The 104895-nt window shown below is 37.5% G+C and overlaps 4 protein-coding genes across 7 annotated transcripts; 3 read left to right on the forward strand and 1 right to left on the reverse strand.

The window, feature by feature from the left end:
* Nucleotides 1-4812: 4812 nt before the first annotated feature.
* On the forward strand, nt 4813-10087 carry LOC307158209 (uncharacterized protein). Of its 2 annotated transcripts, none has more exons than XM_079870602.1 (4): nt 4813-4969; nt 5280-5377; nt 6376-6502; nt 8776-10087. In XM_079870602.1, the coding sequence occupies exons 2-4, from the start codon at nt 5281-5283 to the stop codon at nt 9044-9046; spliced, it is 495 nt and encodes a 164-aa protein (XP_079726728.1). In that variant the 5' UTR covers nt 4813-4969; nt 5280; the 3' UTR covers nt 9047-10087. The 2 variants fall into 2 exon arrangements, with proteins under 2 accessions (XP_079726728.1, XP_079726727.1); XM_079870601.1 differs by having other exon boundaries at nt 4841-4969; nt 5277-5377.
* Nucleotides 10088-10524: 437 nt separating this feature from the next.
* antkmt (adenine nucleotide translocase lysine methyltransferase) lies at nt 10525-14972 on the forward strand. Its single transcript, XM_079870572.1, has 7 exons — nt 10525-10583; nt 11572-11628; nt 11713-11876; nt 11963-12067; nt 12569-12709; nt 13818-13868; nt 13973-14972. The coding sequence occupies exons 3-7, from the start codon at nt 11715-11717 to the stop codon at nt 14159-14161; spliced, it is 648 nt and encodes a 215-aa protein (XP_079726698.1). The 5' UTR covers nt 10525-10583; nt 11572-11628; nt 11713-11714; the 3' UTR covers nt 14162-14972.
* Nucleotides 14973-16164: 1192 nt separating this feature from the next.
* Nucleotides 16165-49388, forward strand: xpo6 (exportin 6). Its single transcript, XM_079869929.1, has 25 exons — nt 16165-16641; nt 18074-18164; nt 22713-22825; nt 26382-26579; nt 26664-26823; nt 26915-26992; nt 29126-29606; nt 29696-29822; nt 32392-32501; nt 32592-32700; nt 32797-32889; nt 33716-33785; nt 35595-35754; nt 36794-36886; nt 36986-37133; nt 38486-38632; nt 38714-38885; nt 39499-39654; nt 39814-39928; nt 40010-40088; nt 40893-40985; nt 43175-43336; nt 44027-44125; nt 48465-48695; nt 49047-49388. The coding sequence occupies exons 1-25, from the start codon at nt 16639-16641 to the stop codon at nt 49146-49148; spliced, it is 3390 nt and encodes a 1129-aa protein (XP_079726055.1). The 5' UTR covers nt 16165-16638; the 3' UTR covers nt 49149-49388.
* Nucleotides 49389-50954: 1566 nt separating this feature from the next.
* On the reverse strand, nt 50955-67951 carry LOC307158134 (butyrophilin subfamily 1 member A1-like). Of its 3 annotated transcripts, none has more exons than XM_079870448.1 (11): nt 67834-67951; nt 67274-67347; nt 66798-67148; nt 60370-60504; nt 59855-59953; nt 53471-53491; nt 53117-53161; nt 52856-52882; nt 52635-52679; nt 52423-52449; nt 50955-51785 (listed from the first exon to the last, which is right to left on the reverse strand). In XM_079870448.1, exons 2-11 carry the CDS (start codon nt 67329-67331, stop codon nt 51277-51279), a joined length of 1317 nt encoding a protein of 438 aa, XP_079726574.1. In that variant the 5' UTR covers nt 67332-67347; nt 67834-67951; the 3' UTR covers nt 50955-51276. The 3 variants fall into 3 exon arrangements, with proteins under 3 accessions (XP_079726574.1, XP_079726573.1, XP_079726575.1); XM_079870447.1 differs by having other exon boundaries at nt 59855-59956; XM_079870449.1 differs by lacking the exons at nt 52423-52449; nt 52635-52679; nt 52856-52882 and having other exon boundaries at nt 50955-51725; nt 59855-59956.
* Between the last annotated feature and the right edge of the window lie 36944 nt (nt 67952-104895).

Genomic DNA, 104895 nt, shown 5'->3' on the forward strand with positions numbered 1-104895 from the left:
GAAAAACCAGAGTTTGCTCAAACTAATCTTGAACTTACCTGGGTAGAAACTGAAACTGGCTTTGTGCAACACAGATCAAGAACTATCTCAAAACGTGACAATAACAGTGCCCTGGCATCATGGCAGAAATTGTCCTTAGGTTGGCAACACTAGCACACATTCTTCAGCTAAGTTTTATATTAATGGAAATAACATAGGCCTACTTAAAATGTCCATGTTTCTGAGTCCTATGGCCTTCAAAATCACTCAAAGCTGTTTGGATCTTTGATGTTTGTCACACCTCACAGTTCTCACAAACACTGGAGAGGCATGTGATTGATTCTGGGAACATGCAGTAGTTTTTTTAATTTTTTTTAATTTTTATAGCACTCAGTCTGGCATTGTCATGTTGATGAATGAGTTAATACTGATACGGAAAGAGGCGAAGCCAAGCTGTTATTTGTTGCAAATGCTGAATTACGTAATGCTCTCATGACTCTTGGGAATTGCCTTGGCCAGATCATTTCTGCACACTTTCAGAACATGCAGTTTATGTAATGAAAGCTCAAAAGTTCAATGAGGAACATTCACATTCTCACAAGGGTCCACGAAATATGATCCAGAGCATCTATTTTCGCTTCTCGTTTGAAAACGGTTAAGTAATGTCACATGATTTCTGTGCACAATGAAGTCAAGTTATCACGGCTTTTGGGAAAAAGAGCACTCCCATCAAAAACACCCACAAAGCACATATGGAACTGTTTTGGAAATCCTTGGATCTAATGGGAATTGCTTTACTATGATCGGTTTTCATTTTTCCAAAAGTATTTTCTGAACAACAGGTGCAGACCAGTTACGCTCTTAAAGGGATAGTTTATAATGAAAGTCAATGGTGTCCAAAACAACATTTAATCCCCATTCAGTTTCATTGTATGCAAAAAATAAATAAAAAATAAAAAACACTGGCATTTTTCATTTTTTCTCAGAAGAAAGAAAGTCATACAGGTTTAGAATGATATGAAGGTGAGATAATAATGACAGAACCTTAATTTTGGGTGGACGATCCCTTTAACCATAACTATAATTATAGGCTAATGATATATTATCGTCCACATCAACTGACTATAACGTTGTGTTTATTATAAGCGCGCACGCAGTTATGTTGTCTACTAATGCGCACACTTTTTAAACCGGGGCAGGTTCAGCTGATTCCAATGGTATTGTATCTGTAATGTGACTCGCGCATTTGAGACTGTTCTCACGCTACACATCCATTTTCTCACTGAGTGAAAAAACATTGTGGAGCAAAGGCGACACATACACTCTCAGAAAATAAAGTACATTGGGGGTACAATGGCTTGTCACTGGGGCTGTACCTTCAAGGGTGCAATATTGTACCTTAACCTTTAAAAGAAACGGTAGGCTACATATATGTACCTTTTAATGCTTTTGACCCTCTAAAAGGTATATATGTACCTTGAGGTCCAATTATAAGCCCTATGGGGTACGTTAGTGTAGATTGTACCTTGGGGGACAGAAATGGACTCCTACTGTACCCCTATTTCTGACAGTGTACAAGTACAATGCACCGACAGATAAGAAAGAGAAGGTTACTTTTTATATGAAACAAAGACCCTGTGTACACCTTGTATTAAAGTGCATTTTTGTTGATCGGATCACAAGTGGACGATGCTAAATACAGGTGTAAACGGGGACTGTCAATTTTATTATAAAATTCAAATAATAGGCTACATAACGCTTTGGCGCTCTTAATGTGCCGTGACTTCTTTATTACTATAGCACCAAATAAAAACAAATGAACATCAGAAGGTATACTGAAAGATACAGTACAGCTTACTGAAATGTATCATGTAACCCTCCCTCCCCATCCATAATTCTCTCTCCAAGCTAAACTCAAAAGTTTACAGCCCTGATACTATTATTAAAACTTAAGTCAGAAATGTGCGAATTTAATAAATAAAAACTAGCCTACTTGAAAGCTAACTGAACACACTCAAGATGGATAACTGATATCAAAGAAACAAAGCCGCCGTAATCCTTACAAAGGGATCATCTGCTGTTGAAGCATGTTTTTCCTTTTCCTCCCCTGCATACTTTTTCGCCAGGCCAGATTATGATGAAATATTTCATTCTTCCCGATTACAGCCTGCTAAAGATGTTATTTTACTACAGAATGTCAGCAAATGCAGGTTCTGCTTGTGTGTTGGTGTCGCTTCCATGATCCGTCAGGTCCAGATGTTGAGCAGACCTTTACAGGGAGGGGCAGGAATGCTGTGATATCAAACACTTCTCCGCTGGCGTTGATCCCAGATCTGGAAGTGATGCGGCAAGAGTTATGCTGATAACTATCGTCCCCTCAGTCACAGTGACTGGAAAAGGTCTGGACGAGGGAGATCCTCGATTCTGTTTGGCTAGTGTCTGGGAGAGAGTAAATATGAGCTCCTTAGCCATAAAGAGAAGCAATTTGTGGTTGAAAGAAATCATTTGCAAAGAGGACATCTGTTTAAACAGAGCTTTAAATAGTGGTGTTTGCTAAATCAAGTGATCAGTCTTAAACGGACAGTTCACCCAAAAATTCTGTCATTTTCTCATCCTTATGTCGTTCAAACCCCTTTTCTTCTGTGGAAGACATCAGAAGATATGTTGAAATGTCTTTGTGTTTTTTGCACATGCAATATTGTATGTTCAAGATCCCTTAAACTTTTTTTTTTTTTTTTTTTTTTTTGAAGTCTTATGTTCACCAAGGCTGCATTTATTTGGTCAAAAATGCAGCTAAAGAGTAATATTGTAAAATAGTATTACAGTTTAAAATAACTCTTTTTTTTTAAAAATCTATTTGAATGTATTGTAAAATGTAATTTATTCCTGTGATCAAAGCTGAATTTTCAGCATCATTACTCCAGTCTTCAGTGTCACATGATCCTTCAGAAGTCATTCTGATATGATGATTTGATGATCAAGAAACATTTCTCATAATTATCATGAGATTTTTTGTGTCAAAAATTATTGGAAATCATGACAATTTTTTTCAGGATTTTTTTATTTTTTTTATTTTTAAGGATAGAAAGTTCAAAAGAACAGCATTTACTTGAATTTTAAAAACATTTTGTAACATGAATGTCTTTACTGTCATTTTTGATTAATGACAATACAGGTAATTGATTATTATCATGTATATCAAAGTATCATCTACAAAAACTAAAACTTTTTTTTAGTCTTTAAGAGACAGTAGAGAATTTCATTAATCTAATGTGATCAAAACCTAAGAACAGAAGTGAACTTTGAAGTTTCTTCTATAATTCTGACTACATAAATACACACAAATTAGTCAATAGTTGTCATACAGTGAGATTATAGACCCTTTTACAGTTGGTAAACATGGTGACGTATTTGTGTGGGCGGGGCTTAGCTGGAGGCAGAAAGATCCCTCTGGCCGCTTCACTAACGTTAGTTTGCCAGTTTGATAGCTTGTTTTTTTAACAATGACTGGAGAAAATCCAATTTTATCTTAATGTGCAAGGTCACTCACTGTCCAGGACTGCGATTGTTATTTGCAAAAGTTAATTTTAACGGACGGAAACAGATGACCGTACACGCGCTCAGTCAATGGACGATCTGACAGGATTAACGTTAACGCTACCTCCGGTTGAGTGGCCTGACTTCTACACCTACCCGATAGAGAAACTGAGGGTAACGAGAAACTGAGGACATATAAATCTTTAGATGCCTATAACTATGTGCTGAATGGTCATGTAAAGATTTGTGTGTACGATTCACAGTTCTGCCTAGCAAGCGCCAAAAAGACGACAATGTAAAGAGTGACATAGGCTGTGCAATTTTAAAGATGTGGATATTTTCTATAAATAAAAATTCCAGATACAGCATACTCATTTTTCATCGATTCTTGCACCCAACAACACAACAAGATGACATTTAATAATAAAAATAATAATTTAAGCTCCTTATTATGTAGCCGAATCTGTGTTGGTTTGTATAGGCCGCCTCCAGTTTTCCGTTTGTTTTGCCTCCAGCTAGCGTCGTGATGTAACTGTGACGTCGGCGCAAAAGGGGTCTATAGAGTGGTTAAATTAATGCGGGCAGCAGCCCAGATCATTTAGTCTTGCAAGAATTTAAAGAGAAATGCTTGAGTTCATGTTGAGATATCTGATGTTTGATTGTAGTTGGTGGAGACAAATGTGAGCCAGGGTTATTATAACTTATAAAAAAAAATAAAAAATAAAAAATATATATATATAAAATGAACTGAAATTAAATATATTCATATAAATATTATATTAATAAACGGGGGTGTGTGACCATTTGCAGGAGATCATCTTCTTTTGTATGTCAGTTATCTTTAAACTCTTAAAAACCTTATTACCTTGTGTTTTACTTATTTGGAAATGAGACATTTGTACCAGTCGCACTGAGACATTTTAAATGATACCAAACATGAAAAATTACTCTGTGATAATCATTCACATTGACCTATACATTTTCTTGAGCATGAGAGAGAGGGGGTGAGAGAAGGGGGAAAGAGATATAGATTAGGATGACTCGGAGGTGAGACTTTCGTCTCTCAGGATCTGGTCGCTTTTCAACCAGACTGTCCGGCATCTCCTAATTTCTCAATTCTTACAATAGTATCTCAATGATACTAAAATAACACTGATGTGAGTTTACTCTCTAGGTTTTTTTTAGGAGAAACATCTAGCCATCTGGAAACAATAAGGATATTAAAGAAATCTCCGATTTGTTGCAATGAAGCTCATGATGAGAGCGGTGATGTCATGTATGTTTGTCTCTGTTGAGGGGGAGGGAACAGGTTGAGGGAAGGATTTTGGAGCGTGGTGTTGCTATAAACCAGCAGACGCAGTTATGTTCCTTCACTTGAATCTCAGTAACAGGGATTATTTCATGCAAGCAACTCCGCTGACCACTAGAACAAACTCCCAGCACACGAACTGAGGTATTTACCCTGGACTACAACTCGGATATTATTCCAACTCACAATATGACCTTTAACTACTCCAGTGAGATCTCGTTTGGAGCATTTTTAGACTTTACAGATGCTCTGCGTTTTCTGCATCTGCTCAGTATTTACAACAATCTGTTTACCAGACAGTCAATGAAGCCTTTCATCAGATTTTATTTTAATGTGTGAGGCATATGCTGAAAATCATGAACTCGTATAAAAGCCTGAGATCATGTCAGATTCTCAGCACTAGATCCTAGCTTTGCACTCTCCTGAATGACGTGATTGTTGTTTCTCTGAGGAGGATGAGGATGAAGAGCGCTCTGAACCTGCTGTCGCTGCTGTGTCTGTGTACGGCCCAGAAGAAACTGACCCAGGACACGTCTGAGTGGGACCACCGAGGTAAAATCTCTTCAACTTGTTCTTTTTATCAGTAGGAACAGGTGATGTGAGGAAAAATCCTGACTGATCTCAATAATTTCACTCTTAAAGAGCAGTTGTGCTGATATAATGCAAATGTTTGTAGAATGTCTCCAAAATAGTTCTAAACTTTCAGAAAAGATTGTTTATCTGCCTTATACAAAAATGCCACTGGGGCAGAACTCTTAAATGGAGATTTTTTTTCTGACAGATGTTGTTGAAATAAAAGATTATATGTGCTGTTTTACATTTATTTCACATGAGGGTCGTAACCCTCCATACTTTGGACATGACAGTTTAAAACACTGATTTGTGTATGTTTTGTTGTTGTTTTCATGCACACACACAAAAAATAAATACATTTAATGAAATCCTAAGTTACTGATAAAAAAAATAAAAAAAACATTAAGAAAAATCAGAATGGATCGTGGTTATTATAGTTAACCAAAACTAAAAACATAAAAAAACCTTTTTGTTACTTGAAATTAAATAAACTTTAACAATAATAAATATATTGTTAAAGTATGATGATGATAATAATAATAATAATAATAATATATAAAAATATAAATATATAAAAAATAAAATGTAATAGTTAATAATAATAAAACAATAAACGTGAAGTTTTATTTGAAATATAAGGCAAGAATTAATTTAGTTAAATCAAGATTTTATTAGTTTCACTTGCTGTACTAATAAACCTAAAACTAATACTGAAATAAAACCATATAAAATAACAGAAACACACAACAAAATTAATAAAACTTGTACTAAAATTAGTATAAGCATCTCAGTGATATTAACATGTAGATGTAGAATAAATTTAACATTCAAAGTAAGAACAATCTCAAAAAGGTTTAGCCTTCTCTGAAACAAACGTCCTTCAGCACAAATGATGGATCACTGTGACATGTAAGCATCTTTGAATGAGTTTTCATATAACCAGAAGCTCAATATGAAGTTGTGTTCACTTGTCACAGACAAACCGAATGGCAAGAGCTGTTCAAACCTGACGCAGGTCCTGGACAACTGGAAATACGCCATCATGTACCAGGTCAAAGACATGCTGGTCAACGATCATGCGTCCATCTTACCCGAATATACCAGGTAGGATGTGAAATCTGTTGGTTTTGTAACTTTTGTAGGTGTTTGGTTTCATGAAATGAGGTATTTTCTGTGATACCTAATGGAAACCAAAGCTAGTCTGTCCATGGCACACATAGTCCACTCCAGTCTGAGGCCATCTGGCCATTTTCTCTGTGACATTTTCCTTTCTGTTTCTTTTTTTCAGTGCAACTGGAGAAAATTAGGATCACATGCCATAAAAGGAAATGATTATTAATCCAAAAATGCTTTGACTGAAACGAAACATTTAATCTGCTCAATATGCTGTCTTCTCAAGGTGCAGGACCTTTGATCCTAAGCCTAAAATCTGTGCAGCAGCTTCATGCACCATTAGTCATGAAAGACTTCATGTGCATAATTACTGCATCATTTCTAACTATTTCTGCTACACATCATCATTTACTTTTATAGCCTGACCTCTGAGCGAATAAAATATGGATGGATGGATGGATGGATGGATGGATGGATGGATGGAAGGAAGGATGGCTGGATGGAAGGATGGAAGAAGGATGGATGAAAGGAATGAAGGATGGATGGATGGATGGAAGGAAGGATGGATGGATGAAGGAAGGAAAGAAGGAAGGAAGGAAGGAAGGATGAAAGGAATGAAGGATGGATGGATGGATGGATGGATGGATGGATGGATGGAAGGATGGATGAAAGTAATGAAGGATGGATGGAAGGAAGGAAGGAAGGAAGGAAGGAAGGAAGGAAGGAAGGAAGGAAGGATGGATGGATGGATGGATGGAAGGATGGATGGATGGATGGATGGATGGATGGATGGATGGATGGAAGGAAGGAAGGAAGGATGGCTGGATGGATGGATGGCTGGATGGAAGGAAGGAAGGAAGGAAGGAAGGAAGGAAGGAAGGAAGGATGGATGGATGGCTGGATGGATGGATGGATGGCTGGATGGAAGGAAGGAAGGAAGGAAGGAAGGAAGGAAGGATGGATGGAAGGATGGATGGAAGGAAGGATGGATGGATGGATGGATGGATGGATGGAAGGAAGGAAGGAAGGAAGGAAGGAAGGAAGGATGGATGGATGGAAGGATGGATGGAAGGAAGGATGGCTGGATGGATGAAGGATGGATGGATGGAAGGATGGAAGGAAGGAAGGAAGGAAGGAAGGAAGGAAGGAAAGATGGATGGATGGATGGATGGATGGATGGAAGGATGGATGGAAGGAAAGATGGATGGATGGATGGATGGATGGATGGAAGGATGGATGGAAGGAAGGATGGATGGAAGGAAGGATGGCTGGATGGATGGATGGATGGAAGGATGGCTGGATGGATGGATGGATGGAAGAAGGATGGAAGAAGGATGGCTGGAAGGAAGAAGGATGGAAGATGGATGGAAGGATGGATGAAAGGAATGATGGATGGATGGATGGAAGGATGGATGGATGGAAGGAAGGAAGGAAGGAAGGAAGGAAGGAAGGATGGATGGATGGATGGATGGATGGATGGATGGATGGATGGAAGGAAGGATGGCTGGATGGATGGATGGATGGAAGGATGGCTGGATGGAAGAAGGATGGAAGAAGGATGGAAGAAGGATGGATGGAAGGATGGATGAAAGGAATGATGGATGGATGGATGGATGGATGGAAGGAAGGAAGGAAGGAAGGAAGGATGGATGGATGGATGGATGGATGGATGGATGGAAGGATGGCTGGATGGATGGATGGATGGAAGAAGGATGGAAGAAGGATGGCTGGAAGGAAGAAGGATGGATGAAAGGATGGATGAAAGGAATGATGGATGGATGGAAGGATGGATGGAAGGAATGATGGAAGGAAGGAAGGATGGAAGGATGGATGGAAGGAAGGAAGGAAGGAAGGAAGGAAGGAAGGAAGGAAGGAAGGAAGGATGGAAGGATGGAAAGATGGAAGGATGGAAGGATGTATGTCCATGCATGTATAGTATAAATAAAAGATTTCATTTGTACAATTTCTGAAGATAAATTCAACGGTGCTTGCCTGTGCAAAACTCACCATCACTGTGTTATTGTGTTGTAGGTCGTTGCCATGGGGTTGCTAAGATGTTCTAAAAAAAAATTAGTGTGTTGCTAGAATGGGTGGTTTGCCAGGTCATTACTTACTTTCCCAAATCAAAAGAATTTCATGCAAACCACATGATTTAAGGAATTATTTTTGCAGGACTAGTTATGTGTTTAAATTTAATATTTATGTTTGGGTTTCTTTTGCGTGTTTTTTATGTATATATTTGATGTTCTTTTTGTTGTGCACAGGATCCAGCCCCTGTCGGATGCGGTGGGAGATCTCTATAAGCAGTTCGACACTCTGAAGGACAACCTGGCCAAGCTAACCAACAAGTTTGACAAAGTGGAAAGCTTTGTGGACGAGATCCAAGCAGGAAAATTTCCCAAGCCAAAACTCTGGACGTCCCCGAGACTCTCTGTCAGGAGAATCCCACAACAGATCCCAGCGAAAAGTCCTGTCAAAGTCCCGGGTAAAGCCCTGTGGGCTCAGAGGAGAGCCAGAAGAGGTCCTGGCACTTAGCAGGAGACGGCAGCAGATCTGGACACATAATCATGATGCTTTTCCAGAGATGAGCCTGTCAGAATTCAATACAGAGCAAAATTCTGGGATTTACAGTGTTTTATATTACAAAATATACAGACTTAGTCAAGTCATAAACTGGCTGTATGGAACATGCCGCATATGAAAGGTTATTTGTATAGTGTGATGGAGTTTTACTTTTATGTATGCGTTTAGAAATATAAAATGTATATTAGTTCATATCACAAATACATTAATCTTTTAATATTAGAGCTATACTAGTGGAACATATGAGGTTAAAAAAAAAAAACAAGGTATGATGCATTAAATATTGAAATGTTTACTTTCCCCCCTCTTTTACCGATTCACTAGAGCTTATAATGTAAATACTGTATTCCAAACACTCACAAATATATGCATATGTTTTAGCATGTTTATCAGGGCACATTACTCAGATAATAAGCTTATCAGTCTGTTGTTTAGCATCTCATTGTTGCATGCTATAATAATAAGCTACAGGTAACTAATTTAAAAAGGAAACAACGGCTCATATTATAATGGGAAAATATTCACCACTGAAGAACTGAAAATAGTAAAATTATGAAATGTTTCTGATGGACAGTGTCTGTCCTCTACTGGACGATCATTGTAAGAGATCTGAACATCTGAAGTGATGATTTTGTTGAATCTCTGCCTAAATCTGAACATTAATTTGGCTTTCATCATCATGAAAGCAGATGTTGAATGGGGAAAAAACAGTCAATCATTCTCTGTTTCTTATATATGATGCATTTTACCAAACTAGCAAAACAGTATTCTTGTATTTTGACCTAAACATGATTTTGGTGCTGCATAAGATTAACAGTATTTCATATGTTGACATTATAGGAATATGTTGACATTAAAACTTGTCTGAATCAGGATCATGTTTATATAATAATGGGTTTTTTTTCTTAGCAAATTCATGCAATAAATGTCTTGATGTCTGATGCATTCTTTGTAATGATGGTTTGTTGAAATGAAAATAAATGGTCAGTGTCAGTTTGGTCAGCTGTGACTTCCTCTCCCTTAATAAGAGCGCCATCATCTGAACACTGTAAAAACCGATGCCGTAATCAATGCAGTCAGGAGGCTATTATTCATAGAACAGTTTTATTATTTGATATAATTTATATGATTTCGTTTTCATCGGGAAATTTATCATGATGTAACTCGATTTTTATGCCAGAGATTATGTAAAATAAACACCATTTTATGACTTCTTATTAAAGAGACAGTTCCAAATTAGCTTGAAGGAACGTTTTAATGAGGGACAACTAATAAATGTTTATTTTATTTATGTATTTATTTTGATGCTTTTTAAAAAAATTATAATTCATGAATATAACCCGTGAGTAGATTTTTTTTTTGTTAACCCATTATGATACTTCAACTTTGAATTATGCGTTCAGTCGCCGGACCTTTATTTTGAATCCTCCAAAACCGGAAGTTGTTGTACTGCTGTAGTGTAAATATGTTCAGACAGCGTACAGTGAAGGTTAGTTGGATGTTTTTGAATGTTTGTTCAAAGGTTGTATATTGTTTTCGTATTCCACTTTATAAAATAATGCGTTTAACACGTTCAGTGCATGACTTTGATGTGTCTGTGTTGTAAATATTTAGTAAAACAAAACTGACTGACCTCCAGAGATGTGAATGTTTCTCTTTTTTACTTTTTTACAAATATCTTCATATTTAGGAATCGTGTGCTTTTATGCACAGAGCCGTTTCTGGTCATAATTAGCCTTTTAGACATAATATGTGTGGAAAATGTACCTAAATTATTACAACACACACAGTGGGTTTACTGTACAACTCAGACGACGTGTCAATAAAATAACTTACATGTCAATAAAATGGCTTTATTGGACATTGGGGGTATTTTGTTGTGGTAAAAGAGGTTTAAATTATTAAAAGTGAATTATGCCCACATTGTCTATATCCCATGCCAATATATCATATACAATCTATAAGTGTTTATTATAAGTAAGTATATAATGATTTTTGTGATCTTGTCAAGTCAAGTCATCTCTATTTGTATCACACTTTTTACAATACAGATTGTTTCACAGCAGCTTTACAGAGATAACATGAAAATAATACAACAAAGTTTGTTTCAGCTGTACAGCAGATCTAGAAGAAAATAGCGTCATGGTCAAGCTTAAGAAAGTTCAGTGATGGTTCATTTCTGTTGTAAAAAAGTATAAATTTAGCTTATTAATCTATACAACCACTCTGTAGAAAACCGTGATGCCATCGTCCAGCTCAGTTCAGTTATCAACCATCTGTTAAGACTCGTCTTCATGAACTAACAATGTTACAACACTGACACTTGGTAACAACACACATTCCTAGAAGAACCGAGCAGCCGAATTTTTCAGTTCCTCTAATATAAGGGATAGATGGTGCAATTAAAATCTGCAATTTAACCTCATCACTCAAAAATAAACTAAATTAAAGTGAATTTCTTCACCCTGCAACTTCAGGTCCAAGCCTGGACCTCAAACCACTAAGCAACTTTTAGGCATCAACCCATTGCTCAGGTATGTGTGCAATCTGAAAATGTAAAACGATATAAAATATGATGTGTAAGATCTGATATAGTCATACAGTGTTCATCTCTATAGCCATGGAAGACGACATACAGGAGGAGATGCTGTCCGAGTTCAGAGAGAGGCGTCTGGGCGGCTGGCAGATCCTGCAGCTGACGGCCGGCACGGGTCTGGCGCTCTATGCCGTCTGGGCAGGAGTTCTGATGCCGGGGTTTCGCCGAGTGCCACTCAAATTACAGGTGAGGCTTGAGGAGCGTGTCGGTATTAATGCTGCACATGATGAGGGATTTATCAGCCCAATAACTGCTGCTGTGTTTGTGTTCAGGTGCCCTACATGCCAGCGAGCAGAGCTCAAGTGTGTAACGTCATGACTCTTCTGAAGGGCAGATCTGGAGGCATCGCTGACCTGGGATCAGGGGATGGCAGGATTGTAAGTGATCATCATACTTTTTCATTTAGTTTGTGGTTGGTAAGATTTTTAAATGTTTTTGAAAGGAGTCTCTTATGCTCACCAAGACTGCATTCATTTGATCAGACATACAGTGAACGAAGTAATATAGTGAAATATTATTACTATTCAAAATAGTTGTTTTCTGTTGTAATATATTGTAAAATGTAATTGATTCCTGTGATCAAAGCTGAATTTTCAGCATCATTACTCCAGTCTTCAGTGTCACGTGATCCTTCTGAAATCATTCTAATATGATGATTTGATGATCAAGAAACATTTCTGATTATTGCAAATGTTAAAAACAGTTGTGCTGCTTAATATTTTGTGTGGAAACTAGGATTCTTTGATGAAGTTCAAAAGTTCAGCATTTATTTGAAATTGAAATCTTTTGTAACATTATAATTGTCTTTACTGACACTTTTGATTACATTTTTTGAATGTTAGTATATGTGCTTATGTGTTTGTTGTAAATGTGTGCAGGTGTTAGAAGCGTGTCGTCAGGGTTTCTCTCCAGCGGTTGGTTTTGAGCTCAATCCTTGGCTTGTTCGTCTTGCATGCTTTCATGCGTGGAGAGCTGGACACCACAGAAGTGTTTCATATCAGCGAGAGGACCTGTGGAAGGTATTGTGAACATCGAACAATCAAAATACTTTATTATATCCAAACAGACTATTGTAACAATGTCTTTACTAACTTTTCTGGGCCGGCAAGTTTTAATAACATAGAAGCCTATGGAGGAGTGATCCAGCTCTCAGATTTAATCAAAAATATCTTCATTTGTGTTCTGAAGATGAACGAAAGTCTTACGGGGTTTGAACAACATGAGGGCGAGTAATTACTGACAGAATTAAAAATTTTGGGTGAACTAACCCTTTAAAACCATCTTCACATAAACTATAAACTGAAAATAGATTAATCCTTATTAAAGCTACAAAAGTTATTCAGTCAAGAGCAGCTAGTGATTTTGTCTTTTGTTCTTTGATTAACATTAATCACAGACTGCAGCAGGTTTATTGGGCTGCTGTCACTTTAAGAAGACCTGATGCACATGGCACGGATCTGAAATGCATCCAATTTTCTCACAGCACATTACGCTCATTTAAGACTTTTTAAAACCATTTAAGACTGTACTCACGAGGATACTCGACAAAAAATGGCGTTTTGACAGTTGTGCTCTTCGGGTCAGTCGGGTTTTTGTTCACAGAGAGCCGCTTCACACAAAGCACGCCAGTACAGTTCTCTGTTGTGTCTTTTTATGCTTGAATAGTTTAAAAGCACTTGAGTGAATGAGAGTGTGATCATATAATATAACGCAGCCATATTTTTAAAGCATTAAACTGAAAAAAGCATTCATTTTGACAGCACTGATATTGAAAGGAAAAAAATATATATACACAAATAATTTACCCAGACATTATACAGCCATATTATAAATATTTTGTTACGCATACTATATATTTGATTAACATATAAATAAATATACAAATATTTTACCCAGTTATTAAACACTCATATTATATTTATACCCCAAACAAAATACCCGTGGAAGGTATTTTGAACATCTAAACACCTAAAATACTATATTATACTCAAACAGATTCTCCCATATAAATACACTGTCCTAAATTCTCATCCACGTACACATTTCTCATACAGAAGACAGATATGATTTCTAAACAATATTGTGTGTAATATATGTACATTTGTGTTTTTGCGTGTGTATTTCCAGGTTGATCTCTCAGCGTATAAAAATGTCACAGTATTTCTAGCCCCTAGTGTGGTAAGTCCAACTTTATTCAATAGACTTTATTCAATCAGTTCATACATTTGCATAATGTTATTGAGCCTAAAGGCCTGATATACCATGTATATGTATTGTGTCAGTTAAGTCTTTTACAAAAGAAGCTACTGGCTGAGCTCCCTGAAGACGCTTTGATTGTGGCGGGACGTTTCCCGTTTCCTGATTGGACGGCGTGCAGACTAGAGGGTGAAGGTGCGGACAGAGCGTGGGCCTATCGCATACAAGAACTGAGACGACGCTACCAGTCACAAGATACAAATGTCTCCAGATGACAAACTTTTTTTTAAATCTGCTTTCTTATTTAAGCTTGGCTTTTGTTTTATCATGTTTTACAGAATTGTTTTATGCACAGAAAGTTTTAAAAATCTTTTAAATATGAATTATATATCATTTTTACTGTCCTCTCACTCTTAAGCGAAACAACACATAAGATGTCGAAAAACAAAGTCGGTGTCTGTGGGAGTTCCTTAAAGGGTTCAAACCCATGGATGACTTCCTGTTTCTTAATGTGACCTAGATAATGTCATGTGTACAGTCTCTTTAAGTGTTTCTCTTTTTCAGAAAAAAGGAAATAAACCACATTTATTGTGAGTCATCTTAAATTAATATATTGTGTGAGAAGTGTATGTTTCTGAATGTTTACTACGCAGTCTGCAGTCTTACTCAACATGCACTTGAGTTGATGGGTTGCATAATGTGAAGTCGTTGAGCAAACCACATGAAACGATGAGCAAGAGAACGGCAAGCTCTTCCCTTTCAAGTTCAGAAATGACAGGCTGACACAGACTGATTCTCACAGTTCAAAAGTCTAACTGCAGAAACAAAAGGTACCAAAGCTTTATGGTATTGGCCATTTTGTCTATGCTGATATTCACAAAAGCCAGTGAATGATACAATGCACACACATATATACAATGCATTTTAATGATTAGAAGTACTCAAACTACATTTATTCAAAATCACAAATATTAAAACAACAAAACTGCTATCCACTGAGAAAGCCATTTGTGTTAGAGCTGATGTCAAACGAAATAACTTCGTATTGACCATTGGAAATAACAATAGCGGTATAGGGAATACCAGACGATTAAGAAAATGAAACAAATAAACGATACAAAAAAAAAAAAAATTGAAATAAACATCTAACAGTACAGTTATATAATTAAAAAAATTATGTAACTGGACAGAAAATAAATGTATCGTATAAATGGGGTCTTTATACAAGAAACTACATAGGACTCATCTAGATTGAGAAGCTCTGCTAATAGAGGATGCATTTGTGCAATAATGAGGCAATACCTGCACACATAGTGCATACTGTACTCAACATGTGTCTTGTTGCGGCAGGTTTCATCCGGCCCGAGATTAAGATTTCACTTCCGGTAGTTTAATGGTTTGAGTGAAAGCACCTAATAACTAGTTCCTAATTACAGTTTTCTGTCGAGCACATTAGTGTCTTCCTCCAGGGGCGCTTGACGGCTCACGACTCCGAGTCCCCTATCGAGACACTTCAAATCTCAGAACGTTTCATGTCTTATTGGAGGTATTTTCATCACTTTAAAGTATAATAATTTAATTAAAATGATTATAAATATACATGATTGACATGCGAATGGAAATTTTCATCTGAATCAACTATGAAAGTATTTAAATTACAAGCCGGGGTTAGCAATCACAAACGACTGTGATTGGTGCATTCTGACCAGCGCTGAGAAAAGTAACACGCACCACGTGACGTCTAAAGCGAAAGAAAACGGTGTTGAAAAATGAAACTCCTTTTTAAATGTTTTCATATACTTTTAAAAAAGTCATCTAATGTCCTGCAATACATTTTACAACGTTTAAGTAGATTTTGGTATGATCAGGTTGTGTAGGTTGATATTTTTGTTCTAAAATAAATAAATAAACAGAAAAACAAAATAAATAAATAAATGCAAATCGTACACATAAATACAACTGTTACATTTTTCCGGACCTTTTTTGTTTGTTGTTTGTCCAAAAAACCTTTATGTATAATTTTAAGTGTTTTACCATTTATAAAATCGAAGAAATGTTGGTTTGCAAAGAGTCCACATCTTCTCATATATATATATATATATATGATATTTTCCCAATAAAATAAATAATTGCAGAATGTACTGTTCGAAAAAATAAAAACCTAACTAAAGACCCATCGCTCCTGACCAATTAGAGACAACCTTGACTCTTTAAGCCCCGCCCATCTAATTATTCACTCTTCCACACTATTTTCCGTTCTACCGTTTCATTTCTAATTCTGTGAGGAAGATGTCACTTCCGGTAGGTTAATGGGCAGAGGAGAGGAAGCTACGAGAGGCCTGCACGGAAAGAGAGATCCCACTAACCCAAGGAGTGGCACTGTCAGACTTTCTGAGGGCTCAAATTAAAGCTCCTAGTCCCACACAGCGCTAACACCACCCGAGGCGTGAAGAATAGAGTCCCGGCACATTTTCAAGACCGCTGTTCGGTTGATCGTCTCTCTGTTTCGCAGTAGTTTCATGCGCGTTGTCTCCGTGTATCCGGGCAGCGTCAGTTCCAGTCTCGCGCTAGATCAACAATAATAACAAGTGTCCCGGAGCCCGAACCCGGGGTCCGCCGGGCGTGTGCGGGACAGTGATGCGGGGTTTCGGTGCTTCCAGAAGGTGAAACACAAAGGCCCCATAGGAAGCATGAGCGAGCAGATCCAGATTCATCTCATATCATAGCCGCATAAAAGCTCAAGAGCCCGGGCATGGTGAGTCAATATTAAAGCAAAAATATTTATATGTATAAGACGCTAACTTTTATATTTGATCCAAAATTTCTCTTATGTAATCGTGAACTTTCTATATGTGCACCAATGCCTGGAGGTTGCATTGCTTTTGAAGCGTTTGTGCTTCTTTGTTCATCTGTAAATTGTCATACGACATTGTGTTAGAAGCACTGATTTGATTTAAGCACCTGTCAGAAACACTTATTTTTATGTGCGTATTTCCGTAATATGATTCTTCTTATATAATTTGAGACCTATAGCAGACATAGATCTGTCAGATAAGAAGGTAAATCAAATGCATGAGATATTCTGTCTTTAATGGATGAAACCAGATGCTAGTCTCATAAATGAAACCGAGCACTAGGCTATTTCTTCTGCGTGTGAATGTAACGGTGTGTGTCCTCTCGAGTTATTGACAGTCTGATGAGTATGAGGAAATCAGAGGCATTCTTCTGCTGTCCCGTGACGTCACACACTGGAGCAGTGCAACGTGTTGTGACTCATACGAAGAATTCAAAACCCCGAGCATCATCATCGTCATCTTCATCATCATCAGCCCACTTCCTGCATTCGTCTTTCCTTTTACTTTTCAGAGCATTCTCACTTTTTTTTGTTCACTTTTTTTTTTTTGTAAGTATTTTGAGGCTGAGAGTGCACTGAAAAGGGGACTGTTAAGAAAACATAACATGATGCATCTCACTTAGTCTTTAAGGGTTGATGCAGAACTAGAAATAGAACAAATAACCCAATAAAATAAATTAAACCCCCCCAAATAAGTATTTCCATAATTTTCTCATCCTCATGATGGTCCAAACCGGTATGTCTTTCTTTAAAAGATGTTTTGGACAACAAAACAACACAGAAACATTTTTCCAAAAAAAAATCTTCTTTTGTGTCCCACAGAAGTCAGTCATACATGACATGAGGGTTAATAATGCCAAACTTCTTATTTTTGAGTGAACAATCCCTTTATGAGCTGTTAACAATTGCACAAAACATAAATAATAGTTACGTCGACAACAACAGCGTAAGTACAACCAGCAAAGCAGAAGTCTAAAAATTTGAGAGCTTGACAAACAGTAATTCACAGTGTCCTTGATAGAAAAAAAAAAGTCATTGTGTTGCGGATTCACAGTTCGATTATATGTGATTAGAGTGTTCGATGCATTGCATGGTTGCATTAAAAGTTCAGACTGAAATGCCTTATCTTGTCATATCACATCTTTCTCTTCTGCCCTTCCCCCCATTCTCTCTCTCTCTCTCTCTCTCTCTCTCTCTTTCTCTCTCTCTCTCTCTCTCTCTCTCTCTCTCTCTCTCTCTCTCTCTCTCTCTCTCTCTCTCTCTCTCTCTCTCTCTCTTTCTCTCTTTCTCTCTTCTCTCTCTTTCTCTCTCTCTCTCTCTCTCTCGTCTGCAGGCGTCAGAGGAGTCCTCCTTACGGGCCCTGGAGAGTCTCATGACAGAGTTTTTTCACAGCTGCACCACTAATGACCGCAAGAGAGAGATCGGTGAGCATACGCCTGACACCGGCCTTCACACCCTCATCATTTCCTGATTTGCAGAGTCATCCTTTGTGCTGTTATTAGCTGAATAGGCTTGTTATGTCTGTCTCGTATCAATAGACGTCCTATTTTCTCTTCTGAAACACAAACATACTGAAATGTTAACATGTGATCGCCACATTCGTTTTAATGATGCCTATTCAGTGTTTGAAAAATTGTCTAGTGTGGTGCGCTAGGAGGAGGACAGTTGCTGTTAAATCTAAGCGGCAAGACAAGTAATGACAAGTGTTAAATGTGGTGAAGTCTGTGAAACTTGCCACTGTTTCTGTCTGTGTGTAGCACCTACCGCTCTGCAGGTCCATCTGAAGAACCAGTGTTAGAAACCAGCAGCTGAAGTTTATTTTGAACTGGATACTTGATCATTTCAGTCTGATCTGAACAGTTTGAGCGGCTCATTTCAGCGCCATTTATTTTATATTACTCATTTCATATGAAATGATGTTCTTTACATGAAAGTTTTTAAAAGGACCTATTATGCTTTTTTTACATGCTCAACTCTCTTTAATGTGAAATGTTGCTGTTTAAGCATGAAAAAGGTCTGCAAAGTTAGGGCCGGTTCACACAGACTCAGTTTTTAGAAAGCCGTGTTATGCTTGAGATGCTGCGAAAGTTGCTAGACACAAGCGCAACGGTTAAAGACATCAGTCTAGCGCAAGTTTACATCGAAAAACAATGAAAAAGTAGTGCAGTGGAATAGAAAAACTCATTCTGTGGGAATGGTCCCTTAGAAAGCACACATTTCCTCCAGAGGGAGTTATTCTCTATATCAGTAACACTGTTTCTGAACTCCCTGAAACGCCTCCATGAGACTCTTCCAGGAACGAACACGTCACAATACTCCTCATTTAAATAATTCCTGCCCAAGGCATACGCAAAGCGAGGCCTGCTTGAGTTAGTTTGTAGTGTGTTGAAACTCAGGGTTATGGTAAGCGGGACATTCCTGAAACGCACCGAAGCAGTTGACCAATCACAACACACTGATCCAACCAACCAATCAGAGCACACCGAGCTTTTAGAAGGAGGGGCTTCATAGAGAGAGAAACTAAATGAGCGTTACTGACAGAATGAGAAGAGAGGTGCTGCAACAATGTCCCCTTTCACACAGCAATCTTGGTAAATTACCTTAAAATGATCATAATGACTTTTCCGGCAAATACACAAATATGCTGTTCACACTATAAACGATGGTCTATCTTTTTACTGGTAAGATGCTATTCAAACAACAGGTATCCAAAATACTGGTAAATATAACCTATATATTTTTTTTCTTCTGAATGACGAGCATTAGAGGATGATCACACAGAACATGATTTTGCTCTTAAAAACATGAGATGCATAATCGTTACCATAGTATTGCAGTTACTATAGTACGCAATAGTACCTGCAGAGTTGCAGTGCTGGTGAAAGGAAAAGAAGGCAGGGTCTCAAGCGTAAGATGTGGCACAATGGTCAGACGTCCGTCTAGCACATGTTTACATAGAAAAACAATTAAAAGCAGCAGAGCTTTATGACTGGCCCAAAGCAGGCTTCTTACGTCAGCGCGTTCAGACCTCGTACATGCTCATACCGGTAAACTTCATTATTTCATTTGTATACACAAAGCATCATACCGGTAATTTACTGGTAACGTTACAACTATTTTTTTGTTAAAATTCAAGCTTGGATACCTTTTCTATTCCAGACCCCAAAAACAAAATCCAGACTTTGAAAGAGGGCATAATAAGTCCACTTTGAAGGCACAGCTGCACAAAAACGGAAAGACTGTAAAATATGACTATTGTTGGTTCTGTGACAAATTGCGTGTGTTCCTTTATTGTAAATGTGTTTATACTTGTAGTTCGGTTCAAACATTCAGTCCTGGTCCGATTAGTGTTCAGATTGCCATTTTTATCGCCAAACAAAAGATACCGAACTTAAAGGCATAGTGATATGATATGTTCACAACCTGATCGTTCGTCTTTTATGACGTATTGCCTATTTTGAAAGAGAACATCCCGAACATCCAAAACGATGCTGTGCTGGGCTTAATGCACTCGCTGTATGTGCGTAGCTACATATGAGGGTATTTTGACCAGCTCGTGAAGAGCTTAAAAATGTGTAAAGGAGTCAAAACAGCGGCAGGAATGACGAGAAAAACAGTATGCGTGAGCATTCTGTCCTTTTTAGCGTCTAGTCTTCCTGTTTTTGGTTCATGTTGTTCATATTTCAGTCGAACCGCACCAGAGTTTGTTTGGAAGCGGACCGAGACTTTTCAGCAGTCTCAGTCCGCTTGTTTGTTGGCACCAGGGTTCAGATAGCAGCGTTCACACTTACAGTAGGCCTCATTTACACTGGAGGTCTTGATGCCCAGTTCTGATTTGTTACCATTAGCCGATTTTTTTTGACCGTCCGTTTACACGTTCTTTGTGACCCATGTCCGATTCATGTGTTTACCATACTATCTGAAACATTGCGCATGCTTAAAGGGTTAAATTCTCTTGCACAGATGGACAGACGCAAAATAAGCTTGATGCTAGCTCTGCGATATGCAAAGTTCGCCAAGCATCACCATGATTTTGAGGCGAAAGAGGACGAAAAGTTGCACATATTCTTCAGTTATTGTGTGCGAGAGAGATCTCAGGACTGGTGGGAGCATATTGTGTTTAAATATTGGCTTTAACGAGGAGCAGTGGGTCCGAAATTTTGTGTACAACAATATGTTGCGTCAACATTTGTTCACATTCCTCTCCTGCGACGACACAACGTTTCGTCGGGCCATCTGTCCCTTTGCAGATGCACGTCGGGGTTTCTCTCGTCATCAAACCACGGAGACGTTGCCTAATGCCTCAGAAAATCCGATCTGCCTGTTTACATGACAGTCGCATTGGCACATATCTGATTTATGTCTGATATATGTCCACATATGAATGAGGCCTGAAACCGATCTCGAAATATCTGAATGCTTGCGTTTTTTTTCCTGTTTACACTGTCATAGAACATATCGGATCTGTGTCACATATGAGCTAGAAAATCAGAATTGGGTCACAAATAAACGGAGGCCTTATTCAAATGAACCGCACTAACAGAGCAATCGCACTAGGGTTCGTTTCAATCCAAACATGCCAACAAGTCGCTTTGGATAAATGCGTCTGCTAAATGAAGTGGAAAATGCTCATGAAAAACAAAATATTGAGTGTTTTGATGCAACAAAGCCTGTAAAACTCATAAGTGAAACTCAAATAAAAATAAAGGATCATGCGACCCCTTTAAGGTGATATTTTGTGGGTTGGAGATGACATTCATGACATTTAGTTTTGTAAAATGCTTGATATTTGGGTTTGTTTGGGTGCATTTGGCCAAAGATTTAGTCCAAATCCTGTGGCCAAACATGGTGCTTTGAAACTCAGGACATGTATTTCGATGTATGGTCATTGTACATTCTCAGCTGTGACATTTTTGTAGAAAATAACCCTTTGTGAAACTGGTCAAAGTAAATAGACTGCCTGCGAATCAGACCCAGAATAAGTCACGCATTGCACCGGAAATGTTCAGTTTCAAAGTCCAGGGTTGATGGTATCTAAGATCCCAACACATGATGCCTCGTGTTATATTGTTTTACTTTTTTTTGTAAATGTATTATTGATTTTCTCAACCCAAATATGATGACAAATGTATCCCTTTGAAATGGCTTGATTTATGTTAATCTCTACGTTAGACTACATCATCCAGTCCATAACGCAATAGAAAAATAAAGAAAAATGTAGGCTAGATTTAGGAAGTTTAATTTATGAAGTGTGAATGAGATATTTACTGAAGCGTTTTGTCACATTAGCGCATGTGGAAGTCGAGTGTACTTGTTGTCTTTGTAGAGCCTACATCTATATGATCTTTCACCCTGTTTCACACCATGTTTTCAGACAAAACCAGATGTTAAACTATCAGATGTGGCCCAGTTTCTCAGTTCCTAATTGTCACGAGGGGTGTTTTTCAAAATATTGTCATTACAAAAATCTTTGTTAGTTAGTGCTGGTAATGTGCAGTGTTAAGTGTTCACTTCCAAGGGAACACAACAAGTGTATTGATTCAAGCCTTTAGATAAAACATCTATCAAAGTAATGCATGTAACTAATGAAGTTATTGTGATGTAGATCTAACTAACAAACACACTGTAATTTAAACTCGACTGGTTTTTGAAATGCGCATATGTGTAGGTGTGCAACAAAGCAATGTTTTCTTTTTCATACAAATATGCAAAACTCTGTGTACAAGAAGCATTTGTTAACTTTGAACTAGAATTGAGTTCAAGTTGTGGGAACGGTAGCTTGTATGAGCCCTCTTCATTGCATTTGAGATCAACACTTGTGTTCGTCATTGAAGGAAGTTTCTGCTGAGTGTTTGTTTGGTGTTAATTGCAACAAACCTAACTAAATATTAATTTCTTTCACCGCGTGCTTTGCTTCAATTAGAATAATAATGTGTTTTGTGATGAGTGTTTTGTGGTGTTGTTTATTGCAGAAGAGCTGCTGAACAGTTTCGCGGGGCAGCCCGGCTCGTGGAGGCACTGCCTCTACTTCCTCTCCAACAGCAGAAATGAATATGTCATGATGTACAGCCTTACTGTGTTCGAGGTAAAATTAATTTCAGTTCATTATCTTAGGTAGATTAACTTCACGAAAATTGACAAGTCCATGTTCGAGTCATACACTAATGTTCAAACAGTTTGGAGTCAATTTTGGATGTTTATTTCCTCTCTTCTGCTGACCAAGGCTCCATTATTTGATCAAAAATACAGAAAGAAACAGTAATATTGTGTAATAATAATATGATTAAATTTTTTTAATAACTCTTCTATTTGAATAGATTTTAAAGCTACACTGTGTGATATTTTCCCCCATCTAGCGGTGAAATTGTATATGACTACCCTGTGAATATTAGTTTCTGTTCCTTTCAATTCCGAGGGCGTTTTAACTCCTACGGTGGCCGTATTATTCCAAGATTAACATGGCTTCCAGTTATCACTTCGTCCATGACAATAATAAACAATACGTCTAAAATGAATAAAACTACAGGACAGATGTCAGGAGGTAAACGTCACCCTTGGAATCGGCTATCCCAGCATAATCAGATTAGGCTAACGTTACAATGTGTACAAAGTAAAAGCAATTAAAAATAACTAAAATTTACAGTGTCCTTTTTTTATATAGCTTAAAAAAATTGCGCCTTTAAAACTATTCATCACCTGTGATCCGTCGCAGCACAGATTTATGTTACAAGGTAAACAATACTTTTTCACCATTGACGCGAGGATGAAGTTATACTAGAGGTCGTTCTGCCGTTATGCACAACCATGCTATGGTTAGACAAGCAACTATAAAACTTTGAATTTACACAAATGAATTACAACAGGCTGAATTACCTGTCGAGAAGAAAGCAGGCAACCTCGGCGTCCGTTTTAAAATCTTTTCTCCTCATGAGCTCTTTCCATCTGGGAAAAGTTACTCCAATATTGACTTTGGTCTTGCTGATTTGCCTGTTGCGTTGACGTTTTAATTCTCTCTTTCGCTTCCTTGGCGACTCTGCTACATGTCCTCGAAAATAGGCATGATCCTCCATCAGCAATCTTTCAAATCTGCCGGCAGTCAAGTCAAGTCAAGTCAAGTTTATTTATATAGCGCTTTTCACAACATAGGTTGTATCAAAGCAGCTTCACAGTAATAAATTAAAACAATACATCAATGTTTGTTTCTAATGGAACGTCCATGTTTGGTAATGCTGATCAATAGTATCGTTGATTGATTAGTTAAATTAAATATCCAAATATCCCCAACTGAGCAAGCCAAAGGCAACAGTGGCAAGGAACCGAAAAACTCATCAGAAAAAAAAACCTTGGGAGAACCCAGGCTCAGTCAGGGGCCAGTTCTCCTCTGGCGTTTATGAACTAGAGACCGGATTTAACTAAGATTAAAAGTATTATATGAATGCCTGGCTGAAGAGATGCGTCTTTAATCTAGTTTTAAACTGGGAGAGCGAGTCTGAGCAACGAACAGTATCCGGAAGACTATTCCAGAGTTTTGGAGCTAAATGTGAAAATGCTCTCCCTCCTTTGGTGGATCTGGATATCCTAGGTATGACCAAAAGCCTCGAATTTAGTGACCTTAAAGAGCGCGATGGATTATAGGGCGATAGAAGATCCGTTAAATAGACTGGAGCTAAGCCGTTTAGGGCTTTATAAGTCAGTAGCAATACCTTGTAATTAATACGGGACTTTATAGGTAACCAATGTAGTGATGATAAAATTGGTGTTATATGATCATATTTTCTTGATCTAGTTAGAACTCTAGCGGCGGCATTTTGGACTAACTGTAGCTTGTTTATTGAGGATGCAGGACAACCAGCTAATAAAGCATTACAGTAATCTAGTCTCGAGGTCATGAATGCATGAACTAACTTTTCTGCATCAGAAACTGATAGCATATTACGTAGCTTAGCAATGTTTCTAAGGTGGAAAAAGGCTGTTTTTGTAACATATGAAATATGATTTTCAAAAGACAGGTTGCAGTCAAGTATAACACCCAGGTCTTTTACTGTAGAGGATGAAGTAACAGGACATCCTACTATGTTAAAGTTGTATTGCGAGAGGTTTTGTGGGTGGTTTTTTGAACCGATAAGTATTACCTCTGTCTTGTCTGGATTTAATAAAAGAAAATTGCGCGTCATCCAATCTTTTATATCTTTAACACACTCTGTCAATTTGGATAATTTAGCGTTTTCATCTGGCCGTGATGAAATATAGATTTGAGTGTCATCAGCATAACAATGGAAACTAATTCCATGTTTCCTTATAATATTTCCAAGTGGCAGCATATATATTGAGAATAATAGAGGGCCTAACACAGATCCCTGCGGCACTCCATAGTTTACTGGAGTTATGATCGATTTTTCTCCATTTAAATAAACAAAATGGTAGCGGTCAGATAAATACGATCTAAACCAGCTTAATGCTTGTCCTTGAACACCAGTCGCGAGTAATCTCCCCCTCGCATTCGTCTCTGTGTCACTGAGTGTAAAGCTCAAAAGGCGAAGCTTGAATTTACAGGTATGTCCCTCTTTGGCTAATGTAGTTTCAAGATGGAGGGACAACATGGCGACCGGCATTCGAACCCCTCACCCGTATGTACTTTCAATGACAGATTATAAACTTACGAGAATACTTTATTACTTGAAAGAAGTAAATATACATTTATGAGCACATACATTTTTGAAAGAACTAAGTGTTTTTTGCTAAGAATCAACTAAAAAAATTACACAGTGTAGCTTTAAAATGTAATTTATCCTTGTGTTGAAAAAGTAGAATTTTCAGCATCTTTACTGAAAAGTATTTATTATTATTCTAATAAATCATTATAATATGTTGTTTTGCTGCTCAAGAAACAATTTTTTTTTTTTTATAAATGTTGAAAATAGTTGTGTGTGTAATATATTTGTATATTTATTTGATATTTATAGAGGGTTCAAAAGCATTTATTTGAAATAGAAATCTTTATGAATTGAACATTATGAACATTGTCATTCCTGTCACTTTTTATTTAATGTGTCCTTATTAAATTAAAAAGTATTCATTTTAAATGTATTTTATTTATTTTCATCTTCCTGACCACAACATTTTAAACGGTAGTGTATTTCGCCACAAAATCGAAAGGGAAAAAAATAAATTTATTTAGCCTTTAGGATTTTTAGCTTTTTGTAAAATACTTGTATTCACCCCCTAATTATCATTGCTGTATTTTATTTTATTTTTTAAAAGAAGAAATTATCATTTATAATGATATATTTAAATCGTACATTAAAGTGTGCCATGTGAACTGCATAGTAGTATTTATTTGTACTGCATTTATTTTTTATTTTAATTAAAAAAAAATAGTTTCCTTTGGAGGTTTTTTCATTAGTACAATAATGCCAGCCTTTTAGTTTTTAATTTTATGGGGAATTGGCATGATGATAATATCACAATGCAAATAAACACACCTTACTGGGAAAAAAAAACTAATAGGCTTAATATTCTTGAAATATGACCTGGATATATTTGTGTAATTATCCTAAAATACAATATGCAAGCACCGGTATCCTCTGCTGTGTTTAGATATGAGATATGATGACAGTAAATTTGTCGGTCATCCTCTGCAGAATCTTGTGAACAAGATGTGGGTCGGTGTAGCCAGTGAGGACAAAGCTGAACTTCGGAGCTGCTTGCCCAAACTTCTGCTATCCCAGCATGCACTGCTGCCTTTCTTCATCCGAAACAAACTCTGCAAAGTCATCGTTGACATTGGACGCCAGGACTGGCCTATGTTCTACCATGACTTCTTCAGCAACACCTTACAGGTACCTGTTATTCTTTACTGCTCTTACTATTGAATGATATTAAAACGAACTGAACTGGCTTCATCTTTGTGGTGTGTGTTGCAGTTAGTGCAGTCGCCGTCTCTCGCGCCGCTGGGTTTGGTTCTGCTCAAGATGACCTCAGAAGAGCTGGTCTGTCCCAGAGAAGACTTGAGCGTCGCTCGTAAAGAGGAGCTGAAGAAACTCCTGCTGGATCAGATCCCCACCGTACTGAACCTTCTGACTGGTGAGACACTCATAACGGTTTCATTGAAAGCATATGTGGGTGTAACTAGTCATTAAGCACTGGATTTTCAACAACTCTCTTTTGCTCGCAGGTATTCTGGAGACGGTGTGGGACAAACACAGTGTTACAGTCACCACTCCCCCTCCATCCCCCACATCAAGAGAGTCAGGTGAGCTTCTGATGTTCTCTTTTGCCATTGGGCCACTTTGAAAAGTGAGGTCTACATCAGTGCATCACACCAATTAGTGCTCAAAATCTCTAATTTTCATACGAATTCATGCAAAATTGCCACCTAGTCAAATAGTTGTTTTCATGTGAGATTTGGTTGGGAAAAAGCATTTGAAAATGTAATTGTCTGCAGCTTTTGCTTGTTTTTTGCCACTATATGACATATATTTTTGCATGTTCTATAATCCTGTAGCCTGAGCAATTGAATTGTAAAATTTCATTTTTTAGTCTTTTTTTTTTCCATCAAGTAATAAATTAATAAAGCAATAAAAATCTAATTTATATTTAAACTAAATTTAATTAAACTTATTTAATTAGTAAACCTTAGCTAAAACAGTTCTGATGCCAAATTTGTTGTCATTTAATTAACTGAAAATTTTATTAGTGAACTTTGAGTCCAATTCATACATTTATTTATTTATAAACATTTATGCTGCCTTCACTTGAAATGTCCTATTTCCCACTTCTGAATTTGTGATTATGAGCTTGTCGCATTCAAGTGCTTTGTTGTCAGAAAGAATAGGAATCATGGAGGACGCCTGTTTCATGAGGGAATCTTATTAAAAAAATTTAGTAAAGCCCAAATGTATTGAAGATAATTAATTTTGAATAAAATGTAGACTCCCTTTAGTTAACAACCGTATATTCACTGTGCTTTCTATTTTTCGAATTTCGGTCAAATACATGCTATTTTCGCTGTGTATAAAACATACAATATGCTTCAAATGTTTATTCATATTATGTAAATTGTAAATATGCACTACTTGAAAGACAAGGCAATGTAGCTGTTGTGGAAATAAACTATGAATACCAGTCACAGCAGCAATTGTTCTCCCCTCAGCCATTATGGCATGGATAAATTGGAAACTCAAAATGCATTTCTCAGTTTCCCAGTAGTAAATAGTTATATTTATATAGTACAATAGTAAATAGTAGTAAACACTTTAGTTCCTCCCTAAAAGCCCAAACTTAAAGTCTGCGTGAACCGGAAGTTGCAACCGACTTTTCTCCAGTGTTGTGACATATTTCCCAGTGAAAAGGAATATTGTACAGAGGGCAGGGTTTTACTCTAGCGCTCCTCCTCTCCATCTCTGCTCATATCAGACTAACGGTTTGAGGGGAGTGGTTAAGCGTTTCCCAACCCAAGCCGTCAAACCTACGTCATCAGAAAAAGACGCCATTCCAGACCGGAAGTAACTTTTCAGATTTTGATTAAAGATTACCACGTCAAACAATTTTTTTTCTGTGCATTAACTTGAACGGATTAATTTTTCACCACAAGACTAGTAATATGCGCTAACAAAGTAAATAGGGTCAATTTTGATTTCAGTTGGACTTTAATATCCATATCAGCCAAATAAGTAAGTGTTGTAAAATGCAGTCTGCTGTTGCTAAACTGCGGGACGTGTTTGATATTAAAGAGTGTTATTGAAAGCGCATTAAACCGCAAAAGAGACGCTGTTCCTCAGGCGACTTTCAGTGTGTACGCTCCGAGTCGGACGCGGATAAGAAAATGGGTTTCGGATATGCGCCTAAACGCGTACACACAGAAATAATAAAATGGTAAATGGTAAAATAGTGTTACTGTACACAAAGTTACTTCATTTATTCGGTAAAGATCATTGAGTGATATTCTTTTGTCATTTGTTGTTTGATTAACATTAATGAGACAGACAGCAGCAGGTTTATTAGGCTGCTGTCACTTTAAGAGTGTATTGCTGACTGTTTACTTTTCTTTTTCATAATTGTTTTCAGGACCTTTTTCTTACATTAGTTAACCTAGTATTAGTTTTTGCTGAAGTATTGAAAATTGTGAAATTTCACTGATATTTAAAATTACTTGTATCGTGAAATAAGGCGATCATATCGCCCTTCAAAATATATTCAAATATACATACATATCGTGATTTCAACATTGACCAAAAATAATCATGATTATGATTTTTGTCATAATAGAGCAGCCCTAGTCTTCAACCAATACTGATATGATAACCACAAAATGGTCTGTCACTAGTTAAAAATGTGCTAATAAATGATTGTTGTGTTAATTGTTGTCGTTTGTCATGTTCTGTAGGTGTTTTGGGGGGCAACAGCACACAGATGATCCTGGAAGCTGAAAGTGCCGCTCTGTGTCTGCTAGCGCTGGAATGTTTGGCTCATCTCTTTAGCTGGATTCCTCTCTCCACTTCTATCACTCCATCCCTCCTCGCTTCTATTTTTCATTTTGCTCGCTTTGGATGCCAGCAGCCAATCAAAACAAAACCTCTGCCCACTTCGAACGGAGACTCCGCCCCTGGAAATCTCCCAGCCAATGGTGGCAGTGGACAGGGCAGGACTGGTCAGATGGTGGGCCAATCCGATCGCGCCAGGCTGGGCGTCATGGCCATGAACTGTATCAACGAGTTAATGTGCAAAAACTGCGTCCCCGTGGACTTTGAGGAGTTTCTGCTACGCATGTTTCAACAGACGTTCTACTTACTTCAAAGACTCACAAATACACACTCACACAGCAACACACACACTATCAAAAGCAGATTGCAAGAATTAGATGAAAGGTAAGAGATAGATGCACTTGATTCAAACATTTAACTCATTGATGCTGCTGCTTTTTAACCCCTTCCATCTGTCTGTCTGTCTCTATCAGCTATGTGGAAAAGTTCACCGATTTCCTCAGGCTTTTTGTTAGTGTTCATCTGCGGAGGATCGAATCTAACGCCCAGTTTCCTCTAGTGGAATTTCTAGCTTTGCTCTTCAAATACACCTTTAACCAGGTAAAACTCTTTCATTTAATGTTCCTGGAAGCACCAACTCTAACACACCATATTCATGTCTAATTTCCTTTTCCTGTACTTTGATTACCCAAACTTTCCTTGTTCCTCTTAATTTTTGACACCATCACTATCCTTTTTTTATTGTTTTAACATATTTTAATGCACATACCTTGGTTTGGGGGTATTTTCATTAATGGTTTCCTGGTAATTATTGAATTTCTGTTGAAAAAGCCTAGACTGGAAGATGCTTTTTTACTCTTCCCAATGGCTTCATTTTGTCATGTTCAGTTTTAAACCACAAGATGTGCGTTATCATGACTAACATTAAAGGGGTCATGTCTTTTGACATGCAAGAGGTTATTGTACTATTAAAACATCCTGTAAGTTTCACAACTCAACTTCCTCATTAGTCCAAAAACAGCTTTCATTGAATCCAAGCTCAGAAAACAACTTGTTTCGGATTGTCAAAGTATGACGTAATAGTTTGACGAAATGCCGCCTCTGTAGAATCAGATCATTGCGTCTTTGGCCCTGCCCACTGTCGGGTTATTGAGATGAAGTGAATAGTTAGTGAATAGATGGAGAGAAGAGAGATGCAGGATTACTGGAAAGATATCGTTAGTTTCTAAAGGATCTTAATGCTAGGAAAGTGGTTATTTATTATCAACTATGTGAATGTCTTAGTAGAGATTATTATTTTGTTCGGTACATTACATTGTGGATTCTTTGGTAAATCAGTCGCAATTTCAGCGCAGGCTTTGGAAACAGACTGTTACAGAAAGATACGGACCCAACCGTAATGCGACAACATGTTAATTACAGTGTTTATTTTAATGCCTGATCTGTGATTGTTGATATGTGAGGGTTCATTCTCAGATGTTCTTTCACAAAATCCTTTATTGCTGTTTATACATCAATAGATCAAGCCAGTGACTAAACAGTCAACTTCACACTGTACCTTTTAGTACCATGAAAATAATTTCTTATTTAAATTGTGATTTAAAATATATACAGAAAGCAAATAACGCTAATCACTGGAGCTGCCAATCACTTCAGTTCAACATGAGTAACTGAGCTCTGCATTCTTGCCAAAACTTTCATTATAATCAAAGACTCTGTCTACACTGCTCAATGAGTCTCTTATTTCCATCATGTTTTCACTGTGTTGGTTATTATGAAAGCATCTGTGATCGTGCAGAAACAGACATGACTGTGATTGGCTACAATGCTCAGCGCTTCAACCTTTTATGCAGTGGGAGTAGAAGTAATTATAATGCTGGAATTAACACTTTATGATTAGTTAATCTCAGCAGATGTGATTAGTAAAAATGCGATGAAGGTTTTCAATAGAGTTTCATATGCAGAGATATTAACAAATCATAGCAGTGGCTGTTTACATTCGAGTCTTCAAAGGCACATGCCTCTTTAAACCGTGTTTCATTGAAGTCTTTTCTTCCCTATTGTGACTCATCTGAGTGAAATGACTTCTCAAACAAATGTAGAGGAGGACTTGATTTTGTTCATGTGGAATTGATTGGGTGGTTGTGGTTTGCTATTGGTGGATCTCATGTGAGTGACAGGTTGCCCCGCCCTCATGCCAGTAAACACATCATCAGAGAAGAGAAGAGATGTTAGAGGGAGGGGAAGTTATTTAGATTAAAGATTGCACATGACATCAAACGGTTTTGGGGTCACGGTTCGATGGCAGTTCGGGACAACGGAATTGTTGATTTGATTTGTTGCTCTAATTGATGAATTGACCAATGCTGTGCGGTAAAATGCAACAGCTACTTGATAAAATAAAAAATACAAACAAGGTGCCGCTTTCTGCCATCCCAGTTTCCATCCGTGAAGTTTGTGAAACATGTCACAAAAATGTATTGAAACAGCGTATAGGTTACTAGCAAACTCTTGCGTGTCATCTGAACTCTGTTTTGGGGTAGTGCGTAGATCAGAGGTCTTCAATCCTGCTCCTGGAGGGCCACTGTCCTGCAGAGTTTAGTTCCAACCTGCTTCAGCACACCTGCCTTTGAATACTCAAGCGATTCTGAAGAGCTTGATGAGCTGACTCAGGTGTGTTTGATTAGGGTTGGAACTAAACTTTGCAGGACAGTGGCCCTCCAGGAGCAGGATTGAAGACCTCTGGCGTAGATCGTCTCTTCTTCTGCTCTTTTTCCTGTTGTGATGGTTAGCAAACAGTGTTGCATTACCGCATGCGCCCCCTTCTGGATTAAAGTGTGGATCGCCTGTGACTGGCTGTATTCGTCGTCTGACTGTATGCACTGAACCGTGACGGTTCAAGGCGAATACATGTACCGTTACACCTCTAATGTGCACTGATAAATCATTTATAGTAAATACTGCAATATTCCATAAAAAACAATAATTTTCAATTTTTATTAAAGTTATTGCAGGTTTTGATGTATAAATAAATCCTACTAACATTATAAATGCACTTAAGGAAACAAAATTAAAAATGAAATTCATGACCACTGAATCAGCGCTGAAGTTCTTAAACTTGATATTTTTGTGCATCTCTTCATTTAATGGTCTGTTTATTTTGTTGTAGCCGAGTCACGAGGGTTACCTGGCCTGTCTTGACATCTGGAGTATATTCCTGGACTACCTGACCACCAAGATCAGAAGCCGATTGGCTGACAGAGACAGTGTCATTAACAGGTACATGTCTGTGGACTGTGAATGAAGTTTGTGTTATATAGGTTGCTCAAGCATTGAATGCTGTCATAATCTGTGTGTGTGTGTGACCAGGTATAAAGATGCTCTAGTTCTGCTGCTGCGTGAAGTTCTCAACCGGATCCAGTTCAGGTTAAACCAGAGTCAACTAGAAGAACTCGATGATGAGACCCTTGACGACGATGTAAGGATCAGTCAGACACACGGTTATAGTTGCTGAAACATCTTTATTTTTTTTGGGCTGAATTTTTGGAACTCTTTCCCCTCTTGGTTTCTATAGCAACAGACGGAATGGCAACGGTACCTGCGTCAGAGTTTGGAAGTGGTTGCCAGGGTGATGGAGCTGCTGCCGTCCCAAACCTTCTCTGTTCTGGTGGGTGTAGATGAGTGGGTGAACATGTTCTCTCTCTCTCTCTCTCTCTCTCTCTCTCTCTCTCTCTCTCTCTCTCTCTCTCTCTCTCTCTCTCTCTCTCTCTCTCTCTCTCTCTCTCTCTCTCAGGTGTAGATGAGTGGGTGAACATGTTCGTTTGTTCGTTCTCTCTCTCTCTCTCTCTCTCTCTCTCTCTCTCTCTCTCTCTCTCTCTCAGCCAGGTGTAGATGAGTGGGTGAACATGTTCGCTCTTTCTCTTTGAACTGAAAATAATGGACTCTCCATTGGCAATTCTAATAACTGTTTAATATGGAAGCAAAACTGATTTAAAGGGATAGTTCACTTTGAAATTATGCTTTTTGAGACAGTGACCATAGACCTGCATTATTTGACTGACAGACAAGAACGGTTTGACCTAAAAATATCAAAATTGAAACTACTGCGAAAAAAAAGACACCTACATCTTGGATGCCCTTGAGGTAAGCTAAAACATACCAAAATTTAATTTCAAAGTGAACTATCCCTTTAAGTGAGTCTCAGTGAAGTCCAAACCATTCATGGAGGATTCTGCTGTAATCCACATGAGGAAGAGTATTAGAGCTGTCAATCAATATAAATGTTTCATCAAATGCCCATTTTATATCCATCTATCTATCTATCCATCTATCTAATTGTATTTTTATCTATCTATTTATATTTCTTATCTGTCGATCTGTCAATCTGTCACGTTTTTCCTGTTATTATTAATTCCATTAAATTTGCATGTTATATGGCATTGATGATAAGCATCTGATGAGCAGAGCATGATTATGTGTGTGTGTGTGTTTAGTTTCTGGTGCTCCAGGAGGATCTGGACGTTTATCTTGGGCTGCAGCAGTATATCGTGAGATCAGGATCAAGTGAGTTTCTCTTCATGGTCACAGTCTGAATATTCAGCAGTTTTATAGATGGTATCTTTGTTTTCAAACCCGTTCAGCTGCACACCCAGATTACACTTCTAAATGCAATGCAGTTTTTGACAGAATTATTAGATGGGATTGTTTTGGGTGAACTATTTGTCATGGAGAATGCATTGCAACAATGCTAATGTGTCGTTTTCACTCAGTATCCAAATGTCACTGTTTGTATGTTAATCCACTGAAGCATTAAGGGGAATTTGTTGGAAATATTATATCTTTGACACATTTCCTTGTTCTTCAGGCTGCACTGTTTTTTTCTTTTTTTCTTTTGCTATCTGACTTCCTTCTGTCAGATATCTTGTATAAATATGTTGCTGCCATTTTTTGACCTTAGTGTATAATAATCAGCCCAAGTAAGCAGGCTGTACAACTACAGACAAGATGAAATATAGAGGAAGTTCTACATGAACTGTGTTTGGGGCAGTAAGATTTCTTTTTAAATGTTTTTGAAAGAAGCTTATGCTCACCAAGGCTAAATAAAAACAGTAATATTGATAAATATTAGCCTGGTTAAAACCAGACCATTCTCAGTAGTAACTGAGTTATGGTCTGGCAAAGCTTCATTAATAACTCATTTCCAAAGGGGCGTCACCAACGGACGTCGCTCAAATGCCTCTGGGCGCAATTGGTTAGACCTAAAACTCCTAAAACCAATCGGAGCGATCGTCATCGTGTAAAGCCATATGCTGCGTCCCAATTCGCCTAAGTTACACTACGCCATAAAAGTATGTACTCTTTTTGTGAAGAAAATGTATTTACTTTTGAATGTGTAGCAAAAAAGTAGGCAAGCTTTGGGACATACTACTTCGTCATCTTTATCGGACGGATCTGTCACGTAAACTGCCGTCAATCATCTTGTCACAGTTAAAATCCTCTATCAAATCTAATTTAATTTCCTACCGTTTCGGAGAGAAATGTAGTAGCACGTTCATCTGCCAGTGGGTCTTTCATGGAGACTGTCCTCATGTGTTTGCAATTTGAATATAATAATGCGTTAAAAAGTTGGTGCGCTTCACCAACGGACGTCGCTCAAATGCCTCTGGGCGCAATTGGATAGACCTAAAACCAATCAGAGCGATCATCATCGTATAAAGCCCGCCTCAACGTTTCTGATTGGTGCCTCGATTTGGATGGATTAGAAATCGGCTTGAATGGGCTCTTTGCCAGACTACTTGCAGAGAAAATCTAAATTTGTCGGAAGTTTGTTTGGGTTTTCCCAGGCTAGATAAATATTACAATTAAAAATAACACATTTAAGTAATGTATTTAAATGTGTATTCAATTGTAATTTATTCCTGTGATCAAAGCTGTATTTTCAGCATCATTACTCCAGTCTTCAGTGTCACATGATCCTTCAGTGTCATTCTAATATGATGACTTGCTGCTCAAGAAACATTCATTATTATTATTATCAATGTTGAAAACAGTTGTGCTGCTTCATATTTTTGTGGAAACTGTGATACATACATGTCTTTACTGACACTTTTGGTCAGTTTAATGCATTCTTGCTGGAAAAAGTAATAATTTCTTCTTTTTTAAACTTACTGACCCCAAAACTTAGAAATTTTGATTGCTTGAGCACTTTCTCAGTCAACCTAGTATTTTAGTAGTTTCTGGTCTTGTTATGTTCAGTCTGATGGTGCTTTGTGGCGGGTCTGTTCTCATGTGGCTTGTGAGTTGTTGTCAGCTGTTGTTGAGTGGTTTTACACCTCTCTCTCTCTCTCTCTGTGTGTGTGTGTGTGAGAACAGGTCGCAGGCTGAACATCACAGCGGAGGCCGACTGCAGAAGACTTCACTGCGCTCTCAGAGACCTGAGCTCTCTCTTGCAGGCCGTGGGACGCCTGGCCGAGTTCTTCACAGGGGACGTTTTCAACGCCCGCTTTAATGACGCTCTCGCCATCGTGCAGAGGTCAGTTCCTGATTCCCAGTTCCTCATTTGACAACAACACTACCTCCTTATGTGTGCACTTTAATGTCCTCTGTATTTGCTTATGCTTTATGCCATGTTTTTATGCATATTATTAGTGGTCTTATTACTGGTTTTGCTGTGTTGTGTAGTGTGCTTCACATGGCTATTTGATGGCTTCTTTTTGCATTACACCAAATTTAGTTTTTTTTTGTTTATACACTTGTCATAAATAACTTTGTTATTAGCCTATGCCCTTTTACAAAGTCTTGATTTTGTTTTTGGGATCTACTAGAATAGGTTTTCATGCTTGAATGTTCAGAAACACATTTTTCTCATTCTCCATTGTTGCAGCACCTCTCTTCTCAGTCTGTCAGTAACGCTCTGTTTAGTTCCTGTCTCTCTATGAAGCCCCTCCCTCTGAAAGCTCAGTGTGCTCTGATTGGTGGGCTGGAACAGTGTGTTGTGATTGGTCAACCGCTTTGCCGTTTTTTGGAAATGTCCCGCCTTTACCATAACTGTGATATTCAACACACTACTAACTAACTCTACCAGGTCTCGTCCTTTATTTTGCGTATGTCTTGGGCGTGAATTGTTTAAATAAGGAATATTGCGACGTGTTTGTTCCCGGGACAGACATTTTTCATGCTCAAACAGCAACATTACACACTGAAGAAAGATGAACATGTAATAAAAGGACCCCTTTGATATACTGTTTAAACCCTGGCTCAAAAAACACAATGATTACTAATTTAACTCTGTGAACTTGTGCAGACTGCCCAAATATAAACTAAACCAAGCCTTTTTTTCAAAAAGCAAAGGTTATGGTTTTGGTTTTACTTTCACAAGTGCAATGTATTTTCCTGTTAACACCAACACTGTGTCAAAGTAATATGCAAATAAATGCAAACAAATATCATATTATTCGTTTAGGAAAGAATAGCTTGAATTATTAATACAGATTGATAGATGGTCAGATGTAAATAACTGACTGAAATATGTGATGTTTAATTCTTGGCCATTTTGTTTCTCCTCCTCTCAGATTGGTGGAAGTGTCGTGTTACGGCTCTCAGATCAGCCTGTACGATGTAGAGATGGCTGTTCCTACAGTGCTCAAACCAGATCTTATAGATGTGTAAGTAGTCATAAACACTGGTCAATGTGCTAGTTGATGCAGGTTAACCTAAATGAGAATAGTTTAAAATAAAACCTAATAAACGTCTCTGTTTTGCAGCCACGCGCAGTCATTGGCCGCTCTGCAGGCGTATTCTCATTGGCTGGCTCAGTTCTGCGGCGAGGTGCAGCGCCAACAAGATCAAACGCAATTTGTGGATCTCATCAGGTCCAGCATGGACGCCACGACCCCTCTCATCAATGCCAAGGTCACTTGATTTTTATAAATGAGAATACTTTAATGCTCATTTAAACCAGAACACAGTCATTTCAAGTTTAAAGAACTGAAGACATGTTTTTATTAAATGTATGTGTATTTATATGGGTACTACTGATATTATACTACGTATAATTTCATACAATTAAGAGGTCGATCAATATTATCATCAATATTAGATTTAGCTGATATCATCAAAGAAACTATGGAAGCTTGTTTCTGCAATGGAATAAAAAAAAGTTAAAAAGGCAATTGTGACTCCCAATTATAAGGGGAAAAATGCAGACTTTTTTTTTTTTTCTCTCAGAATTGTGAGATATAAACTCGTAAATCTGAGGGAAAATGTAAGAATTTTGAGATTTAAAAGTTACAATTACCTTTTTTACAAGCTTCCATTACAAACAGATTATTGTGCGGATGCTAAGAAAAAATCTATCTATTGAATACATTAATGTTCTTAGCCTTTCCTTCCTGTGACAGGGCGGCAAAGAGACAAGTTACAATAGTTTGTTAAATTAAATAGCAGATACAGTTTATTGTGTAACCAACATAACAATATCCAGAAAAAAAGATTTTATGCAAATGCTGGACTTGTAACTCTTTCCCCATCAGCATTTTTTATATTAGTATTTTTTTAGGTGCCAGCATTTTTGATTATTTTTTACAAAAGTTTCATGGACCCAGAATATTTAGTTGAATGTATATACCGCTTTATTCTGGCTTCATGCATTTTTTTTTTTTTTAACAACATTTAAATGTGTGTTCGTTTCTTCAAAAAAATATTTTAACAAAAAGCTGACAACAGACTATAACGGGCATAAGCAATGCGTTTATTACTTTTTTCTACTAATGTTTTGCCTTTGTTTTGATCAGGAGTTTCTGTACTCATTCAGAAGTTTTTTAATAGCGCCCTCTACTGAATAACTGTGGAAATAATCACTGGATAATTCCATCAGTGCCGGGAAAGAGATAATTATAATAATGCCTGAAATACACAGGGACTCTTATTTTGAAATGTATATGCTTTACTATTTCCAGCTGCTCATTCAAACAGATGAGAGAGATAAAATATGCACTCTTACAACCATCTACAAAATATTGCAATATAAACACCATAAAGTAAACATTGTCATAATTTATTCAGCCATGCCTTCATAATAAGGTTTGTTGTAGAAATGTACAAAGCTATATATTTATTTGTGGGGTTGTCTTGAAACTGAAGCGTGTCTCTTGCCTGTGAGGTCTACAGTAGAGTTTTAGATTAGACCGTCTTCTGTTCAACCAGTTATTCTTCATTCTTTCTCTTTGATGAACTCTAATCCGCCCGATCTCCGTGTGTCACAGGTTCCAGAGAAGTTGCTGTTATCTGCGTGCCATCTCCTGGTCTCCATGTCCACCACCGTGCGACCGGTGTTCCTGGTGTCGCTGCCGGCGGTGCAGAATATCTTCAACCTGATCACAGAGAATCATAACCACAGATTACCTCAGGAGGTGTGTGTGTGTGCATGGGCTTATGTACTTGGATCCCACTGTTGTTGTTTGTGATGTAATATTTGTTGTTGTTTCCTCAAGGCTCACGTCCTGGTGTGTCGAGCTCTGTCCAACATGTTGCTGTTGCCGTGGCCCAGTCTACCAGAAGCAGAGCAGCAGTGGCCGAGCCGTTCGTCCAATCACGCGCGGCTTCTCAGCAGTCTGACGCAGCAGTACCGCCTCCTGCCCCGCCCACCCAACCATCACCCCAACAGTGAGAGCAACAGATGAACACTGATAGCAATGTCAAATATTATAATATATTCCATATAAAAATATATATAGCAGTGATGCTTTAAATTGACTAAAAGTGACTGTAAAGACATTCATAATGTTACAGTTTCTAAATCGATTGAAATAGATTTGTTTTATATCAATGCGGATCTTTTGAACTTTCTATTCAAAGAATCAAAAAAATATCACATTTGCACAAAAATATTATGCAGCACAACTGTTTTCAACATTAATAATACATGTTTCTTGAAATCATCATATCAGAATAATATTTTAAATATTTAAAAAAAGAAAATGTTTAAATTAAAATTTTAATATTTCACAATATTACTGTTTTTACGGTGTTCTCGATGATAAATGCACCTTGATGAGCACTGCAGGTCTTGATGCCCAATTCTGATTTGTTACTGACCTCAAACTTTTTGGATGGTATTTTTTATTTATATAAAGGTTATTTATATATGGGTTTATTTATAAATGGATTGTCATTTAAATTTTATTTATTTATTATTTTTTGATACAGCCGTTTTTACCAGTTATTTTTATAAAAGTATTTTCAGAAATGGCAGTAATGTAAGTAATGTGTCCCTCAGGTAAAGCGGTGATCCAGCAGACTCTGTGTGTGTTGAAGGATCTGGTGGACAGTATATCAGGAGAGGCCACTAAATCACGTCAGATCTGTTACCACAGCCTGCAGGAGTCAGTCCAGGTCACGCTCGCGCTGTTCCCTCACTTCATCCAGCAGCCAGGTGAACAAATCATCATCAACATCAGCGTTCATGACCACGACTCCTGCCTTCTGTTGCTGGAATGATCTTTACTGAGGATTCATTCTCTCTCTCTCTCTCTCTCTCTCTCTCTCTCTCTCTCTCTCTCTCTCTCTCTCTCTCTCTCTCTCTCTCTCTCAGATGTGACAGACGAGATGCTGAGTTTCTTTCTCACGCTGTTTCAAGCTCTGCGTGTTCAGATGGGTGTAGCTTTCACAGAGCAGATCATTCAGACATTCCTCAGCATGTTCACCAGGTGACCTCGGCTTCCTCACGTTCACTAATCGATCATGTGTCACTGTGTATACTGATGCTCACTGATCCTCATGTTCCTCAGGGATCAGCTGGCCGTCAGCATCTTACAGGAGGGCAGCTCGGGATCCAGAGTGGTTCAGAAGTTTCTCAAGATTCTGCAGGTAAAACCACTTTGTGTTTGAGCTTCAGTGGTTATTAACCCTGTAAAGCCCACTGTGTCATATTTGATACACGTCTAAGCCCGCTAAATTATCAACATGATAAAACTGTTGTACACAATCTAGGACATGCCCTCTGTATGATAGTTTGTAGTTTTCTAGTAAGTAAAAGGCCTTTCAGTATATTTCTAAAAATGTCTCTTCAGGTATTGTTGCTGTGAAATCTTTACTGAAGTAAAAGTAGCTTTTATATTGTAAATAATATTTAACTTGTTCTAGACTGAAGCAACTTAGGTTAACTTGATTATTCATAAATCTTTTTTTCTTTTTTTTTTTTTTATAAATATGTGAAAATGTGAGTATCAAATATGATACATCAGGCTTTTGAGGAACATTTATGTTCATCTCTGTCATCTTTGTATTGCATTGCATGATGTGTTTTAGAGCTACAGAGCTTTGATCATAAAACTAAGCTTTTAAATATCAGACATTATTAGAAGAGATAAAGTGGCAACTGATATTTATATGCATTTTATGTAAGTAGTCTGTTATACTAATATAAAGATTTACATTAAAAGCTTCATATTATAGAATATGAGCTTCATATTCTCACTTCATCAGGTAATATGAGCCATAAAAGCCTGATGTATCAAATATGATACTCAAAAAGCACACGTGCAAACTTTTATTCTCTCTCTAAAGGTTCAATAAACTCTTCCATTCAAAATATAGTTTTTTTCAGACTTATTTCATATGTCAAGCATTACAGGATTGAACATGCTGTTTATCTTTGCTTTATTGTCTCAGGTTGTGGTTCAAGAGCCTGGCCAGACCTTCAAGCCTCTGTTACCCAGCATCCTCAGCCTTTGTTTGGACCAGGTTTACCCAATAGTGGCAGAGGTAAGAGACACGAGTTAAAGACACCCCACCTCAGAGTGCTTAAGGTTAAAATGCATTTCCCAGCATAATTTGATTTACGTAAAAAAAGAAAAAGGTAACTGTGTTTGCCACGATTTTACTGTACGGAATATACATTCGTTTTACTACTCGTTACAGTTTATTTGATCCAATTTTTAATTTTGAACTTAGTTAACCAGTAAACTAATTAGTTGTTATAGTAGTATTCTTTTTCTGTAAAAATTACATTGACAATGACATGACAAACATTTTTATAGTGTAGAAACCACAATGCAGAACATTTAACACATTAGCATTTACAAGATAAACACTAATCATTGTTTAACAGAATAAAGAGTTTAGCTTTTTAAAGGAACACACCGACTTTTTCATCTCCGTGCGTGCTGTAAGTCTGTTTGACGCACCCACCGTTAGCCTAGCTTAGCACAAAGACTGGATGTAAATGGCTTCAGCTAGCATACTAATCCCAATAAGTGACAAAATAACACCAACATTTTCCTATTTACATGTTGTGATTTGTATAGTCACAGCGTGCACAAATAACAAGGTCATATGAGACACAGCCATCTTCTAACCGTATACATACTGGGAACTATATTCTCAGAAGGCGAAGCACAGCTACTTTGGTGATTAGCGCAGCACCCGAGAAGCCCCATTGGTACTTCCGTCAACAAAACCAACGTGACTAACTAGTAATGAACGTGATTGGTGATCATGGCTGAATTTGAGGAATTGTCAGAGGATTTTTACTTGGTATCAAACCAAGATCCAGAACCATATCGTTTTGAGCCAGAATACACAGACGAGGAGTTACAAACTTTTTGAGCTGATACTAGACAAGATGCCGAACAGAGGTCGAGGGGAGAATCAGAACGAACACGGACTGGTGGTGTAAATGTGGAACATGCCAACCTATGCCGACAGAAACCGAGTGCCTTTGTTGTTGTAAATGGGACTGGGTATTGCCATCGATGGAAAGGCTTGATGACAATGAAAATCTTTGCGTCACTACCACGGAGGATTTCTCTGCCCTAATACACCCAGCAGTTGTCGTATTTTTATTTATTTTTTTCCCTGTTGTGATAAGAAACACACCATGCCGAGTGAACTTAATGGACAGCTGTCCACCAAGTAAGTGATTTTGTAATAATCATCATCATGCATAGTTCAATGCAATTGTAGTATAGCCATGCCATACTAACAAACTGTCTATACACAAAATATGCACACATGCCAACTGACATAGCACCCTTGAAATAGCCTTTCATGATCACCTGTTTACTTGTAGCCTAGCTAACTTATTCATACAAATTGTGACAAAATGATTTTTTTATTTATTTATTTAAAGTTTATTTAACAGGGACCATACAAGCAAACATGGTTACAATACAAAGCCTGTAACTGATGCGCAGCATATAGAGATGATTGTAAACTATGCATTTGCTATCTAGTAATTGCTGACTCTATTACTCCAACTCTGAGCGAACTCTCTGCTCCTCACCACGGGGCTTCTCGGGTGCTGCCCTAATCACTCCGCCCAAGTAGCTGTGCTTCGCCTTCTGAGAATGTAGTTCCCAGTATGTATATGGTTAGAAGATGGCTGTGTCTCTTATGACCTTGTTATTTGTACACACTGTGACTATACAAATCACAACAAGTAAATAGGAAAATGTTGGTGTTATTTTGTCACTAATTGGGAGCAGTATGCTAGCTGGAGCCGTTTACCTCCAGTCTTTGTGCTGTGCTAGGCTAGCGGTGGGTGCGTCAGAGTTACGGCGCACACGGAGATGAAAAGGTATGTATGGACTTATCTAACTCTGGGGGATACGGTGAATAAGCTAAAGTCCTAAAAAGTCGGCGTGTTCCTTTAAAGGTACATTAAAGTCACCGTGAAATCAAAATTGACTTTCTTTTTATGGAACATTGTAGTATTTATTATAAATGATTTAATCGTGCACATCATTTTTTTAGTTGATCTTATCAATTACTAATGGATAGAATTAAGTCCCACCCTTTTTTTTTTTTTTTTTGAGAAGCCATTTCACTATAAATCACAATAGAGAAGAAAAGATTATTGCAACTTCTGTTTCATGGCGACTTTAAAAGTCCTCTAATATTCTTCTTTCTGGAAGCTCTTTTAATTCGCTGATCTTCACCTCTGTGTTCTGCAGCGTTCCTGTCCGGATGTGAAAGCTGAGATGTTTGAGCTGCTCTTCCAGATTCTTCATCAGAACTGGAGGTTCTTCTTCAAGAGCTCAGTGTTGAGCAGCGTACAGAGAACCGGAGCAGAAGAACTCATGGAGAACCAAGCGCAGTTCACGGCTGCCATGCAGGTATCGACCGCACGTGTGTAACACACACATAACTCTCCTCAAAGCCTGAGTTACAGCATGTCTTAACCAAGCGTCAAGAAATAACCTCTCGTCCATGTGGATCAAAGTGTATAACCTAACAAGACAATTTGTTAGTCGCTATGTTCCTATTTTTGTTTTGTTTTTCATGTTTGGCAGTATTATTTTAGTTTTATTATAGTTTAAATATTTATTGAAATAGCTTTTATTATTATTATATTATAATTTTAGTTTTCATGTTAATTTTAGTTAAATCTTTTGTAATTTTATAATTATTTTTTAAATATTGCTATTTAAATAATTTTTATTTCAGTGTTAGTTTATATTTATTCCCAGTTAAATTTTGTTTAGTATGTTTTTCAGCTAATATTTATATTTTATTTTATTTCATTTATTACAATTAACAGAAGAGTTTTAATAGTTTTAATTTCAGTTTTATTTGACAATAATAACCCTGATGTTTGGTACTGAAATCTCAATGGTCCAAAAGTCCCGTTCCACAATACGAATATGCTACGAATATAGTATATTAATGTTTTGGGACTTTTGAATGTCTGTATATTATTTGGCAGTTCTTACAATCTCGTTACATATAATTGAGATTAAATAGCGGAGATGGAAACGCTGTTATGCGTGATTCTTGTGTCTGAGCATCGTGTCTTTGATTTGCAGGCATTTGGTCAGTCTTTCCTACAGCCGGATATTCACATCTTCAAACAAAACTTGAGTTACCTGGAGGTCCTGAACACCAAACACAAGTTGTACCACAGGGTAAGACACGCTGACATATGCTTACATTTGCTCAAATCTGATGATTGAATGTAGTGAAGATCCTGCAGCTTTTTAATATGGACTATTTCCATAGAAAGATCCGTCACACATATATATACACTGAACAAAATGATAAACGCAACACTTGTTTTTGCCCCCATTTTTCTTGAACTGAACTCAAAGATCTAAGACTTTTTCTATGTACACAAAAGGCCTATTTCTCTCAAATATTGTTCACAAATCTGTCTAAATCTGTGTTAGTGAGCACTTCTCCTTTGCCGAGATTATCCATCCACCTCACAGGTGTGGCATATCAAGATGCTGATTAGACAGCATGATTATTGCACAGGTGTGCCTAAAGCCTTGTTTATACTCGACGCGTCCGCACGAGCGCTAGGGTGCGCGCGGCAAAAATGACGTCATTGCGGAGGGGGCGGTCGTGCGCGTTGGGTTCGCAAGACCCAATTTCGCCTGGCGGTGTGCGCGACATTTTTTGTAACAACGCGCGCGGCGCCGCATCCGAAGGTGAATGTCTTCGAGCCGAATCTGGCCGAGCTCGAACTTCTCAACACACCGGCACCCAGTTTGCACGTCTAAATTAGTTGCTTACATTTAAAAAAATGAGCATACAATAGCATAAAAAGTATTTTTAATGAACGTAAAGGTCCATGTTTAATAAAAATGTTCACTAAACTTAATGAAATGTTTAGTGAAATAGGCCTATTAGAAAATATGTAAGAGATTGTTAATTTAGTTATATTGTATACACATTCTCATATCCATATATTTTGTTTTATTGTCACTAGTAATAATTTCAGGGTTTACTGGGTTTTACACGATTCTTTTTGTGTGGTGTGGTGTACTAAATATTGTCACGTGTGTGTGTAGCTTTCTTCTTCTCACTGCTGATTCCTGATTGTTTAGAGGACAATTACTTGAGTCGCCCCCTATCGTTTCAAAGAATAGTACAACGGCGAGCGCGTCAAGTATAAACGCCTCGTCCGTTTGGGGAGGTGCGCGCGCAGTCTGCGGAGACTCGCGCTGCGGAGCCAGGCGAAAGTATAAACAAGGCTTTAGGCTGGCCACAATAAAAGGCCACTCTAAAATGTGCAGTTTTATCACACAGCACAATTCCACAGATGTCGCAAGTTTTGAGGGAGTGTGCAATTGGCATGCTGACTGCAGGAATGTCCACCAGAGCTGTTGCCCGTGAATTGAATGTTCATTTCTCTACCATAAGCCGTCTGCAATTTTTTAGCTACAATTGTGTAGCCGTCTACACAAATTCAGTGTATATGTACTTAAATGGAGTATTAGGCCATATTTTTTCCACTCCTACTACATTTTATGGCACTTCAGAGAGTACATCCAACTGGCCTCATAACCGCAGACCACATGTAACCACACCAGCCCAGGACCTCCACATCCAGCATCTTCACCTAAGATCGTCTGAGACCAGCCACCCGGACAGCTGCTGCAACAATCTGTTTGCATAACCAAAGAATTTCTGCACAAACTGTCAGAAACCGTCTCAGAGAAGCTTATCTGCATGCTCGTCGTCCTCATCGGGGTCTCGACCTGACTGCAGTTTGTCGTAACCGATTTGAGTGGGCAAATGCTCACATTCGATGGCGTCTGGCACTTCGGAGAGGTGTTCTCTTCACGAATGAATCCCGGTTTTCACTGTACAGGGAAGATGGCAGAGAGCATGTATGGCGTCGTGTGGGCGAGCGGTTTGCTGATGTCAACGTTGTGGATCGAGTTGTGATACTCCATGGTAGCGGTGGGGTTATGGTATGGGCAGGCGTATGTTATGGACAATGAACACAGGTGCATTTTATTGATGGCATTTTGAATGCTCAGTGATACCGTGACGAGATCCTGAGGCCCTTTGTTGTGCCATTCATCCACGACCATCACCTCATGTTGCAGCATGATAATGCACGGCCCCATGTTGGAAGGATCTGTACACAATTCCTAGAAGCTTAAAATATCCCAGCTCTTGCATGGCCAGTATAATCACCGGACATGTCACCCATTGAGCATGTTTGTGATGCTCTGGATCGGCGTATACAACAGTGTGTTCCAGGTCCTGCCAATATCGAGCAACTTCGCACAGCCATTGAAGAGGAGTGGACCAACATTCCACAGGCCACAATCAACATCAACTCTATGCGAAGGAGATGCGTTGCACTGAGGAAAATGGTGGTCACAGTAGATACTGACTGTTTTTCGGACCCCCCAATACAGTAAAACGGCACATTTTAGAGTGGCCTTTTATTGTGGCCAGCCTAAGGCACACCTGTGCAATAATCATACTGTCTAATCAGCACCTTGATATGCCACACCTGTGAGGTGGATGGATTATCTCGGCAAAGGAGAAGTGCTCACTAACACAGATTTAGACAGATTTGTGAACACTATTTGAGAGAAATAGGCCTTTTGTGTACATAGAAAAAGTCTTAGATTTTTTAGTTCAGCTCAAGAAAAATGGGGGCAAAAACAAATGTGTTGCGTTTATCATTTTGTTCAGTGTATATGTACTTAAAAACGTAGTAGGAGTGGAAAAGGAGTGGAAAAAATATGGCCTAATACATTTAATGTCAAAGAACTACAAAATGTTTTTTTTTCTTTACAAAAACTAAACAAAATTAGTAATTTTCTGTCAGTGTTTGGATGCAGTAAAACACCCACAGATATAGCAGAAAACATCTGAGTCATGTTTATATTTTCCTCTGTCCTTGGCCATAATTCTAACCTTGAAACCAGGATCGGGCATGAAATAATGTCATGCATGGGAAAATCATCTGAGAATTGAACAGAGCAAGATAGGAATCATGTCTTTATGGCAGTTTTTCTGCTGATTGAATGGATAATACAATACTACTTCACCTTACAAATAGTTGTCGAAAGCAAAAATGCTACGAAATGCATCATATTTTGTGCACTAGAGCAATTTTTTGGAATCAGCACCCCAAAATTAGTAAGAAACAAGTATAATATTTCCTTCAGCAAATATGATGCAGGGTGGTGTGATCAAATGGCAGATCGTGTGCTATGGTTTGGTCAATGATGTGGATGCACAATGATATCGGCACAACATCGGTATCGGCCGATAAAAGCTTTAAATGACCATCATCGGCATCAGCCGATATGATCATTTCTGCCGATGAGCTTTGCCGATAGGGTGGCGTGTTTCCTATGTGCACGTGACGACCGTGCATGAGGGCCAGCAACTTAACATGTGGAGGCATTTCGAGCATGGGCGTCAGTTTGGTTTGAAATGTGCTGGGGACAGAGACGCATTCGCAAGTGCATTTTCAGAAGTGCTGGGTACAATGATGCAGTCTTTTTTTTTTTTTTTCTCTTTCGTGCAGGTCATGTTTTGAAAGACGATGTCCTGTAGCTTACTAATGTAAACTCTCCAAGCTATATGCTCTCCACAGAGCATAAAATATTTATTTTATTTTATTTTTCGTGTTCGCATTTATGAGGAAAAACAGTGACAGTTCTCGGTTGCGGACGTGAGCGCTCTGAAAGCCGCACTAAAAGAGACTGCTTTAAAACTTCCACAGAAAGCTCAAAGCCTTTCTAAGTAAATTTCGTTTTGTATTAATTTTATCTTAATTTTAATCAATGTTTCATCAACCAATTACCTGGATTTAATAAATAATAAGTAAAGCAGATAATAGATATCACGACACGGAGGCGCCCGCGATTGAACTGGAGCTAGTCTCAAATGAAACGAAACTCAGCATAGCCTACTTGCCTCACAGACCTGAGAAATATATCTATTATCTACAGAACGCTTGAAGTCATATTTTTAAACAGAACAATTCAAAACGAAAGAAAACTATGTAATCCGAAATGTGCATTTCTCTCTGGCGCGTTCACTACTACGAAGATCGCGAGTCATCGTCAACTTCATCTTTGCAGCCGACACAGAAAGTCTGAACTTAAAAATAAAATGTTGCACTGGCATATCATTTATCCAAGTGAAATAATTTGCCTATTTTTCAGGGGTGAATGTCTGTCTACATTTGTAAAATTATACATTTATGGTAGAATCAAATGTTGTTTTGTTTGTCTTGTGTATTGCCTTATCTACAACACATGAGTGTAATACGGTAAAGGTAGTACAGGAGAGAGACTTGGATTTCTCTTCAGTAAAATTAAAGTGTAAATATATCAGGGGGAAAATGTGTATATATATCGGTATCGGTATCGGACAAAATTAGTTTGAAAATATCGGCATATCGAATATCGGCCAAAATGCAATATCGTGCATCCCTAGTGGTCATGTGTGTGGTTTGGTCAGTGATGTGTGTGTGTATTTCAGAAGCTGTTCAGGAACTCCATGCTGTTCCACTTCATAAATGTTCTTCTGCAAGTCCTGCTGCACAAGAGTCACGACCTCCTCCAGGACGACATCACGCTGGCGCTCTACAACATGGCGGCTGTGGATTTCCAAGCGTTTTACTCTTCGTTCTTGCCAGAGTTTCTCAACGGCTGCCAAGGCCTCGACCCTCACCAGCGCACAACGCTTGCCCGAAACTTCACGCCAGAGAGAGTGAGTGAACGTGACCGATGTGATTCATTCCTGAAGCTCTAATTACTGGAGTGTTTTACTAATGTGAAGGACTGGAACATTTTCACTCTTAGCCAAGCTTTGCCTGGCAAACTAAATAATGTAATTGTTCACATGACCATCATTATTTTATTTATTTATTTTTTTTTTTTTTGAAGAAGTCTCTTGCTCACCAAGACTGCATTTATTTCAATATTATTAAATTTATTAAAAATATTATATTATGAATCTGTTTTTGGATGATGTCATAGGTGTACAGTCATGCAGTGTGAACCGTCTTCATGTTTTGACACGCAAGTCACGTCTCTTTTCTGTCTTTTCCGCTCCTCACAGGACCTGCCGTCGTTTTCTCAGGGAGTGTATCGTATCGTGAACGATCTGCGCTTCTACAGACTGTGCAATGGAAGTCTTCCACCGGGAACATTGAAACTATAGCAGCGCATCACCCCTGTCACAGCCAAACCACGGCCCGACTTCTTCTTGAGGACGCGCATCACTGCTTCAGTGGTCATGTGTCGCCTTTCACACGGGCCAGCCTGTGATCTCAGTGCCGGCGTGTTCTGAGAGCTGCAGGGCTTCTAGCGTCAGCTTGTTTTATGTTTATTTCAGATAGATTTTACACGTTGCCAATGATCAAGAGGCCAAAGTGGATGTTCAACAGATGCTGTCGAGAAACTCGTCCAGAATCAGCCGATGTGGTTCGGGTTTCACTGTTGCGTTATTTAAATATGAGCAGTGCTTTCCCAATGACCTGTCGTTTTAAAGGACTCGTGTCACTGAAAGCACACTTATTTTGTTGAAATGAACAGACGGCGTTTGAAATGCAGTGGTGTAGAGTTAAACGAATACGTCTCAGACAGCTTCATGTGGATGTTCATACGGGCTGTTGTTGAGTTCTGAATGGTTTTAAAGTGAACGGGTGCAACGCAGAGCACTGGATTTCTCTTTCTCTTAAATGTCTGGTTTTATCAGCCTCTGGCTCACATCTTTTTCATATCATTCCATCCTGATCCAGGAGAAACAAACCTTCAATAAAGTTTTATAATAAAATGCATTCTTTGTCTTTCTCGTTCTGTTATTGTATGTGCTGTCTTGTTTTACACACAGCAGCAATGCATGCTGGGAGCAATGGGTTTTAAAATATGCTGGCTCCCAGCATGCATTCATATTCACATTATTGATGTCTGTGTGAGTCCAAATGAATCAGTGTTTAAGAGAAATCTTCAAACAAACAAAGTTAATGTACAGTAGCCATGTTACATTTGACACTGAAGCTTCAAAGCACGTATCGAGGACGCAGCGTGATTGATCATGAAGTTCTCAGAGAAACACGTGATCTCCGGGGGCAAAACAAAGTTTCCCAATTGCAGTATCAAATAAATCAAAGGAAGAAAGAGGCAATACTGGTTTGGTTCTGAATAACGCCAAGACTCCTGTGGGAATCACATCCCACAATAGAAAACTCCCTTTATGGAAATCTAGAAACTCAGAATAAAACATATCTTCTTGATTTAGTAATTGATCTACTCGTATTATACCTGCTGAAAACCATCTTTCAAAAAATAAGGATTTAAAAAATAAAAATAATTGTTCCAAATGAAATGTCTATGGGGTGAAAAATTATGCTTGTATAACAGGGACAAAGTGACCAACAGCCGGTTAGAAACGTGTCCGAGTGCGGTCCGCCTTGCTCTGATGTCATGCTGACGTATGTCAACAAACTCAGGCGACGGCGAGGCGGACGTGTCGGATTCTGCAGTCGGAAACAGTTGCTCTCCACCGACTGCGCTGAACTAAAGCATGATGGGGAACGACTTGCTGACAACAAAGCCTAAAGGGCGCATTATACTTCTGCGTCGAACTCACGCCATAGCTACGTCGTAGGGAGTGTGTAGCGCGCGTACCCTGACGTGCACCTCTCCAAAAATGTAACAATGCGTCAACTCTACATGGACGCAAGCGCTGTGATTGGTCTGCTAGGACCGCTCCCTCATGTGTAATTGCGCATCAACGCGGTCAGCGACGCAGAAGTATAAATGAAAACCATTGCGTTGCCTGCAGCGTAGAGGCTCCGGCGTAGGTCCGACGCAGAAGTATAATGCGGCCTTAATGCTCATTGGTTTAAACAGCCATGATGAGTTGTTCTCTTTTAAAATTTTGATTTTAAAACTCTGATATCATGTTTTATGTGTATAAATTATAACAGTACTATAACGGTGTTTTGTTCATTATATTTATTTTAATATAAAAGCAACAGAACTTAAATTGCATCATCAACACCTTACAAGCTTTACTCAATCTGGACATTCATCAACAAACACCAAACACTATTGAGGGAGGAACAGTGAACTGTGCGATCAGCACTTCATGATGACTTTCATTCACTATCTAGTGGAGATGAGGAGGTGCTGATGGAGAACAGTGATCAGCGATCAGATGAACCCCTCACACACACTTCTGTGTCCACATTTATGAATAATAGTTCATACTTGTGGCTGTTACACTTATTGTATTGTATTTCCTTTTATTTCACTTGATCATGTAAATTCATTCACTGATCTCATTAGTAATCATCACAGATAATCAGTGGTGTGGAGTTATAATTCCTCTGAAACCCCAAACAAACACATAGATAGAGTTTCTCATTAAAAGACTGATCAGTGTAAGTGTAGATATGAGACATGGACTTCACATCATAAAAGGAGACGAGACCCTCCTCATAATTGACAAACACACCGATCCTCTGAGGCTTCACTTTCAGAGAAAGAGGGACAGATGTAGAGTCACTAGCCCAATACTTCTCATCTCTTAATCCCACCGTCCAGTATCCTTCATCAGGCCTCAGAGTGTTCACGTCCTTCCTGTTCCTGGATTTTCTGGCCACTCCTAAATACCACTTAGTTTGATCCTTCACCTGCACCTCAAAGTAAAAACACCCTGAGGAGAATCCATCCTTCCCGAGAACACCAAAATACTTGTCTTCTTCTCCATCCTCTCTGTTTTCATATTTCACTTGTTTCCCATCATCAGACACAATGAGACGTGAATGAGCACACAGAGTCACATTCACTGCTGAAAATATTGAAAAGTCTGCTTTACAGATGAGTAATGATAAAATAAAGACAATTATTTATTTTTATAAGAATCATGGTAACTTTAAAACAAGATAATAAAAAATAAAATATACTGCATTAATTGTAAACTAGATTAAAAAGTTTGTAAGCAAACATTGAAGTTGGCTTGAGAAAGCCTGAACAGAAAGTCTGAAGTAGTTTAAAAGGTTTGAAGTTGCTATAGGGTGTTCTGGGTTTTTGCTATGAGGTTGCTAGGGTACTCGAGCTGGTTGCTGTGCGGTTGCTAGGGTATTATGGGTAGTTGCTAGAGTGTTCTGGGTGGTTGCTATGTGGTAGCTAGGTTATTCTCATTGGTTTTGCTAGGTGGTTACTGGTGTTCTCGGTGGTTATTAGGGTGTTAGGCAGATGCTAGTTATCACATATGGTTACTATGGAGTTTTTATAGTTTTTTAGCATGTTTTTAAAATATTTTAACATTTAGTATTTGGATCACTTGATTGCATTTATGCAGTGCATTATACCAAACCCCCCCCCAAAAAAAAAAATAAATAAATAAATAGATTAATACAATTTTGGATGAATTTGGGAAATTAAAATAAATAATTATGTCATTAAAATTAATGGTTTTTACTCACCCATGTGTTTTCTTAAATTTTGTACAGCTAAAAACAGAAAGTATGATGTTATAAAGGATTCACGACAGAATTCATCTTTAGATCAATAATGAGATCAATAATTTTAATCATTATAATAAATAATTAATTATATACATATATGAATGCATATTCATTAATTGTTTGCAAAATAATTCAAAAGTAATTCAAGTTTTAATAAAAGCAAAAAATACCTTGTGTTATAATAATCTTCTGACTTTGTAAAAGTTGCTCATGTTCTGAAGAAAATTCAGAAAAAGATGAGAAAATAACATTGAAATTACATCATTTTTATAACTCTGACAAACAAGTTATGATCATTTAGTTGTTTGTAGGCTGTGTTAACATCACATGAATACACACAGTCTGTTAAGTAGAGATTTTATGTCAAAGAACATGCATAGATTTTACTCACCCACGTTTTCTCTTAAATGTGGGACAGCTAAAAACAAATTATTAAATTATATGCTCATAATAGAATTCATCTCTAGATCAATAATGAGATCAATAATTTTAATCACCACTTCAAGAGTGACAAAATCCAAGACTTTATATATTATAATAAAAAAAATATAATGAATTGTATAGATATATATGAATGCACAGTATTCATTAATTGTTTTGCAAAATAATTCAAAAGTAATTAATATTTTAATAAAACTATAAACAGATTCACCTTGTGTTATAATAATCTTCTGACTTTGTAAAAGTTGATCACGTTCTAAAGAAAATTTAAAAAAAATAAGTGAAAAAATCATTGAAATTACATAATTTGTATAACTCTGACTAACAAGTTATGATCATTTAGTTGTGTTTATATAGGCTGTTAACATCACACAAGTACATCTGTGACTGAATAAATATACATTATATAAACAGATTACCATTTATAGGACCCAACATATACACAAACTAAATGAATACACACAGTCTGTTAAGTATATACTTTATGGCTGAAAACAAACTTTAAATAAACAATTAATTAATAACTAAAATAAGACAAATTCATCATGTTGTATTCTGTTCTTACCATTCTGTAGTTGATTGTACGCTGAAGAAAATTTAAAATAAAAGACAAGAGAAAACAGCATTAAATATAAAGCTTACACACATAAATTTCCTTCCATAATGTTTGGGACAAAGACATTTTCCTCAGTTCTTCACATCATCAATGAAGATGAAGCGTGAGCCAATATCTGTCTTACATGCCTATACTACACTGTCAACACTTTACTTAACTTTTTGAGTAATCTTTTTTTCATGGACTCAGTTAAGTTGTATTTACTTAGTATTTTAAACTTGACAAATTTAGTTATTTTAACTTATAAATTTAGTTGAAATAATTTTATGAAGTGAACTTACTTTTAAAAAATTTCAATACCAAAGTTCATGTTCATTTCACTTTATTTGACTTATTTTCTTAGTTCGACCAAATAAATAATTATTTTATTTCAATTGTTATTTTATTTAAATTGTAAATGATTATTTTATTTCAAATGTTTCAGTCATGTTTCAGTTGACAACTTTTTTCATTCCCATTTAAATTAATTTCTCAACAAATAATAAGCGATCTGATGTCAGCCATTGAAACATATAAACCACAAATCGAATCAATTAAATCTGTGAAGATCTCAGCAGAGGAGGATTAAACAACTCCATAAACAGCATTACCAGCTTCACTTAATACTAACCAGATTGACTTTATTTCTTTCCACAACTATAAAGCTCTACGTTGACTTTTCTTTTAATTGAAAATAATATTTTTCTAATTTATTATGATGATTTAAGACACAGGCATCAAGAATCGGTGTATGAATCTCAACAATGGTGACAATCAACAAAATGCTTCATGCTGCAGTGCATTCTGGGTGCACCAATCAAAACTCATCCATGGATCCCAGCATGCATTGTGACATGAATTTCAGCAGCTTGTTTTGTGATGTTTGGAGTTGATCTGTTTATCTGAATATCTTGTTGATTGTCATCATTGTTTGTATGAAGAGCGTCTAAGTGTGTCTAAATACCCAGTTTAAATGTATTGGACAAAATATGTTTCAGATATTCTCGGTTATCGCTCTATCACAGCTGAACTTTAGCTAAAATAAAATAAAAAGTTTAGTAGTGTCTCAACCTCACTACTGCATTTGCTTTTAAACAGTGATTAAAACAAGTAATTTAAATAATATACAAGAAGCATTTGAATGTCATAAAAGCAGACAACTTTAGCTGATCTACTGTCCTTTGTCAATGTGTTCTCAATTCAACACTATTGCAATTGGTGAAAAAGAATCAAGAATAAAAGTGAAGGGTCAAGTGCTCAACTACAGCAAACAATAATCACTATAATGGTGACCTCAAATGAAACATTATCAGCATTACTGTAAAACCTTTCACTGTAAATTTGCAGTAATTAACTGGCAGCAGCTTCTCCTGCAAAGTAACACAGTTTTTAACTGTAAGAAATTGACCCGTAAAATATTGTCAGCACTGTTGCACTAAATTAAAACAATTTAATTCATTCCATTTGCAGAAACTGACAGCTTTAATTGGCCAATTGCCATTTATGTCATGTATTGTCATGTCTTGTCATGTTATGTCTTGTTCTTGATCTTTCTCTCTACTCTGTCTCCCTCTGCTGGGGTTTTGACGTTACTGTTTCTTTTCCCTTCTCCCTTCCTCCAGCTGTTCCTCATCTTCTCTAACTACCTCGTTTACTCTCTTCCCACCAGTGGCGATTCTAGGGGGTGGCCTGGGGTGGCCGGGGCCACCCCTGAAAGCTCATTGGCCACCCCTGTGGCCACCCCAGATCTGATAGGTAGTTGGTCAAGTTCGTCAACACAAGAAATGAGAAATGTTGTCAATCAATGATGACAGCTGATCAACTGATTTAGGGCCAGTTTAAATTTTTTAACTAACACAGTAACGGTCAAACTGAGACTTTGAGAGCTGATTTCTGCTCAGCGGACGTTTGGCCATGCAGGTCAGGTGACTTTATGAGATGAAAGTACGTGCGCTGCACGGTGCACCTGCTGCTGCTAGTCCGTGAAACAAGAGGACGGTGACGGTCACACAGTTGCAACAATACAACAACAATAAAAACGCTGGAATCAGTCGATTGAGAGGTATGGTCGGGACCCAACGCAGCAGAGTGCGGCTCGGGAATATAGATCTGATGGCCGAGTGCGGGCACGGGCGGTAATGCACTCGTGTGTGTGCTGGTTGCGGGAGAGTAAAACGATTCGCGGGACTCCCGCAAAATAGAATTATCTATAAATTGAACATCTAAAAACAAATAAATTGTCATTCATCTGTTGCACAAAAGCAACAAGAACAACTAAAACAAAATAGAAACGATTTACAGGCCAGAGTCTCTATGTATAACATGTTTGCATTTGCAACAATGTAGCCAATCACAGACATATGTGTTGATTTCTTGAACGCAGTGGCCAATCAGAGACATTTAAGATAGAATCCCCTCACCGCTCAAAATGGACTTTTTGTTCAGTGCTGATTTCTGCATAGGCTACTGGCAAATCATCTGATTATAGCAAACAAAGTGTATATATTATGAAAGATTCATTATGCAGCCAGTTTCATTGATAATAACAGAGATTTGTGAGATCACGATGAACTGAGATGTCAGCTTTTTAGGAATTATTAAGGGAGAAATCCGTCCTGCGCAGGTCTCTAATGTAGACTTTAAAAAGTAAGTAAGAATCTTTATTGTCAATGTATATCAAGTATACAATGAAATTGCAATGCTCTACGGCCAGTGCATAATAAATATAAAAATTGTTAAAACAATAAATAAATATATAAAAAATATAAGACAGAATTTAAGAATATATAAGACAGAGACTACAGCTCACTCCATATTGTCCACATGTGTTATGAATTGAAAAACAAACGACTAACATTATATTTACATTAAAAGTAGCCTAGGCTGCAATCTAGTGTATGTGAACCTTTTTGCAGATAAACACAAGTGCATTTTCAGACAAGTTAATGGACAAGTTAATTGAGTAGCCTAAATCATATTCCCACTACGGTAATTAATAACAGACTATAGTAAACACATTTCCTAAATAGGCCTGTGACTGTATCTTACATTTTATGAAATAGTACCATTATTTAAAAATAAAGTTTGCACTTTGTTACTATTATTAAAATCCTCTATTGTTCATAAGAGTTTGAAGGTTTACATAACATTACTTTATAGTAGGCTATATATGGCCACCCCACTCTAGTTTTGTGTCCCATCTTGGCCACCCCAGTAAAAATGTCCTGGATACACCACTGCTTCCCACCTGTTTCCTCTCCCCTCTGATTAGATCCCTATTTCTCTGTCTGTTTCTGCTTCTTTCCTTGTCGGATTCTCACTTGATTTTCTCATGCAAGAAACGAACACAGTCCTGTCTGTCTTGTCCGAGTCCTGTCCTGTTGGCATCTGCCTGGTGAGCGCTATCTGTACCATAATAATCATCTTGATCTTTGTATTCTGTCCAGTTCATCTGATGCTGAAAGAGATCTGCTAACTACTGTAGTGATCTGAGCCTTGTCAACACTGAGAGACCCGCAGCCTTTCGCCGTTATCAGTCATCTCTGTCTGCCGTCAAAAGAGACTCTTATCTTCTCTGATTTTTCTTTCTCAAAAGTATTTTTGTTTTGTTTTTTATCGCCCTCTCTGCGGGTTGCCTGTTTTACCATTATCTCTCAAGAAGAGGATTTGTGTTCTACATTATTGCCACCCAGTGTTGCTACCCTGTGTTCTCATTAAAGACTCTTTTTGTTAATTCGCTATTGGGTCCTCTCTTACCTGCATAACAATTTAAGTATTTTAGCTAATATTTATAGTGTGCTAGTTATGTGAGCATGTTAACTTATCTTTTTTAAAGTAAAGTGAACCAAATTAAACAAAAACAAGAAACATTAATTTAACTCTAATCTCTTTCAGATAACTGCTAACAACAGCAGCACACATGCATGAACTAATATAATTAGCAAACAGTTTATCACTGCGTCAGCAACTACACAGTTACTGGTTTAAATAAAGCAACAGGCAGAATAACATCAGTGTTTCATGATCTTCTGCTGGACTGAAGCACAGACTCTACTCTTAAACACAATGGGCCCTATTTTAACGATCTGAAACGCAAGTAACTTTGTGGGCGGGTCTTGGCGCTGTTGCTATTTTCCCGGCGGGGTAAATGACTCTTGCGCCAGGCGCAAATCTAAAATGGGTTGGTCTGAAGTAGCTTCATTATTCATAGGTGTGGTTTGGGTGTAACGTGAAATAAACCAATCAGAGCATCATCTCACATTCCCTTTAAGAGCAGACGCGCTTTTTCCAAAGCGGATTGCTATTGTAACGGCTGATTTGCCAGGCGCGCGCCAGGAGCGGTTCACAGCCGAGGAGAGCAACACTCTCGTCACGGCCGTAAAAGAGAGAAGTTACATTGAAATGGAGAAACCCACCCAAATTAACTTCGGTTAAACAGGCGTATGATAATTTGGGTAAATGTGTAAGCTAGATGTATGCTTTTATAATAAATTGTCTATCATCTATCTATCTATCTATCTATCTATCTATCTATCTATCTATCTATCTATCTATCGTATGATTTGCAAAAATGAAAACTGCTGCTTCTGTGTGAGAGAATCAAAGTGTATGCGCGTTGTGCACACGCTACATTGATTATGGCCAAGCATGCACCCTTAAAATAGCATATGAATAACATGCGCAACTCGCCAGTTCAGTGGCGCAATTGTTTTCTAAACCTGCAAAATAGCATGAAGGAACGTTTGCGCCGGAACACGCCTCCTTTTTTGCGCTGAACCGCCCAGGGAGCGCAAATTCATTCCCTAATTTAGCGACGTGCTTCTGTGGAGGGAAAAGCGCGCTTTGCGCGGGTGCAAAATAGGAATGATACATGCGTCGGTGTACAAAGTCAATTGCGCTGGGTGCAAGATAGGGCCCAATGACTCACAAAACTCAGACAACAGAAACCCTTTCAATCCCAACAGAACATTAATGAGTAAATGAGATAATGAAGTGCTGTTAACAAGCAGAATCACTGAAGGAAAGAGAAACAACAAGAACAGAAAAAGAGAAGAGATGAGCAGAAACACAAGAGTTACACCTGACTTCCAGCCATTACACATCATTACATTTATTCCCAACCAGTTTGACTTTATTTCTGTTTTAGGTCAGAAGCTCCTATTGAGGATTCACTTAGGTTTAAATATTAATGTTTAATTGAAATGTTTGGTTTGAATTAAAATTATGGTAATCACTGTTTGCTTTATTTGAGCTCTTGACGCTTTACTTTTTAACATCATGTTTTTCTCTGGCTGCTTTAACTGTGTGTTTACAAGGGCATTTATGGCAGAAAATAGAGAAAATGATCGGTGAATGCTGATTGCTGTTTATTGATGATGACATATTCATCTTGTGGTCTTGATCATCTTGTGAATCACACATCCAGTGTTCAATTCAATTCATTATTAACACACTTAAACTTTACATTACCACCAGTGTTAAACTACAGCAAGAGTTCCAACAGCAATCAGTTAATGAAGAATTTTAAAAACACATCATGAACAAAAACAGTTACAGGAACATTTAGATTCACACAGACATCAAAAATCAGCCCATGAATCTCAACAATGGTGACAATCAAATAAATAAATAAAAATACTCTGAACATCACAAAACAGGCTACACAAAAAGTCAACAAAAACATTAGCAAAAAAACCAAGCAAACAGAAAATTGTTAGACCATTCAGCTGTATAATTTATTCATGCTCCAATGCATGCTGGGAGTTTTGTACTATGCTGGCACCCAGCATGCATTGCGACAAAATTTTTGATTGTCACAATTGTTGAGATTCATGTGCTGATTGTTGATGTCTGTGTGTTTAAGTGATGCAGATTTTCATAATTAGACATGAGTAAATTATCCCCAGTCTGTCTTGTTTATTACATAAACCTTCATCCTGAATATGTGCTTCTTCCTTCAGGAAGAAAGTATAGAGTGCCTAAATGTCGACTGAACCGGTTTAAAAACTATTTAGTGCCTGTCTCCATTGGACTTTTGAATGGCAAGGACAAAGACCTATGATTGTCTCTGGTTAGCACTAATTACTTAACATTATTTATTGCTTTATATTATAATTCTTATTTACTGTTGGTTATTGTTATTTTATTGCTGTTCTTAAGGTTTATGCGACCGTTATTTGTGATTTAGAATTTATTTATAAATTCTTATATATTTATTTATTCTTTATTCTGGAAATGCAGCATAAACTGAGCCCAAAAATATTTCCCTAAGGGGACAATAAAGTATGTTGTATTGTATTGTAAACATATAAAATAAGAACTTACGAAAAATACAAAAGAAAACAAGAACTTTACCTCTGTTTTTATGAGCAAACGCAGCTATAAGTATTCCAGCAATCACAACAAAAACTGAAATCAGGATGATTGATGTCCTCCAAGAAATAAACCTATTATCTGCTAAACAAATCAGTAAATAAGCACATTGTGTAAATCAAACATATTTTTTACAAGTGTTTACATATGAACATTATGTAAACACCTGAATGGCACATACACAGTAAAATGTTATACTCGTAAAACTCATAAAACTCGTAAAATGTAAAACTGTATTATCAACCTAATGCTGCTATTGCTTTTAGCTTTACATAATAATCTGATAATCATTCATTATTTTTACTAAACATATCATGAGAACATGACAGACAAGTGCATTAACAGATGTATCAGTACTTAATTGTGGTGTTAATCAGTGTCTCCAGCATGTGATGTCTCAGTTTGACTCTGCAGTGAATCTTGCCACTGTGATAAACAATGATGGTGTGTTTGACACTGAATCTGTCTGTGTTTCTGTGTCTTTGTAGTTTCTTAACTCAATCTGACTCCATCACTGTCCAGCCATTCAAGATCAGGGTCAGGATTCCAACCTTCAGATTCACACTCTAGATGAAGCCCTCCTGAACGATTAAACCCATCTACAGTGATCACTGGAGGACGTCCTACAGCAACTACAGATCAACAAGAACATTCTTATGTTATTCTGAAAAGTTAGTTTGTTCAGTGAAAAGAGCTAGTTCCCTTTCGTGGTCACTCCGAGTTACGTCGGATGACGACGAATGGGGGGTTTCGCTTAGAAAGCCTCTCACCTTCGAGTATAAAACAAACCAATGGCAATGAAATGCCATGGGTCTGCGGATTTTGCATAGCGTAACTCCGCCCCATCCTGGGGGTATATAAGGAAGTACGCTGGCAACATGCAGATATGTTTTCGCTTCGGAGCCAAGAGTTTTCTTCACTCCTACAAGCTATTCTGAATCATCTTCACTCTACGAGACGAGCGGCTCTTCAGTGTGTTGGTGTGACAGCGTGTTCCAGCGAGATCGCATTGCCTGCTGCTGATCTGTGCAGTGATCTGCCGACAGTGTGTGTGTTTCTCCCTGGGCGCTTCAGCACTCTGCTGAGCTTTTTCCTCTCTCTAAAAGAGCTGCGCGCGGCACGTCTTTTTCAAGAATGGATGTGGGCGCGTGATTCATCTGCCTAACGGTCACGAGTGCTGTTTCGCGCGTTGGGCTTAATCACGCTCGGCAGCACTCGTGGATGAGTCATGTTTTCATTGCGGGAACATGACCATCGCGATGTTTATAGACCGAGACTCAATGATCTCTGTGTGAGAGTCGGAGTCTCTGCCACACCCCAATCTATCTCTTCCTCGAGAGGGGATACTTTGGCTGGTGGCCAGGGTGATCTGAGGGTTATGGTGTGGCATAATTCCGACGAGCTTTCCTCGGGCCACGCCCCCCTCCAAATCGCAAACTGTGGGGCTTCCGTGTGTGCCTGGTTCCTCTCGGGGACCCAGCGTTTTCATTCGGGGCTCCAGCAGATGGTGTCATGTCACTCACCGCATCACAAGGCGGGCTTGATTCCTCTGGAAATGAGGATTTGACTGCGTTGCCTCCCTCGGGAGTGTCAGCGTTAGTCGAGTCAGATCCAGAGCTGATGGCCATGCTTTCCCGGGCAGCTGAAAGCATCGGTTGGAGTGGGGCCCTCCCCCCGAGCGCTGTAGGCTTACGATTGGTTCCTGGGCGCGTGTTGCTCTACAGCACTCGCTCCCAGTGCCTTTCTCCCGGACGTGCATCAGGACACCTCCGGCTCGCGAGGGTCCCCGTGACTTATCGTGGCCCGCGGGCGTCCTCCGCCTTCGCTGCACTCGATCGCGTGGCAATCATGGGCTGTATGTTCTCTGTCACTATCGTGGCACAGGCATGCAGTGCTGTGTGTCGCCTTCGCCTTCGAGGCAGTGCTGACTCGGGAGTTCTGTCAGACCAGGCCGCCGTGGAACGCTGATCCTTCCCTGGCCAACACTGACAGAACGCGGAAACTAGACCACGCCCCCACGCAGGGACGCTATGCCTCCCATGTCCGGGCCTGGTTGATCCGCCACGCACACTACTGACCTCGCTCTACGGGCGACATCGGTACCTGCGTGATCCTGGGCCAGGTGATGTCCACAGGTGTGGTCCAGGAATGGGCTCAGCCAGGTTGATGTGAGGGGGTCTGAGAATTCATTTTCTCAGCTCCCCCATGTCCCAGGCTGGGCTCCTTGGCGGTGTGGTTGAGGACTGTACCCTACAGTCTTCGACCCCCCCCAGAGGCAGACTGAGGTCTTCTGCACCAACGGTCATCCGTCCGTGCGGTCTCCTTAGTCTGCTTCCCGCCGAGGCCACCTCCCTGCGGCCCCTCCCCTCAAGCCTTCACTGGCCCCGAGCAGAAGAGGGTTGCAGGAGGGTGGCACCGCCCGTCTCCGCCCCTTAGCCGGCTAAATGCCTGGCTAAGCAGCACTCTTGAGATGGGCGGCTTGCTCGGCGGTGTGGTTGAGGACTGCGCCCAACAGTCTTCGACCCTCCCCTGAAGTGGACTGAGGCCTTCAGCACCAACGGTCATCTGTCCGTACGGTCTCCTTTGTCTGCTTCCCGCCGAGGCCACCTCCCTGCGGCTCCTCCCCTCGGGCCTTCACCAGCCCGAGCAGGAGGAGGATGCAGGAGGGCGGCACTGCCTGTCTCTGCCACTTAGCTGGCCAAACTTAGCTGGATCTCTTTTCTCGGTATGGAGATCGACTCGGTTGCCATGTGCGCGCAACTTACGAGGGCAAAAGTGCGGTTCCACTGAAACTATTTCAGAGGCTCCTGGGGCATATGGCATCCGCAGCCACAGTAACGTCGCTCGGATTGCTTCATATGAGACCACTTCAGCTTTGGCTTCGCGATCGAGTCCCGAGGTGGGCATGGCAACACGACATGCTCCGAGCCCCAGTCCCGTTGCTCAGGGGTCAGCACGTACTAGTCCAATCAGACAATACTGTGACAGTAGCGTACATCAACCATCAAGGTGGTCTACGTTCCCTCCGTATGTCGCAACTCGCTCGCCACCTCCTCATTTGGAGTCAGAAGCATCTGAGGTCGCTTCGAGCCATTTATATCCCGGGAGACCTGAACCTTGCGGCCGACGAGCTGTCTCTGCTTTGGCCTCTCGCTGGAGAATGGAGACTCCATCCCCAGTCGGTTCAGCTGATTTGGGATCAGTTCGGGGATGCACAGGTAGATCTGTTTGCCTCCCACAACTTGTCCCAACAACTGTCAACTGGTGTTCTTCTAAACATCAAGAACCCACGAAATGCCCGGTCAGTGTCGTGCTTTCCTTCCTGCAAGAAGGGTTGGAGCGAAGGCTGTCTCCCTCCACCCTTAAAAAGTGTATGTTGCCGCTATTGCCGCACATCACACAGTTGATGGTAAGTCTCTGGGAATGCACGACCTGATCATCAGGTTCCTGAGGGGAGCGAGGAGACTGAATCCTCCTTGTCCTCCCCTCGTACCCTCTTGGGACCTCTCAGTGGTTTTAACTGCCCTGCAGAGTGCTCCCTTTGAGCCTCTGCAATCAGTGGAGCTTAAGTTTCTGTCAATGAAGACAGCACTCCTGGTTGCATTGGCCTCCATCAAGAGGGTAGGGGACCTGCAGGCATTTTCGGTTGACGAAGCATGCCTGGAATTCAGGCCGGCTAACTCTCACGTGATCCTGAGACCCCGGCCTGGATATGTGCCCAAGGTTCCCACTACTCCCTTTGGAGACCAGGTGGTGAACCTGCAAGCGCTGCCCTTGGAGGAGGCAGACCCAGCCTTGGCACTGCTCTGTCAGTACGCGCCCTCCGTGCTTACGTAGACAAAACGCAGTGTTTCAGTACCTCAGACCAGCTCTTTGTCTGTTATGGTGGGAAGCTGAAGGGAAAGGCTCTCTCCAAGCAAAGGTTGTCTCACTGGATAGTCGACGCCATTGCTTTGGCATACCAGCAGCAAGGTCGACCATGCCCCCTTGGTGTGACGGCCCACTCCACGCGGAGTGTGGCATCCTCTTGGGCTCTAGCGCATGGCGCCTTGCTAACAGACATTTGTAGAGCTGCAGGCTGGGCGACACCTAACACATTCGCGAGATTCTATAATCTCAGAGTGGAGCCAGTTTCTTCTCATGTACTCGCTTCAACTAGCCGGTAATAGATTTTGCTCAGGTGTCTTCGCTTGCTCGCCATTCCTCTCCACAGATGGGATACGTGCGATATTCTCCTCAGGTGAGCCTCCCCGCAGGCCCTGAGTTCCTCCAGCACTGTCGACGTCAACGCCAGAGTTATGCCACCGGCAGCTTTTGCGCTTGGCTAGGTGCCTCCATGTGCATGGTTCCCCCTCTGGGCGACCCCCACATGTGTATTTCCACTGTAAGCCTCTCTGAGCATGTGTCTTTCCCTCGGCAAGCCACCTTGCCACCCCTGGGGTTGAAATATTCCACCTGCGGCTGGACACCCCAGTGATACTCCATATGCAGCCCCCCGGGGTCATATGTGTATTCCAAGTCCCCCCCCTTCGGGCTGGGCATTGTAGCCACAACGACATCTGCTTCTCGCGTTAAGTGATCATATGGGAAGACACATCGTCTTGTGTCCGTACTGGTTAATAATTGCCCCACGAGGAGCAATTTGCCAGCGCCAGTTCGGCTGGCCTCGTGACATTCCAGAAGACACACACACACACACACACACACACACACACACTCGTGGACTTTCAACCAGAAACCCACCACGAGATGCAACTGAAGCACATTTCCATATATGGACTTCCACATAGTAAAATTTCATTTTACCATTCATTACAAATTTATAATAGAGGTGTGGTTTGCTAGAGTAAAATCTTTAATTCCGAAGATTCATTGAAAGGAAATCACTCCATAGTGTCTTGTAACTCGAACCTGGTCATAAACTTTTATGGCTCCAAAGCTGCAGCTCATCCAGCTCCTTTGCAAGCCAACATTCCAACACCTTAACACACATGGAACATTTCAGAGAAAACTCTTCAAATGTTTGATATGTATTCCTGTGTTTCTCAAGTGTCTTCACATGCCATAACGGAAATACTGACCATTTTATTGTGTGTTTAAGCAAGCTTTATTTGTGTGTAATGATGCATATGAACATAATGTTATGTGTGTCCAATATCTACCTGTAATTCTTGGTATCTGTCTGACCGTCCTGTTTTAATTCAACCAGTCCCGCACATAGTATTACAGTAAGATGTATTGTTCCAGGTGTACAATCTTAAGAAGAAATATGAATTCTTTCTCTCATAAGACATATGGTGAAAGTAGGCGTTTTCTTCTTCACACAAAGAGAATTTTCCCGCCTCAGAAAAGACAATCTGATTCGCTGTCGTTCCAAGAGAAGGCGTAAACAGATGTTTGTTAAAAGGAAGAGACCCCCACTCTTCTCTCTCTTCTCTCTTCGATCCCGCTGACCTCCTCCTCTCCTCCCCGGCAGCGCTTCTCCAAGGATCATCTGAAGAAGGCCTTAGTCTTCTCCTCGGACCAACACATGTTCGAGTAGCTGCCTTGCCTTTGCAACTAAGCTCATCCGTGCCTTTCCCCTCAAAAAGGGAAATGATCTAATTTTCTCGGTAACTTAAATTCAAGTAAGCCTTTACATCGTCTTGCGAAACGACCCAGAAGACGAAGCCAGACGCAAACCAGCCGGACACGCGCACGCGCGCGTCCCCTTTTCCAGCATCGCACTGAAAGAGTACAACAGCTCGCAAGTACTATCTATCAACCTAAAAGTTGATTTCCTGGTCTCTCTCTCTCTTAGGTCTGCGAATTAAGTTACCCTTCTTCCTCTTCTCTTCTCTTTTCCCCCTTTTTCTTTCTTTCAGTTCATTCTGATCACTTATGTTATTGTTTGGTTATATGTTGTTTGTTTATTGTTTGCATTTTTACGTACGTTTCTATTTGTAGCTCATATAATCATAGTTTTGCATTTATTAAAATTCATAAATACTTTTCACTGCCTCTGTGTTTGAAAATCCACCATTCTAAAGTCAATGAAACAAAAGATCTTAAGCTACAAGCTCGAAATATAGACTACTTGAGTAGTTTTAATTAATAAACTCAGGAAGTTGATGTCCGTGGCCAGGACATGAAACTCTTGAAGTTTGTGAATATCTCTTCTTGACTGTAATGATTTTACATTTATTTCGCTGGACGAATTAAATGTCGGTCAGACCAGTCACAGAACAAGATAATCTCGATAATTGATAAAATAAATGTACATGCGACTTATGAATTATGACCATGAGTCATAGTTATTAATATTTCCAAAATTCCCTAGGTTCTTGAGCTAATTCAAATTTACCCAGAGTCGTATTCGTTACAGCATAATTGCATATTTCCGCTGAGATATGCTTCCCAGTGTACCTTGGTATTCCTGTGTTAAGTAGGACTCCTTCGTCCGTGCTAGTCTCACGACAGGGAGCTCAGACTTACGCAGGGCACTGGAAGACAGCTGAGGTGGCGTGATTAGACTGGGGACCCCATTCGTCGTCATCCGACGTAACTCGGAGTGACCACGAAAGGGAACGTCTCGGTTACGTATGTAACCCTCGTACCCTGAGTAGGGAACGGAGACGTTACATCTCCCTGCCACTTTCGCTGTACCACTGGAACACCGGAGTTCAGTCTCGGCTCCTCAGTGAAGAAACATATCTGCATGTTGCCAGCATACTTCCTTATATACCCCCAGGATGGGGCGGAGCTACGCTATGCAAAATCCGCAGACCCATGGCATTTCATTGCCATTGGCTCGTTTTGTATACTCGAAGGTGAGAGGCCTTCTAAGCGAAACCCCCATTCGTCGTCATCTGATGTAACGTCTCCATTCCCTACTCAGGGAACGAGGGTTACATACGTAACCGAGACGTTTTACTGGTTTCCTCACCTTCAACTCTGACATCAATAATGGCCTCATCATACCAGGATTTGGACTGAATAAAACACTTATAACCTCCTTCATCAGAGACTCGGACTGTTGAGAGTTTGAGTGATGCGTTTCCTCTCTGTAGTTCTTGATGGATCAGTTTTGTTCTTCCTCTGTAAGACTGAATCTGATCTGTGTTTCTGTCTTCATGATACTCATAGAGATGCACTAATGAGTCTTTCAGATCAAGTCTAAACCACTCCACTCTCATGTCCACAACACTGATGCTGGGTTTGACTGAACAGGGCAGAATCACATCTTCACCAGATACAGCAAATACAGGATCTGCAGGTCCCACTACTTCATTACGCTCTGTTACAAGAGAAAGAGAGCAGATCTGAGTTACACATCCTAAAGGTTTTTACCCTGATGTTGTTCCAGACAAACAGTAATGTGCAATAAATATAAAGTATTATTCACAATGATGAATAAATTACCTGATCTTGAATCTGTAATTCCACTAACAAGCAGGAGAGTCAAACAAATGAACTTCATCTCTGAGACACAGATGCTAAAAAGAAAATATGAAAAAAAAGAGAAAACATTACAGGAAACTGTCAGCATTTTTGCCTGAGAATAATCTTTACACTTAACCCTCTGTCCAAAAGTAATAGAAACATTTACAATCACTTTCTGTTCAAAGAAATCCGATTAAACAAGCGTGGTTAATCAGAAACACCTGGGGAGACAATAGACTAAAAACTACAAAGGACTATATAACATGGCACAGAACAGGAAATAACAAAAGTCCACACAAGATAAGGAGAACACAAAACAGGAATCATGACACATATAAACACATGTTGAAGGTTGTTGAATCAGGATTTCTTTTTCAAAAATGCACATATATCTATAATTGTGATTCAAAAATCTTTAATTTATTTACAAGATTAAGTATTATATGCATTAAACCTGTTGAACGCTAACATGGTCCACTCTCATGCCACACTCATGCCAGACTTCAGGTAAATGTGTTTCTGATTCTTCCATGACTTACCTTCAACTCAACATTCACTGTGTTTTCAAGAGTGTATTAATAAATTGTGTCCATATGAAAGTTAAGTACGATCGTAAGGAGATCCTTCCTGGACTGGTTTAGTTTCACTTTCTCTTGTAACCGAACACCGGAAAAGACACAGTCCATCCATCATTCAGGCTGATAACCCTGATGTAGTTTCTTCTGTCACACAGACTGACACTCCTCACTTTATTCTGATTTAAAATATATGGCAGACATGTTGATTAAAAGAAAATGCAAACACAAATGTGGATGATGACACACTGCATCCACAAATATAGAGAGAACTGACCCCACTACTGACAATACCAAATAAATGTCAAAACAGTTTATCACATATAATATTTATTATTCAAAATAATATAAAAACATCAAAACCATCATTATATAATATAAAGCTCATATAACTATATTTAATGTAAATTAAAAATAAAATTAGTAAGTTTAGATAGATACAAAGTATCACAAAGTTTTAGACATTCATCCAAATCAATCGAGCTAAAGTCATTCATTTACAAATCGTCACAAAAGTTTAGTGTATTTATTTTACTAGTTTGCTGGGGCCAGTCTTTCTTTCTCATTACATAAAAAAAAAAAAAAAAAAAAAATTAAAGGTGAACTTAAGTCATTTATTCCTCATTGAAAAGTTTTGTTTAACATCATGTAGGCCTACTCTCACATTGACTCATATCAGTGTATTGTTACTAATTACTAACTATTAGTACTAATTGACTAATTGTTTATATTTGCAAACAAATCATGACTGAGTAGAACACAGCATTTCTACAATGGCTTTGGCCCTATTTGGACGGGATTAGTTTTACAAGGGTGGACGGAGTAATGTAATTTTACCACAAGACGTCTGTAATAAATGGCCAATTCGCACAGGATAAGAGATCCTGTTAGAGAGATAAGAGAAGTGGGAGGGGTAACTCGATTTGCCCATTGCCTTCACCCTCCTTTCAGCATGTGTGTATTAAGTTGCTTCCTGATATCACGTGCGCAAACAACCTATATTTATATATATATATATATAAAACAGTTATGTCCGGTTGAACAATAAATTAATTTACTTTTTTACTGGATTGTGTTGGCAATAGGCCTAACGCTAAAACCAACTTAAAGAGCACTGACCTGTACCAGCTGACTGGTGTAGATTCATTTCAGTGTTGATTGTTGATATTAGAAACGCATACATTTGAGTCAGGAACCGCTCAGAGTATAACGTCACAGGTTTCCATCTCTTACAAATGACAGTATTTATGGCGTGAACGCAGCATAAGCTTGTTGTTTTAGTTCAGGAGGAACTGTAAAAGGCGGCTGTTGTTTCGGTTGTGTCGCCCTGTGACTGACGTCTGTCTAACTCTTCATGAAACGCTTCTTCTTGCTAAAAGGGAGCCACATCTGAAACTTCTAGACGGAGTTATATAAAAAAGGTTGATTTGAGGAAATTTTTTTTTTACTTTTTTTAAAATTACTTTTTTTTCTGATGTACTTTTTTGGATGCTGTTATAGGATCAAATGTCTATGAATTCAAACAAGTATTATTAGAATCACTGTTTTGTAAGCTACAAATAGAAATGGCTAACAAGTGTCAAACTAGCAGTCAAGCTAGCTCACATGAGATGAAAACATGGTTGTTTTTACCACTGACGGGCTCGGATGTTATGGAAACGATCCTTACAGATAACAGACATTTTAGTTATCATAAGATCCTTCAAACGTAACATGTCAAATGCAGTAATTTTATCTCACAGACCATCGTATAACACATTTAACGTTAATTAACCACCTCGATTTGTCCTTCCACCGTTCCAACAATCACCAAGTCTGTTTTGGTAGAAATAAACCGTGAAGTAATGTTTATTCAATGTTCAAATCTCGAGTTAGATTTGAAAATGTCGTACAAGCAACGGGGTGAAAGAGCAGATCTAACTAACGGTGTTTTTGCAACCGTCGCTGGCTAAACTTCCACTGTCATTTGTACACTATAGTGTAAAATCCTAAAACCTCATTATAAAATTCAAAAATAACTTACCAAATTTCCAGATATCCGCAGAGTGAGATCCATCCATCCAGCGAGTGATCTGCGTCTGCCTGCAGTAGTGCTCTGACGTCAGTCAGCGCGCTCTCTGTTTACAGCAACCCTGTATTTTTGCCAGGCATTTTACAGCCAGGTTACAGCAACACTAAAATTTACTGTAAAATGTTCCCGCTCAAACAAAATTACCCACAATACAATGCAAATTATGGTACTTTACTGTAATATAGAAATGCAGTATTGTACTGTAGGTTATTACAGTACTGTGCTGCTAAATCTACAGCGACATTTAACAGTGCATTCAGGCTGGCTATGTGGTGACACAAGAGACAATCAGGCAATTGTTGAAAATACTGGATCCCCATGGAGTGCAACTGAGGCGCCGGAATCGTCTTCGGCGACGTTTGTATCATAATCCAGGCCCGAACTTTTTATGGCATGTTGATTCATATGATAAACTCAAACCATATGGGATCTGCATCAATGGTGCAATCGACGGGTTTTCACGAATGATGATATGGCTATATGCATACTCTACAAGTAGTCCCAAGGTCATTGCTGGATACTTTATTGATGCGGTGTTATCAAGGAATGGGACAGCCACCCGAATTCGCTCAGATTTAGGGACAGAGAACTGTTACATGGAACAGATGATGTTCATGAGACATGATCATACGGACGACTTTTCGAGAAATTGCTATTTGTATGGCTCAAGCAATCATAACCAACGGATAGAGCATTGGTGGGGATTTTTGAGGAAGCAGCATGCACAGTTCTGGATCAACCTATTTCAAGATCTAAAAGATTCTGACGACTTCTCCGGTGACTTCCTAGACAAAAGTCTAATACAGTTCACATGTCTTGAAATAATAGAGGTAAGAAATGTGCTTTAGACATGTAAATTGTGATATGTTATTCAGCTATAGATTTTGTCAATACGCCAAAATGTTGTGACATGCAGCATAATTCTCTCATTTCATAGGTCTAACAACTGTTCCATAACAGAAGCAAATGGGCGATAACCATTAGTTATTTAATTAGATTATTAAATTAATTTGTAGATCACAATTTTTCCTACATATAGTTGACTTTTTAAAAGATAAGTGGATCTCAGTATAAGGAGTTAGAATTAGCAGCAGCCTACATCTACAACAATAAAATGCAACACAAACATTAATGCAACTGTAATATTAATCCTGCATGGATGTTGCACAAACTGCTATCTAATATTAACCCAAAAACATCATAATAGTAAAACACTGACAAGGAAAATTTACCGCACTATGAATAGCCTACTTTTATTCATTTCATTCTGGTACTTTTATGTACATTTTGGTGAAAGAAAATTGTTTCTCTGCATTAGTCGGACACAGTATGAGAGAGGGATGACTTATCTGACCCTGATCATATAACACAAATCTTAACATACAGAGATTTATTGTTTTCAAATATAGAATTTAACATGCATGAAACTGTTTGAGAAATGGCTCTACTGTATCATACTGGATCATAAGCATTTATTTTGCCTGCAGGTGGTATTGCAACGGTGTGGACTAATTTTCTTACTGTCCCACTCGTTTTATTTATATTTAGAGAGAACTGCAGGATGTTGTTCACCTCTGGAACACTCACAGAATTCGCCCATCCAGAAATGCTGTGTCTCCAAGTGGACGCCCAGTGATGATGTACACCCTACCCCAACTTTTTGGTGCTAGGGAGTACCTTAAAGAGGTATCCCAACAGAAGATACAGGCTTGTAGGGAGGAATGTCGTGAGAGAGGACCATATCCCTGTGATAATACAGTGTTTGACATTTGTTGCCTTGCCATGGCAGAAAACAGTCTTCATCCACCAACCTATCCAGAGGAAGCCATTGATCTTTACATGTTCTTACGTGCTTACATACGTACCCAAATTTAATAATCACAAGTTGTTCTACTGGATCAAATGACTGAATGTGAGCACCCACTCATAGACAAAAAAACAACAGAATTGCATTTTGGATGGAAAAGGTTATATACCATGACATTCACTGTAAATGTTTGACAGAAGTACTGTGTTTAAGCAATCAATAATAGACAACTCTTTCATAATTGACATCTCCCAACTGAGCTCCATATCATCTCTTTTTATTCATCATTATGTAAAAAGTACATCTCAGCCACAGAACTGGGAACAATCCTGTACCTGCAAATGAAAGGTATCACATGTTGCCATTGTCAAAATTTGTCCTTATGGTGGAACTATTTCGTATCACCAGATGTGGTCTGACACACTTTGGGCTCATTGTAAACAGGGCAACCTACATGATGTTTGGATGGCCTTTAAATCAAACATTTTATTGTATCTTGTTATCATGTGTCTCTGGGCTGCACATAAAGCACTTTTTTTTTACATAATTATTTGCCATCATATAAATACATGCTAAACCAGTGCAGTGCAACATTTTTTCTCCCCAGTGTGATTTACTGTGTATGTAGGAAATTATGAGGTTCCGATTGTGCCAAAATTATGTCGACATGCTATCTGTCTATGCCGTGTGTCGTCTTCCATGTCTATCTGTCTGTTCACTGTTTATGTCCATGTCTGTCTGTCTATGCTGTGTGTCGTCTTCCATGTCTATGTGTCTATTAACTGTTTATGTGATTGCCCACATGACTCAACTTTTGTCTTTGTCAACTCAACTTTCTCCTGTCATCTGTCCTTGTCGTTTGACTGTGTCGTCTTGCTGTGTCAATGCTGCATGTGTCATGACTATGTGTTGTTTCACTCTGTCGTTGCTATGCGTCGTTTCCCTCTGTCATTTCGATGGTCGTTATATGTGTCGTCTTCTCTCTCTTGCTTCATATTGTTGCTTTGTGTTGTTGCTATGTGTCGTTGCTATGCGCCGTGTCACTCTGTCGTTACTTTATGTTGTTTAGAGTGAAACAACATAAAGTAACGACAGAGTGACGGCGCATAGCAACGACACATGGCAACAACACAATTTTTTTTAATTTTTTTTTTATTGCATAACATACATACAGAGGAAACACAGTGTATTATTATCTATTACATTCATAATAGCATCAAAGAAACAATAAAATAAATAAAAATAAAAATAAAAAAAGAACACAAGGGAAAAAATAAAAAATTACAAAGAAAAGGATTCAAAAATGTTATACATCCGTTTCGCTTTTTTATTTCTTGCATCTTTTAGGGCTTCAATATAATGTTTAAGCTCAATTTTAAATAATATAATGTTAGGTTTATTATTTGTCCATTTCTGCTTATGTATATGGTATTTTCCATACATAATTATTAAGTTAACAACAAAATTTTGCTCCACACTCTTATTTTTGTATAACAAAAATATATCTTTACCAGATAGTTGAATCTTTAATTTTGTGAATTTAAATATCAGATATTCAACATCAATCCAAAACAGTTGGGTAAATACACATTCAAAGAATAAATGTTTTATTGATTCTTCTTCTGTATTACAAAAGTTGCATGTAGTTTCCATGTCTCTAAAAAATCTTGAGACTACTTGTCTCACTGGATAAATCAAGTGAATAATCTTATATGTAATTTATATGTAATTTCTACATAATTCTCTAATATAAAAGTTATTAAATTTTTTATCAATAATTTTCACACCATCAATACTTAACTGATTAGTAGTATATATGGGGATAGCTTCAGAAGATACATTGCCTGATAAAAGTTGAATAAGGCCACTAGGAATGGCATCAAATACTACTGCAAACTCTTTAGTCGTTACAGGGATCTTATAATAGTTAAGAGGAGAACTGGCCCCCGACTGAGCCTGGGTTCTCCCAAGGTTTTTTTTTCTCCATTAGGTCACCTGATGGAGTTTTTCGGTACCTTGCCACTGTTGACTTTGGCTTGCTCAGTTGGGGATATTTGGGGATATTTAATTTAATTAATCAATCAACGATACTATTGATCAGCATTACCAAACGTGGACGTTCCACTAGAAACAAACATTGATGTATTGTTTTAATTTATTACTGTGAAGCTGCTTTGATGCAACCTGTGTTGTGAAAAGCGCTATATAAATAAACTTGACTTGACTTGACTTAAGGAATTCGCAGTAATTAAAAATATGTCCATTATTCTTAAATAACTGTCTAACCAAAATTATACCATTGTTGTACCAGTTTCTGTAAAATAAAGATTTATTTTTAAATGTAATATATTTGTTGTTTGGCAACAACACAAAGCAACAATAGATCCCTTTTGCGCCGACGTCACAGTTACGTCACGGCGCTAGCTGGAGGCAAAACAAACGGAAAACTGGAGGCGGCCAATACAAACCTGAGGGTTGTTCCATAAAACAAGATTAGAGTACAAGCCAGGCTTATTTTGGTTAGTCAGACTTATTGTCGGTGGATTCTGTTTCATAAAGCAAACTTAAAATAGTTCAAACTCAGTTACCCTGGCAACTTATGCTGGGAAACTAGCCTGGTCCAGGGCAGGCTAACTGTCAGGCTAAAGCCTCAGCTGTTACACAGATCCTCTAACACTGACCGACAAGAACACAATGATATTACCACTGACACTCTCTCATATCATTATTGGACTTTATTAACCACTATTAGTCCAAAAATAAATACACAGTATAAAGAAAATCAACTTAAATAAGGCTGCAATGATAAATTAGACAATATAGACATATTTATATATATGTGTACTGTATTTATAGATATAGATAGATAAATACAATATATATACTACAGGTTTTCTTTTATTACTGGCTGAATGTTTTGTGCCCAAGATTTAATTAGATTGTTTTAAAGATTTATGAATACATTTCTCTCTGGTTTTGTTTGGCAGCTGTAGTACATGTTTATGATTATTAGAAGAAGCAGAAGTTAAAATCACAAAATTAAAAATAACTAATTACAAAAGCACAGTATAAATTTTAACTGGTAAGATGAATCTGAGCTTAGTAATTGACAGTATATTAGCCTACATTTGATTTACCCCATTACAATAGTCCCTTTACAGTTATTGCTATCATAAAAATACACAAGGTTTAAAATTCTAAATAAGGCACATCTAATGTCAAAATAACAAATATTTTAGCATATATGTATATATATATATATATATATATATATATATATATAATGTACTTTATTATGTCTTTCAATTCAAACACATTTACCACAATTATACAAATGGACAGTTCCTTTAAAGACATCATATTTTCCCCCAATAAATATTCCTTATTTTTCCTTTATTTAAGAGGAAAAAGACAAAAAACAATAAATAAATATTAATAAAAATGTAACATTCACATTTATATCAAACTCTTATAATGACACATAATTCCTATAGTTATTCAAGTAATATTATTTAAATATCAAATATTCAATATTAAATAAGTAAATAAATAAAATAACAAATAACTAGAAATAAAAGGGAGGGTTATATAAAAATGTAGTTAATGTAGGCTAATATATATTCCTTTATTTTATGGAATATTCTTTGATTTTAGAGGTGCACATATCTTTTCAAAATGTATACATTTGCTCTTAATTTCATGTTATCCTCTCCATAATGTACTTTAGAAACTAAATCTACTCATTTAAAACTGGGGATTCTTGCTTTCTCCAAAAAAAGTATTGCATTAAAAGCTGTAATTCTCAGCATTCTAAATAAGTATACGTCATCTTTATTAAGTAGCATAGGTCCTATACCCAAAACTATATTTTGTATCTTTATATATTTAGTTTCTTAAAAAAAATCTTCCCTGAATTAGGCTACTTCTGTTCAATTCTTTTTTATTAGAAGTATAAAATATATGAGTGTAATGAGCTAGAAGTTCACCGCAACTTATCCAACATCCTAAAGATAAATTATTATAATTAGAAGATATTTCTAGTGTTATAAAATATCGCATATTAATTTGCCAAGCAAAATGTATATTTTAGTCATTATTATTGCGCTCCTATTTGGCGCGCATGCGCGCAGCAGCGCTCGTTCAATATGAAGATTAGCAGTAAAATGGATACATTTGCATGACTTTCTAACATCTACAGATGGAGAATATAACTGTAAAATGTAAGTTTTCCACTGAGGAAAAAAAACACGTCACAAACGCATAAAACAGCACAAAATATACGATGTTTGATGGTGGATCGATTTGATCTATGATCGACCACTAGGGCTGCTTCAGAAACGCGTGCACACGCAATTATCTAGACTAGATAAACCTGGATCAAATTAGTGAGATGGGAGAAAAATCATGTTCAGAAAATGGTAGACAAATGTAAGAAAGCAATCAATCTTTTAAAGTGTCTTTCAGGGTATAACTGGGGGGCGTCAGGCTCTTCTTTGAAAAGAATATATATTGCATTAATCCGATCAGTGTTTGACTATGGATGTACAGTATACAAAACAGCAGCAAAAACTACATTAGCTGAACTGGACAGGGTGCAGGCCAAAGCTCTCCGGCTGTGTAGTGGAGCCTTCCGAACATCACCTATCCCAGCGCTGCAAGTAGAAGTAGGGGAGATGCCTTTAAATATTAGGAGGTTAAAACTTTCTCTAGCATATTGGGTAAATTTACAAGGGCATGAAATTACACATCCTACAAAACTGGTGTTAGAAGAATGCTGGGAATATGGTCGCATTGTGAACAGTAGTTTTGGATGGAACAGCAATAAAGAGGCAGATGACATGGGAATCAGTCTATACATTGCAGCAAAAATGTCAACTTGAGCACAACTCCACCTTTTTTCTGCTATCCTGTAGTTAATCTAGAAGCTAAAAATATATTCAAGACAGGATTGTATCAAAGTGTACAGCAGTATCTAGAAGTAATGTATGATGACACAGTACAAATATTTACAGATGCATCCAAAGAATCAACAGGTAAAACGGGGGTGGCTGTATACATTCCTAAATATAAAGTTAGAATAAAAAAAAGAACCTCAAACCACCTCTCAATCTTCTCTGCAGAGATGATAGCCATCATAATGGCACTACAGTGGGTAGAAGAAGTGAAGCCATATAAATCTGTTATTTGTTCAGACTCTATGTCCTCCCTAACTAGCATCCAGAATGGGAAATCTGCATGCAGACAGGATCTTTTAGATGAAGTTCATCAGATGATCTTCAGGATAACTCAACAGAAGTTAATATTACAGTTCACTTGGACTCCAGCGCACACAGGTATTGAGGGCAATGAGAAGGCAGACGAGTTGGCAAAAGAAGCACTTAAAGCAGAACAAGTAGAAGTACAGGTTCCACTCAGCAAATCAGAATTGAAAACAATAATTAAAGATGGTATTCATAAACTCTGGCAAGATAAATGGGATAAGGGGAAAAAAGGTAGGCATTTATATAGTATTCAACAGAATGTAACAGTTAAAATGATCAGCTCACTTTCACGACAGGAGGAAACCTGGTTCACCAGGCTAAGGTTAGGACATACAGGACTGAACAGCGGCTTACACACAATAGGGAAACATGAGACAGGAATGTGCCCATATTGTACGGAAACAGAAACCGTGAAGCATGTACTTCTGACATAGGCAGTACTCTGAAGAGAGAGAAATATTTAAGAGGGTAACAAATAACTCTGTTACTTTGAGCAACTTGTTGAGTCTACCTGGAACACAGTCTACAACCAAAGCAGTGATAGAGTTTCTAAAAGAAACACAACTAGCAAGAAGACTTTAGTTTATTTATTTATTTATTTATTTATTATTATTAATTTTTTATTTTTTATTTTTTTATGGAGGTTTGAGCTGAGGTTGAAGCTGGAGGAGCTGAACACGCAGCGCTAGCTGAAGCTTGGGCTCTGATCTCCTTTTTTAATTTTATATATATATATATATATATATATATATATATATATACACATTTATTTATGACTTCCCAATGTGATCACACCTCAATCCTGTAGATGGCGGTAATGCACAAAGATTGCAAGCTGCCAATAAAATTCACTGAAGAAGAAGAAGAAGAAGTGAGATGGGAGGTCCAAGCATAGATATCATATAAAGGCTAGATGTCTCGTCCGCGCTGCTGGTCAATGGAGCACGACATCCGCACACGGCGGCCATCTTACGACAGGGTGCTCGCTCACTCATAACATGGTGCATGTACTTTTAAATAACCATAACTTGCTCAATTATCTACCGATTTTCAAACGGTTTGGTTTGTTATAAACGTCAGAGATGTAGCTATTATACTGCATACATATGAATAATTATGTTCAAAATGTTTAAGCATTCAGAATTATAGCCACGTTAATAACGTTTGTAAGAAACCAAACCGTTTGTAAATCTGTCCAGATTTCAGCGAGATAAGAGGATTTGTGTGCGTGCTGCTCACTCACCTTAATTCACAAAGCCCTGTCCTAAGATGGCCGCCGGTGATGCCGGAAGTGACTCCGCCTTAAGACATCTAGCCTTTATATGATATCTATGGGTCCAAGATGGCGCTCTGATCAGTTACATTTTGAGGAGCTCCGCAAACTCAATTGTTTATTTTGACTTGTAATGCAGTAGGAAAAGTTTTTGTACCAGATCACATCTAACAGGTTGTTGCGTTGGCTGTCAAAATGGGAAAATCCGAGAAAAGAAAAAGTAAGAATGGACCTCAAGCTGCTGCTAATGCTAACAAAACTGTTAATGAGGCATGTCAAGTCCGCCAGCAACTTCAGATGGACAACATGCATGACTACTTGAACCACGACATTGACTCCGCAGAACTCATGCTGTATGAGGAAGAATTCCCGTCTTCCAGAAACCCCATGTAAGCCCCCTGCCATCAAACAACGCAAGACCGAGAGTGCTGACACAACTGCCATCCTCTCACAACTCGGAGAGCTTTCGAGGCTGATTAATAATCGCTCGGATGCTTTGGAAAAGATGGTAGGGGAAAACTCACGTGTGATCGCTAGTATGAAAGAAGCGATTAACGAAAATACCAGGCAGATTTCGGAAGTGAAAGATGTCATTGACTTTATGAGTGCCGAAGTAAAAGATTTGAAAGTCAAAATCGGCGCGACTGAGTCACTAGCCAAAAGAGTCGAGTTTAACTCGCATGAACAGGAGAAACGGCTTCTGCACCTTGAGGCTTACTCACGTCGGGAGGGGGGGGAGCAAGATGGCGGAGTGAGCAGTCGTAAAAGTTGCAGGGTCCGACAGAAAAAGTGATTTTGACATCCAAAACAGTTAATTTTGAACAACAGTCACCCCTCAAGCCATTGTGAGGTAAACAACACTCTTAAAAGACTATTGTGAGACACTTTTTTGAAAAGACGCACAAAATAATACACTCGAAAAAAATGGCTAACACTCAGGATCAAGCTAGCCTCAATGAACATGACTGCAGCGTGGATGGGATACGTGAGGCATGTTTTGACGAATTTGTTGAAGAAGAGATGCAGATGGCAAAACCTCTGTGCGACCACACTCTGTTACAGAGTCCAAATCCAAAAAAACTGAAGAGGAGAGATAAATCAAAAGAAGTAAGCATGGAAAGCATATATGATGCTATTCACACTCTGTCACAAAGATTTGAGGAAAGACTGGACGCGTTTGAAAGAAAGTTTGAAAACTTTGAACAGCGCATCCAAAATAACGAAAAAGAGGTGACAGAAAATAAAAATGAATCTCAAATTGATCGGGCTACCGGAGAAGGAAAACGAGGATACAAGAGAGATGGTGATCGGTATTCTCACAAGAGTAATTCCGATTTCAGTGGAGAAACTACGAGACAAGGTTGATACTGTCCATCGTCTGGGAAAGAAAGATGATCCCGCCTTCAACATGAGACCAGTGCCGTGCAGAGACCTCTGGAGGGGCAGGTGCTCAAAGTATAAAAAGGGGCACATGGAACAAGGCTTTAAATAGGGCTGTGATCAAAATACAGTAACAGGGTTTTTACAGCCTCAAAATGAGGCGGAGGTGGTAAAATCCTAATAATGTATTTTAATAATAAGATAATTAAATTAGTATTTTTTTTGTAGATCATCATATAGCCTATTGTGTTTCCCACATTATTTTTGTTGGTGGAGCTTGGTATCTCTAGGGGGGTCCGGGGGCATCCCCCCCGGAAGAAAATTTTGTACATTTTAAAGATGAATTCATTAATCTGGTGCACTTTGAGTCACCCGAATCCACTGTTAAAAATAAATAATCCACCCGCAAAACCGCCCATATTCTCTGATTTAGATATCTGCATCTGATCATCACATTACAATTATTCAAATTCTCAGTGTTAAGCATGATAATATGGTAACATATCACACTGAAGTAGGCTGATTTAAAACGAACATTTATTTAAAATAAAAGTTCTTCTTTTGGCAAAATTACATTTCCTTAATAGCCTAAACAGAGGCTTTTCTCCCTTCAAACTTAAATTGTCAATGTTTCATTACATCACTTTGAAAACACTAATTTTTTGTACCTTTTAAAAAGGGCATTTTTCCACTAATTTTATTAAATGTATGCTCCATCTTTCATTTCAAATTCTCAAATATATTCAATTAAAATAATAAGACACTAGGCTGTTACCAATCAAATTAAATAATTAACATTGAAAAATTATAACTGTATTAGTTTGGATTATTTTAAATATTTTTGAATATACAAATAAGGAATGTTGAAAAGAATGATACTTTATGAAACTAAACCGCCAGTAGGAGGCGGCAGGCGACCGTCTTAATGAGCGAGTCATTGAGTCATTCATTCAAACGATTCATTCAAACGGCTGATTTATTCAGAATGAGGCAGTTTATGAATGGGTAATTGAATCTTTGACTCAACCGATTCGTTCAAAATGCTGAATCATTCAGTAATGCAACAAGTGTTGCTGTGAGATTCGCGATGGTTCTGCAGTGATCTTTGTTTGGAACTATTTTCGCTGCTGAAACAGAACAAAAATAGTCATTGCGTCTAAAATGTAAGTGACTTAATTTTAACTATTTGTTTATTGACCTGCTATGAAATCAGTCTCGGTTTCAATCTTGATGGCATTCAGGAAAACAGTTACTTCTATAGCCTAACGTTACACACAGCAATATAAACAACATCTCTGCATGCTCTCTTCACGTCGTCATTGTAAAATAATAATAAGTAAACGAACATCAAAATCACTTCGCTGAGAATGAAACGCCACTTACCAGCAGCCGCAGATTTGAAGACATCCTCTGGTAGTGCGCATAGCCGCGCGAAAAAAAAAAAAAAAAGTGCGTGCAGCGTGAGGAATGAGGTGAAAGGTCATCATGTGGGTCATTTTATTTACGGCTAAATTATTATTAATTAATTCAATAAATATATTTGTTTGACAGGGAAGCTGTGCGCAAACAGGAATACCGGTATATATTATTTTTCAAAAATCGAAAAAAGGCACCCCAGAAAAAAGGGCACTTTCTCTCCAGGAATAAAAAGGGCAGGTGCTCAAGCCCCCTTTGATGTCTATGTGTGCACGTGCCTGCATGAGACCACGACCGATCATCATGCAGTTTGGTATGCGGACGACGAGGGACGAGATCTGGAGGAGGTCGAGGGAGGCCAGAGTCTGCAAGGAGCTGCATGTCCAATTCAGACAGGACTGGTCAAAAGAAGATCATGAAGCCCGGGCAAAGCTGTATCCGACGGTACAGGAGGCCAGACGCAACGGGAAAAAAGCTTACTTGAAGGAAGGGTATGCTATTATAGACGGAAAAAGAGTGGAGGCACCTTTCACAGGTTAAGTATAGTGTCATCACCTTGATTCAGAAAGTTTGATTAAGGGGACTGTTACTGTTAATGTCAAAGTTGAAATCTATGACAGATTGTTCATTCCTGCCTTAAACCCTTTATTAAGCGCATTTAAGAGCGTGTATTTTGTTTTATTCGTAGGCTATGTCTATTGTTTTTAGTTCTTTAAATGTTCAAGGGTTAAAAAATAACACTAAGCGTAAGGCCATTTTTTTATTTTGTAAGGAAGTCAAAGCCAACCTTATTTTGATACAAGAGTCACATTCTAACAAGGACGATGAAAAATTCTGGAAGCAACAATGGGGAGACAATATTTTGTATTCACATGGAACTTCTCATTCTGCAGGAGTGATGATTTTATTTTTTAGGTTTATAGGGAAAGTTATTGATTATAAAAGTGATGAAGCAGGTCACTGGCTAATGGTTGTGGTGGAAGTATTTGATTTTAAAATGATTTTGATTAATGTATATGGGTACAACAACAGGTCTCTCAATAGAAATATGATGTTAAAGTTAACTCAATCTATCAGGGAATGGAGTGCAACTTATGGTACGGATAGCATAATAATTGGAGGTGATTTTAATATAACACCTAATTCCTGGCTTGACAGAAAACCTCCCAAGGGGTTACAACCAGAATATAATGACATGTTAAATAATTTTTGTTTATCCAATAACTTGGTAGATTATTGGAGAGTGACACACCCTAACACAATGCAATTTACATGGATTAGCCCAGCAGATGCTAACCTATGCTCAAGGTTATTGGCTTGTGTCTCCAAATATTACTAATCTTACACCAAAATGTGATATTCAATCATCTCCTCTTACGGACCATTGTCTTATTGGTTTGTCACTCTCAATAGTCAAACAAAAACAAAAATCAAACAATATTTGGAAATTTAACAATACCTTGTTGTTGAACGAAGAATTCTGTAGCCAGATTAGAATAATATGTCTTGAAACTAATGACATGGATTTGTCAGATATAAGTAAATGGGAGTGGTTTAAATTTAGAGTAAAGCAACAAGCTATTGAAACTGGAAAGAAAATAGCCGACAATCGTAAACGTAAACAAAAGGAAATAGTTGAAAAGATAAGTTTATTATGTGGAAAACCTAACATAACTGTAGAAGAGACACAAGAGTTACACATGCTTCAGAACCAACTAGATGTTATATACTTGGAGAAGGCAAAAGGCGCCTTTGTAAGATCAAAAGCCAAATGGATTGAGCAGGGGGAAAAAAACTCATCATATTTTTATAGCCTTGAAAAACGGAGACAGACTAAAAAATGTATAACAAAATTAAACCAAAATGGAAATATTATTCAAGACACAAATAAAATAACAGAGGAAGTAGCCTATGTCAATTCTATAGTAACTTATACGAAAAAATGTCAGAGTGACGATTGTGATGCCTTTCTGAAAAGTGTAAACGAAAATGTAACAAAACTAACAGATGAAGACAAATTTTTATTAGAAAAAGATGTAACCTTAACAGAAATTGAAACAGCTTTAAAACAAATGAAAAACGATAAATCACCGGGCATTGATGGTTTATCTACAGAATTTTTTAAGACTTTTTGGACAGATTAAATTTTTAAAAAAATTTATTATTTAACGCGTATCTCGATTGCATAAAAAATGGTCAGTTATCCCCTACAATGAAAACTGGTCTGATAACCTTGTTGCCCAAACCCAATAAAGACTTATTACTATTAGATAATTGGAGACCTATAACTCTACTTTGCAATGATTATAAATTACTAGCTTTGGTGTATGCTAACCGAGTAAAAAATGTCTTGAACAATTTAATAGATGAATTTCAGTCAGCTTTTATTAAAGGTATATTCATAACAATGTGAGACTAATTATGGACATGTTAGATTACCAGAGCCTTATTAACACAGAAAGCCTAATATTGTTTATTGATTTTTTCAAGGCATTTGATTCTATCTAGACTTTTTACTGAAATCGCTCCAACTTTTTGGGTTTGGCAACAACTTTTGTAGGGTAATCAGAATGTTTTATGACCAAATATATAGTTATATTTCACTTCAATCAGACATCACTCCAAGAATCAATGTCTCTTGTGGAATAAGACAAGGGTGCCCAATTTCACCAAAATTATTCATTCTCTGTACGCAGCTTTTGGCCTATTTTGTAGTAAATAATAAAGACCTTGAAGGGATCAAAGTTTGTGACACCGAATTGAAAATAAGCCAATTCGCTGATGATACAGTGATATTTCTAAAGGACAAATCAATTCTTCAGAAGGCTTTAAATGCGATTTCTGTTTTTTTCAAGGGCATCAGGCCTTTGCCTTAATCTAAAAAAATGTGAAATATTACCCTTGTATAATTGCACTGAGACAGACTTGGAGATGATTCCAGTTAAGAATGATGTTAAATACTTGGGCATTCATCTATCTAAAAACTTGGCAATAAGAGAATCCAAAAATATCACAGAGAAATTTGAAGAAATAAAAAGAAACCTAAATCATTGGTTAACAAGAAACTTAACTATTTTAGGACGTAACATATTGTCAAAATCAGAAGGAATTTCTAAATTAATTTACCCAAGCTATTCTCTCTATATTAGTTCACAAAACATAAGAAAAGCAAATACTATAATTTACCAATTCATCTGGCGTAATAAAACGCACTACATCAAAAAATCACAACTTGTAAAGGACTATAATAAAGGGGGGTTAAAAACAATTGATTTTGAATCTATGGTTGGAGTTTTTAGAGTTAACTGGGTAAAAGCCTTTTTAGATAAACCTGATTCTCTATGGTATCATATTCCCAAAAATATTTTTGATAAAGTGGGAGGCTTAGAGTTTATTTTAAAATGCGATTTCGAGGTATCCAAATTGCCAGTAAAACTGTCTGAATATCATAAACAAGTTCTTCATTACTGGAAGATGGTATTTACTCATAATTTTACACCACATGGCTCCACCTTGTGGAACAACAGAGTGATAACAATAAGTAGAAAGACACTTTTTTTCAGAAATTGGTTTGAAAAGGGAATCATTTTCATCACAGATATATTAGATGAACAAGGTAATTTTCTTAGGTTTACGGATTTTAAAACAAAATTTAATATACAAAGTTTAATAAGGGATTATAATAAGGTATGTAAAGCAATACCAATAGCCCTATTAAAGATGATACAAAACTATTTACATTATTCCAAAAGTCAAATAAATTTGCCTAAACTGCAACTAAACCAAATTCCCCTAAATAGCAAAAAATGTAACAATAATTGTATTAGCAAAATATTCAAATGTAAACTATTTCATGATTTTGACCAAAATATAAAAATAAGGCATTATGATGACAAAATAACAAATAAATACATCAAATTCATGAAATGGCCTATACCTCCTAAAATCAAAGAAATGCAATTCAAAATTATAAATGGATATTATCCAGCAGCAGCAATGCTTAAAAAGAGATTTGGTTTTGAAGTGGAGCCATGTGTGTTCTGTTCCCAGGAAGATGAAACTATTGAACATTTGTTTTTCTCTTGTTCAGTGATAAAAATATTCTGGCAAGATGTCATGAATTGGCTGGAAACAAAAATGGAGAGAATTACACAATTAAAGTTAGAGCAAATTATTTTTGGTAATGAAAACCTTCCGAAGGAACTTTTTAGAATGTACAATATCATAACAATTATGGGTAAATACCATATTCATGGTAATGTAAATGTAAATGGCAAAACAAAAATCCATCCCTAATGGTGTTTAAAATTTAACTGAGGGAATACTTTGCTTCTTTGAAACTTCTGAAAGACTCCAGTGATAACATTTACTCTCTATGTGAAGATGTCTCAAAATATTTGTCATTATAACTTGTAAAGCTTCCATGTAACTTTATTTTAAGAATATATGAAGGACAATATATGTATGTGAACAACTTTGACATGCCTTCCCAGCGGGCACCTTGATGTCAAAATGACGTCAAAAAATAGGTCAAAAATGAAAGTCATATTGACGTCAATGTATCGATGTCAATTTGATGTCAAGATTTTGACCTCTGCTGATGTCATTTTGCCAAACAAAAATGTGAAATGCATGGCCGTACATTTATTACCAGCCTCACTTAAAACTAACCAGATTTACTTTATTTAACTTCTGGTTTAATGAAATCATAATCATAAATATTTTTGTATTTTAAAGTCACCATGATGGTGGTTAGCGTTTGCTTTAGTTGTGCTCTTGACCCATGACTTGGTAATAGAAAATTTTCTCTGGCTGCTATAATTGTGTGTTTATAAAGCACAATTGTTATAGCTAAAAAAAGCCATGAGATCAGGTGCTATTGGCTTTTTTTAATGCTTTAATTATATAGGACTTGTGTTTTTATAGGTTTATAATAGAAGCCATTTAATTTAACAGTATGAGAGCAATGTTGTTTATCAAATAATATTAATGATTTTGAAGAAATTTAGTGCATTCAATTTTTTCTCTACATTATTACTTAGCCATCAAGAATCAGTGTATGACTCTCAACAATGGTGACAATCAATGAAATGCTTCATGCTGCAGTGCATGCTGGGTTCCACCAATCAAAACTCACCCATATCTCCCAGCATGCATTGCGGCTTTAATAAATTATGCAGCTGGAGTTGATCTGATTATCTGGTTATTTTGTTTGATTGTCACCATTGTTGAGATTCATATGCTGTTTCTTGATGTATGTGTGTGTCTAAGTACTGCCATAGACTAAAGGGTTTTGTGCACTAAATAGTAAAAAAAAAAAAAAAAGTATATTGTTTGATAAAACTGTAGACATGCTGAAGAATTAAATGACTTCTATTATGAATTACACAATATTAAATACAATATTAAGTCCTATATAATCAAAACATTAAACACTGAATAAGATCAGAGATTCGGGCATTTACATGATGATATCTTCTGCATAAATAAACCACCATCATCACCTGATCTCATTTTCTCATGGCTGTTTTAGCTATGACACATGTGCTTTATAAACACACAGTTAGAGCAGCCAGAGAAAATTTTATAATTAAAAGTCAAGGATCAAGAGCACAACTAAAGCAAACGCTAACCACCATCATGGTGACTTTAAAATACAAAATATGATTTCATTAAACCGGAAATTAAATAAAGTAAATCTGGTTGGTTTTAAGTGAAGCTGGTAATAAGTGTACGGCCATGCATTTCACCTTTTTGTTTGGCAAAATGACATCAGCAGAGGTCAAAATCTTGACATCAAATTGACATCGACACTTTGACGTCAATATGACTTTCATTTTTGACCTATTTCGTGACGTCATTTTGACATCAATGTTGATGTCATATTGATGTTAAATTGACGTCAAGGTGCCCGCTGGGATATGGACTGAAGTGCCTTTGCTTAATTTATTTTATTTTACATTTATTTGTATTTATTTTCTTTATCGAAATGTTGTTCCATTTAATTGTGTTTAACTATGTTCTGCACTTATGTCTCCCAACGAGAGATTTTGTAAATTGTGTTTTGTAAATAAGTGTGTATAATAATAATAATAATAATAATAATAAAAAAAATAAAAATAAAAAAAGCTTACTCACGTCGGTGGAGTCTTAGAGTTCATGGGGTGCCGGAAAGTGAACGAGAAGATGCCCGAAATAAGATCATCGACGTTTGCCAGCACCTTCTGCCAGACGCGAAAGACAAACTCCCGGATGCCGTGGACACCGTTCATCGCCTGGGTCGCAAACGACTGAACGACAGCAAGCCCAGAGGAATCATTGTCCAGTTTACCTCCCGTTTTCAACGCGACGCGGTCTGGCGCGCTGCTAAAGATTCAAATTTTCTTAAAAACAATAACCTGAATTTCCGAGGATCTGTCTCCTGCAGATAGAGAACGAAGAAACAAGCTATGGCCCGTCGTGGAAAAGGCGAGAAAAGAGAACAAGCGAGCCCACTTTGTGGGTGGAAGAGCTTTTGTTGAGGAATCTGAAGTATTCCCTCTTGACTAATGGGTTTCTCGTTTATTCTGATCGTCTTTTGATGTTAATATTGCTTCCATCCTCTTGGCTGGTTGGCGCTCTTTGGTTGGCGCTCTTTGGTATTCTGGCCTATCAGTCTACAGTTCTTCCCAGGACACTGAAGACACTCACCTGGCGGTACTACACTCTTGGTTATGTAAGACATTTAAAATGCTGCCTTTTCGCGTGGTTTAAATAGTTCTATTTTTGAAAGTGTTACAGTTTTTATTTTATTTTTTTATATTGAGACGCTCTAGTATGTTTCAGACATTTGTGTTGTCTTGTATAATATAATTCAGTCTCATGCTGCAACGTGATCTCATGAGAATACGTGTGTATTTTTACGTAAAGTGTAATTCTACCATACGTACATTTACTTACGTTTTATACACACAGAAACGTATAATACTGACGTATTTACAGCTCTAAAACGTAAAATATTTACGTATTAACAGCAAAAAAACGTAAATTATTTACGTATGAACAACTCTACCGACGTACATATTTGTACGTATTCTTATTTATGCAGATTAAAATCGTGGCATTAATGTTTTGACTCTTTTGCATTCAAATGTCTTATCAATTACGTTTTCAGTCGCATTTATTATTATTAAATGCAGTTTACTCAAGAAATAGGCTAATAACCATCCCAGTCAACACTATGATCTCACAGTGATGTCACCATGTGGTCACAACGTCTGCAATCTGAGTTCACAGTGTTCTAAAAGTGTAACCTCACAGCGCTCTCACTGTGTGCTCAAACTATGACCACAATATGAGCTCATCCCAGCTAGAAATGTTATTGTTCTATGAATGTTTTGAGAGCATTATGTTATGTTCTTGTAATATTTTCTGTAGTTAATTTTATTTTTGTAACCAGAATGTTCTCCTAAAAGGTAGGATAACACTCTCTATAAACATTTCAAACATGTTTAGTGATGACATTGATAGAACATTATCCCCCCTAACATTCTTAGACAGTTATAGCGGGAAGTTTCGATGTTTAGAAATTATGTTTAAGAGGTTTACATGTTGAAGTTTGTTTGAAGAGTTTGGTCACCATTGTAGAGGTCAGTGTTTGCTGTAGTTGGGCTCTTTGGTCTTAGGGCTGGGCGCTTTAAATCGCGATATTGTCATGCGCATCTCGTCAGTAAAGCCGGTTCCTTGATTAGTAGTAAATCACCATCACCTGCTTTCAGATGGAGCGGCATATACTACAAAGAGCCGTAGTTAACTGACAAGCTGAGCCATATCGCATTAATATCGCGGACGTATCGCCAGCGATAATTAATGCGATATGGCTCAGCTTGTCAGTTAACTACGGCTCTTTGTACACAGCAAAAACTCCAGTGTTAAATTAACACTCCTGGGAGTGTATGAGTCCACACTCAAGAGTGTTGAAGTTAATGAGATAATTAAGTGATTAATTTTGTGATGATTGAACATTATTGAAGTCACCTGATGTTAACAAGCAGAATCACTGAAGGAGAAAATCTCAAATTGTAAGTTACCGTTATGACGATCAATGGTTGCTTTAGTTGGGCTCTAGGCCCATATATTATTAACTTTAAATTTTGTTTGGCTGTTGTTTCTGAATTATAATCACCAGTTGAACAAAGAAAAAAGTGATCTGATGGTGTTGGTTATATTATGACAATCATCATTTGAACTTGATCACTGAACTCATTAAAATCCTTCTTTCTGACTTCGATTTATGTTGTTGGTTAGTGAATCTGCATAAATGCCCAGAATTTTTGATATAATATAAAGGATTTCTTAAAAGTTGTAAAAAAAAAAAAAAAAAAAATCATTCTTTTAGGCACACACAGATGTCAAGATTCAGTCTATGCATCTCAACAATGGTGAGGAGCAGAATATTCAATTAGGAAAAGTAAATTGACAATTCAGATCATAATTTATTCATACCGCAATGCATGATGGGAGCCATTAATGAGTTGTGATTGGTGGCAGCCACTGCAACATGCTTTATTATTGTCACCATTGTTGAGATTCACAGGCTGATTATTGATGTCTGTGTTTTAAATGAATTTATCTGAATGTCTTTTGATCAGAACAATGTTTATTAAATATTTTGAATTATAAGTAAAGTACTGATAATCATAGGCTGAAGAATCACTAAACTGCAGCTAACAAGTTAAACCAAACTATCTCAATAAGTTTCCTTTTTCAGATCACAGCATGATTGTCAAAACATAACCAACACTATAAAATAATATTTTACTTTGTTCATTTAACTGTTATAAATCAATAACAGCAGACAAACAACAGTAAATATTAAAGTAAACATATAATGGTCTAGAGCCCAACTAAAGCAAACACCCATCACCTTAATGGTAACTTACAATTTGTGATTTTCTTCTTCAGTGATTCTGCTTGTTAACATCAGGTGTCTTCAATAATGCTCAATCATCACTAAATTAATCACTTAATTATCTCCTCAGCCCTAAATGCCGCTTCATCTGAAAGCAGGTGATGGTGATTTACTACTAATCAAGGAACCGGCTTTACTGACGAGATGCGCATAACAATATCGCGATTTAAATCGCCCAGCCCTAGTGTCCATAATATGAGCACACAGTGAGTGCACAGTGCGGTTACACTTTTAGCTCACTGTGAACTCACATTGTGGTCATATGGAGAGATCACTGTGAGATAAACATGTTGGGTGGGATTCGCTCTGTTCGTGCCTTCTGCTGCAAACTCGTTTCGGAGGATTAGCCTACATGCAGTTACACAAGAATAAACTTTAAAACATTAAAAATACCTTATTTAATCGTTTAACCATTTTGTAATATTTAGTTTATTTACAGTGAGACACAAAATGCGTTTTCTCCAATAGAACAATAATACACCAAAACCCAACATAAATTCACAAAAGACATACATTTTATTTGCTTGATAATCCAAATCTTTAGAATCCATACGTTTGCCAGAAAGAGATCCAAAAATTCAGCCCTTTATCCAGTGAGTGATCTTCATCTCCATTTCACAGGCTATCAGCAGCGCAGTCCGTAACCGTCAAATTCCGCGCTCGTGATGAATTCAAATTCAAAAATTGCGCCCTCAAGAAGCGTTACGACATGTTTTACGGCAGTGATATCAAACGCTCATTGGCTCTCGCCACAGATTACGACACGCCGTATTTCAGTCGGTAAACTACATTTGAAATGGAGAAACGCGCGCGCCTTCAGAGCGAAGCCGGATTAACATTTTCTTGGATTAATAACTTAAATTCTGCTCTGTACCTCATTCAAAACTATTATACTGAAAGTGAGGACTGTGACTGCAACACATCGTCATGTGAACGACTTTTACCGGTTTTGACATGTTCGCAATAAATAAATTATTGTGATTACACGTATGTTGTAATTTTTCTTCATAATTGTAGCCTATGTAGTTTTTAAGAAATTGTTATGGGTAGGTTTAGGGGTAGGAGTAGGATTAGCTGCTAAACAATCTTTTAATGCTAAAATTGCCATTTCCCACACATCTACGTTGTGTCCTTTTTATATTCTGTATAAAATGGGTAACGTTATGTTTAGGTTTGGGAGTGGGGTTAAGGGATCTTCCATTTATCTATAAAACGTACGTTTTCTATCTGAAAATTACGTATTAATACTACGTATTAACAATCCCAGATAGCAAATAGTAATTGAAACGATGTTAAATCAACATCCCGCTGTCAACGATAAAGTCATGGAATCAACGTCGAACTCTGATGTTGATTCTTCATCATGTTGCACCCTCTATTATCATTGAAACAACGTTTAAATCATACCTAGAGATCAACAGAATTTCAATGGTATTTCGATTACAATGGATATTGAAACAATGTTGAAATCCCAGCATATCAACAAAACTTCAATGGTGTTTTAGTATACCACAGCTGTAATTTTAATATAATATTAAAAACATTATTATTAGGCTATAATCCTGCTTTATCGACAGCCAGGATGGGCTAGCAAAATATAGAAAATAGAAACTATACCTTAGGCTATAACCTCCTAGACTAGCACAAATGACACCCCACGCATTCTTTAAAAATTAAACAATAATTTTTATTGTATTATTTCGTTTTTTCTTTTTCTTTTAACGTGCTAAGTCCTGCTGCGTCTGTCTTCCGTCTTCCAGCTCCTCCCGCTCGGCCTGGGGCGTAGCGCAGCCACTTCTGTACAGCTTGAGCGAAGTCATGTTTGCCGTTGTAAGACGTTGAGTCAAGGCATCTAGAATACAAGTAAAAAATCATGTTTATTATTTTATTAAATCAGAACTAATTAACTCAACAAATTAAATATAAATAACTGGATACTTATAACTAATTAAATAGCAAATGTATTGATTAGAGTTACCATAGACAAAAGATTTTTCTGGTTGACTAAATTGCACATTAATTTCTGCTTAAATACTGGGTGCATGGAGGAATATGCATAAATCTCACCGCAAAAACAGGCTAATAATAAGGCTATGTCTTTAAAATTAACGAGGCATTTTAATTGTTTCTAAATGAAGTATGTGGGGCTAAGCCCCCCCTTGACGCCAGGCCTGGTTGTCAGGCGCTGTATAATAACAGTGCGCGCGTGGTGCGCGCGCTTCCCCGCGCTCAGAAAAGGTGCAGAAGATCATCAAAAATCATGATATCGCATAAGCACTAGTATAAAACGACTGTTATCATCTCTGAAAACAAACACAATGGAGTTACAAAACTGTATCGCACGCATATCGCAGCCCTGCTCGAGGATTAGGCCTATTCATATTTTGGATTTGTATTACGACGAAATGGTCTAATCGGCATTTCCAGTTAACGTTACAACTCGAGACAGTTCTGCATTGAATAAAGTAAAGGTAAACCATGTCTTTTGTGTAATTCTGGCCCGCCGCGGTCACTGCTGTGGGTATAGCGCTAGATAGAGCACTATGCTATAGCGTTGGTTCCGCCGGTGTTCTCCGGTGGTCAGAACAGAAGAAATAGCGGTGCTGTGTTAATAGATTTCACGACACTAGCAATGGGTAGCCTACATACATGAATTTTGAGCTAGCTGTCACAAAAAAAGACTGGACCAATGAGGTTTTGCTACACAGCAAAATCCCCAGTGTTAAATTAACACTCCTCAGTGTTTATATGTGTCCACACTACAGGGTGTTAAAAATTAACACTGAACAGTGTTGAAGTGAATGAGTTAATTAAGTTAACACTGAAGCAGTGGTGAAGTTAATGAGATAATTAAGTGATTAATTAAGTGATGATTGGCCATTAGTGGTGACACCTGATGATAACAAGCAGACTCACTGAAGGAAAGAGAAACAAGAACAGAAAAAAGAGAAACACAAGAATACTGACTTCGAGCCATTATTGCACTTATTATTTTACCAGTTTGACTTTATTTCTGTCATACATCTACACACGTTCTTATTTAGATTTAACAGAAGTTTAGATGGTAATGTTTTATGGAATGCTTCGTTTCATGTCACCATTATGGTGGTCAGTGTTTGCTTTAGTTGGGCTCTTGACACTTTATTATTAAACATTAGTAGTTCTCTGGCTGCTCCAACTCTGTGTTTGTAAAGCATATGTGTTGTGGCAAGAGAAACTATGATTTGGGCTGTGTTTCCTGAAAACATCACAACCCTAATTTGATCGTATAGACCATTTGTTGCAGTTGGTCTTCAATCAAGTTAAGTTTAAGATGCTTTTGGAAATTCAGCCCTGGTTATGATTTGATGATGAAATTACTAGTGGCCTGATTCAATGATGTCACCCATCATTATAAACTGATTTATCCAATTGTTTTATTAATTTTTCACTACAGTAGTTACTTCCAGCAATATTTTAAAGATCTGAATGATTTAAAATCACACACAGACATCAAGAATCTACATATGAATCTCAACAATGGTGACAATCAAACAAATGCTTAATGTTGCAATGCATGATGGGAGCCACCAATCAGAACGCATCAATGGCTGACATCATGCATTGCAGCATGAATAAATTATGCAGCTGAATTGTCCTGTAATTTTCATTGTTTTTTTCTGTTTGCTTTTATTTTGCTATTGTTTTGTTCTGACTTTAGTAGCTTGTTTTGTGATGTTCAGAGTTGATCTGTTCGTCACTAGTTTGTTTATTGTCACCATTGTTGAGACTCATATGCTGATTCTTGATGTCTGTGTGTTTAAACACAGTAACTTCTTTGCTCAAAGTATTTTCAAAATTTTTGATATTGCTGTTGGATCTCAAACTGTAGAATCTCAGAGCTACAATCACCAATACTAAAACAAGACATCAAGCATATAGTCAAAGATTTAGACTCTGAATGACATCAGTGAATCAGGACACTACATGACAATGTTTTTATCATCAAAACATATTGTGAGCAAGTCATGTTTTCTCTTGCAGTAACAAATGTGCTTTATAAACACAGAGTTGTAGCAACCAGAGAAAAACTAATATTGAAATATGAAAAGTGTCAAGAGCCCAACTAAAGCAAACACTGACCACCAAAATGGTGACTTGAAAAGAAAAATTCCATAAAACAATACCGTCTAAACTTCTGTTAAATCTCAAGAACTTTTGTCGATGTAGAAAAGAAAATAAAGTAATAAAAGTCAGTTTGACAGAAATAAAGTAAAACTGGTAATAATAAGTGCAACAATGTGTAATGACTCGAAGTCAGTAGTTCTTGTGTTTCTCTTTTTTCTGTTATTGTTTCTCTTCAATGATTCTACTTATTAACATCAGGTGTCACCACTAATAGCCAATCATCACTTAATTAATCACTTAATTATCTCATTAACTTCAACACTGCTTCAGTGTTAACTTAATTATCTCATTAACTTCAACACTGCTTCAGTGTTAACTTAATTATCTCATTAACTTCAACACTGCTTCAGTGTTAATTTTTAACACCCTGTAGTGTGGACACATATAAACACTGAGGAGTGTTAATTTAACACTGGGGATTTTGCTGTGTAACTTTATAACCTAGAAGAGAACCACAAAGTACTTTTGGCAGATTTTGACACATTGGTATAACAAAAATCTATTTCAGTGACTGCAGCACTGCGTCGGTTACATTAACCATCATGTTAACGATCAACCTAACAGTATTTGATTTGGTACAATTCATTCATATCGAATTAACATTAAGCAAGCTTACCTGTATGCTTGTGCCAAGGTCCAGAAATGAGCTGTGTTCGGTGCAGTAGCTACGTTGGTGTTGATCTCCCGGTCAAACAAAAATCGATGGATTTTCAATCATATTTCCCGGTCAACTATATATCGATGCATATTCAATCATATTTCCCGGTCAACTATATGCCGATGACTCTTCAACAACAGCGTCGTTTCCCGGTCAACTATAAATCAATGACTTTTCAACACATTCAGCGATCGCCTGGTAAACCAAATATCAATGCTTAATCAATCATAAAGATAACTATAGATCAATGTTGTTCCAATATTGTTGCCATCAACATTAATAACATCAGGTTTTCATCGATATGGTAATGGTGATTCAACATTTATTTTGCATTGAAATTTCAACATCAACCATAATGATGATTCAGATGGAAAAACAATGTTTATTCAATGTTGGCTTGCTGTCTGGGAATGAGACCAAGGCTGTCATGCATTTATGGATATACGTTGAATCTATACGTATTTTAAGTTGTAATACGTAAATATAGATACGTATCGAACCTGAAATAACGTCCATATGATACGTAAAAGTCACTATTATACGTAAATATATATACGAATTGGATCGTTTTTATTTACGTCTAAATATGTACGTTTCGTGTGTGAGATCAGGCTGCATAATGACCTAATCGATCTGGTATACTTATGTTCTCAAATTTCATTGAAAGTATTGTTTAATTGGAATTTCATACTGTATTTCATTATCTTATTCATAATTTTTGAGTTGCGGTTCTCGTCATGCTCATTTCTTGACCGGTTAAGGTTCTTTACAAGAAGTTACTTGCTACTTGTTTTCCTTATCTAGGTCTATTCAATTTTGTTTGTTTTTTCTTTCTTTTCAATTTCCTTTCTTTTACTTCATGTCTTTATCTGTTGTTTCTTTAAATGCTAGAGGGCTAAGGAATCATAAGCGAAAGGCTGTTTTCTTATATCTCAAGCAATTCAAATCAGATTTTTGTTTTCTCCAAGAATGCCACTCAACTGTAGAGGATCTTAATTTCTGGAGGTCACAATGGGGACTGGACATATGGATGTCTCATGGTACGCCACATTCAGCTGGTGTATGCATCTTAAAAAATCAGTTTAAAGGGAAGGTGTTACATAATGTAAGTGATTCAGATGGACGTTATATCTGTCTCGTTACTGAAATCTCAAATTTGACGTGTATTCTTGTTTGTGTTTATGGCTATAACCAGCAGAAAGAAAATGAAGCCTTTATTAGTCGTTTAGAGAAACGTGTTAAAATTATTAACTAAATTTCCAAATTCCATCCTTATTTTTGGTGGAGATTTTAATGTGGCTTTAGATGGCTGCATAGACAGATGGCCTCCAAAACTCCCTGACAATACCAGTTTATACTTGAAAATGTTTATGCAAAGATTCTCATTGATCGATAGTTGGAGAGTGTCACATCCCTCTCAAAAGATGTTCACATGGAGTAATAACTCTCTCTCCTCACAATCCCGAATTGACGTGGATTATCTCTAAAGAATTATGCAATGCCTCTACTGACATTTTGCCATCACCATTTTCTGACCACAAGAGTATCTTTATTCGTATCCATTTTTCTGCCTCTGACAATGTGCACGGATTCTCTTCTTACTGGAAACTTAACAACTCCATTCTCTCTTACAGGGAAGTAGAAGATGAAATTAACAAGATAATTCACAAAAATTGGAATAAAGCAAGAGAGGAGAATAGTTACAGCAGCAACTGGGAATTTACTAAATTTGAAATTGGCAAATATCTTAGGAAATTTAGTACTGATTTGGCAAAAAAGAAAAAAACTGATAAATTCTGTTGTATGCAAAATCACCAATCTTTTATCTAAAAATGTGGTTGATTTACTTGATTGTGAAAAAGCAGAATTGGTTGACTTACAGTGCAAATTGGACGACATATATAAACATAAAGCTGAAGGGGCATTTATTAGATCGCATAGAAAATGGATTGAAGAGGGTGAACAAAACTCTGCGTATTTTTTCAGATTGGAAAGACAGCAAGCTAAAAACAACCAAATTCAAAAACTAATGATTAATGGTAATATATGTGATGACCCTAAAAGTATAGCAAAGTTCTGTGCCAAATTTTATAGTGATTTGTATACTTCTAGATTTTCCCAACAACATATAAATGATTTCTTTAATACTATACCTAATATAAATCAGTTGAGTGATTTAGATAAACACTTTTGTGACGCCTCTATCACATTGAAAGAGATAGAGGAAGCTATTAACTGTTTAAAAACCAACAAATCTCCCGGAACAGACGGACTCAGCTCAGAGTTTTACAAGCTATTTAATCACAGTATAGCACCATTCTTGTTAAAGGTATATGAGGAAAGTATAGAAAAAGTATTACTTCCAGCCACATTAAGTCAAGGATTAATAACTCTTATATCAAAATTAAATAAAGATCCCCTTTTAATTGACAATTGGCGTCCAATTACACTATTAAATGATGATTATAAAATAATAGCTGCAGTCCTAGCAAAAAGATTAAAATATGTTTTGAACTCTATAATTGACGAAACACAGTCAGGATTTATGCAGAAAAGACACATTTCTAATAATATACGGCTAGTGTTAGATATGTTAGACTATTCAGAATTAATTGACAATGATGGCTTAATTTTCTTTTTAGATTATTACAAAGCCTTCGACACTTTGGAACACGAATTTTTATTTCAGGCTCTTCGAAAAATCGGCTTTGGCGACTTTTTTTGCAGAATGGTCCAAATGCTATACATAAACGGAAACAGCTCAATTAAGCTAAGTAATGGTACTTCACCTAGATTCTTTTTAAAACGAGGAGTTAGACAAGGATGTCCAGTTTCCCCTTACCTATTCCTAATTGCAACACAATTCCTTAGCGTACATATTAATGACAGTTCTTTAAAGGGTATTACAATTGGCAACACTAAAATAAAAATGAGTCAATTAGCGGACGATACAGCTTTATTCTTGAATGATTCTTCACAAATCCCAGTGGCTTTGGGTATTCTTCATTCCTTTTCTAAAGCCTCTGGATTAAATCTAAATTTTAATAAATGTGAATTGCTACCTATTAAAAATTGCTCTCTTACCTCAATTGAGGGTATTACTGTTAAAAATAGGGTAACATATTTAGGTATACAAATTACTAAAGATGAATGTAGGTGTTCAGCAAACTTCAAACCTATTATTACCAAAACTAAAAAAAATGCAATTGCTGGTTACAAAGGGATTTGTCCTTAAAAGGCAGAACACTGCTCACTAAGGCAGAGGGTCTGTCTCGACAGGCCTATGCAGCCCAGTCTCTTTTTGTGGACAAGACCACTTCTAAATTAATTAATGAGGTTTTAATAAAATTCTTATGGAAAAATAAATCTCATTATATGAGAAAATCAGTCATATTAAACTCTTATAATAGTGGTGGTTTGAATTTGATTGATTTTGATTCCCTCAACAATACATTTAAAATTAATTGGCTGAATCAGTACCTCGCCAAACCATCTTCTATCTGGAATGTTTTTCCTCAACTTGTTTTTTCACAACTTGGTGGAATTCAACTTTCATCGTCAGGTTCTCTTGGCATGGGCACTTATTTATAAACATAACTTTTCACCACAGAGATGTTTTATTTGGAACATTAAGAACATTTTATTCAAGAATAAGTCTCTATTTTATGATAATTGGTTCAGTATTGGTTTATTTTTGGTGGAGCAGCTGTTTAATAAGCAAGGTCTTTTGTTCAGTTATTCAGAATTTCTATCCGAATACCAAACACCAATAACCCCAAAAGAATTTGCTACAGTAATGGGTGCTATTCCCTCTGGCTTATGTATGCTTTTTAAAAACTGTAATTACTCCACCCCAGTATCTACTACATCCTTTCCTAAACCTTGTGATACTCCTGTTGGTCAAATTTGTTTTTCTCAGTTGAAGGCTAAAAACTATAAAATAAGATCTTTATTTCTTAAGAATGTGATTTCTGTTCCACCTGTTATTTCCTTTTGGAATAATCTGTTTGTTAACCTTAATTGGAAAAAAATCTGGTCTTTACAGCAGACATTCTTTCTCACAAATAAAGTGAAAGAAATCTCATTTAAGCTCATACACAGGTTTTATCCTGTTAAGAAATTTATACAAAAATTTAAGTCTGACATTGAGCTAACATGCTCTTTTTGTTTGAATTCTGATGAAACAGTGGTACACTTATTTTGGTCATGTCACTACACTGAAGTTCTGGAATGATATTGATGTATTTGTCAAGTGTAAGATTTGGCCAGGCTTCTCAATACATATGAGAAACATTATATTTGGGGATTTTGACTCAGACCCCACAAACGAAAATATCTGTTTTGTTATTAATTTAATTATCTTCCTAAGCAAATTTTACATTCACAAATGCAAATTTTCAAACTGTAAACCGGTCTTCTCAGTCTTCTTAAAAGAAATAGAAAATTACCTAAATGTGATTTCAGCATCTACTAATAAGAAAGCTATAAGGACTGTTAGAATGTGCACTGCCTTTGATCTCTTCATGTGAACATCTTTATGTGATGTAATCTGGCCCAAGGTTTTTTTTTTTTTTTTTTTTTTTTTTTTTGTCCTATTTGTTGTTGTCTTCTTTATTATTGTTTTGGTTGATATTATGTGATGTATACTTTCTCTTTTGTATGTTCCCGTTATCAGCATTAATAAAAAAAATATATAGGCTATATATATATATATATATATATATAGGCTATATATATATATATATATATATATATATATATATATATATATATATATATATATATAAAATCTAATTAGTGAGATCGCGTGAGCTTCAATTACCTTTTACGGAACCACTTTAGCCCCAACTTATTTGTTAGGCTCATTCAAGTCCGGTTTTGGAGTTTAATCCCCGCTTTTCTAAGCGTCTTTTGTGGAACAACCCTCTGCACAGATTCGGCTACATAATAAGGAGCTTAAATTATTATTTTTATTATTAAATGTCATCTTGATGTGTTGTTGGGTGCAAGAATCGATGAAAAATGAGTATGCTGTATCTGGAATTTTTATTTCTAGAAAATATTCATATCATTAAAATTGCACCGTAATGTCACTCTTTACAATGTCAGGACGACGCGCTGGCGCTGGCTTGGCAGAACTGCATCGTACCACACAAGTCTTTACATGACCATTCAGCACATAGGAGGAATCACGATAGCAGTGCAGCGGTGGTAGCGAAATCACTTTTTTGAGCTCATGAAGTTACTAACCCCCTAAAATAAATTCCGTTTTTGAAATCTGGTGTATATCTGGTTTAGGCTCATGCTAGGGATATTATCAATATTCTATAATATAGTGCTTGGTATCGTTGGAAAGGGGACCTTTTAGGCTTTCATTTAAGCCCAGTACTGAATCTGTCTGACAAACACAGAGGTCACAAGACTTCTTTAAACCAGAAATAACACACATTTTTTCACAATTTCCGCCTAAACTGTATGCTTTCTTTTATCCCTGTGGCATGAAAGAACACCATGGACACAAAACTCAACAACTTCAATACTCAAGGCACTCTGATGACTCAGAAAATGTATAATATACCCATACTATTTATTTGTGAGAGCCTTAAATTAGACTTGTGCAGCCAGCACAAGTCTTCAAAATAGAATAGAGCCAATAGAATGGACAAATAGAATACCCTATTAGTCCAGGGCCAAATGGCCTATTTATTCATGTACAGTTGTAATAAAAAGTAATTGTTTCAATAGTGTAGTCAATGGTGTTGTAAACATAACACTTGTACGTGGTTTAACAAAATGTTTCTATCATGTATTTTGATATTCAGATATGATGTCAGAAAGTAGCTCATTTTGACAGTTTGACGAGGTTTTGTCAGTTTTGTGAAAAGATTGTTGGTTCAGTTGACTGGTTATAACAACAGTACTTACTATGTCATCTTCAAACAACTTCCATTGAGTTCCAGGGGTATTAAATGTAAGTACAAACAAAATACTTTTTCTCTTGTGCTTGTGAATTGGTGGGGAATAGTAGCAGTAGCTAATGTAAGCTTGGTGTTTTTAGCAGGCTAGCTATCTAGCAGGCTAGCTGGCTTGCAGGTTAAACAGTGTAACAGTAACTGCTACAGTGCAGTCAGGGCTCTCAAGTGTCACGTGACAGTCACTCATTTCGGTCTTTTGTCACGCCCTCTCGCCACACATTGTATTTCTAACGCGGAAAAACTATTTATAATATATTTAATATGCCGCAGTGCCCAAAATGTCTCTGGCCGCGCCAGTCTCATTATGGAACCGGCAGGAATCAATCGCTGTAAAAATCTATTATTGTCTATCCATTATAAAAGTGCATCTATCCATTATCCATTATAAAAGTGCATCTATCCACTATAAAAGTGCATCTATCCATTATAAAAGTGCATCTATCCATTATAAAAGAGCATCTATCCATCATAAAAGAGCATCTATCCATTATAAAAGAGCATCTATCCATTATAAAAGTGCATCTGTCCATCATAAAAGTGCATCTATCCATCATAAAAGAGCATCTATCCATAAAAAAGGGCATCTATCCATCATAAAAGTGCATCTATCCATTATAAAAGTGCATCTGTCCATTATAAAAGTCCATCTATCCATTATAAAAGAGCATCTATCCATCAAAAAAGTAAATCTATCCATCATAAAAGGGCATCTGTCCATCATAAAAGTACATCTATCCATCATAAAAGTACATCTATCCATCATAAAAGTGCATCTATCCATTATAAAAGTGCATCTGTCCATTATAAAAGTGCATCTCTCCATTATAAAAGTCCATCTCTCCATTATAAAAGTGCATCTATCCATCATAAAAGTGCATATATCCATCATAAAAGTGCATCTATCCTTTATAAAAGTGCATCTATCCATCATAAAAGTGCATCTATCCATTATAAAAGAGCATCTGTCCATCATAAAAGTGCATCTATCCATTATAAAAGAGCATCTATCCATCAAAAAAGGGCATCTATCCATCATAAAAATGCATCTATCCATTATAAAAGTCCATCTGTCCATTATAAAAGTGCATCTATCCATTATAAAAGAGCATCTATCCATCAAAAAAGGGCATCTATCCATCATAAAAGTGCATCTGTTCATCATAAAAGTGCATCTCTCCATCAAAAAAGGGCATCTGTCCATCATAAAAGTGCATCTATCCATCATAAAAGTGCATCTGTCCATTATAAAAGTCCATCTGTCCATTATAAAAGTGCATCTATCCATTTTAAAAGTCCATCTATCCATTATAAAAGTGCATGTATCCATTATAAAAGAGCATTTATCCATCAAAAAAGTACATCTATCCATCATAAAAGGGCATCTGTCCATCATAAAAGTGCATCTATCCATTATAAAAGTGCATCTGTCCATCATAAAAGTGCATCTATCCATTATAAAAGTGCATCTTTCCATCATAAAAGTGCATCTATCCATTATAAAAGTACATCTATCCATCATAAAAGTGCATCTATCCATCATAAAAGTGCATCTATCCATCATAAAAGTGCATGTCTTCATGTTCATTTTATGAAGTATAGTAATTTTCAAGTATATTTTTTAAGTATACTTTATGTAGTAAGTATACTAATATCAATGTGTACTTGTAGTAAACTTGTGCACTATTTCAATACTGCTTGGGACTAAATTGGCCCACTTTTAGTATTTTTAGTATTTGTAAGAGTAGTAAACTAAGTACACAACTAGTTTTCTCATTTGTAATGCATCTGTACAAGTGAACTTATAAGTATACTAGTAGTTTACTATTTTAATACAAGTAGTACATTTTTTAGTTTATGAAAGTACAAACTGATGTGTGCTCTCAGTAAACTACTAGTTTCGTAGTTTATACTACAAGTATACTTGTAAGTTTTCTTTAAGTGAACATACCATTATACTTATAGTTTACTATTTATATATTATTTTTGCACTTGAAAAATACCTTTAACTGTTCTTTAATTTTAAAAACATTTTATTAGCTTCATGCATCCTTTTTTAATCAACACTTGAATGTCAGTAAGTTTCATAAAGAAAGGCAACATTTTAAACAAAAAAGTAGAATTAGAGTAAATTGCTATACACTACCAGTGGACTAGCCTACACAAAAATTCAGATATGCAGAATTAGAAACATATCTGTTTTATATCAATATTCTAATCAATATTTTCAAACAATGTAAGTTTCATAAGACTGTATATGAAAAACTATGTAAAAAAAGTATATTTAATTGACTACTCAATCAAAAGAGTTAACACAACTACAAGACAAGTATACTTTGAATTCTTAATTATTCTTTTAAGTATATCTGGATCAAAAGATTGAGTTCAAGTACAGGCCAAATATACCTGGGTATTCATAAAGAATCTTAATGCAATGAGTAGCTCCTAGTGACAAAATTCTAAGAAAATTCTTAGAAATGTGGGCGTTTACTCTTAAAATTAAAGAAAAAATCCAAGTAAAGAAAAAAGTAATTCAGAAAGCATCTTAACCGTTAAAAGAGGTCTTAAGGTCAAAATTGTAAGGAGTATGGACGAGGACTTTTCAGAGGCTGAAGAGTTTCTTTAGCAGAGGAGAAAATGGCAGAAAGACGAAGAGGGAGAAAAAATGTGTTGCAGATAATGGATGACAGTGAGTTAATAAGACGCTATAGATTAGATCGTGCAGGGATCATGTTTGTGACTGATCTTAGAGACGCGCTAACATCTCCGACACAGCACAGAAATGCCATAGCGCCAGAAATGAAAGTAATCACTACATTACGATATTTGGCAACTGGGAAAATGCAACAATGCAGCAGTGTGTAATGTACACAGTCGCATGTAAAGTGAAGGCTTAGAATAGACCCTATACTTTTCACTCTTTTTTTCCTTCTTGGACAAGGAATTTTTTGTCTTTTCCTTGCTCAGAGTTGCTCTCAGATTGGCCCCGAATCGCTCTTAAGCTAAGACTCCTATGTAAAAGTTTTTAAGCTAAATTAAAGGACAAGTTCGGTATTTTACACTTAAAGCCCTGTTTTCAGATCGTTTCTTAAAATTAAAAATTTTCGGTTTCTGGGGTAGCACCCCCCCACCTCCACAATGGCTGCATAGGTGCACTGGAACAATCCTTCCTAAAACGCATTAAACTTTCGTTTACAAAGACGTGAAACTCACTGAGTAATCAGGGGTGTTCACTGATATGCTCACACAAAAATCGCAGCAAAAGATGCTTTCCAACAGGTTTTATCGTAGTTTTTGTCCAACTCCATTGACTTGTATTGGATGTGTTGTGAGGTACGGTGTTACTCCGCCGCCGTCTATTATTCAAGCTCTCAACGGAAGAATCTACGGGTGTGAGGCGTTTGGAAAAATAGGACCACAGTTCTACAACAAATGGTAAAACACCTGTTGGAAAGCATCTTTTGCAGCGATTTTTGTGTGAGCATATCAGTGAACACCCCTGACCACTCGGTGAGTTTCACGTCTTTGTAAACGAAAGTTTAATGCGTTTTAGGAAGGATTGTTCCAGTGCACCTATGCAGCCATTGTGGAGGTGGGGGGGTGCTACCATAGAAACCGAAAATTCTCGGGCCAGCAGCATGTGTCCAAATTTCAATCTTAACCATTCTATTTCATCAGAAACGATCTGTAAACAGGGCTTTAAGCGTAAAATACCGAACTTGTCCTTTAAGAGTTTTCTGAGAGGATTCTTAGAATCTTTATGAATATGGGCCCTGGACTTTTCTCTCAGTATAAATCAAGTAGGCCTACACTGAAGTGTAATTTTAAGTATATTTCTGAGAAGTACATAAAATGTAGACTGAAAGTATACTTTCTTATTTTAAGTTTAAAAGAAGTATACTAAGTGTGAAAAACACCAAGCTTACATTAGCTACTGCTACTATTCCCCACCAATTCACAAGCACAAGAGAAAAAGTATTTTGTACTTATTAATACCCCTGGAACTCAATGGAAGTTGTTTGAAGATGACATAGTAAGTAGTGTTGTTATAACCAGTCAACTGAACCAACA

Source organism: Squalius cephalus, assembly GCF_949319135.1.
Source record: "Squalius cephalus genome assembly, chromosome: 1".
Taxonomy (NCBI): Eukaryota; Metazoa; Chordata; class Actinopteri; order Cypriniformes; family Leuciscidae; genus Squalius; species Squalius cephalus.

Bases quoted from the DNA above. Each gene is read 5' to 3' on its own strand.
- LOC307158209 (XM_079870602.1), top strand. From the start codon at position 5,281: ATGAGGATGAAGAGCGCTCTGAACCTGCTGTCGCTGCTGTGTCTGTGT. The intron at 5,378-6,375 runs GTAAAATCTCTT...CACTTGTCACAG, and splicing joins GTCTGAGTGGGACCACCGAG to ACAAACCGAATGGCAAGAGC. The intron at 6,503-8,775 runs GTAGGATGTGAA...TGTTGTGCACAG, and splicing joins ATCTTACCCGAATATACCAG to GATCCAGCCCCTGTCGGATG.
- antkmt (XM_079870572.1), top strand. From the start codon at position 11,715: ATGGAAGACGACATACAGGAGGAGATGCTGTCCGAGTTCAGAGAGAGG. The intron at 11,877-11,962 runs GTGAGGCTTGAG...GTTTGTGTTCAG, and splicing joins GAGTGCCACTCAAATTACAG to GTGCCCTACATGCCAGCGAG. The intron at 12,710-13,817 runs GTATTGTGAACA...GTGTATTTCCAG, and splicing joins AGCGAGAGGACCTGTGGAAG to GTTGATCTCTCAGCGTATAA.
- xpo6 (XM_079869929.1), top strand. The intron at 18,165-22,712 runs GTGAGCATACGC...TGTTTATTGCAG, and splicing joins TGACCGCAAGAGAGAGATCG to AAGAGCTGCTGAACAGTTTC. The intron at 29,607-29,695 runs GTAAGAGATAGA...TGTCTCTATCAG, and splicing joins TTGCAAGAATTAGATGAAAG to CTATGTGGAAAAGTTCACCG.
- LOC307158134 (XM_079870447.1), bottom strand. From the start codon at position 67,331: ATGAAGTTCATTTGTTTGACTCTCCTGCTTGTTAGTGGAATTACAGAT. The intron at 52,680-52,855 runs GTGAGTAAAATC...AATTTTCTTCAG, and splicing joins ACATTTAAGAGAAAACGTGG to AACATGAGCAACTTTTACAA. The intron at 52,450-52,634 runs GTATTTTTTGCT...TTCTGTTTTTAG, and splicing joins GAAGATTATTATAACACAAG to CTGTACAAAATTTAAGAAAA.